Below are 144,179 nucleotides of genomic sequence, written 5' to 3'. Positions count from 1 at the left end.
CCGAACCATCTAATTAGAGAGTGTCCTAGAAATTAGCCCAGGTTTACGGAAGCGACAGAACAAATACACATTACGTTGTTCATTCAAGAAAATATTTATTTGAACAGTACAAATGAAAAAATCTCAAATCTTGTAAAGGAAACATTTGGAATGGCAGTCTTGGATTCTGCTTGTACTCGCACACTGGCTGGCGAAGTGTGGCTTGATGTTTATTTAGATACTTTAAATGAAAGTGACCTGCAACTAGTGAAGTATACGAACTCAGACCGGAGTTTTTGTTTTGGTGATGGAGTGGCTGTCACAGCAATTAAAGTTGCTAAATTTCCGGTTACACTCGGAGGTATAAGAGTTTATATCGAAGCAGATATTGTGAAAAACGACTTGCCTCTTCTATTAAGTCACAAATCAATGAAGACAGCAGGAATAGTGCTAGATTTCCGGAAAGATATGTGCTGGATTTTTGATAAATGTATTGAACTAAAGACCACAACTTCAGGGCACTATTGTCTCCCCTTAACAAATAAGTTGTTGGATCATAGTGGTACTAAGAACATTGTATTACATGTTCAGAATTTTGGTCAGTGTTCTTTCACAGAAAAAAAAAAAAGCAGAAAAACTTCATCGACAGTTTGCTCATGCCTCGAAGGAAAAACTTGTTTCCTTGGTTAAAAAAAGTGGCAAATTCAATGACAAGGAATTTATAAAGGCGATTGAGGAGGTTTGTGAAAACTGTCAAATTTGCCTTAGATTTAAAAAAGCTCCACTGCGACCGGTTGTGGGATTGCCTCTTGGCAATAGATTTAATCACACAGTTTGCATGGATTTGAAAGAGTTCATCCACAATGAGGTGTGGATACTACATCTCATTGATGCCGCTACCAGGTATTCAGCGGCAACATTGATCAAAACAAAGAAGAAGGAGGAGATCATCAAAAACATCTTTATGATGTGGATTACCTATTTCGGATCTCCTGTTCGTTTTCTGAGTGATAATGGGGGTGAATTCAACAACGAACACTATAGACAGATGAATGAAAAACTCAACATAGAGACCTGTACTACTGCCGCAGAAAGTCCATTCAGCAACGGTACTGTAGAACGTCATAATTTGATAGTTGCTGAGGCAATGAAAAAAACAATTGACGATGAGAAGTGTGAACCTGAAATTGCCTTGGCATGGGCTATTTGTGCAAAAAATGCCCTCCTCAATTACTCTGGACACAGTCCAAATGAACTTGTATTCGGTTTCAATGTAAATACACCCTCAATTCTGACAGACCAGTTACCTGCTATGGAGTCCTCTACTACAAGTGACATGGTGAGAAAAAATTTAAATGCTCTCCATAGTGCAAGGAGAAACTTTTTGGAAGCTGAGTCCAGTGAGAGAATTAGGAGAGCTCTCAGGTCTAATGTCAGAACTTATGCTGATGAAGATTATGCTACCGGAGACCAAATCTATTATCGGAGGCAGGGTTTTAAAGGATGGCGTGGTCCAGCAAAAGTGTTAGGCAGAGAAGGCCAGTTTGTCTTAATCAGACATGGCGGAGCATTTTATAGGATGCATCCGTGCCAATTGATGAAAGTGAATAAAAACAACGAAAAAAGAACAAAAAAAGCTGAAATGCTGGGAAACACTACAGAAGGGAAGAATGAATACCTTTCAGTTGAGGAGGAGGAGTTGCAGAATCAAGTGGTAGAAAGTGAAGATATAGACAGAGAAGAAGTTGTTGATAATTCTACCAGTTTAAGAGATAAGACTGAAAAACCTGGCCGAAATAAGACCATAACTTATAAAATAAATGAAAGTGAGGAGTGGAAGAAAGGAAAGGTTATGTCAGTACAGCCTAAATCAACTGGCAAATATAGTCATTGGATCAATATAGAACCTGAGGATGAAAACGAGGATCAAGTTTGTATCAACTGGAATCATATTGATCATTGGAGAGAAGTGCCCCAATATACTGAACAGGAAAATGTAGTCCTGCTCACCGCTGAACAAGAGCAGTCGAAAGCTGTAATGGATGCCAAGCATAAAGAAATAAAAAACATGAACACCTATGAAGTATTTGAATGTGTGCCATACACAGGTCAAAAAACAATATCCACAAGATGGGTGATTACTGAAAAATTCAAGGATAATCAGAAAACAATGAAAGCTCGCCTTGTAGCACGAGGCTATGAAGAAAATAGTAATCTGAAAACGGACTCCCCAACATGTAGCCGTGAAGCTATGCGAATGGTCATGCTAACCGCATCAATAAAGAATTGAATACTGCAGACCATAGATTTTACCTCAGCCTTTTTGCAAGGTGGTATTTTAGAGAGAGATGTGTACCTGAGGCCACCATCTGATGTTTGTCCTAAATCTCAAGTGTGGAAATTAAAAAGATGCATCTATGGATTGAATGATGCTCCACGGGCATGGTACAAGAGAGTTACTCAGGCTTTGATTGAATTAAAAGGAGTAGCAAGTGCTTATGATAATGCATTGTTTTTGTGGCATGATATTAAAGGAAATTTGACTGGAATTCTTGCTATGCACGTGGATGATTTTGTTTTCTGTGGAAACACAGAGTTTGAAAGGGATGTGATTGCAACATTGAAAGAAAAATTTAAGGTGGGATCTCATGAAAGTGGAACATTCAAATATGTTGGACTGAATGTTAATCAACAGGAAAATGGGATCACTGTAGAACAAGATCTATATGTATCTTCCATATCTCCAATAGAAATAAGCAAAGGGAGGATACTGAGGAAAAATGATGAACTGAATGAAGAAGAAAAGCATGAGTTGAAGAGACTTGCAGGTCAGATGATGTGGGTTTCAACTCAAACACGCCCTGATATAGCTTTTGATGTGTGTAAAATGAGCAACACTGGAAAGCATCCCAAAGTAAAAGCCTTATTTGAGGCGAATAAAGCCTTATCAAAATTGAAATCCAAGAAGGGTTCTATAACATTTCCAAAATTGGGAAAGCCCTCAGATTTACACATTTTGTGTTATACTGATGCCTCTTATGCCAGTCTGGAAGATGGATCTTCACAGGGTGGTTTTGTTGTCTTTATTGGAGGAAGTACTGACAAAATGGCCCCCATGTGTTGGGCGTCAAAGAAATTGGACAGAGTGACAAAAAGCCCATTGGCCTCAGAGACTCTTGCTCTGAATGAGGGAGCTGATGCTGGTGTTTTGACTGCGGTTATGATACAAGAGGTATTTCAGTTATCTAAATTGCCAGACGTTCTTTGCAAGACAGATAATGCATCACTTGTGGAGACATTGAATTCCAACAATCTGGTAAGCGATCGACGATTGAGAATAGATGTAGCAAGGCTGAAGGAAATGAAGAGTAGAGGGGAGATACAGATAGAATGGATCAAGGGTTGTGATCAGGTCTCTGATTGTTTGACCAAGGCAGGAGCTTCGTCTGAGCTTCTAAGGGACTTGTTAAATCAGAAATAAATTATTCACTTGAGGACAGCAGCAATGTTAATGTAGACATTGGTTACCTCCCTTGCTTCAGTTACATGGTTACCTCTCTTGCTTGTGGTGATATAAATAGGAGTCGGCCATCTTGGTTTAGTCAGTTCGTTCGTACAGTTTAGACAGACTACAAGTGTCTCAACAAAGCATGTGTACCTGATCTCATCCCGACTGTGCTATTAAAAAAGTGCTCCGCCGAAGTAGTTCCCGATGGCTGTGTAACTAATGCCCACAGCCCACTTGGGAACTCCGATCATGCAGTTGTAATAGTTGAAATAGCCCTAAACTTTAGAGCCAAAACTGAAGAGTCACTGCTCAAAACAACGAGATATTATAAAAAGGATGACTAGAAAGACATCAGGGATCTCATCAGGGATGCCCCATTGCAAAATATCTTTTCACTTCCTGCTGAACAGTGCGCAAATGAGACCACTGAATGGTTCAAAACAGCAATTGAAGCACATGTTCCCACACGGAAATTTTATAGCAAGCCCCACTATCCCCAATGGTTTACTTCTACTTGTGCAGCCGCCATCGCACAAAGGCAGCATGCGTACCGCAGATTTAACCGACATAAGTCCAGTTCAAACAGGCAGAAGTATATAGAAGCCAGAAGTAACTGTAAGAAAGAAATAGCAACAGCAAAGAGAGAATTTACTGAAACCACTAAAAAATGCATCGAAGCACAGAAATTAGGAAACCGCGACTTCTGGAAAATCTACAACAGTGTAGTAAATAATGGGCAATCAACAATCTCCCCCACTATCCAACACTCATGAGGTTGTTTGCTCTGCAACTGGGAAGACTAACATGCTTGCCAGTCGGTTTGCCTCCAACTCCATGCTGGACCCTGCCAACCACCCCCTGCCTGACTTTCCTTTGAGGACAGACGCCACACTAGACGATTTGAAAATCACCCCTTCTCAGGTGCATGCTATCATAAGAAATCTTGACACTGCAAAAGCATGTGGACCTGATCTCATCCCGACTGTGCTATTAAAATGTACTCCGCCGAAGTAGCTCCAATTCTCTCCAAACTTTACAAAAAATGCCTTAATGAATCTTGCTTTCATGCCTGTTTGAAAACTGCTTCTGCAGTACCAGTTTTCAAGAATTCTGGCGAAAGAACTGACCCAGTAAATTATCGCCCCATTAGCCTCCTCTCACTTTTCGCCAAAATATTTGACACAATAATTAACCAAGCTCTAGTCCATCACCTTACAGATGCTAAACTCTGACTGACCAACAATATGGATTTAGACAAGCCCGTTCAACAGCAGACATCCTAACTGTAATCTCAGAACATATATACCAGTCAGTGGACAAAGCGGTGGAGGGTAGAGCGGTAGCTGTGGATATATCTAAGGCTTTTGACAGGGTATGGCATGAAGGTCTTCTCAGGAAACTCAGATCATATGGTATCACTGGAAGAATACATGACATAATTAAATCCTTCTTAGATAAGAGAAAAATCCAGATTGTCCTCGATGGTCGTACATCTAAACAATATGATATAAATGAGGGAGTGCTTCAGAGGTCTATCCTGGGACCTCTGTTATTCCTAATATTCATAAATGACCTCCCTGACAAAATTGCCTGTGAGATGGGTATATATGCTGACGACACCACACTCTATAACAGACACGACAGGAAAACAAATAAACACATATCTAAAGAAATGGCAGAAACACTAGAGGATGACCTCCAATCTGTAGTGGAATGGGGACATAAATGGATGGTCACATTCAATGCTGCCAAGACTAAACTCGTTTCCTTCAATAATTACAAGAAACCTTCTCTACCACTAATAGCAATGGCCAATGACTCTTTATCTGAAAGTACATCCTTTAAACTCCTCAGCCTAACGCCCTCAGGAAACATGAGTTTGAACAATTACATCGAGAGTATCGCCAGGACCGCTGCGAAGAAGGTAGGCTCTCTCTACCGTGCTAGAAAGATACTAACGCCTGAAAGTATCCTATACCTCTATAAGGCCACCATTCGCCCATGTATGAAGTATTGTTGTCATATTTGGGCTGGTGCATCTACCACTAGTCTCTTGCTCCTAGACAAGGTTCAAAAGAGAGTCGCCAATCTGATAGGTCCTGAACTGTAATCTAAACTTCAGCCCCTGTCCCATCGACGAAATGTTGCATCCCTCTGCCTTTTCTACAAGTACTTTAACGGTGAATGCTCTGACGAACTGCAAGCACTTGTGCTCCCTCGACGTGAATACCCCCCGACAAACCCGACAAGCAGCTAAAGCCCACCCCTTCACAGTAGAGAACCCTAGATGCAAGAGAGCCTTCTACTCCAGTAGTTTCTTCCCAAGGATAGCTAAACTTTGGAATTCCCTGCCGGGTCCCTGCTTCCCCAACTGTACTGACATGCAGAAGTTCAAGTGCAATGTGAACCGACATCTTGCTGCCCAACTCTCTTCACAGTACCCCTGATGCCCATGTCCCTGATAGTAGCTGACTAAATGAGAACATACTACACCCATGGATTAAATAAATGATACCGCTCGAAATTCCGTACAGATTCCTGAATTTGACAAAAAGATTCCTGAGTTCTATAGAAAGATTCCCAAGTCTGACAGAAACATTCCCGAATTTGACAAGATACACCTGAAGATTAGATCTGCTGTCTACTCGCCGGAATGTAACAGTTGCTTCTGTTGCCTGCAGATTATTTCATGTATTATTATTCATCGGACTACTGTTCTCATCTTGACTGTGATTTTCACGTTTCAGTCGATATAATCTCCGACCTTCTTCTGGTGTATCTTGTCGAACTCGGGAATGTTTCTGTCGAACCTTTGTCCCGTCATGGAAATGCTGCATCCCTGTGTGTGTTTTACATGTATTTTAATGGAATGTGCTCCAACGAATTCCAAACATGTAAACACCATCGACAAGCAGCAAAATCCCACCCTCACACTTTTGAAATCCTTAGAAAGACTTTTACTCAAATATTTTCCACCTTCAAATTGCTACATTTTGGAACTCTCTCCTGGGTCCCTGTTTCCTTGACTGTACTCACATGCAGAAGTTCAAGTGTAATGCGAACAGACATCTTGCTACTCAACTCCCTGGCCTCAAATTTATTTATTTATTTTTTTTAGTAGTCCTTTATGTCAAAGTGGTTCTGTGTCTTGTTTGGGGGTGAAAAAAAACAAACAATTAAAAAACAAAATAACAAGAATAAAAAACTATTGAATTAGTAAAAAATAATTTTACTTAACAATTAGCCTAAAATACCTTTTCTACGTGTTTAATAGTAAAAGACGAATTTGTATTATTTTTGTATTATTTATTATTATTGTATTATTTGTATTATTCGGACTACTATTCACACAACTTTTCGATTAATGCAACTTCTGAACTTCTTTATGTGTGTCTTGTCAAACTCAGGAATCTGCACAGAATTTCGAACAAAACTCTTTAATTTAATCCACGGAGGTAACATGTTCTTGTTCCATCACACATGACTCCGTAGAAATCCTAAATAATTTGCAATTGTATTTTGAGTGTTGCCCACATTGAAGATTGAACCTTCAACTTCCAGAAGACTATAACTTACAACTGAATTTTACCATATACTTTATCCATTATGCCACGGGTCCTTGCAGAGATTAAATGAATGGTTCGGTTTGAAATTCTGTGTAGATTCCTGTGTTTCACAGAAATATTCCTAAATTCAACAAGATACATCTGAAGAAAGTCGAAAATTCCATTGAAACGTTGTGAGAATAACACTCAAGATGGGAGGGAGCGGTAGTCTGAATAATTCAAATGATATGAATTATTAATCTTCATCTCAAAATTTCAGTAACATAAAAGACGCATTTACTCTATATTATTATCAATTAATTTTTTTCTTTTCAAATAATTTAATTATGGTATAAAATCCACCAAAATGCATTTCAATTTCTTTGTAAACAGCTTGTAGAAGAGATCTCCCTGCGAGATCCAGCGAGAGTTAAGCTAATTTACATATAAATCGACTCACACAAAGAGCAAAGAGCATAAAACCGGTTGACGTCTAAAGGGCAAACGACACATGCTATCCGAGTATCCACCGCGGCGAACGGGCCTCGCTTAAAGCTAATCGATTTTTAATAACAAAAAGGGATAATTAACTTTGTGACACTTCAAAATTTGAAAAGAATTTGGAAGCGTTTCCTTTGGCATATAAAAAGTAATTTCTGGCTTTAAAATTTTTAATCCGTATTAAAAATTGAGTGGTTGAAAGCTATATAATAACAATATAACTTTTATCAATAAAGATTAAATAACATTACCACAATTAGAGTAATCATGTAGTTTCCCGACCCATCTAATTTTATCCGAGACATGATATGTAATAGTTTAAAAATGGTATTTTTTTTTAATTATGACACACTGAACGTATTAGCCTTAAAATCAATTTAGTATTACGTACTAAATAGAAGAAGAAGAAAAAAAACACTTTGTAAATTAGCCAATACACTGTACTACCTGACAAAATGCAAGATGACTATTACCTAAGCAAATTAATTTTAAAAGTTGGATTGCAGAATGGTTAAAACGAAGTGAAAAGAAGTTTTGCTTTTAGTGAGTTATATAAAAATAACTAGACTACCCGTGACTCGTTGGGTCAGTATGTTATATTAGCTATGGAATTCATGTATGAGGGTGACACTTGTGATATAACGAAAATAGTTTTTTTTTTTTACATAACAGAAACATTTCTATGAAAGTAAATTAAAATGAAAAAAGAGTATAGATAGATTTCTATGAGTCGTTCTGTTTATTATAATCGATTATTTTTGAAAAAAATTACAGTTACTGAATTATAAGTGGTTGGCCATATTTACAGGTAAATGTGCACTGAACAGATACCATAATACTTATTATAGTTAAATTCAAATTGTGATATATCTGCTTTTTTATTTTTATTTTTTACATCGTTCATTTCTGTATTACGTTTAAGTTATTTTAAACCCCACTCTTCCCATGTTAAATAATAATTTCGAAATAATAACGTTAATATTTCGGTGCGCAGGTTATGCGCAACCGGATGTCATAAACCGGAAAGTGGGTTACATGCATCGTTACAAGATCATTTGAGTTTTATAATTATATAGATGAACATTGAATATTAAAATGTGAGTTGGTGATGTTGAAACTGGATAACAGAATATTAGAACCAACTTCTATTTGTATTATTTGTATTCTTCAGACTACTGTTCTCATCTTGAGTGTGGTTTTCAAAGCGTTTCGGTTGATGTAACCTACGACCTTCTTCAGGTGTATCTTGTCGAACTTGAGAATGTTTCTGTCAAATTCGGGAATCTACACAAAATATCAAACAGAACGCTTTATTTACTTCACGAGAGTAGCATGCTCTCATTCTGTTAGCTACGACTGGATAGAAGTCCTATCTATGCGAGATGAACCCGGTATGAAAGATGGCACCTTAAGCTTTTATGCATTTTTATTCTCATAGCATTTATATGCTAGTTAACATGTCGCAGAACGGATCTTGTAATATGAAACTTACTTATTAATAGTTTATCTTTTTATATTTTTATATTTTATTTATCTATATTTTTTTCATATATTAGTAAAACTAGTAACCGTATTATTTTACATTTTTTTTTATTGGGGAAGTGGTATTATCCACTGGGGAGCCATATATTTAACAGCTGTCCTGTTTTTAAATTTCCGAAACAGCTATATGGTAAGCAGCTGATGATCCCCGTTACCTATTTACAAAATTTTAGTTAAGGTTTTCTCTATTCATCCTTATTCTGTTTTAAAATTGAAGACTTTTGCAAAATCGGCTTATGCAAGTGCTAAGTCTATTTCTATTTAACAATTTTAGTTAAGGTTTTTTTTTCTACATCCATATATAAATGAATTCTCTTTGGTTATTATAAACGTTTTAGAAATCGGATTATGTAGGTGCTTAGTCTGCGATAGATTAAAATTAATATTTTTTCCTTCTGGGAATCTAAACTGTATCCTTTATTTTTGGATTTTTTATTCAAAGTTTCTTTAGACTATATATATATATATATATATATATATATATATATATATATATATATATATATGTTTCCATTCATGTGAAATCTTTTTATCATTTTTCTTTTACCTCCTACTCCCCTTACCTCACCCTTTTTTAACCAAGTAAGATCTGTGACTTACTTGTAGTTTCACTAAATACTTTTACATGCAAAATCCGATCCCGCATTTTGCTAATTCCTGCCCTCTGATGAGAAGGAGAGTATTTCTTCAAAACTCCGCGGATTAAGGACTATCCACTTATCTTGTGCTTCCTTTTTAAAATTAAATATGTTTTTAACTCTTTTTCAAGATGTCTTTTAACATGTTTTATTAATCATTTGTTCATATATATATATATATATATATACACGCACACATAAATATTTATAACTTCACACAAGAAAAATAAATGAAGAAATGTGTGTGCACCACGTTTAATTTTAAAAAATCACATACGGATGGTTATCTACAGTAAAGAAATATACAAGTAAGTATTTCTTTAAAAAAAAAAAAGAAAAAGACAAAAATATTGGAGAATTTATTATTATCGTCTTAATTATATATTTCAACAATGACAACAGATGAGTACAGCAGGATGGCCACTCTCCAGTGCAACAAATGATGAACCAACTGGCTCTTATGGTTCTAATATTACACAACACGGATCAATAAAAAAAAAAGAAGGGAAATGGAAGATGCTTAAGTTCTTTGTTGTGACAGCAAAAGGACCTACTATTATAGGATAATCTTCTATCAGAGACCTTAAACTACTAACCCTACATTGTGCAATCAAAGAAACCCCAGTTCCAATAAAATCAGCACAGAATCTACTAAAGATGTACCAAAACCGTTTTGACAATTTTGAGGGTGAATATCATATTGTGAAACCGGAAAATCACCTTATTATACATGCACCTAAAAAATGTCCCATACATACGAGAGACGAAATCCAGACTGAATATTGTGAAACAAGGCATCATACGCAGAGTAACCGAGCCTCCAAAGCAACTTGGTTTATGTACATAAATGGAAAGGAAAACACTGCCTTTATTTAGATCTAAAAGATTTAATCAGGGCTGTCATGAGATGCCATTACAAAACACCTGTAATTGAATAATCTGCACATCAGCTCTCTGGTGCCAAACATTTGTCCAAATTGGATGCTAAAAATGCAGACTCACAGCTGTTGACTATATTCAACTCTCCTTTTGGAATATTTTGCTTCTAGCGGATGTCTTTTGGTCTGGTGATGTCTCAGGATGTGTTTATCCAGAAAATGGGCATGATTCTGGAAAAGTACTCTGGCACTCTAGGGCTGATTGATGATGTCATCGTTTTTGGAAAATCCAAGAAGAGCATAACAAGCACCTGCATAATTTAATGAAGATTGCACAGAAAGAAGAACTTTGGTTCCAACACTGAAAATGTGCAGTCAATGAAAAGCAGATTCATTTTTTTGGTGCAATCTGTGATCAAAATTGTATGCATCCTGATCTCAGCTAGGTGAAAGGAGTAAAAATGTTACTCAGTCCATTGAACACTACCGACCTGCAAAGGGTGCTGAAAATCATCACATATATGACACCCTTCATCCCACACCTGTCAGGTCTCACAGCACCATTGTGAGATCTTCTAAAAAAAAAAAGACGAGGAGTACCAGTGGGCAGAAAATCTCCAGAGATCCCTCCAGCAAATCAAGGATTTGATTTGAAAGGAAATATTACTGTCATTCTTTGACCCTGCAAAACAAACCATTATCCAAGTCGATTGAGTCAATTGAATAGAGGACTTGGCATCGTTGTCCTCCAAAAAAGAAAACTTATAGTATTTACATTAAACAGCATTATGCCAACATAAATCTAGAGCTCCTGTTTTCGGTATGGATGCTTCCAAACTTACATATATGGAAGTGCATTCCAGGTGGAGAGTGAACGTAAGCCTCTGGAAATGATCAACTTAAAAAATGTAGTTACAGCTCCATCTCGTCTCTAAAACATGCTATTATGTTTGCAAAGATATGACATGACGATTGTATATCACCCTGAAAAAATATGACATAACGATTGTATATCACCCTGAAAAAATATGACATTAGTGGATAGATTCTCAAGGTTAGCCAATAAGAAAGCTAAAGAAGCCAGTGAGAGTGAATTTTGTTCAATTTTCAAGTCCAAAACTAAGTCAGTTACACCAAGCAACAAATGAGGATCCCAAATTATGCAAACTAGAGGACATTATTCTAAGAGGTTGGCAGAGAAGTGAACAAAAATATGTAACCATGTTAGCATTATCAGAGCGAACTATCCATTGAAAATGAAATTTTATTGAAATCAAACAGAATAATAATTCCAAAATCAATGTAAAACGAAGTATCACAAAAAATATCCTGTAGAAATCAAGGGATGGAGAAATGAAATTTGTGTCTTTTGGCACAACGTTAATGAAGATAAAGATAACGTAGTACAACAATGCGCCCTATGTCAGCCGTATCAATATATGCAGAGTGCAGAACACCTGATTCCGCATGAGATTCCAGTGAAGCCATGGCAGATAGTGGTGACTGACCTGTTTTACATTGAAAGTTGCAACTTTCTGCTCATTGTGGATTATTATTCCAAGTTTCCATTTGTAAGATTGTTAAAGGAGTTCTTAGGTATGTGCAAAAATAAACGAATAAGGATAGGGGGACCTAGTTTTGAAAGCCGATTTATTATAGTTATTTTGTAGGTTTCCGAATACTTTTTGATTGTATTTGAAAGATTAAAGACTAAACTTAATTTCACGAAGAAATAAATATTTGTACACGTGAAAACAAAAAGTTATGAAAAATGTTTTCACAGCGAGCTAACCAATTCAGCTAAATTTCGAAGTTAAATAAATTCATTATAAAAATCCTTTTAGAGATAAATATTAGTTTTCTGGATCTATTTGAAAGATAATTAGTAAAGTAAAGTCCCAAGATATTGAATTAAATAAAAAAAAAAAACACCTTGTTTGTACAAAATAGCTGAATTAGATCCAAAACCGAGTGTTTTTGCCGATCACAACAAACCATACTTTTGGAAATATGGAATATACGGAGGCCCAAAATCTGAGACAGTCGAAAAGCTGTCTGAGAATGATGTCATGCAATTAAAAGGAAGGAGGGGTGCTGGGTATCTTTTCTTTTCCCAAACGGGCATCCGTACATTTCTATTGTAAATGTTTGTATACATTTTACCTTTTTTTAATTCAATTATTTTTCTATGTTCCTATTTTTAAATTATTATTTTTTTTAATTATTGGCCAATATTATATAAAAATTATGTTACGCAGAAAGTTTCACATTCTTGCGAGCAAGGAAATTATTAAAATCTTCCATATAAAAATCATGCGAAATCTGAAATTAAAAAAAAATGTAGAAATATTTTTGCTAATATAATTTTTTTTTGTGAAAATATTAAATAAACAATGCTTAATTCAATGGTAATATCGGTAGTTCAAGAAATTCATTTTTCTTTGAGTTATATCGAATTCATTAATACAGACTTTAGGAGCTTTTTTTGTAATGTTTCTGTAAAAAAAATTTTTTATTGTTACAAATTACCATGCTTTATTTATATTAAAAAAAAAATAAATAAATCTTTGCGTTTTTTATTTACTACTGAAAACCCTAACTTTAGTAAAGGTATTTTTTGTTTAAACAAATAATACATTTCCACTAAGATTTAAATAAAAATGATTAGTTCATTATATTCCGCGATCATTATTTAATAAATACTAAAAATCTCATTAAAATTGGTTAATTTCATGATTTTTGGTGAATTTTTAAGTAAAGGGAGGGGTCAAAATGTTTATGCATTTTAAGTGTCGGCATTCATTTTGCCCATGCCTAGGAGTTCTCCAGTCAGGAAGTGATCAAACTGACATAGCAAATATTTAGAGAACAAAGAATTCTAGAGAAAGTGATAAGTGACAATGGTCCACACTTCAGCTCAGTCCATTTTAAACAATTTACAAAAGAAAGTAGCTTCAAACATCACACATCATCACCCAAGTTTCCACAGTTGAATAGCTTAGTGGAACGCTATGTCCAAAAAGTGAAATCAGCTTTCAAAAATGTTGCCTCAAGTGGTCGTGACTTGGACATGGTATTGTTATGTCTGCAGACGACTCCCCTAGATTATACCATTCCATCACCAGATGAACTTTTACATTCAAAGGAAGCTAGCTCGGAGCATTTAGGTCAAATGCACCAATCAAAACACTAATAAGCAGAAAATAATGACATGATTGTATCAGAGGCAAGCAAATCAAAAGATGTACAATGATCAACATGCAAAAGCTCTGCCTAAACTGCACATAGGACAACTTGTGCAGGGTTTAAATAGAGGCAGGCGAGTGTCTTCTTCGCTTGTCGTACAATTGAACAGAGAAACAAGGTCGTACATAGTACAGACCCCTTCCAGAAAAAAACAAACTGTAAAGAATCTTTCCAGAAAAAAATTTCTTCATCAAAATCAGCAGCACCTTAGAGTAAACCCATCTGGAACCACAGCAAGTTCTGAGGTACACCAACTGAAATTCCTCAGGAGCCCACCAAAAACTGAAATTCTTCAGGAGCCCACCAAAAACTGAAATTCCTCAGGAGCCCACCAAAAACTGAAATTCTTCAGGAGCCCACCAAAAACTGAAATTCTTCAGGAGCCCACCAAAAACTGAAATTCTTCAGGAGCCCACCAAAAACTGAAATTCCTCAGGAGCTCACCAAAAACTAAAATTCTTCAGGAGCCCACCAAAAACTGAAATTCCTCAGGAGCCCACCAAAAACTGAAATTCCTCAGGAGCCCACCAAAAACTGAAATTCTTCAGAAGCCCACCAAAAACTAAAATTCTTCAGAAGCCCACCAAAAACTAAAATTCTTCAGGAGCCCACCAAAAACTAAAATTCCTCAGGAGCCCACCAAAAACTAAAATTCCTCAGGAGCCCACCAAAAACTAAAATTCCTCAGGAGCCCACCAAAAACTGAAATTCCTCAGGAGCCCACCAAAAACTGTACACCCAATGTAGAAACAAGCAACACACAATTTTCACAGTCATCTCTTAAACAAGCACCTTTCAGAATACTAGACGCAAACATTTACAACAATGCAACAGATGAAACAACCAGATGTGGACATATCATCAGACAACGCAAAAGGTTTAGAGATAGAACAATCACAAATTGACTTTATTGTTTTGTTTTTATCGTTTTCTAAAATTCTCCTTTTCTTCTTTTTTTCATTTAGTCATTTGAAAGAAGAGGGATTGGATACTATGTAATCATTATCTACCTATAAGATAGCTCTCCAAAAAAGGGAGTTCCAAAAAAGACCCCTGGATTGGGGCTCGTGATATTAAAACAATAAAAAAGAAAGGTCGCCATTATAACTGATACCACTATATCATGCGTTCGACATTCTTCCTTCCTATACAACAAAGTATTTCAATATTTGAGAAAAAAAATAGCTATTACTTTATATGCTGCACGTATTAACGTTAAAACCAATTTAGTATTACACATGTAATAAATAAATAACTAAATAAAACAAAAACACTTTTTTGTAATTAATATATGTAAAAGCCAAGTACGTCCAAGGGTGGAGTACTGCTGCTGTTATAGGTTTTTAATTGTTGATGACTTTTTTGTACCTCTGTGGGTTATAATACAAACCCAGGGTCGGATTTATAGAAGGGTATCCTCAGTCAAGAATTGTGCAATGGGATGTTTGTCCACATTATATTTAAATTTATTCGTATTGATACAATTGAGAAACAGGGAACAGGGAAGATATTTCAAAGGCAAGCAGTCCTAAGGTATTTATTTCTCTGAGAAATGTCACACAAGGTCCGAAAAGTGGGATTGAAAAGCCAGCGCCTCCAAAAAGGGATGCTGATTACATTCCCCAATAGAAGTATCAGGCGATTAGCAATGAACTAATCCCTTCTAAAAAATAGAGGAGGCAAAGCGTGGGCGGGTGGACCTTCTAGAACAACACAGAAGTTGTAATATAGCGTAATCGACAGGGAAAAGATCATTTCAAAATGGCATAAACTCTGTTGATTTTCGTGCTAAGGGAGAAAATCACTCTGAAGAAAGAAGCTATTAGAGTAGAAAGTTTTCTAGCATCTGAGGACTTCTAGTTTGAAGGGGCGGGAATTTTCTGCTAGAGAGTTTGTCGGGGGTATTTACATTGAAGAGTGCAAGTAAATTCATCGAAGCACAATCTTGGAAGTACTTACCTTTATTCTTTTAATTTTCGTCCAGTAATCATTTCTCCTGTTCTGCTGTAAAGTCCAAATTCTTTGTAACGTACTTTTTTGTTATATCGTATTTTTTTTTTTTTTTGTATCGTATGTTTAACAAAAAAAGAGAGACAAAACGATTAACTTTTTTTTTTCCAGGTTTTCTCACCAACAGTAAATTGCAACCACCTGTTTAGTCGCTTGTTTAGTCTCTCACAAACAAGAATGGAAACTAAAAAAAACTTGAAACAAGATAAACAAAATGCGAATTCACGTAAAAAAAACGTTTCATATCATTTCAAATCAAAAACAATGACACGCTAATCTTGATGACAACTCAACAAAAAACTTCTCGAGATTAGAAAAGAAAGAAAAATGGCAATAAGTGGGTTACTGTACCTTTCCTGTTCTTTTTTTTTTTTTTTTTTTTTTGCCCTGATAAAGTAAGCATTAAACACAAATGAAATCTATCTACCATTTGATAAAAGTTAAGAAAGATAATCAAATCTTTGACGGTCCATTACATCTTTCTCGCTCGCTTTCCTTTCTCCCTTCCTGTGTAATTATAGGATCGACATACCTCACAGTCCTATAATACTATTGGAACCTAAGGAAATTCCACAGCGGCATCTTTCATATGTAACTATCCTTGGGGCCCGGCGTTGCCTGGGTGTTTGGAAGTGTGTGTTGAGCAAAAAAAAAAAAAAAAAAAAAGAAAAAAGTGGTTGTAGGCTGGCAGGCTCGAACCCGTACTGCGAAGGAGGAAAAGAACGGGAAAAACAAACGTGACGTGTTAACTGTTGCGTCCATCGCCAAACCGGAAGTGATGTAGGCTTAAATTAAGGCTACACAATTGAAAAGAGAGAATAACTTTCGAAAATATCGGGGAAAAAAGCGAAACCCCCTGTAGAAAAGTGCCCAGTTGAGGGTGAATTAATTAATGTTTTGGGCCAATTTTTTTATATTTGTCGTCCGAACAGGTCGCACTTCAAAATGAGACAGATCTCGTGAAAATCCGTCGCCTATGTCGAAGGTTTTGCGAGACATACATACATACATACATACATACATTTAAACAGATTTTTGCCCTTTATATTATAGATATATTGCTGCTGGACATTCTCTGGATGTTCTGCGTAAATGGAGACCCTGCGATATTATTGTAGCCCTTTTGTTAAAACTGTAAAAGTATTTATCTAAGTAATCTAGTTAATGTAGTGTCAGAATATATCTGGTTATTACGGTTTATCCTTATAGGAGTCTGTGACATATTTCCATTATATAGACGCCTGGCACAAACAGAAACCGCACAATATCATACCATCGTTAGACAGAACAGATACTACCCTTAGATCCTAGCCATAAGACCAAGAAGGTATATTTTAGTTTCACGTACAGCCCAAAAGCAGCATCATTTTTTTTAATTCAAATTATTATTTTTTTTTTACAATGCGTCTATGGTGATTGGGAGATCCTATTTATTAAAAAAGAGGATAGAAGGTGATACCACTACGAACTGTAAACTAGCGTATCTATACGCTAATTGTATGTTCATAGTATGTTATCACCTTCTATCCTTCTTTTTTAATAAACAGGATTTCCTGATCGAATGATTTATAATCTGGAAACCGTTACATACATACGCACATTAAAGGTACTACAGTATTAATGTATAGATTAATTCACCAAAAGAAATTATATTTTTCATAGAAAATCGCTTCCCACAGAAATATTTACAAAGAAATAAAAAATACTGGTCACATGACTTAACTTTCACCTACGTCGGTTGCACATTAAGTCAAGAAAGATAACTCAATCAAATCTGTTGCGTTTCAAATCACTTATTGTCTCAAATTAAAAATCATTCTTCTCGTGCTGATGACTCAGTATTTAAGGATCCAAACTTTCAGCAGTCGAACAGTTGCTCAGGAACTCTTCACTGGAATATATCAGTTGAGGATCCATTCTAGACAAGCAATCAGGTAGAAACTGGGTCATTTCGATGGCCTTTTATTTGTCTGACTGCGGTATTGGATCTAGGTAGTCCTAGGAGATCCACTCTTCTAGGCCTTGCCTCCCCAATTTGGAGAGGAGTTAGTTTATTGCTAACTGCCTGATGTGCTTTGACTGAAAATGCTGACGAGGTTGCCCAGGCAGATTTTAATAGGTAAGAGTGTTCCCTTTTTAGAGGCACTGGCTTAATGCTCCTTACCTTCCGGCCTTATGCTACCTTTTCTCGTAGTAGAAATGAAGTAAATACGCAGTTAAGTCAAAACCGAGACAATACTAAAACTATATTATGCATTACTTCTCTTGCTCCAATGATGCGAAAGAGAGCTAATCACAATTCTTAACATGCAAACACTGTCACATGCTTAAGAGCCAACAGAATAATCTCCATCATGAAACTGGACAAACATTTTGCACGCGACTGTTTTATAAATGAGGCAGAAACACAAACAAGTCTGCTACGAAAATAGTCCAAGAGTTGCCAAAAGTACACCAAGACTTTTTGTAGCAAAAAAAAAAAAAAAAAAAACTGGAAAAATGAGCCAATCAACAGTAGGCAAAGTATTTTCTGGATGAATTCACCCAGAATTATATAGATGAGGAAGGTTCTATAGACTGGTTAAAAAAAGGATCGCTTCACCGTGATCATGAGAGGATTATAATGGCTGCCCAAGATCAACGCTTTTAATAAGATGAGTGACCTCAGTAAGTGCACGTTCTGTTACACCGAAGTAGAGAGTATGAGTCACCTGACATCTAGCTGAAAGATTCTGCTGGGGGGGGGGGCTACTATACAATACGACACAATGGAGTGTGTAAATGTATCCGCAGTAAAAAGTTGAATATCGAATGCAGCAGCAAGTCATGGGAACATGTTTACCAGAAAAAACAGTTGGAAAAAAGTCATACAGCATCCACTATGACTATGCAATTGCTACAGCTATGTACCTAGAAAACGATGCCAGTAAACCTGATATAGTGATATGGGACATGAAGGAGAAAAAAGCAACCTTATTGGAAGTTAGTGTCCTCAATGATGCTGGGTTAAACAGAGCTGAGAGGGAAAAGATAACGAAATATCAAGGCCTTATGTACGGCATGAAAAGAAACTGAAATCATAAGAAGATCTACATCATTCCAGTAATAAAAGGAGCAACTGGATCCATGAAAAAGAATTTCAAAATGACCTTACAAATATACTTAATGGACCGTGCAAGATTTTGCCAGCTATGGCTAAGCATGGGTGTCTGAAGTGCACTTTGTCATACAAGGATTATTCCAAAAGTAAAGCCTTCTATTTTTTTAACTCAAAAAGCTTAAGCATACAAGTAAATAAATAAACAATGAATGTATGTGCATTTGTGTGTGTGTATATATATATATATATATATATATATATATATATATATATATATATATATATTTATTACTGTAATTATTTTTTAAATCCTACAGACACTAGTGTTTCATCCTTTTGGGAATCATCAGTGCAAGGAGTTACGATTACAGCTGGTCGGGAGATTCAAGCCCGGCCATAAAGCAATCTTTGACTATTAGCAAGGAACAAACCACACGGCCAACGTTAACCGTAAGAAATACAGTTGAAATTAACATTTGTATCAATGTCTAGATGGGTAGAATGATCTTATGGTTATAACATCACGATTTGTGCGAACTTAAGTGATCGACTTTGATTTCAACTTAGAGTGCTCAACAATAATAACTGAGTTCTTAAAGGGATAACATAATTATTATTCTAATCATTTTTTAATACCTACCGACACTAGTGTTTCATCATTTCAGGAATGATCAGTGCAAGGAGTTCGAATTACAACCGGTATATATATATATATATATATATATATATATATATTAATGTTGGGACAATTAATCGGAATCGGGAAAATTGGAAAAATCAGAATATTTAAGGGTATCGGAATCGGTATCGAAATCGGAAAAATGTGTACTGATTTTCCGATATCAAAACAATTGTTTTAATTGTCTTTTTTATTTGATTTTGTTTAAAGCTAAATCTTCTATTGCTGGTAATGATGATAAAATAATAAATATTTATTGGTTTTAAACCACCAGTGAAGCTAAAATCGATAGATCTCCCCACCCCCACCCTGCAAGTGTTTTTTATGTTTAGGAAAATATTTGCACATTTAACATGTGTGTTTTTACGGTAATCAGAGAAATAATACAACTATATAGTTAAATATTTAGAGATTTATCAAGAATCGGAATCGGTAATTGTATCGGAATCAAGAATTTAGTACAGAATCGGTAATTGTATAGGAATCGGGAAAAATATTGGAATTGTCCCATTATTAATATGTGTGTGTGTGTGTGTGTGTGTGTGTGTGTGTGTGTGTGTGTGTGTGTGTGTGTGTGTGTGTGTGTGGTGTGTTTGTGTGTGTGTGTGTGTGCATGTTCAAAATTATGGGGCGACTATTTAATTCTAAGAAAGACAACACTTCCTAACTCATAGGGGTAGATAACTCATACCGAATATACTTATCGCTAAAAATAACAACAATATATATATATATATATATAAATATATATATATATATATATTCCAAAGTTACAGAAAAATTTATTTATTTCACATTCATATTATGTTGCATCTTACCCATGTTTCATTGAATGGCATGAATATACCAAACAAATCTTCAGAGACATATATCAATTCTTTGGAAAAAAAAAAATAAAGAATATTTTATTATACATTAAAATGGTCAATTTTAGGTAAGGTAAATAAATTTTTATCTAATAAGAAGAAAGGTGTAATTTATGTACCTTGGAATCCTTCCACATAGTCACATCAAATGATAATTTGCTAAATAGAAAACAGGACATCATACAAAGCTGTATGCATAGAATAAGATATATGCTAGCCTATTTCAAATGTATAAATATCGTAGGGGAATAATTTTAACTATAATTTCCTATATAAATACAGAGTTAGAAATATATCAGAGTAATGACTTAATATTATTGATAGAATATAACTGCAATTAATATAAATCAGGTCTAATAAAGATTTTATGCTTATATTAAACTGTGGCTAACAATAATAAAGGGAATTGATAAGAAGTAATAAAAGGAAAATCTATATATATAAAAACGAAAAATGTATGTATGTATGTATGTGTGTATGTTTGTGTGTCTGCTAAAAACTTTCGACAGACACAGCGAAAATTCACAAACTCAGTATCATATCGAAGCCCCATCCTTCGCTCGAAAAATTGGCCAAAAACGTTCATTTTTTTAACCCGAAATCTACAATTTTCGACATGGGGGGAGTCAACAAAAACGGTCTTCTCGTGACGATGAGTGGTTCTACGCATGCGCCAGATGACGTCATGACCTCATTTACTTTAAATAGTTGAAAAACTGAACAAATTTCATGTACGTCACGTTAGCTCAGTTGATTAGCATGTTGGTTTGTTATCTAAACGTTTTGGGTTCGAATCGTGGTGTGAGATGTCATCTTTTTTTTTTTCGATTTTTTAAATTTAAATATTGAACCAGTGTTATTTAAGCCAGTTTTCATGTAACGTTCGATTTTCTGTTTTATTTTTTTACTTCGCTTATCCATCCCCGACCACACACCCAAAAACACCCGGGTACTCACCGATTTTTTAAATTTTAATATCGAAACAGGCTTATTTAAGCCATTTTTCACATCTTCGTTTTCTGTTTTCATCGTTCGTTTGCCTTATGTTAGTTTTTTTTGTGTTTTTTTTTCTGCTTAAGTTTTAACGTTGTTTTCTTTTTTTACTTCGCTTATAACAAACAAACCTGGTCATTGTCATCGTCATCGTCGTCGTCGTAATGCTCGATGACTTCCGAGCGTGCACCTGTCAATTTGGTTCTTACTTAAATAAATTCAAACATCTTTCACTAACTCATTCTGGCTGGCTGATTTTATTTTCAAACTTCGCCTCAGGGCTTCTTTATTTAACACCACACACACCTACAAACACCCGGACAATGCCGGGTACCCCCGCTAGTCGTTATATAAAAGAAAAAAGTGGGAAAGAGTAGTGTAATATAAAGAAAATGAATAAGCAATACCTATACAAACCATTTGAAATAATTAAATGTGGTGTGTGATGTATTTTTAAAAACCTAATTCTGTGTATATTATTCATTCTGGATCAGTGTCTATGGTGCCAATCCATCATACACGGTACCAAAGGATACGAAGCAGAAAGAAAAAGACTGGTGTAGATCAAAGGGCAGGCAAGAAAAAATCGTGCTGAACAACAACGCCCCCTGCCAAGCATTGCTTGCCTTCTCTGCCCACACAAATTCCATGTGCAGATTGGTCTGAGAAGCTATCTGTGATCCAAACACTGAGAGAAGAGGAAACTGAAATTCTCAGATACGAGAAATTGACCACCGGCGATTCATTCTATATACTTAATACATATATATATATATATATATATATATATATATATATATACTGGCAGGAAGACCCGACGTTGCCTGGGATTGAATGATGATCAATGACTATTTCACACTCCTATATTTTTATTGTTATCGAAATCCGTGAAATCGCCTCGGAAGAAGCTTCACATGCCTCCATGCAGTAACTTAGTCCAAAATATATGTTATTCTACATTGCACTCTAGAGAACCTACTGTTTCTTTTATAAAATTATTTTATACAAACTTCTTTCCAGTTACCAAAAAAAAAAAAAAAAACATTAAGAAATTTACGTGCGGGGTTTGAACCTACAGACCATGTCATGCAAACAAAAACAAACCAAAAAAAATCAAAAAAACAAAAAACACGTAAATTTTCAAGTCTGTAGGTTCAAACTCCAGTCGTAAATTTCTTAATTTTTTTTCATTAACTGCAAAGAATTTTATATTCTTTGCAGTTAATGAAAAAAAATTAAGAAATTTACGACTGGAGTTTGAACCTACAGACCAGGTCATGCAAAAAAAAAAAAAAAAAAAAAAAAAGCACGCTATCAACTTACTCACAGTAGAATTTTCATGGCCCGTTGTTCTATCATTGTTGCTAAGCAACATGGAAAAATGGCTTTACCGATGATAGAGAAATTAAAATAACAGTTTCGATTATCGATTATCGGTAATTATCGGGGGGGGGGGTATTCTGAGACAAAACCAAACTAAGATTACTCCCAGACTTATGCACCAAAGTTCAGTAAATTTTAAAGAAAATCTGTTCAGCCATTTCCGAGTCTATAAGGAACTCTCTCTCTCTCTCTCTCTCTCTCACACATACACACACGCACACACACACACACACACACACACACACACACACACAGTTGCATTTATATAATTGTAGATATATATATATTAATACCTTATGTACAAACCAAGGTGTATTTGTATTAACTTAACATTTTAAGAGAAGCAATTTCTGGGATAAAATGAAGTGTGAATTCTAAGATGTAATTTTGAATTTTTGAATTAGATTCTTGGTATCCAGGATAATTAATAGAAATTAAGAATTTTGTTCACTAATCATATTTATAACTATATTTACTTATTGAGGACTACTGCAGGTTTATAAGTTTCTTATAAATTTAAAAAAAAATTATAGGTATTTATTAACTTTTATAAAGTCATATAGGATTTTATTAGTTTTGTATGTTATAATTTCCCTAAATTAGATATAGGCTTTAGGTACTTTCAACATGATAATCTGCTTTGAGAATAGATTAGGGATGAGGGCATCATATTGTAGGGAAATAAATAGGAACAAAATAGATCATATAAAATAAATACACACATATAGGTAGATCAAAGTGATTTTTGTGACTTTTGTGACTACGATTCATATAAATGTTGATGTGATTCTTGGTTATAAACAAAGACGCCCCAAGATTGCCTCTACAAAGGCCAGGGACCACTCCACCTACTTACTTTAAAATGAGCAAAGTATAATTTCCAACAATAAATCTGTTGTGGTGGCACACATTCATTTGCATATGTGGATAGTAATTACACATAAATAGGAAGACTCAGTTAGTCTGAGTGTGTGTTCACCAGAAGCCACTGAAGGCCGCCGAGAGCAGATATGTTTCTCCAGTAAAGACTCTCTTATTTGACACCATTATGTAAATATCCTGTAAATATACCTTTTCCTAATACACTTCTTATTTGATCTACCTTTGTTTGTTGAGTCGTCATTTGTATTGCTTTCTACGTTACTTGTTTCAACCTGCAAACTTAACAGTGACGACGAGGATGAACGTCAAATATAACAGGTTGACGGAATAATGGGAAGAACTCACTAAAAAAAAAAAAAGTACAACGCAACGGTTGATTTTCTAAGGAATACAAGTTTTGACGAACGAAATAGTCGTAAAAACGGATTTTACACTAAAGAGAAGTTCGACTCAAGCGGAAAAAATGAATAATTCAGCGAACACTGGAAAACTGTAAAATATTTTCCTCACGAAGTACAACACTAAAAGAAAGAAACGGTTGTTTCCCAAATTCCGAGAACAAAAACTACATTCAGGTTAAAAAAAAAGAATAAAAAAAGCAACCTCGATTAATAGTATTTTATTTACTAAAATACTAGTCGGAAAAAAAAGAGACAAACCAAAACCTTTAATTGCAATCTCAAAGAAAAAAAAAAACTCAAACGTGGCAAAAAAAAAATAAAAGTGACGATTTACGCCGTTTCCCGTGGAATCCATCTTAAAAAAAAAATAACAAACTGTAAAAGTGAATTTTTGTAAAACGACAAACAGATTCGTATTACTAAATTACGAAGAACAGATTCGTATTACTAAATTACAAGGAAGTAACATACGAAGAAAAAAAAAGTTCACCAGTGGATTTCCTAAATTGCTGTAAATACCAACTAAAGACTTTTTGGTAAACCAAATTTTTCTCTTCGGTATTTAAAAAAAAAAAAAAAAATACCACAGTTAAACTAAAATCAAGGAAAGATTTTTTTTTTTAAACTAAAGTTGTCACTGGATAACGGATATAAGACAGTAAAACGTCACGCAAAAAAAAAAAAAAAAAAAAATTTAAATGTAGTCCATACATTTTATTTTTTTCAATTGTGACTCGAGTTGAAAAACTTTTTTTTTTTCTATGGAAAGAGTTGTACTTAAGTTCGGCTGTTATTTATTAGGAAATGCCTAAAACGGAAAAGTAAATCGTATTTTGTGGTTTCAGCAAAAGCCTCAGTTCTTATGTTGAGGTTGGATGAGCTTGACTTGCTAACGAAGTGAGAAAATATTATTCGAGCAGCGATATTACTATTGAAAACAGGAACTATGAACAATTTTTTTTTTGTAACACAAGCTATTTTATATGGTACGGATATTGTGTTGCATGTGAAATTGTACAATTTTTCTTCGTAACTGCATTACTGCTACTGAAGGAAAAAAAAAAGAAAAAAAAAAAGGAAGATTTATCTAGAATGTTAATGCAATTTTTGCAGACACAACAAAAGGCGCAATCCGAGCTAGATGCACGTAGAGAGGAAAAATTATTGAAATGGCAAATGGAACAAGAAGAAAGGCAGAAGAAATTACAATTTGAACAAGAAGAAAGGCAGAAGAAATTACAACTTGAACAAGAGGAAAGGCAGAAGAAATTACAACTTGAACAAGAGGAAAGGCAGAAGAAATTACAATTTGAATATGAAGAAAGGCAAAATGAACGTTTTGCTAAAACACTGGAACTATTAAAGACTAATCGAGAAAATGTCGACAGTACTAATTTCTTGCATACAACTATATTTAATAGCATGGACACATTTAATTATGTGCCAGAGGAAGAAAAGACTTTTGAAGCATACTATACAAGATACGAGGATGTCTTTCAACTGGACTGCAAAAGTTGGCCAAATAGCCAGTAAGAGATGCGCAGAAAGACAATGGGAATCAGATTGCCCTTATAAGAAGAAAAAATGCTACATTTGCAAGAAAGTCGGACACAAAAGCGATTGTTGCAGATATAAAGATTTCACCAGAAAGAGAGTACAGCAAACAAAATCAAATGAAAAATTAGACAAAAATCGGCGAAAATACATAAAAGCGGAAATATTTAAAATGCCAATAAAATTACAACTGGATTCAGGATCCGATATTTCTATAATAAACTTGAATATATGGAAAAAGTTGGGTAAACCAACCATGATGAAAACAAGTAAATCAGCTCGGACGGTAACTGGTGGTGAGATAAAATTTGAAGGAGAAGTTATCCTTCCAATAAAATTAAAAGGGATTATGAAGAAATTAAAAATGTTCATATTGAAAAATAGCGAAAACCTGTTTGGAATAGATTTAATTGAGAAATTTGGACTCTGGGATAAGCCAATTAATACATTCTGTAAAAAAATAGAATGTACTACTCCAACAACAGAAAATATAAAAGAGGACTTAAAAAGATTATTCCCTGATGTATTTATGACTAAATTAGGTCGTTGCAATAAATTTAAGGCCTCGTTTGAACTTAAAGAAAACACCAGCCCAATTTTTAGAAAAAAGTGAAACGTTCCGTTCGCTGAGTTGGAAAAGATTAATAAAGAATTAGACAGATTGGAACAGACAGGAATACTATCAAAAATAGAACATAGCGACTGGGCAGCCCCCGCCGTATATGTAAAGAAAAAGAATGATGAAATCAGAGTTTGTGCAGACTTTTCGACAGGTCTAAACTCCATATTACAAGATTACCATTACCCTCTACCAAGCCCAAAGGAAATATTCACAAAGTTGAATGGTGGTAATATCTTCTCCAAGATAAATTTGAGCGACGCATATTTACAAATACTGGTCGAGGAGAATTGCTCAAAAATACTATGCATCAACACGCATAAGGGATTGTACAAATACAACCGGTTGCCCTTTGGCATCAAAGTAGCGCCTGCCATTTTTCAACAAGCGATGGACACCATGCTAAGTGGTATTGAGTGCGCATGTGAATACCTGGACGACATTGTTATCAGGAGCAAATCCCTAGAAGAACATAAGGAGCATTTAAAACAAGTATTCACTCGAATACAAAAATTCGGGTTTAAAGTAAAAGAAAATAAATGCGACTTTTGTATGAGCGAAATTTAGTATCTTGGATATATAATAAATAAACATGGGCGACGTCCAGACCCAGAAAGATCTGCGGCAATAAAAAACATGCCAGCACCTAATAACGTAACAACCTTGCAAAGTTTCTTAGGACTCGCAAATTATTACCAATCTTTTATTGAAAGGATGCATAATTTGCGAGCTTCCTTAAATGAGCTGCTAAAAAAGGACACACCTTGGAACTGGACGCAAGGATGTCAAACCGCTTTTGACAAAATAAAGAGCGCACTAACATCTGAATTATTTCTAACTCACTACAACACAAAATTAAATATAGTCGTCGCTAGTGACGCTAGTTCCTATGGCATAGGAGCATGCATTCAACATATCATGCCTAATGGATCTAGAAAGCCAATAGCTGACGCTTCAAGAACGCTGCTTCCAGCAGAGAAGGTGTATTCACAGATTGAAAAAGAAGCGTTGAGTATAATCTTTGCAGTGACTAAATTCCACCGATATTTATATGGTAGACAATTCATACTTGAAACCGACCATAAACCATTAGTCACAATCTACGGATCAAAAAAAGGATTACCTGTATACACCGCAAATAGATTGCTGTGCTGGGGTACGATCCTACTGAATTACGATTTCCAACTACAACATCTAGCATCGAAAAAGATTTGCCATGCGGATGGACTTTCAAGACTGATACCACAGAAACATAATTTGGAAGAATCAGTGATTGCAGCAATTCGAACAAACGTCGAAGTGAAAAATATGGTAGCAAACATCATTAAAGAACTACCGGTAACATTGTCGGACATTAAAAGAGAAGCCGATAAAGATGAATATATAAATGATATAAAAGAAAAAATTATAAATGACAAAAAGGTTCAGGAAATTTTTTCCATATGTAACGATGTGTTATTATATAGTGAGAGAGTAGTAATACCTAAAACGTTGCAGAAGAGGATTTTGAGAGACTTCCACACAGGACATCCGGGGATAAATCAAATGAAGTCTCTAATGAGAAGCTACGTATACTGGCGTAACATGGACGTCGACATAGCTACAACAATAAATAGATGTGAAGGATGCAAGTTAGCAGCAAAATCCCCACCTATAGTACACAAACCTTGGCCAAAAACCGACCACCCATGGTCGAGAATCCACATGGACTTCGCTGGTCCAGTAGGAGAAAATTACTACTTAATTGTAGTAGATAGTTATACAAAATGGCCTGAGGTAATGCGTTGCAGGAATCCAACAGCGAACAACTCAATAGGATTCCTACACGAGTTATTTGCACGATTTGGTGTACCAGACACACTGGTCACTGACAATGGAACTCAATTCACATCCACAGACTTTAAGGAATTTTGTGACACGTTCCAAGTAAAGCATATCACTATTCCGCCGTATCATCCAAGATCGAACAGCCTCGCGGAGAGGTTCGTGGACACGTTAAAACGAGCGTTGAAAAAATCCATTGGGATACCAAAGAAAAAAGCTTTGCAACAATTTTTGCAAATATATAGGATAACACCGCACCCTAATACCCCGTCAAACATATCACCAGCTGATTTAATGTTTGCCAGAAAGGTGAAATCAGCGTTTGATAAACTATTGCCACGACAGGCAATTGTCCCAAACACTACACACGTGATAAGAAAGAAATATAACTCGGGAGAGCGAGTATATTTCAAGTGCTACAGGAATAACACTTCTTACTGGGAATGTCGAGTAGTGGATAAACGCATTGGTGATTGTACATAAATGATTAAAGGTCCACAAAATATACATAAAAGGCACCTGAACCAAATAAAAAAACGCCACATTCAAGATGATGATTATACAACAGCAGTCGAAGAGAAGGAAACCCTTGTTGCGGACCAGGATATAATACCCTAGCTCGCCACAAGAAAAATAATGAAACGAATCGAATTGAAGGAAACAAAGACTCAATTGATGGATAAGATAAACGTTGTTTATTTGCTGTTGAAAGAATGAACGTTTTAGTTATAACATGTGTTCATGTCCGCGCGTGTGTAACCAATGTTCGTTGCAGGACTGGTGTTGTAGCAAGACTAGGAAATGTGTGTTCATCTCAAGTTCGGGTCACTATCGTTTGTTCGCGCGTGGGAAGAGAAATAAGTGTTGTAGTGGAAATTGGAATGTTAGTTCAGCATGTAAACAAAGGAGAGGATATGAGAGTTGACATCAGTTAGTAGTCAGCTATGCGAAGGTGTTCTCAGGGACCAGTAGTAGATAGAGAGAGAAAGAGTGTGAATGTGTACATACGGTCTGTTAGCTCGTGCCCCATACATAGTCACAGGGGTGTTGATGCGCGCGAGCGTGCGCCTCCCTTTTGGGAGGCGGCTGGTTAGCCCAACCTCTCTGGTTGAGAGCTGGTCCTAAAAGAAGGAGCCGCTTGTTGCTCTCTCTTTTATACTCGTTTCCGGAGTGTCTTTTGCGAATAGAAAGCGGAAGTGACATCGTCCATGTGTGTGTTCATGTGCGCATGTGTGAGTACATGTGTATACGTTAGCGTGTGTGTATATATACGTGAATGTTAGTGTATGTACGCGAACGTGAATATATGTACGTGTGTGGACGTGGGTGCGTATGTTTGTGTGTGCGTATGTATATGACATAGCTTGAAATGTGAATGTGTGTTTTTGTGCGAGACTAGAAAAGGCTCGCACACCATGGACATCATATACAAATCCTTTAATTTGGAACCGCCTCAATATACACCTGAACCCCGAAGATCAGGTAGAAAAAGAAAGTTTAATGAACCATTAATGTTAAATCCGAATAGAAAAAGATATTGAAATCTGTGCAACTTCAAATCTTGGGAGGAGGGTAATGTTGTGGTGGCACACATTCATTTGCATATGTGGATAGTAATTACACATAAATAGGAAGATTCAGTTATTCTGAGTGTGTGTTCACCAGAAGCCACCGAAGGCCGCCAAGAGCAGATATGTTTCTCCAGCAAAGACTCTCTTATTTGACACCATTATGTAAATATCCTGTAAATATACCTTTTCCTAATACACTTCTTATTTGATCTACCTTTGTTTGTTGAGTCGTCATTTGTATTGCTTTCTACGTTACTTGTTTCAACCTGCAAACTTAACAAAATCCAACATCAAAAATTAAAAGAAACCGCTGCTTTTTCTTAGAATGATAAAAACACTACAATGTGCAACATATGGCCACAAGTGCAGCCTACCAAAAGAGGGAGCATTACCGACGGCTATGGCTGGAGATGTGCGAATGTGAAGTGTCGACAATGAACAGCAATCCGGACCTTCTTTGTTAAATCTCGGAAAAAAACCCCACTTTGTTTTAATATTTTTACCAGAAAATACTTGAAAAAAATATGTGAAAAAAAAAAAAAAGACTTAAACTCTAACCATATCCCTAAAAAACAAGTAGTACAATGGGATGCAAGTTTTCGAATTCACAGCGAAGTCACCAATTTATAGGATTGATTTTCGGGTCCATTAAAGGTAAATTTAATGGGGTCGTCAACCCATAGAAAGGATTACCAACCTACATAATAAAAAATAAAAATAAATTTAGGAAAAGATGACACTCGACAGAGAACACAAAATCAGAAAATTAATACAAAATAAACAACATTTACTAATGTGTTAGGAATATTAGTTTACATTGTTTCAACATAAGTGTTTTTTTGTGTGGAATGTTTATAATGGAGAATTAACGCTGTTTTATGTTTAAATAAACAGAGTTTCCTCGAGCACGTGCTGTTGTTAAGAATTTGGAGGGAAAACTGATTCGATTTTGGTGGCAAATCTTTATATACAGGCTTTTTCGAACATTCCAACCTGTTTACTGTATTCATAAGCAAGGGAGCATAACATAGTTCTTTTTGTTTTATGTGTGCGGTGGTCGCATGACGATCATATGTCTATACATTTTATATACACATGGGCGTATCAAAGCTGTGATCACTGTGAAATGTTCCTGCTAGTCATTTGTTCTGGCTGGGCATAGTAGTTGCTACAACACTCTCCTCTTAGATGAGAAGTTGGTCTAAGAAGAAAGAATAAAAATACTGCAAGTATTTCACTGGGTGTAGATAGTAAATCGGAGTGGCTGGTTTATGTGTCTGATGGATTTGGTGGAAGTTGTAGCACTAGGTAGCATAGTAACCTTAGGCATGGCTTAGTTGATCCTGTTTGAAGGGTATATTTTGGTTGATGGCAGTCCGAAAGAAAAGTGACGTCACTAACTTCTGTGTTGTGCGGTTATCTGCTGAGATAAATAGTGCAATTTCAAAGGAAATGAGCCGCCTGTGTTTGAGAGATACATTATGGACGTTCGTGTCCATTTGGAGTATATTGAGGAGCTGAGTGATAGAGAAGCAGAATGTCGTAAGTTATATAATTCCTTGTCATTCCTCTGGTTTAAGTGCAAGTGGGTCTACACGATTGTTTGTGTTCTTAGTCCGCAAGTGTGTCTGCAGAGTCTAAGACCTGTGTATAAGTGGGTCTGCATGGTTAAAAATTAATTTTAACCATGCAGACCCACTTATTCAAAATGAGGTTCGAGTCCTCGTTATATGTGGTAACTTTCCATGCTGAGTATAGAAGAGAAAAGTGGTTGTTCTGTGGCATCCTTGGCGATGATGTTTCCTTGAGCATGTACTGTTATTGAGAATTTGGAGGGAAAACTGATTTGATTTTGGCAGGCAAATCTTTATATACAGGCTTTCTTGAATGTTCCAGTCTGTTTACTGTATTCATACGCAAGGGATTATAATATAGTTCCTTTTGTTTTATGTGTGCAACATTTTTTGCACTAACTAACCTAGTAGATCGCTCGTGTAAGAGGGTGTAGTGAAACTGAACAACACTCCGTTGGTTCTATTGAGGTTACAAAATATGATATGCACAAGAACCACCGTCATTTGAACCCGGAATCCATCCAGTACAAAGAAAAGAAAGATATAAAAAGTTTGGTACTGTCGCAATTAAAAGTCTGCATATAAAGACGAGTCTTTTTGCGAGAGCAACAAGACTTAATTGTGATTTTGTGAAAAAGAAGAAGAAGAAGAAGAAGAAGAAGAAGAAGAAAAAGAGAGGAGAAGATTGTTTTGCTCACTCAGAGTTATTTTTTGTACACGTCAGTGGGGAAGAAAAAAAAAAACGACGGATTTTTTTTTTTTTTTGTGCACAAAACTGTATTCACCAATTTAAAACATCAATTTCAACTCTTTAGAGGGAATATTTAATAAAAATCAGTTTTCTTTAGTAATATCTTCTTAAAAAGATATTTGCCAAAAATAATCTCTCAAAACTTCTGAGTAAAATCGTTTTATTACTTATTAAAAGATTTTTATGATATTTTATGCCTGTGTCAAAGTTGCTTTAATCATCATCATCATCAGCAATTAGTTTGTAGCCCGACTGGAAGAAATGCTTGGCAGGAACACTTCACAGTGATCACCGCTTTGAAACACCCATGGTGTTTCAAAGCGGTGATCACGCATAGGAACATGATGTTGTGATATGACCACCATACACATAAAAGAAAGGAACTATGTTATGCTCCCTCGCGTATGAATAGAGTAAATAGGCTGGAACATTCGAGAAAGCCTGTGTATAAAGATTTAGCCACTAAAATCAAATCAGTTTTCTCTCCAATTTCTCTATTTCAACATATGTAGGAAGAGACTCCATCTACGGGAGACGTTAAAACCCCTGTCATGATTTTACGTGCGACAGGTGAACCTTAATACTCAGCGTGGAAATTTACCACATCGAGCGAGGATTTAAATCCCCTTTTAAACAATTTTATTTCGAACTACTGTTCTTATGACATGAACGCACACACACACACACACACACGCACACACACGTATTCGCTGATATGATTTATGGACTGTTTCTCTAAAAAATAGCCACATGAACTTTAAGCCCTTGTGCGGCACTCTTGTCATAAAAAATAAGTAATTTCAAGCCTCGTGCCATCTCACAAAATCCTCACTTCATAAATCCTTCATTATGAACATTCAACACAAGAAAACACTTATGTTGGAACTCTATCTATATAAAAGCCAAGTACGTCCAAGGATGGAATACTGCTGCCATATCTGGGCAGGAGCTGCTAAAAACAGCCTATCCTGCCTTGACAGAGTACAAAATAGACTTTGTGGCTTAGTGGGGGATGCTCTTTTCTCTACCCTGCAACCTCTCTCCCACAGAAGAGACGTTGCGAGCCTATCCTTGTTTTATCGTTATTTCCATGGCAGGTGCTCGTCTGAACTCCAATCTCTGGTCCCCCCTCGCCAATCTTTCACGAAAAACACCCGTCTAGCTGAATCCACTGTGAAAAATTTCCCCCATTCTTTATCTGTGCCTAAATCAAAACGTGGATTCCATGAACAAAGCTTCTTTCTTAGAACTGCACGCCTGTGGAACTCTGTTCTGTCTGCCTGCTTCCCTCCTGACTACAACTTGGATGTGTTCAAGTCCAACGTTAACAAATTCCTAATGAACCACCCCCTTAAGTAAACACTCATCAAATCTCCCCACTAACGTAATGTACTTGCAATAACCCTTATCCCTGAGTGGCTTCCGGGCCTTGATAAGTGCTGATCACTGTGTAAAAAGAAAAAAAAGAAAATTTAATATTCCTAACAATAACATGTAAATAAATGTTGTTTCTTTTATATTAATTCAGCGTTTTCATGTTCTTTGACGAGTGCCGTTATTTTCCGGATTTCATTTTTGTTTCTTTATGTAAGGATGTAGATTGGTGAAACCTTTATATTAGTTGGCAATCCCGTTAAATTTATCTTTAATAGTCCCGTGAATACACTCCCACAAGTTGTGCAGTGACTACAGTAATTTTTAGTTGTACAGTTTTAGTAAAACGGTGTTAGATGTATTTTTAACAACAAAAAAATCATCCACAATTATGCTCTGTTTAAAAATGTCGCATCTTTGATTTAAGTCAAGGGAGGTAAGTTAGTTTATCATACTGAATTGGTCGCACAATTCTTCCATATTAAAACAGACAATAAAATTTGTTAATTCGATAAATTCTAATTTTATTTGAAATTATTTTTCTACTGAATCATTTTTCGTGATTTAATTTCGATATGAAATGTAAGTGCATAATGTTTTCACCTGAAATGCGTTGGTTTAAAAGATCATGAACATGCACAAGAAACAAAGCAGTCAAAGCACCAAGATTATATTGTTTTTTAACTAATGAATTCCTACTTATCAAAGCAATAAATAAAACAAGTAAATAAACAAAAACAGTTGAGGATAGAGTGGTTAATAATATCATTGATAGTTTTAAATTCTTCCCTCTTTGTCAAAAACATCGCTAAAATATTTTACTTATTAAAAAAAATTCTCCATGGTAGAATTTCATCAAATCTCTTAAGCTTTTTTGTTCTATTAAATTATGATAAAAAAATTAAATTATTGTCTGTAGAGTTTGTTCGTTTGAGGACCGCAAATATTTTTCTACACTGAATGACGCTCGTGGTTTATATAACTTTATTCCAATATGGAGTTTATTTACAATATAGTATCCAGTACACCTTAAGAAAACACATATTTCCCCTAATTTTAAAACATTTTAAAGACTTGTATTCGTGATATTTTAAAGGTAAGTGTATATTTTTATTTATCTTTATTGTAATTATGTTGTGTTTATTTATTTACATGTGCAGTGCAACTAATATAAATCCGAACATCGTGACACGTGTTTTTAGCAACGTCAATTCAACACTATAGCTTTAACTACTCCTCTTCACCCAATAAAACTTGTATTTTAAATGTTAAACGTGGGCTGAATTGGCGATTGACTTGTACCATAGGGACCATCGAAATATCTCGCCTATTTTATGGTTGGGTTTTATCCACATTTTAGATAAAATTCATTTTGGGCCCGTATTTTATTATGGACAAGGTTCCCAAACTTCAAGACACCATGGAGCCCGTGAGCAGAGTAAAGGTTTTTCATGGAGCTCTAACAAGATGATTTCTAAAATAAATATAAAATTAAAAAACAAACAAAACACAAAAGCATCGACAAATTTGTTTCTTTGGGATGTTGGAGATATGAATCATAAAAATGTATACCAGGTAAAGAATGCTCATGATGGATGTATATGAGAATAAACTATGAATGATAATGAAAATGAATAGTTCGAAGAAAAACACAAGTAAAGAAGGTTATTATTTTTTTTTTTTTTCTTAAATCGATAGCCAAAAATTATGCCAGTTAATAACAGAGAGAGCTGTTCAGTACAAAATATCCAAAACTCAGAAGTTAAAAAAACAAAAAAGCAATGGAATTCGATATGGGGAAATAATCAATTCAGAATAAAACAAAAACTTATGACTAGTACAGCTACCAGGGTTGGATCAAATACTGACTTTTAACAATTGAAATACAAATACTTTCGTTAAGGTTACCAGAAATACAAATACAAATACTTTTATTCCTAACTCTAAAAATACAAATACAAATACTAACGCTACAAATACAAATACAAATACTTTTATTCCTCAATCCCAAAATACAAATAAAAATACAATAACTGATTTAAACAATCTGAAAATATGCGAAGAAAAGAAGAAAAAAGAAGAAATATTTCCTTCCAAATTTGACATCTACATTACACTCTATATCATGTCCTCATTGCATTTTATCATCATTAGAGCTCTGAAAGTTTCCGGGCCAAGTTTGGCTCGCTCTGGGGTATAAAAATTACCAGCCTTGCTGAAAACTCTTTCAGATGGTGCCGATGTTGCACAGCACCCTAGAATATTTCTGGCGAAAGGCTTCAAAATCTTGAAGCTCTTGTTTTCCCGCCAGTACCTCAGTGGGTTGACGTCAAAAGCCAGAACACATTCTTCTAAGTAGGAATCGAGTTCTGCCTTTACCGCTGTAGTGTCGCTTATTGATGGACTTACATTTAGCTTCCCAGCTGGTGGCATGTAGGCAAAAAGACGAGGGCATTTTGCATTCATGTCAGCCTCGTCTTGATTTGTGTTCACGGTCATGAAAAACTTCCTCTCTTGAACTGTGTTCTTCAAAGACAACTGAGTTGACTGCGAAATAATTAGGTCCACAATCTTCGAAATATTTTTATTTTTCATTTTTTCACATGACAGCCATGACAGCTTAAACCTGGGGTCCATGACAGCTGCAGCAATGACATCAGTACTATCAAGAAACGGATGCAGTCTCTTTTTGATAGAAGACTGTAGTGCATTAGCCAAGTTTAAGCAGTAGGTTGGTTTACTTTCCATGAATAGTTTGAGGCTGTGTTCAAGGCCAAATACAACTGGTGCAACGCAAGAAAGTGTCACCATGTTTTCTCCTTCCACTTGCAACATTGCCTCTTGGAATGGGTCCAAAATTTGCACCACTTCTTTTAGCATTGCTATTTCCACTACGTTCAATTCTCGTATGTTCTTGCACGATCCTAGGAGACAAATAGCTGAGTTGACACCATTGACATCTTTGAGAACTGACTTAAGCATAGTCAGTTGAGAGTTCCATCTAGTAGCATTAGCAGCCTGCAGTGAAATCCCAATATTTTCCAAGAACGGTGCTGCCACAGTAGATCGCCGTATTGCAGCTACAATACTACAGCACTTGTGTATCACAGTTGCAATTGCGCTGCATCTGACACTGGGATCATTGAAGGCATCTCGTATGCAGATTTGTTGTGTGTGTGCAAAGCAACTGGACCGATCCGGTGGAAGAAGGGCAAGGACTTCATTCAGATCAAGTTCTTCTTCCAAAATATCAAGTTCTTCTTCCAAAATATCAATGTTATCTATGTCTCCATTTTCCTTGATACTTTCATTTTTCACTTCATTTCCATATAATCCTGGTAGACATATATCAAATGCTCTCACCATAGACGAAGCATTGTCTGCAACCACTTTCCTCACTTTGCCACGAATTCCAAATTTAGTCACTACATCCTCATATGCTGTAGCAATATTTACAGCTGTGTGTCGCCTCTCAAACTTATCACAAGCAATGACCCGCGACTTCAGCTCCCATGATGAGTTGATGTGTACGGTGACACCAAGAAAAGATACCATTTTCCGATTTGTCCAGAGGTCTAGTGTCAGGTAAATAAGACTGAGGTTTTCAAATTCGTTTATCAATTGCGACTTAATGTCATTTGCTCTCTGCAGGAGTAAACTGCTTCTAAGTGTGGTTCTGCTTGGGAACACGAAGCGTGGTTCTGCTTCATGTAGAAGAGCTCTAAAAGTGTTACTTTCCACAATACTCAAAGGCAAACTAGACTTTGTTTCCAAGAACAATCTATGCGTCATTATTAAGGCAAATGTGTCTATTAATCCAAGATAGTTAGAAAATCTATAATTATTGACTTTTAATTAAACTTTTGGGACTACTCAGGAAAAAGTATATGAATACTTAAAAATATTCATTTTAAATACAACTTTAAATAGCTATAGTTATAAGTTTTCAAATTTCTATAAATTGAAAATAAATTAATTCAATTAATTTCAAAACACTACTTTTAAAGAATTTCAAACGAAAAATACAAGAATTAATTATTTCAGAGGAAATATACTCAGTGACCTAATTGGCAGGGACAAGGCGCCAGCACTAAAAAATGTCCCTAAAATGGTTTCATACTCAACTGTGAACTCTTTGAAAGGGTCCATATAGACATTTAGTAAGTAACTGTGAAACCGGATTAAACATTTAGGTGTGAGATTCGCTTAGTGCGAGAGGGTGTAAATCCATGAATGGGAGTGGGAGGTCAAAAGTTGTTTTTTTTAAATCTACAAGTTTAGACATCCAAACAACTGTTTAAATTACTTTATTATAACTTTTTCTTTAATAATCCATATTTAATAAATATTTATATAAAATTATCCGAAAAAGGCCAAATTTGAAGCATAAATTTGAAAAAAAAAACAAACAAAAATTTTGAAAGCCAAACTGCTTAAAAAAAAGCCAAATTCGCGAAATTTAGCCTTAAAAAAGCCAAGCTGGCAACCCTGAATTGAAGCTACTTGACTCACAGACTTATCGTCACTCAACTAGCAGCAGCGTGTGTGACTGGAAGTGGACAGGGCTGGTAGACTGGTACACGTATGCAACATGTATGTGAACAGGGTTGGATCAAATACTGACTTTTAACAATTGAAATGCAAATACTTTCGTTTAGGTTACCAGAAATACAAATACAAATACAAATACTTTTACTCCTAAGTCTAAAAATACAAATACAAATACTTTTACTCCTAAGTCTAAAAATACAAATACATTAAAATTGTATTTAAATACAATTGAAATACAAATACAATTGTATTTGATCCAACCCTAACAGCTACAGCTGTTGTTTAGCATTGCAAAGATTTTCGGTACTAGTGCACTTAATGATCCGTGCTGAAATAATAACGGTATTATTTAAAAAGCCATTCTTAACATGGTGTTTTGTACCTATTCTATACTTTAACCTTACAATTGAATAATAAAAAAAAAAAAACGGTGCTATTTTTGAAATCGTATTTCTAAGTTTAATTAAAGTTTTATTATATGTTGTTTTTTTTTTATTCGGTGTTAGTGCAGAGAGTGATCCGCGCTATTTTTTAAATCGTATTTCCAAGTTTAATTAAAGTTTTATGATATGTTTTTTTATTCAATTGTAAGGTTGAATTATACAATAGGCATAACCCCCGCCCCATGTTAAGAATGGCTTTTTAAATAATAACGTTATTATTTACGCCAGGAAAACTCTGCACTAGTACCTTTTATTCAATTGTAAGGTTGAAGTATAGAATAGGTACAAAACACCCTCCCCATTTTAAGAATGTTTTTTTTTTAAATGATAACGTTATTATTTACGTCCGGATCACTCTCTGCACTAGTACCAAAAAAACATATAAAACTTTAATTAAACTTGGAAATACGATTTAAAAAGAGCGCGGATCAGTAAGTGCACTAGCCCAGATTTTCGAAGTCAGGCACGATCGATGTAACTTAGTTTCATATCATTTTCTGTATTCAGCCTATTTCTATATTTAGTTTTAGTTGCTGCATTCAAGGGGATTTTTTTTTCTTCACAAAGATAAGTTGTTGGGAAGCGCACTAAAACCGTAAGCTGCAATTTTTGGACAATTTCATTTGTATCCAAAATGTTGAAAGTTATTTTCTTTAAATTTTGCTTTCAACTCGGTTTTGTTTTTCATTTTTTTTATTCACCTTCATCCCCAAACAAGGCATGTTGCCACTTGAACGTAAGGGACTACTAATTGGGACCATGCCTAAGAGGGTTAAGATGTTGGTTTACGTTACATCTGAACGTCTGCATATCAGTTTAGTTAGGGGCCCGGGAGCAGGTAGCAGGAAGGGAATTGCAAAGTCTAGCTGATCTAGAGAATAAGCTATTAGAGTAGAAATTTAGGGCATTTAAGGACTTCAACAGGGAAGGAGTGTAATTTTGCTGCTAAGTGAGTTTGTCGGAGATATGTAGGTCGAGGGGACACAAGTGCAATGAGTTCATCAGAGCACATTCTATTAAAATACTTGTAAAACAGACACAGCGATGAAACTTTGCAGCGATGGGACAGGGGTTGGAGCCTAGTTGACAAAGTGGGACGTGTTGGAATGGAGACCCTTTTTTGGACCCTATCTAAAAGGAAGAGACAAGTGGTAGATGCACCTGCCCAGTTGTGACAACAATACTCCATGCATGGGCGAATGGTGGCCTTGTAGAGGTCCGGGATACTCTCAGGTGTGAGTAGTTTTCTAGCACAATAGAGGAAACCCACCTTCTCTACAGCAGCTTTCGCAGTGTCCTCAATGTATTTATTCCAGTTCATATTTCCTGTGAATGTTAAGCTGAGGAGTTTGAAGGAAGAATTCTCAGGTAAGGAGTTATTTGTCAGGATATAGGGGGTTGGAGAGGCGTCTTGTAATTTTTAAAGAAGAGCAGCTTACTAGCATTAAATGTTACCATCCATTTATGTCCCCATTCCACTATGGTTTGGAGGTCATTTTCTAAGGATTCAGCCATTGTCTTGGATTTGTGTACATCTGTTCATCAGCAAATATGGTCCTATTGTCTAAGGATCTAATTATATTTAGTATCCATCAAGTTATACCGTATGATTTAATTTTTATTAGCAGCCCTTCATGCCAGACTTTGTCAGAGGCCCTAAATATATTGAGGGTTACAGCCCCGGCTTCACCAGTGCATTCAGAGATGACTGTTAAAATATCTACAGTAGAACAACATTGCCTAAATCCATACTGTTTGTCAGAAAGAAGATTAGCTTTTGCAAAGTGGTGGACTAGTGCTTGATTAATTAGTGTCTCAAAGATTTTAGTGAAGAGGGGGAGGAGACTGATAGGGCAATAATTGAGAGGGTCGGTCCTTTCACCAGAATTCTTGTACACTGGTACCATAGAGACACATCTTCCAGCTATTAGAGAAGCAAGATTCAGCAAGGTATTTGTTGGAAAGTTTGGAACTTTTGGGGGCTAGTTCAGCTGAGCATTTAATTAGTATAGCAGAGATGAGATCAGGACCACACGCCTTGGAGGTTGTGGACATGAGGTGGGGTGATTTTCAGATCATCTATGGTGGCTTCCGTCTGCATAGGGAAATTTGTGAGGCAGTTGTTTGTTGGTTCTAAAGTGGAATTAGAGGTGAATCACAGAGCAAGCAGTTCCGCCTTTTCGGTTGTTGTGCATGCAATCATATAGTTGTTGGATAGTGGGGGAATTACATTCTTTTGTCCAGTTGACTTGACGGTTGTCGCAGTTGTACTGCCATGTGTGATAATTTCTTTTTTCATATTTTCATATCTCTTCAGCCGTGAAGCTAAAGAAAATATGCATTTTAAGTAATAATGCAGTAATATTTAACTAATTGCGACATGACAATTAAATAGATAACATTGCTTTTTAGTTGAAATTGACATAAAAAATAAGTAGATAACATTGCTTTTTAATGAAAATTCATTTTTTCGATATTTGATTTTTGTCCTAATAATGAAGAAGTACCAAAGATTTTAACAAAATGGAGCTGGAAGTAGTATCATATATCTCTGTATCGCTCAATGCGAAAAAGCATTAAAACTTTTTTTCTCCCTAAAACGTTCTTACATGTAATAGCTTTTACACTAATTTTATTTGCATTTGCGAAGAAACTCCGGTGCTGTTTTACAATTTGTCACTGTGCAGAGGGACACCACTCTCGTTTACTAAAAGATTTGTTCATTTTTTCATCTCATGATTTAGAACGCAATATTTTTTTAAAAATCAAAACATTAAAAAAAGAAAACTGCAACAATTTTTTTTTTAAATGTAACAAAATTGATAACACTATTAATACAAAATGTAGTCTCTACGTGACTATTAATAGAAAACCAACAAACCCACAATATTTTTATTAGATGAAAACATTTAAAAAAGAAGTTTCGCAACTTTTTTTTATTATTAAAAATTAAATGTTATGGTAAAGTTTTTAAGAAATTAGTCTTTAACCTTAAAAAAAAATGCCAAGAATGGAACTTTTAAAGCTGTGGCAACTTTTTTTAGTGTAACAAAGCTTATAATATTAATAACACCAACATCTGTAAACGTTAGGCCGAGGAGTTTAAAAGAAGTACTTTCAGGCAATGTGTTCTTGGCCATTGCTATTGGTGGTAGAGAAGGTTTCTTGTAGTTATTGAAGGAAACAAGCTTAGTCTTAGCAGCATTGAATGTGACCAACCATTTTTGTCCCCATTCCACTACAGATTGGAGGTCATCCTCTAGTGTTTCTGCCATTTCCTTGGATATGCGTTCATTTGTTTTCCCCTCATATCTGTTATAGAGAGTGGTGTCATCGGCAAATATACCCATCTCCGAAACAATTTTATCAGGGAGGTCATTTATGAATATCAGGAATAATAGAGGTCCAAGGATAGACCCCTGAGGTACTCCCGCATTTATGTCATATTGTTTAGATGTACGACCGTCGAGGACAACTTTGATTTTTCTATTACTTAAGAAGGATTTAATTACATTATAAATTCTTCCAGTGATTCCATATGATCTAATTTTCCTTAGAAGACCATCGTGCCATACCCTGTCAAAAGCCTTAGATATATCAAGGGCCACCGCTCTACCCTCCCCTGTTTTGTCCAATGAACGGTATATACGTTCAGAAACTACAGTTAAGATATCTGCTGTTGAACGGGCTTGCCTGAATCCATATTGTTTATCAGTCAGGAGTTTAGCAGCTGTTAGGTGCTGGACTAGGGCTTGATTAACTAAGGACTCAAATATTTTGTCGAAAAGCGGGAGGAGGCTAATGGGGCGATAATTTAGTGGGTCAGTTCTTTCACCAGAATTCTTGAAGACTGGTACCACAGAGGCGGTTTTCCAGCAGTCGGGAAAGCAAGATTCGTTAAGGCATTTATTGTAAAGTTTGGAGAGAACTGGAGCAACCTTGGCAGAGCACTTTTTTAATAGCACAGCCGGGATGAGATCTGGTCCACATGCTTTTGAGGTGTCTAGGTTTTTTATAAGAGCATGTACCTGGGAAGGGGTGATTTTCAAATCGTCTAGTGTGACGTCTGTTCGCAGAGGAAAATCAGGGAGTGAGTGGTGTACCGAGTTCAGTGTGGAGTTTGAGGCAAACTGACTGGCAAGCAGATTAGCCTTGTCAGTTGCCGTGCAAGCAACCTCATGATTGTTTGATAGTGGGGGAATAGTTGACTGTCCATTATTTACTACGCTGTTGTAGATTTTCCAAAAATCCCGGGTTCCTAATTTCTGTGCTTCGATGTGTTTTCTGGTGGTTTCAGAGTAATCTGTCTTAGCTGTCTCTATCACTCTCTTACAATTATTTCTAGCTTCTATAAACTTCTGTTTATTTGAGCTGTACTTATGTCGGTTGAATCTGCGGAACGCATGCTGCCGTTGACAAATGGCAGCTGCACAAGCAGAAATAAACCATTGGGGAGAGTGGGGCTTGCTATAGAATTTCCGTGCGGGAACATGTGCTTCAATTGCAGTTTTGAACCATTCAGTGGTCTCATTTGCACACTGTTCCGCTGGAAGAGTAAAGATATTTTGCCATGGGGCATCTTTGATGAGCTCCCTGATGGTTTCCCAATCAGCCTTTTTGTAATACCTCGTTGTTTTGAGTAGTGGGTCTTCGGTTTTAGGGCGAGAATTTAGGCTGATTTCTACCATTATCACAGTGTGATCAGCATTCCCGAGTGGGCTGTGGGCATTTGTTGCACAGTCATTGGGAACCGTTGTCAGAAAGAGATCTAGAAGTGAGGCATGTTGATCTTGCTGGTCTGGGAAACGTGTCGGAAATGTAACCAACTGAGATAGGGAATGGAATATAGAGAAGCTATGTGTTGCGCTACCAGCTACGCCTGTGTGATTAGAGAATCCTAGCCAGTTACTGTGGTGGACATTGAAGTCACCAAATACATGTATTTGTGCACTAGTATCGAGGGAGAGTGCTATATCTATGCTGTCTGAGACTTTGTTTATTAGGGTACAGTCTTGGTTTGAGGGAGAGCGGTAGAGAAAATACAAGTAGCTAATATTGTGTTGCATATTTAGTCTGAAGCACATAAAGGCCTGGTCCTCTGATTCTAGTTTTATTTCTCTAGTCAGGGGGAGGGTGTTACGAATATAGACTCCAAGCCCATGCATATGTCTGTCCGAGTCCTTACGGTAGCGTGGGAGATAACCAGGCATGTTAAAGTGGTTAGAGGGAATAGAGGAGTGAAGGTTAGTTTCACTTAATGCTAAGGTATCCGGGGTGTTTACAACGAGAAATGACTCAAAGGCAGGTTGGTTTTCTTAGAGTTTGGTCCTGGTTTAAATGTAACTTTTTAGACAAAAAAAAAAAAAAAAAAAAAGCCTGACGCTGACTGATTAACAGAATTTGACAGTTTAAATACTTCAAAATCTCCTGACGCACTAAAATAATGAAAAACAAATTTCTTATTTTTAAATGAAGGTTTTTTGGTTTTATGGAAAAAAAACAAAAACAAAAAAAAACACACACACATTTGAAAATTCATCTTATAGGGTTTCTTTGGCGGAAAAGGGAGAAGTATGTGATATGATATTTTTTATTTTTAAAAATTAACAAGTTTATTTAGTTTTTGTTGATTAATTCATGTATGGAGTATTGCTGCCACATCTGGGCTTGTGCATCTGCTACTAGTCTCTCGCTTCTTGACAAAGTTCAAAAGAGAGTCGCAAACCTGATAGGCCCTGAACTGGCATCTAAGCTTCAGCCTCTGTCCCATCGACGAAATGTTGCATCCCTCTGCCTTTTCTACAAGTATTTTAGTGGTGAATGCTCTGACGAACTGCAATCACTTGTGCCCCCACGACGTGAGCACCCTCGACAAACCCGACAGGCTGCTAAATCCCACCCCCACACTGTAGAGATCCCTAGATGTAAAAGATCTTTTTACTCCAATAGTTTCTTCCCCAGAACCGCTAGACTCTGGAATTCCATTCCAGGTCCCTGCTTCCCCAACAGTACTGACGTGCAGAAGTTCAAGTGTAACGTGAATCGACATCTTGCTGCCCAAATCCCTACATAGCACCCCAGTAGTTGTTGCCCCTGATAGTAGCCCCCTACACCAAAGTGGCAATTTGCCTTGTTTGGGGTGAAAATGTAAAAAAAAAAAAAAAAAAAAAAATTAATATTGTTTGTAACAGGTTGTTTACTTTTGTTTTGTGTACGTTAATTAATAAGCGTCCCAAATTATACCTTAGAAAATATGTTTATTTTTGCTATGTCTATGCTGATTATCTCCCCTAGATTTGAGTTTCTGTTGATACAAGTGCCATTCATCGCTATTTTTAAGTTAATTTAGGAAAATGAAAACGTGCGAAATTTATTAGGCGATATTTGAGTTAAAAAAAAAAAAATTAAAATGCGACGATAGTTACAGAGGAATTGAAAATTCTTAAAAAAAAAAAAAATGGATTTAGTCAAACTGAGTTATTTCCCTTACATTCGTCATGCATTTTAAAAATAGAGTCTTATTGGAGCGGAATTCGATGATTGAAATATTGAATTTCTAGTAAAACCAGTAGTGTCTACTGAATTGTCATGTTATGATAATGAAAATTTCCAAAAATTATGAAAAGCAATAGGAAGAAAATTAATTATTAGTCAAAACAGTTTTCGAAGACAATTAGAGAAAATTAAGTTTTTACTTTTAATTGGCCAAAGATTTTCAGTTTTCAGAAAAGATTTACCTCCTTTTTGTTACAATTAGAACTCTCCGGTTTCATTTTTGGCAAAACTCAATTTTCGCTAAATGTCTACGAAAATTATTTTCATTTATTATTAATATTCTACTTTATCGTTTTTCTTAAATTTTGGATATGTTCATTACTGTGACGTGACAATTCAGTAGATACCATTAATTTCACTTGAAATTTAATATTTCAATTTTTGAATTTTGCTACAATAATGAAGAACCTTTCTTGGCCTTTTGGTCAAGATCAAAGTGTAGTATCTGTTCTTCAGATGCTGCAGTTTATTTTCTTGTTCTCTTTCGGTGGAGGAGAAATCCTTTACGACTGAGACAATTTTTATTTTTGTACCTTTTCTCCACGTTAAAAAACGACCCTGGTGTCTAACTCTGTCCCGTGGGGAGGCATAGTAAATAGGTACAATAATGAAGAACCAAAAAGCGCACCCAAAAAACAATCATGGCACATTGTATTATGAAACGAAGTAGAAAATTATAATAATAAAGAAAATTAATACATATATGTTTCACAATTTCTTTTTTTTATATAAATAATTTGTATACATTTCTTTTATTATTTGTTAGCCATCTGGGAATTATTAAAATTGCTTTCTGATATTATGAAAATGCTTCGTTTCAGGAGACGTAAACTTAATATATATATATATATATATATATATATATATATATATATATATATATATATATATAAAGTAATGTGATTTATAATTTAAAATTTAAAAAATTTTTAAATTTAAAAATCAAATTTTAATTAAATTAAAAATCAGTTTCATAAGAAGGAACAACAACAAAATCAATTATCTGTACGATCGTTTCGGAAATCAATGCTTTTTATTGTGGTATACATCAAGTTATGTAGAACAATTATATATAGTTTTTTGGTAAGCAAGGTCTCCTCATCAGCAAATTTAGGAGGGTTTTTATTGAATTTAAAAGACACCATAAATAAACCTAGCATTAAAAGTAAGGCAGATGAATCTTTTAATTTTTCTTTTTTGAAATCAGGAACTGTGTTTAAAGTAGTCATTTAGATGTTTGCTATAGCTTTTTATTTTATTGAATTCAATAAATTTATTCAATAAAATAAAAAGCTATAGCAAACATCTAAACATACTTTAAACACAGTTCCTGATTTCAAAAAAGAAAAATTAAAAGATTCATCTGCCTTACTTTTAATGCTAGGTTTATTTATGGTGTCTTTTAAATTCAATAAAAACCCTCCTAAATTTGCTGATGAGGAGACCTTGCTTACCAAAAAACTATATATAATTGTTCTACATAACTTGATGTATACCACAATAAAAAGCACTGATTTCCGAAACGATCGTACAGATAATTGATTTTGTTGTTCCTTCTTATGAAACTGATTTTTAATTTAATTAAAATTTGATTTTTAAATTTAAAAATTTTAAATTATAAATCACATTACTTAATATTGAATTAGCTCTAGGACATTTAACTATCGAGCTTATTATATATCTAAATTACAACGAGCACTTTCTATTTCCTGTATTTTAATTAAACTAGTAATTTCACTGTTACATTAAAATACACTCAGCTCTTTAGACTATTGTTCTAATCTCCTTTAAATTATATATATATATATATATATATATATATATATATATATACACACACACACATAACTAGGCTGGTTGCCCGGATGTTTGGAGGTGTGTGTTGAGAGAAAAAAAAGAAACAAGTGGTAGTAGGCAGGCAAGCTCAAACCTGTACTACGAAGGAGGAAAAGACCATGAAAAAGAAGTGACGTCTTTGTCGTTGCGTCCATCGCCAAACTGGAAGTGGTTAAGGCTAGTCAATCGAAAAGCGGAGATGATTTTTCGAAAATATCGGCGAAAAAAGCGACCTCTCCTTGTAGAAAAGTGCCCAGTTGAAGGTAAATGTTTTTAGCCAATTTTTCAGTATTTGTCGTCCGAAGGGTCGAGCTTCAAAACGATACTGATCTCGTGAAAATCCGTCGCCTCTGTCAAAAGTTTTAGGCAGACATACAAACATACATATATACATTTAAACAGACAGGTGAGATTTATTATATCCATAATAATCTACTTCCGGACTTAATAGGACGCCATCTTGTAAAAACAGTGATTGTTAGCATTACACGTTTTTAATGATTTTCTTCATATTACATGCGTAATACTGCATAGATGTTAACTTGAAGTAGTTCATGCAATAATCTAATGGAAAAATAAACAAGTAGTTGTTTTTTTTTTAAACGAACTAAAATTTATTAAAATCCATTATTCTTGAGCAACTTTTTTTCCAGAAAGATAAAAGCTTGAATTTTATCATATGAAAAGCATAATAATATAAAACTTTTTTCTACTACTTTTAGTAGAAATTAAAATTTTCCAAAAGCACACCATTTTTTGTCGATAAAACATTTAAATATTTTTTAACAGATTTTTGAACCAATTTTTTTTTTTTTTTTTGTCTAAATAAGATTTAGTATGATTTGCTATAAGAATATGTAAAGAATATTATAATTACCTGAAATTCAAATAATTCCAACTTTTTATCTCACTCTATAGATTTGCGCAGCGAAATTAAAACAACCAAAATTTAATGATAGTTTAAAATAATCTACGCAGGCCTGGATACGACTAAATAAACATGTATTTTTAACGTTTGATTTGACGATTAAGTGAAGAGTTTAATTCTTTTTTCATAAGCGATATATATATATATATATTTGTTGCCTACATAACCCCTGAAGTTAAGCAATGATGAGGCTGGCCAGCACAAGATGGGTGACCATTTTGGGTATGCTAGGCATTGTATGTGTTGAAGACAACTCCTGCATCTAGTATCACGGTTGGTCCACCATAGGTGAATAAAGATGGAAAGAAATGATCATACTTTTAGCAAAATGCACAGGTTTTTTTTTTTTGGGGGGGGGGGGGTTGTATCCAATTCTTCCAAGCATTTCCTATTTAATGGTATATTAGTAATATTGGACTCGCTAAAAGAAAATTATTAATTTCTTTTTCAAAGATTTAAAAGTAGTGTTTAATTTTTTTTTTTTTTTTTTTTTTTTTTTTTTTAAGAAAGATAATTATTAATAACATGTTCAACGAATTTCACACTTCAAAACATAAGATGAAAAATAAAACACATTCAAAATTCGGATTTTCAACCTTAAAATTTGATACGTGCACAGTTGTTTTTTATTATTTGTTTGTTTTATCTACAATCCTCAGCCTCCCCACAATACAATATATTTTGTTCAGTTTCAGCTAATTATTATAGGCATATTTGTACCCAGAAATAAAGAAGGGGGGGGGGTTGGCAAAATAAATATATATATATATATATATATATCGATTATGAAAAAAAGTACACCATTATAAAGTTAATTCATCACTTAATAATCAGTGAAAATTTCGTATTGATTCTATTGTCCAAAGATACTTACTCTTTCCTTCCGTTTTGGCCGTGCCTATAATAATCTAAAAACAAAACAAAAACATAAAACCATTTTTATCATATAAAATCCCTGAATCGTGAAGAAAGAAAGCACTGTATGGTTAAAATTGCTGTAATTATTTGCTCAACAAATTTATCTATAATTGTTGACTGTAATATACCAATTTTAGCTGTTCACGTTTTTGTTTTTTTAAATTAATTTTTAGTTGAAAGTTATGATTCTCAGGTGTTATACTCCTTTTACTTTATCGCCTGTACACTTTTCTTTTTTTTCTTTTTTTTTTTTTAATCAAATTTTGTTTGGAACGGTGATCTCGTCATTTACCATAGCAAATTTCCAGAACCAATCAGCCACAAAATAAATTTCTGGCAGACGACAATGAAAGACAATGTCAAACTTAAAATAAATGTAACCACGTTTACAACACAAATAATAATCAAATGCTGCCAAGGAAAAAAAACTTTATAGAAAAAAACAATGCGTCCTTAACAATTAATCTGATAATGTTGATGTCAAGTGACCTGCTCAGTCTGAGGCGCATTTAACATGAAGCTAAGCATGTTTGCTAATGAGCTGGATTCAATCTTTGGGCAAATCATACCAAAGACTTTATTAAAAAAATGGTACTTGATGCCACTTGGCTAAAACACTCATTAAAAAGGAAGGATCAAGGGCAAGTGGAGTAATCCTAGGAATGGAGTGATGCCCTCTTCTACACCTCAATATAACAACTAATGAAAAAGGAACCTTAAGGTTGTCCTCAACTATAGTTGATCATTTAGCATCTTGGGCTTTATCTTCTCTTTGAGAAGAGGTTAATTTATCAAAATTTCAAGCGTCAAAACTGATTGTAAGGTTTATCTTTGCATTTCTGATGCCTCCGTTCAGTTTAAAAAGAAACAGGATACTCCTTGTAGGGGCAGCTGCGCGTGTAATTGTGAGGCAAGGGTTGCACAATATACAACCACATCTCTCCTGAATCAGCACTGTTTGAGTCCAGTGGCAAGGAAAAGTTCAGGGCGACTGGAAACAATACCGAGATAAACAGAGAGCATATACAGCATCTGGAAGTCTCAAATGGTCACCCATTTAGAATTGACCAGGTTCAACGTTGCTTAATCTTTGCATTTATCGTCACTTTTATTTAGCCAACAGCAAGTACTTTTCACCATGACCGCAGATTAATTTTTCGAGTTTTTTTTTGTTTTTTTTAACCAAAAGTAAGGAAATCCAATTTCTATGTACTTTTTTTTCAAACAAATGTACAAACCTGGTTTGTAAGCTATGTAAATGAACACAAACTCTCTTGCCCCCTCTCCTTTCTGTCTATAGTCATTAATCATCCAATAAATTATTATATATATATATATATAAAGATTAGCATGTAAATATATACCCACCCTACTTATGTTTTAAAACACAAAAAACTAAGAAACTACCAGGTTTTAATGAAATTGTCAATATTTATTCAAAAATAAATTGTTACGACTTCCATGTTTACCCTCTCTCTATTGCATATTTCACATTTAATTATATTTTTTGTTTTTATTAAAAGAATGCATTATAAAAATTTTGTGATTGCAAGTTGGCACTTGTTTTTCGATAAAATGATTTATATTATATGCTATAAAGGGGATTTTTTTTTTGCTAAAATTATTTCGATCGTATCGAATAGATTTTAAAATAAATGTACATTTTGACTAAAAACTGGAGAACTTACATTCATGCGAGGCTCTCCTAATTTAAGCAGAAATTCACATTTTCTGGATAAAAAAAAGTGAAAAATTCTCATCTGTTATATGGAAATCAAACGACTTGCAGAGGATCCTAGATAAGTCCATCAAATAGCATGGGATTTCATATTTAAGTTAAAAGTTTACATGCATAAATAAATGTTGACCATCTTTTTTTTTTTTTTTGTTTACTGATGTAAATGTTTTTCAAAACTTCATCCTACATTAGATAAAAAATATTGTACAAAAAAGATTTAAGAAACTCCAATTTAACACTTTTTGTGAAAAAGATGTTCAAATATTTACCCATTTTATAAGCAAAGCATTAAGTAATGAGTTAACAATTGCAAACACTAATATGTAAGAATTTTTAAAAAAGAAAAAAGATCAACAATTTTTTAAGCTGATAAAAATTTTATTCACTTCACCACTTCAAATCAATTCCATGAATCATTCTTGGAAGTTCTTTTTATTTAAACTCAGAAAAGGAAGGAAAAAAAGTGTTTTATAGACATGACCGTTGATAAGTCATTATCAGGTTTTTGTTTTAAACATTTTGAAACAAAATTGTAAAAATTATTTAAGTGTGTGTGTATATGATGGGAGAGTGGGCCAATTGAAAAAAAATTTCTTTTAACTTTTCCTGGCTACAATGAAACTATATCTCTGAATATCCGACTTAATCAGGGCAGGTGAAAAGAACACATCGCACCTTCTAAAACAAGTTTTTACTTTCATTCGTTTTTCATCCTATGTCAGTATGCAAATTTGTAACCAACTTACGTATTAAGTTGATTGAATGTAGAAGAAAAAAAAGTACTTTCCCTAAAAGTGTCTCTTTCTTTAGGATAAATAAGTCTGAATGATGTAAGAAATTTTTTCCACAAATATTCTGACATTTTTTCTTGGCTGATTTTCATTCGGCAGAGACATGTTTAAAAACTATTTTACAGTTATTGATTTTAATTTCAATATCTCTCTCTCTCTATATATATATATATAGATAGATATATCTTTCTTAATAGAAAAAATGTTCTTGTTTTTACAATATACTTTTTATGATTGTGAGAAAAAGTTTTGATAAAATATGTTGTTGAAACTTCTTTTTTAAGGAATTTTTTTTTTTATGTCGTTAATCGTAAAAATGTAATACGTTGACCAAATCAATTGCAAAAATGTATTTGAATGAATGTGTGACACTAGATGTGGTATCATATAAAACCTATTCTTTTGATCATGAGAAATGGGTGGAAGCTGTATTATTTCGATTCTCATCTTGAGTATTATTTCCACAATGTTTTGGCCAATGTAAGAATACAATTGCAAATTAACTTAAGACTTCTTCCCAGATCATAGCTGATGGAACAAGAGCAACTATCCCCAAAGGATCCCATTCAAATTCCCAAGTTTGACAAGACTCACCTGAAGGAGGTTGGAAATTATATTGATCAAAATGTTGTGTGAATAACACAATGAGAAGAGTCGTCCGATTAATCATCAGTCATCTTAAAAACTCTGAAACATTTTAAAGAAGTTTACAGTTTCTGATATACAAGTCAAGCTTACCTTTATGACAAATGTATTGAACAGCAAAAGAAAACTGTTCTCCAAACACATTCTCTCTGAAATATTTCAGTTTTGTCTAAACCATCAAAAAAAAAAAAAATCCTGAATAAAATGCTTTACATATAATATGAAGGAAAGTTGATGACATCTGAGATTTTGTAAACTTTTGTACACTAAAATCATTTGATCAAATATTTTGGACGTTAGTCATAAAAATCTTTCTGAACCCAGATTATACTGATGTGTACGGTTAATATGTATATATAATTTGTAAAGGTTCTTAAATTTTGCACCACAAAAATGTATTTGAAATTTATTTCAGATTAACAGTAAAAAAATGCAATATCATCTTTCTCAATGTCGATAAAAAAATAGATTTGAAATCATTTGTGCCAGAATTTTGACAATTTAGTTTACTGATCTTTGCAAAGCTCATCAGAAGAAGACCTTGCTGTATTACGTTCCTGGATTTGTATTATGTCGTTTAATTATATTGGAACATGTGCATCTTGTTTTCATCTCTCACTCCTGGACAGGGTTCAGAAGAGAGTCGCCAACCTGATAGGTCCTGAACTGTCACCTAGGCTTCAGCCTCTGCCTGTTTGACAAATACTTTAATGGTGAATGCTCTGACGAACTACAAGCACTTGCACCCCCTCGACAAGCAACTAAGTCCCACCCCTTAACAGTAGCGATCCCTAGGTGTAAGAAAGCCTTTTACTCCAATAGTTTCTTCCCCAGAACTGCAACTTTGGAACTCCCTTCCGGGATTCTGCTTTCCCAATTGTACTGATATGCAGAAGTTCAAGTGTAATGTGAACAAACATCTTGCTACTCATCTCCCTTCATAATGCCCCTGCAACTTATGTCCCCAATAGTAGCCCCTACTTCAACATGGCACTGTGCCTTGTTTTGGGTGAAAATTGAATTTAAAAAAATCTTTTATTTAATCTATATACCTAATAAAGTTTTTTTATTTTGTTCGCTCTGATATTGATGTTAAAAGCCTGCTTTTTTTATTTAAAAATTAAAACAAACTTAATATACTCAGTCGTTTATAAGTGAGAGACTAAAGATTAACTAATTTGCATATTCTTTCAAAATGAGCTTTAATTAATTATTTACTAGTGGAGGGGTGCCTGGCTTTGCCGGGTCATAAAGTATGCTTAAATATATTTTAATTTGTTCAGATTTTGTATATACTATTATAGCCGTGATTTCAAAAGTAAAAAAAAAAAAAAAAGTATTTGAGTGCCATCAACTAGAATCAAAACCCCAAACTGTAGCATTTAAAGCTGTACCAACATGACACGCATATGAACTGATTAAAAATAAACTAAGATGAATGTACAAAATGTATAAACGATTTTTTAAATTTTGACCTTAAAAACTATTTTAACTGGCTAAAGAACGGTCCATAAAAATCTAATGATTTGAGGCCCCTAGCGTCACTCTGTGACTTTTAGTTTCAGAGGAGATAGTTTGAAAATATGGAGACAAACATAATACCTTTTATATATTAGGTTTTTATGGTTTCTTATTGGATTATTGGTTTCATTTAACTATTACATCCATTTTTATTTATACATATTTTCTACATCGTGCATAAATTGTGTAGCATTTTGGATGAAAAGGTTCTAGCAAACACACATAAAAAAAAAGTGGCCTTGTGCGTGTATAAATTCTCTACTAAACCTCTCTGATTTTGTGGTCTCCAGACTTGAAACTTGATATATAAGGTATTTGAATATGTGAAACACTTTCGATTTGGGTTTTAGCTGGTAAAAGTAACTACTAAATGGGTCAAAATAAAAACAAAACAAAGCAAAAAAACATTGACTGTGGCCTGGCATAAGTCGACTATCCCCATTTCTTTTTATGCATGTGCCAAGTTATAAGTTAAATGTCTTATTGCTGCTTTTGTATAAATATATATTTAGGTCATACGTTAACGGACAAGGCTGGAAAGCTGTATGTTTTGGTTTTGATTGATGGCAGCCAAGTCATTTTTTTTTTTTTACTTTAGAAATCACTATGTATTGGGTACAATATAATTAGATAATTTGCTCTATAATAATAAATACAAAATCTACAGGAATTAAAGTATATTTACAACTAGGCAACACCAGGTGATCTGCTAGTTTATTATGTGAAAGTCATTTTCTTTTTTTTTTTTTAAATATGTGTAATAAACATTCATTTTAATTTAATTTTAAAAAGAAAAACATATTCAACTTCTATTTCTGTAAAAGTTTTTTTTTTTTTTTGTAACTAAATATTCATTTAAAAAATATTTCCATATTATGTTTTGACCTACTTTTTGGTTGGGGGTCTTCAGATTAAGTAATACTGTTTTACTTTCAAGGAGTTTCAAGAGCAAAGGATGCTGGAATCGGTAAATACATTAGATTGCCAAAATTATTTTTCACCGGAAATATTTCTTTGAACTTGTACTTGGCTAAATTTCTTCATGGTTCTTAGTGGAAGGCTTTATCACAAAAAAAAAAAAAAAAAAAAAAAAAAATAGGTAGTGACCTTGTATAATATGTAGATGATCCTTGTAAAAAAAAAAAAAATCTCATACTTCTTTGAGGGAACAACTGGTTGGTATAGAAAACAATGTAAAACTGTGAAATAGTTTTACTTCTGACTGTTGAAAGCTCTTCAGGTCATATATTTGAAAGACGAATAAAAATAAAATTTTATTAATAATATAGATTTATATAATCTACAATGACAACTTAAAGATTTTCTCAAATATTTTTTAATCAAATGTTTTGAATGTCTTTAGAAAACTTTTTGATTTTACTATAGTTTAATATTTGTTTCTTTTCAGTTTTGAACCGTTCATCTCCATATTTAAAACAAGTTGAAGAATGGCAACACCTGAATTTCCCAAAAAGGCTGCAACTCCTCAGAAGCAGTTGAAAGAACTTCTTGACAAGGAAGAGTACACCTTAAAGAAGCGACTACCACAAACCTTACCCAAAAGACCCAACGATGTTTATGTCAGTAAGAAAACTAACTTTAAGGCACAGCTTGTTCGATGCCAAAAGATTCTGGACAATGGCAATGAAGTATTTGTCCATGCTCTTGGAGCTGCCATCAATCGTGCCATTAATTTAGCGCTTCAGCTGAAAGCCAATGGGTTTGGCTCTGTAGAAATTGCAGTAAACACCTCAACTGTGACGCTTACAGATGATCTTGAACCAGAAAACGATGAACTAGATTACGAGACCTTAACCAGAATTAATTCTGCTGTTCATATTAGAATTTATCGGCCAGAAGAAGTGAAGAGCTGACAGCGTTTCACATTTTTGGAATGGCTTGTAAATAAATTTTTTTTGTCTAACAAATTCATAAAAACAAATTTTGTTGGTTTTATAATTATGTAAATCTTTTGATGACTCGTGGAGGGGCGGGCGTAATGGATGGCTTAAATCAACCCTATATATAACAAGATGATAATCATCCGTTATATGTACCAACAAAGCTAATACCCATTTTATACCCTTGGGTGAGGTAGTCTGCTTACAGCACCTAATATTCCAAAATTGCTCAACCATTTAACTTTTTGGTGACATGATGAGAACAGGTTCATTAACTTTTTTACTGAGGCTTGTGCAGATTCGTTTTTAAACTAATGCATTTCAAGTATACTTGTCATGGTGAAATTATAAAAATGATCCAGTGCAAAAATTATTACAAATAATATTGTTTTAATGTGGAAGAGTTGTGCAACCAATTCAGCATGATAAACTGACTTATCTCCCTCAACATAAATTAAGGATCCACCATTTTTTAAACACAATATGTCAGAACATAATCGTGGAGGATATTTTTTTCTTACTAAATTCCCGATGCCAATTCTTTATAGATCTCTTAATATTTAACTATAGAGTTATTACCCCCCCCTCCCCTGATTACCATAAAAACAAATGTTAAATGTGCAGATATTTTCTCCAACATAAAAATACACCGGTTGGGAATGATCAATAGATTTTTATTTTATTGGTGATTTAAAATCAATAAATATTTAACATTACTACCAACAGTGGAAGATTTTGCTTTAAACAAAATCAAATAAAAAAGACAAAAGAATCGTTTTTCAGTATTTAGTGTTGGGGCGATTAATGTTTTCACCTGAAATGCATTGCATTAAAAAGATCAATCTACACAAGCACCCTTTTACTTAAATTGATCTAAAATAAAATTAATTTAACACAAACTAAATTTGGAAATAAAGATGTTTAGAATTTAAACATTTTCTTTTTTCCTGCAAAACTATGAAAGAAAATAAAATAATAATACTCCCCTCTATTAATAACCTGGTTTTTTTTCTTTGAGGAGCTTAATATTTACATTCATGCAGATTATATTTTAATTAGAACTTAATTATTAAACTAACGTTCTGTGAAATAAAAAAAAACATTTGATGCTTCTTTGCAAAGACTTCTTACATGTCGAACACATTACTGCTTTCCTCCAGATTATTACCTTCAAATCTAATATCAAATAACTCACAATTCCCTTATTTTGTCCTCACATTCCATGAATGATGTTTATGAAAAAGGGAAAAGAATTGCTGTTTTCTGAGTCGTAATCTATCCAGCTAACACTTGTTGGATAGTTTTTAACCTTGAAGCATTTTTTTTCTTTTAGTTTTTAGCTCCTTACTTAAAGTAGCTTGATGCCTTGACTTAAGTGATTTTCATTAATAATTAAAAAAAACAAAAAAAAAAACAAACAAACAAACAGCTGCTTCCCTGCTGATTACAAATTGGTCGTCTTTAAACCTAATGCCAAACACTTCATAATTAATCCAATGCAGTTTAGTACTTCCAGTGTGATAAAATTGCTTAGCAGAAAGAATTAAAATAAAAAATCCAATCATAACTGTTTCAATAGCAACATTTATTTTGAATTCACAATTTTACTTAATTGGAGGTGTTACGATTTTTGCTTGTCTTTTTGTTAAGTTATTAAAGTAAATTAACATTTACTGTTTAAAAGTCAAAATGCAATGTTAGAAGTATTTTTTTTAAATACTCCAACAGCAATACAAAGTTATAAAAAAAGAAATGAACATAAAGTTACCGAGTGTCAGCATGGTTTGTAATGTGAATCTTTGTTTTTAATTGAACTGATAAGATTGAGAACCAAAAATTGTTTTATGCTATAAAACAAATTGTGTGTAATGGCAAAAAAATTTATCTGATACCAAGCTAACCTCAAGTATTAACATTGAAAAAAAAAAAAAAAAAAATTGTTTTATAAACAAACAATCAATTATGCAGTGAAAGACAGCATGGCCATGCTAGTATAGTATATAAAGTAAGTATAATTGAAATTTATTTCCTAGCTTAGTCAATTGATCTAATGTTAGGTAAATTTGTGGAGTTGATAGCAAAAAATAAATTAACAAAAAAAAAAAAAAAAATCAATGACAAAATTGATAATCTGTATTATGAAAATAACATGAGAACTGCAGTTTGAATATTTTGGCTAATGTAATCTCGGACTAATAATCCAAATCATCGCTCTTATCTTAAAAATTGTAAAGAAAAGAAAAATGTTTTTCTTTTTAGCAAAAGTCTGATACTTTTCACATACTTCAACGTTATTTTACCAGTTTTAAGATTGTGAGTTTAATTTACTGCTTGGAAATGTTTTCAGTGTCACATTCAATTAATAATAAAAAAACAAAAAAACTGTTGGACTATAAAAGCCACCTTGAGCAAAACTTGGGTCACCGGTTAGAAGTATATGCTGAAATTGTCTATATTTAAATGTTGGTTTTGACAAGAAACAATTAGGGGAGGGAATATACCAAGAATGTTAACAAAAAAACCCCTGAAATTGAAGATGAGTTTTCCAATCTGGAGGACCATACCATACTATTATCTTAAGTAGAGATACATTAGTAAAAAAACAAAAAAAACAAATAAAAAATAAATAAAATAACGTGCAACTACTCAATAGATATTTGTTTTTCATTAAAATTTCTTAATGATCCATATTAGGTTGTCAAGAAAGTCTTAATATTTCCTTTTTCTTTCTTGGTACTCATGCACTTATTGATTCGTGCTGAAATAATAACGTTATTTAAAAAGCCATTCTTAATATGGGGAGGGGAGGGGTTTTTTTGTACCTATTCTGTACCTATACCTTACAATTGAATAAAAAAAACAAAAAAACTTTAAACTTGGAAATAGGATTTAAAAAATAGCGCGGATCAGTAAGTGCATTAGCACCAAATTCTTTATAGAGTAAATATTGAGAGTATTGAAGATTTATACAAAGTTTATTAAATTCGTCTGCACAACACCACATTAGTCTAAACAAGAATGGTGTCTTAAGGATCTTGTGTAGATAAGTGATGCTTTAAATCAACGCATTATGTACTTACATGTCATGTCAGAATTAGTATAAATTTTTAAAAATTAAAATATCCAGTAGAAAAATATAAACCTGAAATTTATTGAGTTTTAATGTTGAGTTCGCAAAATCCAACAATGTAATAATTTTGACATTTTTAACACAAAATTAAATTGTGGTAATTTTTAAAAAGTATTCTAATTTTGACATGACACATAAGTATGCAATATTGTTTACACCTAAAATATATTGCTTTAAAGCATCATTAATCTGCATATTTAGTCTAGCATCAGATGGAGATTGTAAGTTGTTACCAGTAATTTAATTACGGATTGTTACAGGGTCTATTTTTTTTTTAATAGAGAATTGATATTTTAGTATAATTTTTTATGAAGTACAAAATGCTATAGGCTTTGTAATTAGAAATATTGTTAGTATGTTGTTGAAGTTTAGAATTATTATTCCAATGTTATTTGAGGGTAGTTAACAAATTGACCCCATGATGACAGTTCATACTCAAGACGAATGGTTCCCATATAGTTAGTTTAAATTTAAACGGTTTTCATCCTCTTTAAAATGATTTCAGTAATGAGTACAGTGCTGGTCATGGAAAAAAGTGGGAGCAATGAGCATCTTCTTACTATTAAAATGTAATTTAACATTAGCAAAGCAAATCTCTAAGTATTAACAAAAGTAATAAAAGCTATCAACTTGAATATATATATATATATATATATATACTTTTTATGTTTTACATTATTAATGAGCATGTTTGTCATGAATGTGTAGTGACATTAATGCTCATGTAAAACAAATAAAAAGTATATCTTGCCCTACTTTGGTATTGAGCACTCTATTATTAACCTTGTTAAAACTTCTTTGATTGCTTTACCTCTTGAAAATATTAACCTGGAATTTATATATATATATATATATATATATATATATATATATATACACACAAATTTGCAGTATTCCGAATTATACTGGGTTAATATAATTCAGTAATTGTTCATATACCAATAAATTTAAGTCAAAAAGGAGAGAGGACTTAAAAAGTAAGCTACAAAATTATCATATTTCATAATTGAGCATACATATACTGTTTTAATAAAAACCAAGACTTCAAGAAATGGGTTGATAGCAACAAAAAGTGTATTTCATTGTTAGTTACAATTGTTTCAAGACCATTTCGGCAAATTCAAACAATATGTCGTTTGAAAATTTTCACAAGAACAGCCTTTCTTCAGTCTTATTAAATAAACAACATTTTAACAATGAAACATTAAGGAAAAGAAACAAACGGTAACACTTTACCTCTGTAAATTATTTTTTTCAAAATAATACTTTACAAAGGATGCAACAGAGGTAAAGTGTTACCGTTTGTTTCTTTTCCTTAATGTTTCATTGTTAAAATGTTGTTTATTTAATAAGACTGAAGAAAGGCTGTTCTTGTGAAAATTTTCAAACGACATATTGTTTGAATTTGCCGAAATGGTCTTGAAACAATTGTAACTAACAATGAAATACACTTTTTGTTGCTATCAACCCATTTCTTGAAGTCTTGGTTTTTGTTAAAACAGTATATGTATATACATATATAAAAAATGACTATTATTAAGATGAAGATTTATAAGTTTGGTCATTTGGAGTACTTTTCTTGCAACAATCTCCTTTAAGTGAGTCTTAGCGAACCATGGACCTATGATGCAACAGATGCAGTGATAACCTCTGAGTCTTCTAAAGGTTGAATAAAAAAAAAATACAACTTTTACTCGATCATGGTTGATGGAAAGAGAACAGTGGATTAAATAACCAATTCCTAAGATTGAGAAGACTCATCTGAAAAAGGTTAGAGGTTATATCGGCTGAAACGTTTTGAGGATAAGTCATCATGAGAAAAATAATAGAATAAAAAAAACAAAACCTAATAAAATAAAAACAAAATCTACGAAAATAGAACAAAAATTTTCAGAACCTTTTAATAACTGTTTTGTTTTAACGAAGATTCATTTTTTTTTTTTTTTTTTTTTTTTAAACATTTTTGTAGAATTTCTTTTTATCAACAAAAAATTCTTTTGTTTGTTTTTAGCAAGAACAAGTACATTCAACCATCATTATTTCTCTGCTGAGGTTTCTTCATTGATACTATCAATTTTCACGTACATCATAGCACTACCTTTATAAATGTGACTGTTCCGTGTGTGCTGAGATGCAATGGCATATGACTTAAAGGTCTGTAAGCAGATATAACAGGAATATGTCTGCTTGTGATGTGCATGCGCCTTATAGATGTGTGCAATGAGGCTTCGGTTTCCGGTAAATATCTCTGAGCACCGCAGACAACTAGACTTTGTAAAGTCAGCGCACTGCATCACGAGTTGGGAGTTTGAAGCGTCTTCTCCATCATACTTGAACTTACAAGAATCTAGTCCGATTTCTTCCGTTTGAGGAGCTACCACCTCTGAAGGAACAAGAGTAGATGTTCCAGCAGATTCATCAACCTCGGAGGATGTAGCTATCTTTCGTTGGAACAGAATATTTGGTTTGTGAATAGTTTTCATATGTTTCAAAATGCTAACAAACTTATCAAAACTTTCATTACATTTAAGGCATTTGTGCTTTTTATTTTGAAGCATTGCATGTGCCTTGCTGATATGTTGTGCTAGTCCCTGAAAGCCCGAAAGTCTTTTCTTGCATTGTAAACACCTTGGTGTTTGGAAGTCTGTCACATCATGAATTGTTAAAGCTTCTGGGAAGCTACCTTCGTTTTGCGTCTCGTCATTGTCTCCCTCTTCGGGCGGAACATCATTTTCTTCTGGCTCTTTTTTTATTTTCGAATCTGTGTTCTCATTTTTCTGCTGTTCCCATATTTGAAGCTTTCTATTCAGTTCCGCTATCTCTCTGACACTACAACTATGCTGAACTTTAGTATGACGCAGAATCGCCAGCGATGAGATGAACCGCAGATGACAAAAGGGACAGGGGAAGGCATTTTTATAAGTACAGTGAAGCCTTATAATGTGTCGGATCAACTCGCGGGCATCCACAAATTTCTGATTGCATTCCAAACAGAGTGAAGGGAAGCTTGCAAGTTTACACACAGTTTTATAATACTTTATGGGGATCCGATATTTTTTATTGTTGTAAATGATGATGTTTTTATCTACCAAATATTCTGAAGTTCCTTCATGAGCATCAGGTTGCTCAGTTGCGACATTAACATCAGATTTAGATTCTACTTGTGTTGTGTTTTCCTGGACATTCTCGTGAATATTATGTTTTAGCTCAAGATGTTTATTCAGACTGAAATTTGTGAAAAATGATAGGAGACAAATATGACAGGTGTAATAGAGCTTAATTTCATTTTTTACGTCAGGATGCTTTCGGGTCATGTGAAGGTGGAGACCACGAACAGCTCCAAATTCTTGATAACACTCTTGACATTTAAACTTGGAATTTTCTATGGAATCCTTAGAGTCTGCAGAGTTTTCATTATTGTTATACTCTTTCTTCACCTCCACTGGATCGGAAACGGATTCAAGTGAAGGTTCAACAACCACTTGGTTAAATTGGGAGTCACATTTTTCAACTTTGACCTCTGGCTCAAGCATATTGTTCAACTGTTGGTTCTCAACGTGTCCACTCTTCTTCAGCTGTCTAACGACGCTTTTCATGTCCTTTCCCTTACAATTGTGCACGATTTGTGTGTGGCGTAATGCAGAGGCAAACGAGGGGAATTTCACATTGCAAAGAGGACAAGGGTAAATCTTTCTGCTTCCGCTGTGCATTCTAAACATGTGAAAGATGAGTCCACGTTTACCGGAATAGGAGTGATTGCAAATGCGACACCAGCCACTTTTGAGGTCAGCGTTTTTGACCAACGTCGACTTTTTGGCAAGGTAGGAGAACTTTTTTAAGGACGGATGCCCACTCTTCGTGGAGAACCTTTCGAGGTCAATCTTTTTGCCTCCAAATTTTTTACTTTGTTTGGATCTCCGGTTGCTGCTGTAATCGTTGTTCTCTGCTTTCGTCTTATCGACGCACATTTCGTCCTCTTTACAACTGTGACACCTCTTTATATGAAACTTTTTAATGTGATGGGTTAGTCTCTTTTTGTTCTTGTAGGTATAATTGCACTTGAGGCAAAGGAGCTTACTGAAATCGGCCAATTTGATCAACGAAAGATCAACAGTCCTGTGCTCACCTGTACACAGTTTCTTCACCTTTTCACGAGCCCTAATCTTTTCGTTACTTGCAAATACGGATGGATTTTTATTTCTATTCGCATCATTTGTGCTCACCGGCACCAACTGCATAGCAACTTTAGTTTCCTTCATTGGTTTCAGATAATGAGGCTTTGGTTTTCTTGTTTTCGACTTTTCTAGAATACCACCAATACTCTGTCTAAGACTTGGGACATAAAGTTTAGACTTTGGTGAGGTGCCTGGTGTTGTGTTTATTGATTCAAAATTTTTGTTTTTGTTTAATTGAGACATAAAATCAGACATTTCAACAAACTCCTTTGCATCATCTGGCGGTTCTGGATAAATAATGGGAACTTCGTCAGCAAAGGGGCTGGCCAATAAAGAAAGGCTCTCATTAGGGAAGAGTTCGCGACAATAAAAACGCTTGTGATCCAAGTAGTTTGGCAAAGATCTGAACAAATTACGGCATACTCTACACTCGAGAATGACATCCGACTGTTGCAGGATCAAGTGCTGTACTTCTGAAGTTCCATGTTTCAAACCGTCAATAACCTGATGGATCAGTTTCCCCCCAGCCTCCAAGGAATGACGTATCAAGCTTAAATCTTTCTTCCTCAGGCCCAAAACGTTATCCCCTTCAGACGTTGCTTCCATTGTTGAGCCTGCAAACAAACAAAAAATAAACGTTAGAGGGTCCTTTTTTATTTTTAATCTACAAAGTTGGGAGTATTTTCTCGCTCTGACATTGATATTAAAATGTCTATTTCTATTTAAAAATTAAAACAAACTTAATATATTAAGTCATGGAGATGCAAGCAATGACATTACGGTTAACTAATTTGCATATTCCTTTGTAAAACTAGCATTAATTACATTTCTGATGGTTTCATTTCACTATTATGCTGAATTCTATTTATGCATAGTTTCTACATTCTGCATAATTGCATAGATTTTAAATGAAAACATTTTAGCACATTTAGTGAAATATTTATATATATTTGTCAGTGTGTGCGAAAAGTCTCTAGCAAACTCTTCTGAATCTACAAAGTAAAAATTTGAGATTATATACGAGGGGCGTGCAATAAGTAATGCCCCTGACTCACTTCCAGTTGTCTGATCTAGCTGAAATTTTGCATGTGCAATGATTTATATCTCTACGGGTTATGTGGCAAATTACAGCTCTGAACTAATTGTGGTTTCTGTTTTACAGGTGTTTGAACTGAGTCAGGTGTGAAATGGAGCCTGTTGAATGTCGAGCAGTGATCTGCTTTTTGTATTTGAAAGGACGCACACCACAGGAGACTTTTGATGAAATGAAAGAAACTTATGGTGATAATGCCCCATCATATGACCTTGTAAAATGCTGGCATCGTGAATTCAAACATGGCCGGAAGTCTGTGGAAACAGCTCCCAGACCTGCCCCCCCCTTCTGCTATTGATGAGGCATCTGTCCGTCAAGTTGAGGCTGCCATTTTGGAAGATCGGTGCATTACTATTCGCCAAATAGCCCAAGATGTCAAGATTAGTACAGGGTCTGTGGAAACTATCATTCATGACTATTTGCATATGCATAAGGTATCTGCCATATGGATTCCCATATTGCTCACACCATTCCAGAAGTGAGAATGCGCCGAGTGCTCGAGGATGAATTTAGAGATGTGCCAAGAAGATGAGTCAAAGTTTTTCAAAAGACTGATTACACAGGATGAAACCTGGGTCCATCACTATGATCCAGAGACCAAAGCCAAGTCAATGCAGTGGAAGCACTTGGACTAACCACCTCCAAAGAAGGCAAGGGTGCAGCCCTCTGCTGGCAAGGTCATGCTCAGTCTTCTGGGACCAGGACGGAGTAGTGATGACAGATTTCCTCGTAAAGGGTACCACAATTACAGGAGCCTATTATGCTTCACTTTTGAGGAAATTAAGGGAAGCTATCAAAATCAAGAGGCAGGGCAAGATCAGCAAAGGTACCCTCCTCCTGCAGGACAACGCTCCGGTCCATAACTCGCATGTCGCCAGATCAGAAGCTCCCTACTCTCCTGACCTTGTACCCTCTGACTTTCACCTCTTCCCAGCCATTAAGTTGTTTTTGAAAGGAAAGCGTTTCCCAGATGATGCAGCCTTGATTTCTGAAGTCACGTCGTGGTTGAAGGACCAACCTGGGCTGTTCTACAAAAACGGTCTCCAGAGCTGCATCAAACGATGGCAGAAATGCATAACTCTGGGTGATTCCTATGTAGGGAAAGGCTAATAAATGTGCTAAGTTTCGTTGCTCTAGTGCTATGGGAAGTGGGTCAGGGGCATTACTTATTGCACGCCCCATATATATATATTTGAATATTTTGAAAACTTTAGGTGTCAGGAAAATGATAAAATCATTTTTATGTCCTTTTGTTGGTGTTGTAAGGACAATATTTTGCTAAAAATAGCTTCATCAGGGTAGTTAGTTCGTAGTTTTTTTTCTTTCTTCATTTTGTTGTTATAGAGGAAGTAAGTCCTGGAGAAGAAATAAAAAAATATGAGCTGTACATTTTTGACGTGTGTTCGCTCTAGTTTCGAGCAGGAATATGAAATAAGAAAATAGTTGCACACTATTTGAAGACATTTGTTTTGAATAGAAATTTGAATAATTTTGAAAACTTTAGGTGTCAGGAATCCTGCTCGAAACTGGAGCGAACGCACATGTCAAAAATGTACAGCTCATACTTTTAAATTTCTTCTCCAGGACTTTCTTCCTCTATAACATATATAGAGTTAAATGCTTACTTCCTCTATAACATATATATATATAGAGAGAGAGTTAAATACTTTCTTCCTCTAACATATATATATATAGAGTTAAATACTTACTTCCTCTATAACATATATAGAGTTAAATACTTTCTTCCTCTATAACATATATATATATAGTTAAATACTTTCTTCCTCTATAACATATATATATAGAGTTAAATACTTTCTTCCTCTTATAACATATATATATAGAGTTAAATACTTTCTTCCTCTATAACATATATATATAGAGTTAAATACTTACTTCCTCTATAACATATATATATAGTTAAAAAAAACAAAACTTTCTTCCTCTATAACAACAAAATGAAAAAAAAAAAAAAAAAAAAAAAAAACTACGATCTGACTAACTACCCTGATGAAGCTATTTTTAGCGAAATACTGGACTTTCAACACCAACAAAAGGAGATAAAAATGATTTTATCATTTTCCTGACACCTAAAGTTTTCAAAATATTCAAATTCCTATTCAAAACAAGTGTCTTCAAATAGTGTGCACATTTTATTATATATATAATTATTCAGAATAATGAAATACAATAAATCTATTGGTGTGCAAATCCAGTGATTATCGGTCTTACAAAATATTATTAGATGTAATATTTTATATAAGACTATCCCAGCTAAATAAAATTGCTCAATATACTAGATAGAGCAAATAAATAATAATTTAGGAATTTAAAATTTGTGATTTGAAAAAGCTAAATTTTAAATATAGAAATTTTATTGTATGCAAGACAAAGAATACAGTATAGTAAAATATATTTCCTTAACCTACGAGTTTTCGATGTTTATACATCTCCTCTGAGGAAAAATATTAGCAAATATTATAAAAGATTTGCACCTGATTTGCTAAAGGTAATAAACATAGAAAATTAAATTACATATTTTTAAAGTTTTTAAATCATTTTAGTTACATAGAATAAGGGAAATGAGATATTGATGCTGTATAAAAAAAAAAAAAAAAAAAAAAGATATTCAACTTAAAATCGAAAGTGTATGCTAAATCCTGTAATGGAAGCTCTTGGTATTCGGCAGATAATTGGCTTTATGATTAGAAATAAGACATCCGCATGAATCAAAATATAATAATTATTATAATTTTACAACCGGACAACACTGAGCGGCCTGCTTGTAAAGAATATTTTTATTCACTGTACAATGAATTGACACAAACAAGACGGTGAGCAACAATCAGGTAATGCAGAAGCAGACCCAAATTGACCAGGGTGATGGCTATTACAAGTAAAATTATATTATTTTCATTGTTCTTTTCTCTAGATTATTTTTATTGTTGCTATTTTTCAGCTAAATTTCGTCTGATATGACCAACGACTTTCTCTTTTGCTTGGTCATCCATACCCTAGACTATTCAAATATTATTTAATACGTAAAATCTCAAAAAAAAAAAAAGTTTTCTCAAAGGACAGATAAAAACAAGAGGAATAACTTCTTTTAAACTGAATATGAGTTGTCTATCTTCACATCTTCACAAATAAAAAATAACTTTACTGCATGTTGACAGGTACAGCTAGTCACTAATGTAATAATTATGCATTGTGTCTATTTTAATGTCTATGTATAAATAGCCATCTCTTTGCAGGTAACATAAAGAGAAGTAATTTCGTATATGTTCACCTGAAGTTGAGTAAAATAATATTGTTTGAGTAAAATTGAAAATTGAATTTTTTTAAATTGTTGTGAAAATGAAGAGAAAAAAGAAAAAAATGAAAGGCAACAATCAGAAAAAAAAAAAAAACAAGAAAATGACAGGAAAAACAAGTAAAAAAAAAGAAGAAAAATAAGATAAAGTAACTAAAAAGGGAGAAAAAAGAATGAAAAAAAAAGAGGAAAAAAAAAGGGAAATGAGAAAAAAGGGGAGAATGATTTTTTTTTGTTTATGAAACATTCCAGTTTCGTACGATTTCTTTCATCTTTTTTTTTTTTTTTAATTCCATAAATTGAGACTATTTTATATGAAGCTTTTTTTTTTTTTTTTTTTTTTACAGAGGGTGTACATTTGTATATAAAAAAAAACAAACAATTTTAAACAAAAAATAAAGCGACAAAAAGATGAAAATTTAGTGTATAATTTCAACAAAAAATGATTCTTATTTCATAGTGGGAAGAGGGAAAAAGACAAAAGAAACACAAATGCGTGGAGAATAAAACAAAGAAAAATAAAAGAAAACAAAAAAGAGAACACGGTAAACAAGAGCAAAAAAGAAAAATGAGAAAAAGAAAGGGAAACTTAGAAGCAAAGAGAAAAAAATCCTGGAAATTGAAAACCAAGGTGAAAAATCGAGAAACAACACAAAATGAGAAAAATGGAGAAGACAGAAAAAAAAAAGCAAGAAATAATAAAGAGGTGAATGAAGTAAAAGATGAAAATGCGAAAAGCAAAAAAAAATTTAAATCTGGAAAAAAAATTAGAAGGCAAAGAAATAGAAAAGCGAAAAAAGATTGAAAAAAAAAAAAAAAAAAAAAAAAAAATGGGGGGAAAAAATAGAAAAGGGTGAAAAAAAAAAAAATGACTAAATCCAAGAGCAAGGAAAAGAAATTCAAAAATTAAAAGAAAAAATGAGAAAAAGAAAAAAGTGTAGAAAATGTTAAGGAAAAAAGACGATATGAAACAAAAGTGAAAAATGCCGATAAAAAAGTTGAAAAAATAGTGGTGCCAGAAAACGAAAAACAGGAGAGAAAAAGAAAGTGAAAAACCAATAGCAATAAAAGGTAAAAAAAAGATCCCTTAAAAAGAAAAGATGCTGAATAAGAAATGAAAGGGAAAAAGTAAAAAAAAAAAAAAAAATTCAGAAAAAAATTGAGAACTGAAAAAACACTGAGACTGGCCAGGCAAAAAAAAAAAAAAAAAAAAAAAAAAAAATGGGAAAGAAAAATAAAAAAGATGAAAAAAAGGGGAAAAACAGAAAAGTGCGAGGAAAAAGAAACAGAAGAGGACGAGGGAGGGGTAGAAACAAAAATGAGTTAACACAAAAAAAAAAAAATGAGAAAACAAACAAGAGCAAACAACAACAAAAAACGAGCAAACAACAAAAAAAGAGCAAACAACAACAAAAAACGAGCAAACAACAACAAAAAACGAGCAAACAACAACAAAAACCGAGCAAACACAAAAAAAACGAGCTAACAAAAAAAATGAGCTAACAAAAAAAATGAGCTAACAAAAAAAATGAGCTAACAAATAAAACAAGCAAACAATAAAAAAACGAGCAAACAACAGAAAAACATGCAAACAACAACAAAAAATGAGCTAACACCAAAACAAAAAAAATGAGCAAATAAAAACAAAACGAGCAAACAAAAAAATGAGCTAACAAAAAAATGAGCTAACAAAAAAATGAGCTAAAAAAAAATGAGCTAACATAAAAAAAAACACGAGCAAACAACAAACAAAAAAAAACGAGCAAACAAACAAAAAAAAACGAGCAAACAAACAAAAAAAACGAGCAAACAAACAAAAAAAACGAGCAAACAACAAAAAAAATGAGCAAACAAACAAAAAAAAAACAACAAACAAAAAAAAAAAAAAACGAGCAAACAACAAAAAAAAATGAGCAAACAACAAACAAAAAAAAAACGAGCAAACAGAAAAACATGCAAACAACAAAAAATGAGCTAACACCAAAAAAAGAGAGCAAACGACAAACAAAAAAAACCAAGCAAACAACAAACAAAAAAAACGAGCAAACAACAAAAAAAAAAACGAGCAAACAACAAAAAAAAAAATGAGCAAACAAACAAAAAAAAACAACAAACAAAAAAAAACGAGCAAACAGAAAAACATGCAAACAACAAAAAATGAGCTAACACCAAAAAAAGAGAGCAAACGACAAACAAAACAAAAAACCAAGCAAACAACAAACAAAAAAAACGAGCAAACAACAAAAAAAATGAGCAAACAAACAAAAAAAAAAGCAAACAACAAACAAAAAAAAAACGAGCAAACAACAAAAAAAAATGAGCAAACAACAAACAAAAAAAAAACGAGCAAACAGAAAAACATGCAAACAACAAACAAAAAAAAAACGAGCAAACAGAAAAACATGCAAACAACAAAAAATGAGCTAACACCAAAAAAAGAGAGCAAACGACAAACAAAACAAAAAACCAAGCAAACAACAAACAAAAAAAAAACGAGCAAACAACAAACAAAAAAAACGAGCAAACAACAAAAAAAAAATGAGCAAACAAACAAAAAAAAACAACAAACAAAAAAAAACGAGCAAACAACAAAAAAAAAATGAGCAAACAAACAAAAAAAACGAGCAAAGAACAAACAAAAAAAAAACGAGCAAACAGAAAAACATGCAAACAACAACAAAAAATGAGCTAACACCAAAAAAAACAAAAAACAAAAAAATGAGCAAACAAAAACAAAACGAGCAAACAAAAACAAAACGAGCAAATAAAAAAATGAGCTAATAAAAAAAAATGAGCTAACACCAAATAAAAAAAAACCGAGCAAACAACAAACAAAAAAAAACCGAGCAAACAACAAACAAAAAAAACGAGCAAACAACAAACAAAAAAAAACGAGCAAACAACAAAAAAAACGAGCAAACAACAAAAAAAACGAGCAAACAACAAAAAAAAACGAGCAAACAACAAACAAAAAAAAACGAGCAAACAACAAAAAAAACGAGCAAACAACAAAAAAAACGAGCAAACAACAAACAAAAAAACTAGCAAACAACAAACAAAAAAACGAGCAAACAACAAACAAAAAAAAACGAGCAAACAACAAACAAAAAAAAACGAGCAAACAACAAACAAAAAAAAACGAGCAAACAACAAACAAAAAAAAACGAGCAAACAACAAACAAAAAAAAACGAGCAAACAACAAACAAAAAAAACGAGCAAACAACAAAAAACAAAAAAAACGAGCAAACAAAAAAAAACGAGCAAACAGCAAACAAAAAAAAACGAGCAAACAACAAAAAAAAAACGAGCAAACAACAAACAAAAAAACGAGCAAACAACAAACAAAAAAAAAACGAGCAAACAACAAACAAAAAACCCAGCAAACAACAAAAATGAAAAAAAACAACAAAAAAAATGAGCTAACACAAAAAAAAGCGAGCTAACACAAAAAAAACGAGCAAAAAAAAAAAAAAAAAAATGAGCAAACAACAAAAAAAAAAAATGAGCAAACAACAACAAAAAAATGAGCAAACAACAAAAAAAAATGAGCAAACAACAACAACAAAAATGAGCAAACAACAACAAAAAAATGAGCAAACAACAACAAAAAAATGAGCAAACAACAACAAAAAAATGAGCAAACAACAACAAAAAAAATGAGCAAACAACAACAAAAAAATGAGCAAACAACAACAAAAAAAATGAGCAAACAACAAAAAAAAAAAAAAATGAGCAAACAACAAAAAAAAAAAAAAATGAGCAAACAACAACAGAAAAACGCCCAAACAAAAAAAAAAAAACGAAAAAAGTTAAAAACAAAAAGGAAAAGACGACAAAAAAAAGCAAATATGCGTGAGAAAGAAAAGAGAAAAAGAAAATGAGATAAAGGCTAAATGGAAAATGAAAATAAAGTAAGAGAAAGAAAATAACGAAAAAAATCTGAGAAAAATTCTTGGGGGACAAAAAAATCTAACGTGAGTAAAAATGATGAGAAAAATGAAGAAATCATAAACAGGTGAAAAATGAAGAAATCATAAACAGGTGAAAAATGAAGAAATCATAAACAGGTGAAAAATGAAGAAATCATAAACAGGTGAAAAATGAAGAAATCATAAACAGGTGAAAAATGAAAAAATCATAAACAGGTGAAAAATGAAGAAATCATAAACAGGTGAAAAATGAAGAAATCATAAACAGGTGAAAAATGAAGAAATCATAAACAGGTGAAAAATGAAGAAATCATAAACAGGTGAAAAATGAAGAAATCATAAACAGGTGAAAAATGAAGAAATCATAAACAGGTGAAAAATGAAAAAATCATAAACAGGTGAAAAATGAAGAAATCATAAACAGGTGAAAAATGAAGAAATCATAAACAGGTGAAAAATGAAGAAATCATAAACAGGTGAAAAATGAAGAAATCATAAACAGGTGAAAAATGAAGAAATCATAAACAGGTGAAAAATGAAGAAATCATAAACAGGTGAAAAATGAAGAAATCATAACAGGTGAAAAATGAAGAAATCATAACAGGTGAAAAATGAAAAAAATCATAACAGGTGAAAAATGAAAAAATCATAACAGGTGAAAAATGAAAAAATCATAACAGGTGAAAAATGAAAAAATCATAACAGGTGAAAAATGAAAAAATCATAACAGGTGAAAAATGAAAAAATCATAACAGGTGAAAAATGAAAAAATCATAACAGGTGAAAAATGAAAAAATCATAACAGGTGAAAAATGAAAAAATCATAACAGGTGAAAAATGAAAAAATCATAACAGGTGAAAAATGAAAAAATCATAACAGGTGAAAAATGAAAAAATCATAACAGGTGAAAAATGAACAGGAAAAACATTAAGAGAAAATGAAAAGGAGAAAAAAAAAAGAAAAGTGCCAAACATTTTTTAAAAGAGATCAAAATAGATTTAAATTAATGACTGCTTAATTTAATTTAAACAAAGGTTAAAATTATAAATAATATTGAATTTTTGTTGCCATTAATGTAATACGTTTGTTCTCATAAGAGATCTTACCATTTTTGTTTAATCATTTGATATACAATAAATACAAATTTAATCTGACTGACCAACAATATGGATTTAGGCTAGCCCGTTCCACAGCAGACATCCTAACTAATCTCTGAACGTATATACCAGCCACTGGACAACGCGGGGGAGGGTAGAGCGGTATATCTAAGGCTTTTGACAGGATATGGCATGAGGGTCTCCTCAGGAAAGTTAGATCATATGGTATCACTGGAAGAATACTTAACATAATTAAATCCTTCTTAGATAAGAGAAAAATCCAGTCGTATATCTAAACAATATGATATAAATGTGGGAGTGCCTCAAGGATCTATCCTTGGACCTCTATTATTCCTAATATTCATAAATGTCCTCCCCCGACAAAATTGCCTCCGAGATGGGTATATATGCTGATGACACTACACTCTATAACAGACACGACAGGAAAACAAATGAACACTATCTAAAGAAATGGCAAAAACACTAGAGTATGACCTTCAATCTGTAGTGGAATGGGGACAAAAATGGATGGTCACATTCAATGCTGCCAAGACTAAACTTGTTTCCTTCAATAATTACAAGAAACCTTCTCTACCACCAATAGCAATGGCCAATGACTAAAAGTACATCTTTTAAACTCCTTGGCCTAACGGTCACAGGAAACAGGAGTTGGAAAAATTACATTGAAAGCATTGCCAGGACCGCTGCGAAGAAGGTAGGCTCTCTCTACCGTGCTAGAAAACTACTAACACCCGAAAGTATCCTGTACCTCTATAAGGCCACCATTCGCCCATGTATGGAGTATTGTTGTCATATTTGGGCTGGTGCATTTGCTACTAGTCTCTCGCTCCTAGACAAGGTTCAAAAGAGAGTCGCCAATCTGATAGGTCCTGAACTGTCATCTAAGCTTCAGCCTCTGTCCCATTGACGAAATGTTGCATCCCTCTGCCTGTTCTACAAGTATTTTAATGGTGAAAGCTCTGACGAACTGCAAGCACTTGTGCCCCCACACTGTAAACATCCTTGACAAACCAGATAGACAGCTAAATCCCACCCCCACACAGTAGAGATCCCTAGATGTAAGAGAGCTTTCTACTCCAGTAGTTTCTTCCCCAGAACCGCTAGACTTTGGAATTCCATTCCAGGTCCCTGCTTCCCCAACTGTACTGACATGCAGAAGTTCAAGTATAATGTGAACTGATATCTTGCTGCTCAACTCCCTACATAGTACCCCAGTAGCTGTTGCCCCTGTTAGTAGCCCCTATACTAAAGTTTGTTTGGGGTGAAAATGTAATAATAATAAAAAAATAAAAAAAATGAAATTATCCGAATTAGGAAACGAATCATAGATATATTTGTTAGTATCATTATTTTAACAGATATACAGAAAAGTGAAATAAATAATTTGTCAGACATGCATAGCAATGAAATAAATAATTAAAAAACTTTTTACCACATATTTTTATACTAACATTTCAACCTAGCTTTGCTTAGGGCCTATATATTGTTCATAACTTTATTTTTATTTAAATCTTAGTGGAAATGTATTTTTTTGTTTAAACAAAACATACCTTTACTAAAGTTATGGTTTTCAGTAGTAAATAAAAAACGCAAGAATTTATTTTTGCTTTTTTTATATAAATATAAATCGTAATTTGTAACAATAAAAATAAAATAATTTTTACAGGAACATTACAAAAAAAGCCCCTAAAGTCCGTCTTAATGAATTCGATATAACTCAAAGAGAAATGAATTTTTCGAACTACCGATATTACCATTGAATTAAGTGTTGTTTATTTAATATTTTCACACACAAAAAAAATTTATAATAGCAAGAATATTCTACTTTGTTTTTAATTTACAGATTTCGCATAATTTTTATATGCAAGATTTTAATTTCCTTGCTCGCAAGAATGTGAAACTTTCAGCGTAACATAATTTTGATATAATATTGGCCAATAATTTTTAAAAAATAATAAATTTAGAAACAGGAACATAGAAAAATAATTAAATTAAAAAATGAAAAAAATGTATACAAACATTTAGAATAGAAATGTACGGATGCCCGTCAGAGGAAAAAAAAAAAAAAAGAAACCCAGCATCCCTCCTTCCTTTTAATTACATGACATCATTCTCAGACAGCTTTTTGGCTGTCTCAGATTGTGGGCCTCCGTATATTCCGTATTTCCAAAAGTATAGTTTGTTGTGGTTTTGTGAACGACAAAAACACTCGGTTTTGGGTCTAATTCAGCTATTTTTTGTGCAAACAAGGTGTTTTTTTTTTTTTAAATTTAATTCAATATCTTAGGATTTTACTGTACTAATTATCTTTGAAATAGACACAGAAAACTAATATTTATCTCTAAAAGGATTTTTACAATGAATTTATTTAACTTCAAAATTTAGCCGAATTGGTTAGCTCGCCGTGAAAACATTTTTCATAACTTTTTTTTTTTCAAGTGTACAAATATTTTTTTTCTTTGTGAAATTAAGGTTAGTCCTTAATCTTTCAAATACAATCAAAAAGTATTCGGAAACCTACAAAAAATTGTGATAAATAGGCTTTCAAAACTAGGTCCCCCTATCCTTATTCGTTTATTTTTGCCCACACCTAGTATATACATATTAAAAAATTTGACTCATGTTCAGGTAACCTACATGTAAAATTTCACGTGTTTAGACTTAAAATTGGAGGAGGAGTTTAGTAGAGTCTGCAACTTTCAATTTTGACCTCTTGGCAGCCAAATTTTCACCCAAAAATTGATTAAAAAGCTTGCTGCATGGCTGAATTTTTATGTAAAATTTCAAATGGTTAGACCCAAAATTGGCTGAATAGTTTGCTAGAGACTGCAAACGTCAAATCTTTTGAACTTTGACCCTTTGGCAACCAAATGCGCGGCCAAAAACTGATTAAAAAGCTTGCCCTATGTCTGAATACACTTTATGTAGAAGTTCAAATGTTTAAACCAAAAATTGGCCGAGTAATTTCGTAGAGACCACAGAGATCATTTTTTTTTAAAACTTTAACCCCAATGTTGACCCCTTAACATTTGTTTTGGGCTCAAATCAAATTAAAAAGTTTGATCCATATCCAAGTAACCTACATCTAAAATTTTAGACCCAAAATTGGTGGAGGAGTTTGATAGTTTTCAAAGGTCAAATTGTTGAACTTTGACCCCTTGACAGCCAAATTTCTGTCAGAAAACTGATTAAAAAGATTTTCTCAAATCTTAATACACTTTATGTCAAATCACGAGTCTATAGACTGAAAATTGACAGAGTAGTTTGGTAGGGAAATGTACACACAGACACAATAGATACATAGATTGCATACAAAATTATGTTTAAATTTATATTTCAAACTTAATCTATGCAAATAATTAATTTGATTTCCGTATTTTATTTGTTTGTTCATAAAAGTGTTATAGCTAACTGGAATTAAATTGTAATAATTTATTGATAAACAAAGTGTAGTGTAGTATCTGTTTTGTTCTCATGAGGCTTCTCTACCAGACGTTACCTCCTCTGAAAGTTGAAAAAAATTGGGAAAGGGAAAAAGAGGAAAAGAAAAAAAGGCAAAAAAAAAAAAGGCAAAAAAGGTGAAAAGGTGGTGAAACAAAGAATAGAAAAAAGGCAGAAAAGAAAATAAGGCAAAATGAGGAAAGGAAGGCAAAATGATAAAAAAAAGTTATTCTATATTGTGGCCACGTGTTACATGACCAAACGTCAGTACAATTTGCAGTAAGGTCGATTACAATCTTATTTGAAAATCTATGCCATAATTAGTAGCAATATCAGTGAAAAAATGATTATATTTAGATCTTTCATTTGTAGACACAATTAATCTTGTATTCAATAAGAAAGTTTCCTTTAGACATTTAATATTCTCACATTTAATCCTTAAAATAATCTTAAAAATCTTTAAATGTTTTAAAGAGTTTTAAGACCAACATTTACTGCATTAAAACTAACAAGTCTGTTAATTTTGATTAAAAAAATTAAAAGGTAAAAATAAAAATTTGTGTGAAATGACAAAAAAAAAAAAAAAAAAAAAATTCTTGATTCGGTTCACTAAAAATTAAATGATAATCTCAGAAGTTAAGAAATGCTATTTTCATAACGAAGCCATTCTGTAGAAGGAAACACATTGTGTTAAAAAAACAAAAAACAAAAAAGAAATCACGTCTTATTCTATTAAGTTGATTTGCAAAGAAAATAGCAAATCATTTCCAAGTAAATCCAAACATTGTTAATCCTGTGACAGATCTTTTTTGTTTCTTTCTTAAAATGGCTTCTGATAAGAATGAATCCTGCTAACAGAAAATCAGTCCATTTTGAAGAACAGAATTAACCATTCTGGTTCCATTTAGAAACTAATTTTTTTATTCAATAATAGAAATCATTTAATGCAGGCGGGGGGGGGGTGATTCTAGAGTTAAAACTGCAATCTGTTTTCTTTTTTAAAGTAACAGTATTATTATTATTATTATTTTTATTTTTTTTTTTTTTAAATAGCGTTCATCCCTAACAAGGCATATCACCATTTGTACGTAAAAGGGCTACTAGTTAGAAGGATGCCGAGGAAGGATCAACAATATGTTGGTTTACATTACATTTAAACTTCTGCATATCAGTACAGTCAGGGAAGCAGGTAACAGGAAGGGAATTCCAAATTAGCTGTTCAAGGGAAAAAACTATTAGAGTAGAAAGCTTACTGGCATTTAGGAACCTCAACAATGAAGAGGTGTGATTTTGTTGCTAAGCAGGTTTGTCAGGGATATATACGTCGAGGAGACACAAAGGCAACAAGTTCATCAGAACACACCTCATTAAATATTTGTAAAACAGATACAGAGATGCAATATTGCAGCGATGGGACAGAGGTCAGAGCCTAGTTGACAAATTGGGACCTATTAGATTGAAAATTCTTTTTTGGACCCTATCCAAGAGGGAGAGGCTTGTGGTAGATACACCAGCGCAAATGTGGCAACAATACTCCATGCATGAGCAAATGGTGTTTATCCTGTATTGCCCATGCGAAAGGCTTAGAGAAAAATAATTCACAATATATAGTCATGCTCACAATTATTCTTTTTGTTTTTTAAATACGATTTTACATAAAAAGAGGGTTGTTTCAAAAGTAAAACCACATTTTTTTTTTCAATTAAAAAAGTTAAAGAACTACGAAAACGAGTGATACCATTAAAATGAACAACCTTTCTTTGCTCCAGAATTTATTTTTCTATATAATCATCACCATTCTCAATGCACTTTTGCCAGGAATTCAATGACGTAACTCTGCTTTTGACGCACGTCCATGACAGGGCTTACTTTCTTAGAGACTCATACCATCAATACCCAAGATGAAACTTTCAGGTTATGAATGCATGTTCGGCAGCGCTCTACATTCGCATTTGCGAGTGATTTTTCAAAGTGGCGACTAGAAATAATGAAACGCTTATCTTTTGGCGATTGTATTTCTTTCACCAACAATCTTCCAACGCTCACTACTGAATAAAAAATATCTTTTCAACTTTTTTTTTTATAAAACGAACAAAGTTAAATTATTTAAACAATAACACTTTAATAGAACAATATACTCCTTTTTTTTTAACGAAGTCTGTTTAAAAAAAATATCTGAAGAAATTAGAACGTTTATACCTTCAAGTATCCACATAAAATTTGCTGTATATTTAGAATTACACTTATTAAAAAACACACACACAGAATAATCTTTATGATGAACGAACTCATCACAGAATGAACATGTCATATTCTAAAAAAATCATATGAGTTTGGCTTGTGACTTTTCTATTTGTCTAGTAAACGAAAATATTTAGTTGTCAAAGGTCAACTAAAGATAAGTTTGTCCGTAGAGCCCTGTTCGGCCATCATAACAATGCAATTTGCAATCCCCTTCGATACATTTCTTTCTTAGAACTGCACGCCAGTGGAACTGTTCCATCTGCCTGCTTCCCACGGGACTACAACTTCAAGTCCAACGTTAACAAATTCCTAATGAACCGCCCCCTTAAGTAAACACTTCATCAAATCTCCACACTAACGTAATGTACTTGCAATAATCCTTATCCCCGAGTGGCTTCCGAGCCTTGATAAGTGGTGATAACTGTGTAAAAAAAAACAAAAAAACATTAAGGTGGAATAAAAAAAAATAGGAGACCTTACTTTTGGAATGCCTCTCATAATATGTAATAAATTTGGATGAAAATTTTCTACTCAACTCACCTAGTCCTAACTTGTGAAAACAATTTATAAAATATTTTACGGTTAAAAAATGGTTTATTCCATTATTGTTAAAAAAATAAATAAAAATCTGGATTTAAAAAAAAAATATTTTTACAGTAACTAAAATTGTTAAATGGATATTTAATTTTAACTTATTTAAAACTATTTACTAGGTACATGGTTTTGAAAGCATGCTTATAATTTTTTATACGTTTCCGGTTACTTTTTTTTATTTTTTTTATTGTATTTGATAGATTAATAGATTAATCTCTAAAAGAAAAAAAAGAAAAAATTATAATGAAAAATGTTTTCACGCTGGCAGCAAAAACTGGAAGTTGAATAAATTCATTGCAAAATTCCCTCGAAAGATAAATATTAGTTTTCTAAAACTATTTCAAAGATAATTAGTGAAGTAAAGTCTTAAGATATTAAATTTAAAAAAAAAACCTTGTTTGTAGAAAAAAATAGTTAAATTACCCCCCCCCCCAAAAAAAAAAGCAAGAGTTTAAGACATTGTGTATAAGTTCTATGGAAGTCCAAAATGTCTTAAAGTCAATTTTATTTTTAAATTTACAGAATTGGGACATAGTTATAACTTTATTTCTGTATTTTTGAAGATATAATATAAAAAATATTCATTAATTTAGGTGATACTATTTGTTGTAAAAAAAAGTGGTTATTTAGAATATTTTTTTACATTTTTACATGATGACTCGATGTATTCTCAAATGTGTTTATGATAAATTAACCGTTTTTAAAATTAAAAGTACATTTTAAGTGTGAAAAAAAGTCAATTAAAATCACTGATTACACTGACAATTTATCAAAATAGTTATAACTTCATTTCTGTATTGTTGAAGATTATAAAAATATTAATTTAGGTAATCCTATTTTGTTGTAAGAAAAAAAAGGAAGTGCATATTTAATTAGAATATTTAGTTACATTTTTACATGATTTGATTTATTCTTAATTATGTTGTAACGATAAATTGAATTAATCCTTTTTTAATAAAAGTAAAAGTGCGTTTTAAGTGTGAAAAAAAAAGTCACTTAAAATGATTGATTACACTGATAATTTATGCATTGAAAAAATAAGCTAAAAAAAATTAATTAAAGAGAATATGGCGGATATGATGCAAATTTGGTCTGCTTCATTTGTATTTATTATTTTAAAATTTTGCCCATCTGTATTTCAAATAATCGTTATTAAAAATAATACCATTGTTTAAATTCATTTCTTCTTTTAGTGATCCTGGATCTCAATTTCTTCAACTTTTTTCTTTTCCAGGATTATAAAAAAAAATTAAAAAAATTAAAAATTCTTACACTGATGTTTACACCATCATGTGTAACATATATTACATTTAAAAATTTTTAAAGAATTGTTATCATTAACATCACGTGAAATACTTTTTGCAATTATTATTATTTCAGGGGTAAAAATATTGAATAAACAATGCTTAATTCAATGATAATATTGTTAGTTAAGAGAAATTAATTTTTCTTCCAGTTATATTGATTTCATTAACATGGACTTTAGCTTTTTTGAAATATTAAAACAATTTTTTTATTATTAACATCTACAATGCTTTATTTTTATAAAAAATAAAAACAGAAATTAATGCGTCTTTTTCATAGTAAAGTAAAATGAACAGCCGATCCTTAAACTGCATGAACGTTTTGACCCACTTTCATTTAAAAATTCAGCAAATCCACTAATTTGAATGAAATTTTCAGTATTTATTAATTAACAATCACAGAATATAACGAACCTATTATTTTGTTTTTAATTTTAGTGAAAATTTATTATTTTTTGTAAACAAAAAAACACTTTTGCTCAAGTTAAAATTTTAAGTACTAATAAAAAGACAAATTCTATTTGCCTTTTTTCTTTATATATATATATTTAATCTCTAAAAGAAATTTTTTTTAAAGCATTGCAGATGTTAATTAAAAAAAAAAAAGGCATATTTCGAGAACGTTAACAAAAAAAAAAATCTAAAGTGTGTTAATGAAATCAATATAACGATGAAAAATTAATTTCTCAGACTATTGATATTATCATTGGATTTGGCATTGTTTGTTCAATATTTTCACCAAAAATAATTGAAAAAATATTTCATGTGATTTTAATGATAATTCTCAGAAAAATTTCAAATGTAATATATTTTTCTTGTACGCATGATGATCTTTAAACATTAGCAGAAGAAATTTATTTTATAATCCTGAAAATGAAAATAAAAAGAAAAAAATTGAGATCCAGGATCACTAAGAAAAAAAAAAAAGAAAGTGGTATTATTTTTAATAACGATTAATTTAGACAAATACGGATCGGCAAAATTGTAAAAAAAAAAATCATTGCATCCTAACCACCGTATTCTCTTTAATTATAAATAAATTATTTTTGCTTATTTTTTCAATAATTACCAGTGATTTTAATTGACTTTTTTTTCACACTTAAAATGCACTTTTACTTTAATTTGAAAAGGATTAATTTATCATTACAACACGTTTGAAAATAAATCGAGTCATGTAAAAAAAATAAATATTTTAAATAACCATTTTTTTTATTCCAACAGAGGTACCTAAATTAATATTTTTTATAGTCTTCAAAAATACAGAAATTAATGTATAATAATGTTTAAATTATTCTATAAATTTTAAAATAAAATTGACTTTCTGACATTTCGGGCTTCCATAGAACTAATGCACGACGCCTTTTCATTTGTTTTGACTGAAAAAGTCGGACCTGTTACTTAAAACTTTTGCTTTTTTTGGGGGGGGGGGTGCTAATAAGCTATTTTTTATACAAACGAGGTGTTTTTTTTTTCAAATCCAATATCATAAAACTTTACTAATTATTTTTGAAATACTACCAGAAAACTAATATTTATAGATCAGGGAATTTTTACAATTTATTTAACTTCAAAATTTAGCTCAACTTATCAGTTTCCGATAAAATCAGTTTTCATTATAACTCTTTTTTCACGTGTAAAAATGTTTTTTTCTTTTAGAGATTAACTTTAAGCTCTAATTTTTCAAATACCATTTTAAAAAGTAATCGGAAACCTATAAAAAAATTATAAGCCGCCTTTCAAAACCTTGTTTCACCTGATCATTTTTCACCATTAAATTGCACGTATCTAATTAATAATAAATAAAATATCCAACGTCAAAATTTACGAAAATTTTAGCCCAATCGTATAAAAAAGACAGTTGAATATTTATTTTGCTCGATTTAAAACAGTTATTTTTGCCTTTAAATAAAATTCTAACTTTTTAAAGAATTGAGATTCTTTTAATTTAATATTTTAGTTGCTGATGAGCAAGTTTTTAAAATATTTTTTATTAAAAAATATACAACTACTATTCATATTTTGTTCGATTCCCAAGTACTTTTTACTTTGATTATTTTACTCATTATTACAGTTTGATCATCTCAGTTCTGTAATTAACCCAGAAAACATACGAAAACACAAATCAATCAAGTTGCTGATCTCATATGCCTAAAGAGGAGCAGTAAAAGAGTGCAGAAAAAGAAATAACAGGTTCTGGTGCATTTGAGCAGTACCAAATTTCAGGCACCGGAAAAATTTAGATCATGTGATCTATCATAAACAAAAAAATATCAAGTCTGATTTTATCAATAGAAAAAATAAATTCAAATTATAAAAGACAAACAAGAGGATTTTATAAATAAATTTATCACAAAACAAAATCTTATTTTTCAACGAACAATTTTAAAAATATCTTTAATTTATTTATATATTAAAAGAAAATTTCAACGAATTAACTTAAAAATAACTGTGCTTCTCCACAATATGAACTAAAAAAACAGTTTGGTTTGTTGTGTAGACATATATAACTCTACCAAATTCACTTGATAAAATTGTGTAACTGTAAAATGCAACTTTTCAGATCAATAAAATGAAATAGAAATGTCTAAAATATAAAGAAAAACACTTAAAACAAGAAATTAAATATTGATTTTTTTTATTTGTCAAATAACTACTTTACTGTCTGGAACAATTGATAAAAAATTATATGCACAAAACTAAAACCAGTGTTAATTTTAAGTAAATTTATTGAATATATACCAGAACAGACTTTCTTTTAAAAAACAGATTATCCATTTGTTAAGCATTAAAAACAATCTATATTGTTGAATTAAATATATATATATAACTCTAAAATCTTAAGAAAAACAAAGTAATTTTATACATAAATGAATAAAAAAGTCATTGAATACAAATATGCCTAAAATAAAAGAAATCAATTTTCCCATTTAAAAACAATTTGGTTAGTTTTCTTTTTTTTTTTCTTTCTGAAAAATGCACGTTTTAAATTCTATACAAAAAATTCTCGATGTCCATTAAAAAAGATTCAATTGTAGTTTCGAAACTATTAAATCTCACCCATGTTGTTGGGTTTCCACTAAAATTTTGGATAAAATTGATTAGTATTTGTATTTCTTTCTCCAAAATAAATTGCTTTTTAACGTCTATAAATTTGAATTGTTATTCATTTTTTTTTCGATGAAAGCCATTTATTTCTTGTTATTCACTTTTTCTTACACTTATTTTAAATTATCAACTTTTTTTTTAATTTCTCATTTTTGCTTTTTAACTTCCATGTGTAAAAAAGAAAATGTTCGAAGTTTTGTTTGTTTTTTCTTGTCAAAAATATAGTTATTCACATCGCGTTTAAAAATATTTAATCGAATTTCAACAAAACGAATAAAAATGTAAGCTGGCTATTTAATTACAAAAAAAAAAAAAAATGTAATCTAATTTTAAAATATCAAATTTCAGTAATAATTCTATTTATTGAAGTAAATAATCGAATTTGAAGTAAAGTTACAATACATCAATTTTGCTCAGTTTCGTCGAAATTAAGTGAAAGAAAAAAAAAACATTAAAATATAATATATATTCCTTTTTACGCTTTTTCAGTTAAGAAAAGATATAAAATAAATAAATTCATTTGCAAATTTTGTTTACATCCGCCCCCCCCCTCGGAAATAGAAAAATTTTAAATCGAAAATTAAAAATGAAACAAAATACAAAATGTACAATTTAAATACTTCTGCATCTATGTTACCGCGCTAAAAAATAACACTACTATTTAGAAAACTATTAACAGAAGGAGTGTTATTTAAAAAAATTTTTTTTTTTTTTTAAACTATTCTGTACTTTCACATAACAATTTAACAAACAAATATATCGTAACAATTAAATTTAACTTGAAAATACTATTAAAAAATACCACGGTAACAGATTCATAAGCACCAGTGCCACAATTTGTATTATTTCGAACATGATTACTATTCTCAGTTTTGGTTATTTACACCGTTTCGGCTGATGTAACCACAGACCTTCTTCAGTTGCATCTTTTCTAAATTGAAGTTAAAATTGGATTAAAAATTTTGTTTGTTTGCTTTAAATAAAAGCTAGAGGAAATATTGCGACTATGAAAAATTATTCAAAAATATTTTTCTATTATTAACGTTTTCCATGTTATTTACATTTCATAAATAGTTGGGCTTTTTAAAATATTAGTTAAGTTTTTGGTGCTAATGCAGAGAGTGCACTCTGCACTGATCCGCGCTATTTTTTAAATCGTATTTCCAGGTTTAATTAAAGTTTTTTTTTTTTATTATTCAATTGTAAGGTTAAAGTACAGAATAGGTACAAAACACCCTTCCCTCCCCATGTTAAAAATGGCTTTTAAAATAATAACCTTATTATTTTAGCACGGATCACTCTCTGCATAGTGCATGATGAGTACCAAGTTTTTACTAAATTATTGCTAAAAAAATTAAAAGTTCGGAAAATAAATATCAAAACGTGGACAATGGGTTACAAATAAAAATCACACTAAACTTAAACTTGAAATTATAATCATTATGTAACTTTTCGAAAAAAAAAAAAAAAAAAAAAAAAAAAAATGAAGAAAAGGCCCCCTCCATGAACTTTTTGGCAAATGCATGAAATAAGCTAAAATTTTTAAATTAAAAAATATAAGACTTCTTGTAAACCTTCAAAATAATCATTTAAATTTTAAAGCATAATTAAAAATACTAATTTTTATAGGTAATTTCGACAATTTTCATTAATAAGAAAAATTTAAGTGATGTGAAGAAAGGAAAAAAAAATCTTTTTAATTGGAATCCTCAAGTTATTTTAAAAGATAGCACTTTTCCATTTAAAATTATGGTGCTCATGCACTTATGTTACCGTGCTATTTAAAAAAAAATATTTAAAAAAAAAATATTTTCAAATTAAAGTTTTTAAATTGTTAGGTGAAAGTACAGAATAGTTACAAAACACCCTCTCCTCGTTAAGAATAGTTTTCTGAATAATAACGTTATTATTTCAGCACGGTAACATAAGTGCACAAGTATCGAAATTATTTCATAATCAGTTAATTACTGCCATGTATCATAAACTGAGGTGACCCAAAAGAGGGGTGGACCCTCGTTTTGTTCACAAGTAGAAATGTACAACTCCGCCTACGATTTCCTAAGATTTTATTTATTTCTATTAAAAATATAAAATAAAGTAATTTTTTGCATAATTTAAAACAAATAAAAATGCCTTTCATTTTGTTTAGAAAGCAAAATGCAATAATTTAATTGCAAAAAACAAAAACGGTTTTTTTTTTCTATTCTATTAAATAATTGCATTAAAAAAAAAAAAGAAAAAAAAACATTGTCATCATTCACATCTAATTTTAAAAAATATATTTTAACTTTTTTTTTTAAATAAAAGACTTTATTTCATATATATTTAAATAAAAAAAAAAACCCCAAAAAAACCCCAAAAAAACATTGCACTCGAAATTTACTGTTAGTATTATTTTTTTAAAATAATTTGTAAATATTTCTGTTCTTCGTATTTAGTACTAAAAAAATGTTTACCAATTTAATGAAATAATAAAGAAAACCTTTAATTAAATACCATTTTCTTTCCTAAAACATTCCCGGATGAAAATGTGACTTTTTCCCCTTTTTCCACGAAACACGAGGTAAATAGGTTGTGCACTTGTGCATTAAATATAAACATTAATATAAAGATTAAAATGTCAGTAATTTCTTAAGAGTTTTAAATCATTTCGATTTAAATAAAATTTAAAATATCAAATAAACATTAGTGAAAACAAGAAAATACCATTTTTGCAGTTTTCTTAATCGACCATTTTCAAAATGGTTGATTGAGAAAACCGCCATTTGTAGGATGATAGAAATTGTGTGCTTCTACAGAATTTGAACCGAACCAAAAAGATATTTTCTGAACAAAACCTAAGTTTTAGATAAGAATTAGTTTATAGTTAAGTTAAGGTTAAAAAATAAATAAATAAAAATTAATAAAACAAACAAAAATAACCGGTTCTGTTAAAATTTTATAAAAGTAACAAAATTGTATTTCTAGTAAAAAAAAACGTTTACTTTAAACTAAATATCAATCTTTTATTGAAAAAAAGGTTTAAATGGTTATACAAAATAAAAATATAAAACTAAAAATGAAAAAAAAATTAAAAAAAACGACAAAATAAGAAAAGTGAACTTTTTTTTCTTATATTAACAAAAAAGGGTATAAGATAATATTTCGTATTTATAAATTAACTCATTTTTTCATTTAAAACTTTTATTAAATAAATAAACGCGTAAATATTTAAATTTTAAGCGTAATCTTTATTAAAACAAGATGAAAAATGTATTTTATTCTTTTACTATCTTAATGCGATTTATAGCTAAAAAAAAAGGCCATATTTACGTAAAACAAACACAAAGAAATTCAATTTTCTGAAACATATTTAAATATATTTTTATGACATGGATAACAAAAAGATTAAAATTTCAGAAAATTTAATTTAAACATTTAAAATATAATTTTTTAAGGTATTTTTCATGTCTTTTTAAAAATGGACAAAAAAAGTCGTTTTTCGAATATCAGTTTCACGACAAGTTATTTAAATAAATAATAAAGTCATAAAAAGGGCAAATAATAAAATAAAAGGATTACATAATGTTTTAAATTGTCGAATATTTAAAAATTAAATGATTGCTGAATACAATTTAAACCGAAAGAAAACATTAAAATTGTTGTAAATAATGTCGAATAGTTACAATTTTTCCCCTCAAGTAGTAGTTTAGTCGCCATTATTGTAGTAAGTTTGTTCAGAAGAGACATATTTTTATCGTTTGTAGACGATTTCCGAGTACAAAAAGTGTGGAATTATGATTTGATATGCAATAAAAATAAACCTATCTAATGATAAAAAAAAAAAAGGAGAGAAGAAATTACCTGAATTAGGGAGCGAATCGCAGAAATATTCAAGTTAGAATCGCTGTTTTATCGGACACGCGTTAGTAAAGATTGAAATAAATAATCAAAGAATTGCATTCTGGGAAAAAAAAACATAAGGAAAACAAACTTTTTGTCCCAACTTTTTTTTTTTTTTTTTTTAATTAACTCTAATTATATTAAATGTATTAATTATAATTTATTTATGGACAAACAAACCAACAATATTATATTATTTTATTATCTAGGATCAATGTGTAGTATTTGCTCTGTTTTCAGGCGGCTATTCTCCCAGGCGCTACCTCCCCCGAAAAGGGTGTGTGGTCATTTGTCACGTGAATCGTCAACGCCGGGTAATTTTTTGTAGGTACTTCGTTATTGGCCATGCACTTCCGTGTCGTGTTCTGATGACCACACCCCATATTAAATTCGATCTTGTATCACATCATGGTCTCGTGGAGAGAGCGGTAAATTACAGTTATAGCTTTAATGCTTACGTTAAAATTACTTATCTCTTTAATAATGCCGTTTTTTAATCCGAACAAAATTAAAATCAAACCTTCTGAAATGGGCATTTCTGTATTGGAACGAAAATGAAAATTGCCTCAGTCTAGAATGATTTCTATTTCTCTGACCGAGGACAGAAAATATGTAGTGTAATATTAGAATACTATAATAATATAACGATTACTACACTATCAGCTTACACGCATTAACCCTTATCCTCGAGTGGCCTTCGGGCCTTGATAAGTGGTGATCCCTCCCCCCAAGTAAAAAAGAAAAAAACGATTATACCTTGCAGCTAAAAAAATGATGTCATATATCAATTTTCTTGACAGTTTTTTTTTCTGAGCATGAAATGTGTATATATATATATATATATATATATATATATATATATATATATATATATATATATATATATATATATATATATATATATATATATATATAAAATAAAAGTTACTATAAGTTTACTAAGGTAATCAAAATGGTAAACTTAAAATATATTATAAATATTAAAGAGTTAATATTTACAAGTAAAATAAACTCAGCCAGATATAAAAAGCTCAATAAAACCGAAAAGGAAATAGAGCTTATAATATGAACAAATGATTAATAAAATATGTTAAAAGACATCTTGAAAAAGAGTTAAAAACATATTTAATTTTAAAAAAGGAAGCACAAGATAAGTGGATAGTCGCGGATTAAGGACTATCCACTTATCTTGTGCTTCCTTTTTTAAAATTAAATATGTTTTTAACTCTTTTTCAAGATGTCTTTTAACATATTTTATTAATCATTTGTTCATATATATATATATATATATATATATATATATATATATATATATATATATATATATATATATATATATCGGCTGATGATGAATATATATATATATATATATATATATATATATATATATATATATATATATATATATATATATATATATATATATATATTTCCTCAAAACCTCTGGTCTTGATGATGGTTTCAAATGATCTGAAATAGCAGCAAGGGGAGACTTGATTTAAAATATTTCTCATATGTTATATCTCCCCTCTTTTAGAAATAGGGTGCGATTATGAATATCTCCAGTATCAAATAATCCTTATACACTGTGAAATTTACTTTATGTATGAAAACCAAAGAAGGGAGATATAACATGAAAAATATTTGGAATCAAGTCTCCCCTTGTTGTTATTTAAGATCATTTGAAACTATAGCAGCAAGTTTTAATCTCCCTTCCACCAAAGCCAGAGGTTTTGGGGAAATATCAGATATTTTGTAATTCATATGCAAAACTAGGAAAAGAAATGACTATGGTTGAAACATTTTATGGCTGTAAAAAAGTGCCAAAAATAGGCTCTGGATGATCTTCTTAATGTGCGATCTTTAGGGCAAATATTACATAGCCCACTACACAATTAACATCATTATCTTTCTAACGAGCATTCATTTGTCAAATTCTGATTAATAGTCACTGTGATTTGGAATTGGAATGGGGACAATCATAATAATAATAATAATAATAATGCCAAAAAATGGTGGTATATATATATATATATATATATATATATATATAACTACTTCATTTACTCACATAAAATTAATATACGAAAGTATAAATTTATGCGTAAACTTTAAGTATTTACTTCAAAAGTGCTCAATATATAGGTAGAGCTAGTTAGTAAGTTATAAAATATATATGGCGATTAAGCTACACTGAATATTCTGCGTTTCATCCACTCTAGGACTCTTCAGGCTTATGCGCCTATATATATATATATATATATATATATATATATATATATATATATATATATATGCTCCACTGCCTTGTGGGGCCAAGGTTATTTAATCAAAGGCTAAGGGTGAGGTAACTCTGACAGAAACCTCCAGAGGAGCTTAGGCCCTGCAAGATGCGGCATATATGACCCACCGGCGTGTGAAATATGCTCTGGTGCCCAGCAACTTAAGTTCCAGTCATGGATCAAATGGCATGGTGGGTGGAGAGGACTCTGTAAGCCGTAGTGAAAGCAACCTCCCTAGGAGAAGGAAAACTCTGATATAAAACCTGCGATGACTGCTGCATCCAATGATGTAAACTTGCTCTTCTTTTTGGATCAATGTGGCAGTTGTTCAGAGAGTGGGATTGTCTCGGTGCAAAGTCTTTCCCCACTATAACAATCCTCATGCACAGGCATTGCTCGATATAAATTAGATACACTTTTATATCGAGTAATGGCAATGTTCGAAAGCGAATTTGCTGTCATCATATATATATATATATATATATATATATATATATATATATATATATATATATATATATATATATACTAGCAAAAGTACCCGTCGTTGACTGGGTTCAAAAACAGCCTACAGAAAATGGACTCTGATTTATGAAAGTATGATAGGTTATGAAAAGGAATGGTTGTAAATTTGGGTTGAATTTGGGGGTATCAAAACCAAAGCAAAATAAGATGAAAGTAAAAATAAAATAGATAAACCCCATTATTTATTATACCATACTTGTTCACACTGAAACACTTATCACAATATTCTGTGGATTTATCTTAAAAAACCTTGTTAAACTTTGTGACATATTTCCATTCTATGGACGTCAGGTGCGAACGAACACCCCATAATTTTATTATGCCATATTTCTTCAAACTGAAACATAATTATCAAAGTATACTTACACAGATAGATATGAAAAGTCTTTATTAAAGTTTGTGCCTTTTTCCATTCTATGGAGGCCAGGCACGAACGCAGTCCCCACAATTTTATTATACCATCCCTATTTAAGTTAAAACATACTTATCAAAGTATCCTTATGTACATATATATCAAAAACACATGTAAACGTTTTTTTTAATTTTTTATTTCCATACTTTGTGGACCAGGCGCGAACGCAGACCCCACAATTTTAATGAATCACCGTTCTGCCAGATCAAACATACCCATTCCTGTGTCTCTATACATCTTCTATCATTATATGTAATTAATTTTTTTAAAATAGTCAACCATATAGGAGCCTATTCGTGACCATACGCACACACACAAACACACACACACACACAATTCAGCTTTATATATATATATATATATATATATATATATATATATATATATATAGTGTTAGTCAAATTGAATATTTAAATGCTCATATCTTCGTTCTATGGGACGAAAGTATGACAATTGGTAAAAAGAACGTATATTTTAAAACCAATAAAATATGCTAACTTTGCCTACATTTGTATATATAGTGTCCTGGCAGGCCAGCTTCAGTCTTGCTGCTTTGAATGAATTTTGCTTAGGGTTTTTTTTGCTTGTTTGTCTCCCATGTGACCTTGCCAGGCCATTAATATATATATATATATATATATATATATATATATATATATATATATAAGACTGTAAATTAAAATTTACAAGTAACTTTATTGTTCAACAGAATACTCCAAAGCGAATTTTCAAAAATCCTTATTTCACGGAGTTTCAAAGAATGCTATTTTTCTCTTCAGAGGAAAGAAAGAAATTAGCAAATTATTATTATAGTCAAAATTTGCTGGTTATGGCATTAAATGAAACAGCTTTTTATGATGGTTAATCATAAATTGCAAAAAAAAATGTGTTCTTGTCAGTTAAAAACATGTGAAGATAGGGAGAAAATGAGGAAAAAAACGAACTGGCAGTAGAAATTCCAGAGAACATGAAGACTCACTCAGTGGTAAATCCAAAAAGCGAAGGAAATTTAAAAATAAAAAAAACAAATAGTCAGAAGTTCAAAGTCAGTGGAACATGCAAGTGAGTTGTAGAGTAAAAAATAATTCAATTGGAAAAGCAATTTCAGAGTGAGAAATAATCCGCTTGGAAAAGAAGTTCAATGTAGCTTAAAAAAATATAAAATTTCTCTTGCAGTTGCAGAAAATACTCCAAAATCGCAATGATGTGATGCATGTTAAAAACGCTACAAGGTCATACAATCCTAACATTAATAAGGAAAGAAGGCTAAATTTAATTTAAAAGTAATAAAAACATAGCTATATTAATAATAAGAGTATTAAGAATGGCGACGACGGGATACATGCATACTGGTTCAAAAAATTCACAACCTTACACAAAAGGCTAGCCCAAAACCTGAGAAGATGTATACAGGAAGCAAGCGTACCAGACTGGATGACAAAAGGTAGAACCACACTGCTACAGAAGGACATGGAGAAAGGAACCGTCCCTAGCAACTATAGGCCAATCACGTGCTTACCAACAATGTGGAAGATACTGATAGCACAACTGAGAGAACAAATCTACCACTCCCTGAATAACCGTGGACTCATCCCCGAGGAGCAGAAAGGATGCCAAAAAGGAAAAAGAGGAACACATGACCTGTTATATATAGATTAAAAGATCTTAAAGGAGGTAAACAGGAGGAGAAAGAATTTAGCCATGGCATGGATCGACTAGAAAAAAGCGTACAACAGGATCCCCCAAGCATGGATAATAGAATGCCTAAAAATGTATAAAATACCAAGCAGGATCACCAACGTAATAGAAAATGCAATGAAAACATGGAGACTGGAATTGACAGCTGATGGACAACACATAACAGAAATTAACATACAAAGAGGCACCTTCCAAGGAGATTCGCTATCACCACTACTGTTCATCATAGCCATGATGCCCTTGAACAGTATTCTGAGAAAGTGCCAAGCCGGATACAAGTTCTCCAATACAGAGGAAAAAATGAACCACCTGATGTACATGGACGATCTGAAACTTTTTGCAAGGACCGAAAAGGAGCAAGAGACACTAATTAACACTACCAGAATCTTCAGCCAAGATATCCAAATGGAATTTGGAATAGAAAAGTGCGCACAACAAGTTATAAGAAAGGGAAAACTGGAAACGATAGAAGGCATGGAACTACCCAACCAAACAGAAATGAGGGCACTAGGGAAACAAGACAACTATAAATACTTGGGAATTCTGGAAACGGACACCATCAGAGCAACAGAAATGAAAGAGAAAGTTGGAAAGGAATACCTCAGGAGAACAAGAAAACTCCTGGAAACTAAATTATATAGTAGAAACCTAATAAAAGGTATTAATACATGGGCAGTATCACTAGTAAGATACTCTGGACCATTTATAGGGTGGAAAAAAGAAGAACTGAGACAACTCGACCAGAAAACCAGGAAACTCATGACCATGCATAATGCACTACACCCAAAGGACGATATTGACAGACTCTACATGAAAAGGGAAGATGGTGGGAGGGGACTGATCTCTATAGAAGACTGTGTGAAGGACACAACAAAAGAACTAGAAAAATACATAATGCAAAACACTGAAAGAATAATTATGGCAGCGAGAGAGACACTGAAAAAAACAAAACAGAAAACAGAGAGACAAACGACAAAACGAGAAAAGAGAAGTGGGAAGAGAAACAACTCCACGGAAGATTCATAAGAATGACAAAAGATGAGAATAATGAACACACCTGGACATGGATGCGAAAAGGACATATGAACCGAGAAACTGAATCTCTAATAACTGCAGCACAAGATAACTCGATAAGAACCAACCATATCAAAGCAAGGATCGATAAAACACAAGAAAACAGAAAATGCAGACTCTGTGGACAAAGAGATGAAACGATAAACCATATAGTAAGTGAATGCAGCAAACTTGCCCAAAAGGAATACAAAAACAGGCATGACCAAGTGGGGAGGGTGGTACACTGGGAATTGTGTAAACGACTGCATTTTGAGCATACAGACAAATAGTACAAGCATAAATCTGCAACAGCACTCGAAAACGAGAACCACAAAATCCTATGGGACATGGACATACAGACGGACAAACCCATCCAAGCAAGAAGACCAGGTGTCGTAATAATTAACAAGAAAGAAAAATCCTGCCAAATCGTGGACTTTGCAGTCCCAGCTGATCACAGGGTGAGTATGAAAGAAAAGGAGAAACGAAGCAAATACACAGAGCTAGCCAGAGAGTTAAAAGGGATTTGGATGATGAAGAAAGTTCAAATAGTACCAATAATAGTAGGATTACTAGGAACAATCCTGAAAAACTTCGAAAAAAGAATGTCAGAAATTGGAATCAGAGGAATAACTGCAAAAGTACAACGACTAACGATAATGAAAACGACTGAAATAATAAGGAAAACCCTTGAATGCGGAGAATAATACAAGACAATATAACGAATAAGCGTTACAGGGAATGAAGAACACCGAAACTGCATATTTACAAGTTCTACACCCCCCATCATGCATTACCCCCATTGTTTCATGACCGACCCCCCCCCCAAAAAAAATAATACCAAAGGGCCGAGAAGGGTCAATAAGGACTGAAAGACCGAAGAGCGAGCGCCAACCAGACCTTGGCTGGACAAGCGCAAAGCGAACTGGGACCTTGGGGAGGCTGAGTGCCACTCAAATTCCAGTATAAACCAATGGCCACTACCAGCGAGAAATCAATGGTAAGCGGCTGTTGCGATGATGCAAATTCATTTGCAAATGCTATCGAAGGAAGTGGAGAGGGCTGGACGTCTGGGGAGACTTGTTGTCACTCAGCTTCCAGAGAATACCACAGGTTTCCAATCAGATCGTTTGTTGACTTGTGTGAAAGCTCCATGTGAGCCAATAATAATGTAATATTGTAGAAAAAATTTCAATGAAATGATTAATGAAAATGAAATATGGAGATAATATTGGTATTTATGCTATAAATTAAAATTAAAATTTTTGAGTACCATTGTTATTGATAAAATTAAAGAAAAAAGAATAATAAGACAATAGTACGTCCAAGGATGGAATACTGTTGCCACATCTGGGCAGGAGCTGCTAGAAAGGACTTGGCCTGCCTTGATAGAGTTCAAAATAGACTTCGTAGCCTCGTAGGAGATGTCCTTTTCTCTTCCTTGCAACCTCTATCTCACAGAAGAGATGTTGCGAGTTTGTCTCTGATGTATCGTTATTTTCATGGAAAGTGTTCGACTGAGCTTCAATCTATGGTCCTCCCTCGCCAAACTTTCACAAGAAACACTCGTCTAGCTGTAAACACTATCAATAATTCCCCCCACTCTTTATCTGTGCCTAAACCTAAACGTAGATTCCATGAGCAAAGCTTCTTTCTTAGAACTGCACGCCTGTGGAATTGTCTTCTGTTTTCCTGCTTTCCGGCTGACTATAATATGGTTGTCTTCAAGTCTAAAGTAAATAAGTTCTTGATGAGCCGTTCCATATAAGTTATCAAATTTACCGAATTTTCATTACTAATGATTACTATATTGTCCAATTTCTACTGTACACTCTTTAACCCTTATCCTTGAGTGGCCTCTGGGCCTTGATAATGTGGTGATGCCTTTGTAAAAAAAAAAAAAAAAAATAGTACTAATAAATAAGAAACAATACAATTACTGCCAATCGAAGCAATGGTCATAAAGTTGCTACCAGCAGTAATAAGACGTAGTAATGGTTGTAATTATATAGAACAGTAATTAAACTTAATAAAATGCAATAAATTTAGTAAGAGTGCTAATTATAATTATTATCAGAATACTAAAGATAAAATGGATAAAAATAATAATGAGATAAAATATTTTAAGTAATAAAAAGTTATATGATTATAATTTTAATAATGATTTTAATAATGAAAATAATTAAAATAGTGAAATTGAATGAAAAAATAAAAAATAAAATTAATAATAAAAAATACTAATGGTGAGATATACATATAATGGTAGCATCTCTATTGGTACCATTGCTAGCCCTAGTAAAAATAACAAGATGATAATAAAAAAGTAAAAATAACGTTAATAATAATAACAAGAATGTTAATGACGAGATCATATAATGTAAAATTAGAATAATATGAATGCTATGTGATTAGAAGTTATAGGAAGTAAGAAAATCAAACTCTTAGAGGCATTTGGGAGAGTCAAGAAAGATATATCTGGGTAATAATTATTTATAATCTTTTTAAAGATCTGCAAAAACAAAAGAAAAGTGGTTTATTAGATAGTTAATGTTTCAGAGGAGGCTAAGTGATTTCCAAATTTTGATGCTTGTATTTTGCTTTATGTTTGCACTGGAAACTCAGCTCACTTTTAGCATTGATTACATTTTTACATTGAGAAGTTATTATCCTAATTACCTCAGATAATTTGGAGCCAGGGGCATATAACTTGGATTTACTGATAATATCCCAATTAATTGAGAAAAGGATATTCTTAGATCTAAGTTTTTTTTTTTATAAGTTAAAGAAGTTCCTTGGTTACTATTTAGGTTTATATTATTAAACTAGCCTGGGTGCCCGGCATTGCCCGGCGTTGCCAGGGTATTTGGAGGTGTGTGTTGAGCAAAAAAAAAAAAAAGTTGTAGTAGGAAGGCAGGCTCAAACCCGTACCGCAAAGGAGGAAAAGAAAGTAAAAAAAAAACATGACGTCTTTGCTGTTGTGTCCATTGCCAAACCGAAAGCGACATAGGTTTTAAATTAAGGCTAGTAAATCGAAAAGAGGGGATAACTTTCGAGAATATCGGCGAAAGAAGTGAATCCTCCCAGTAGAAAAATGCCCAGTTGAGGGTGAAGGAATTAATGTCTTTGGCCAATTTTTCGATATTTGTCGTCCAAAGGGACGAGCTTCAAAATGATACTGATCCTGCGAAAATCCATCGCCTCTGTCGAAAATTTTAGGCATACATACATACATACATTTAAACAGACAGGTGAGATTTATATTATAGACTAGCCTGGGTGCCTGGCGTTGCCACATTGTTTGGAGATGCGTATTGAGCAAAAAAAGAAAGAAAAGAAAGTTGTAGTAGGCAAGCAGGCTCGAACCCATGACGTGAAGGCAGAAAAGAAAGTGGAGGTGTGTGTAAGAGTATTGGTTGGGTAAAAAAAAAAAAAAGAAGGAAAATTGCGAGCACAAAAAAAATGGTAGTAGGCAGGCAGGCTCTAACCCAGGAGGAAAAATAAGTGAAAAAAAAAGTGACGTGTTAGCTGTTGCTTCCATCGCCAAACTGGAAGTAACATAGGTTTCAATTAAGGCTAGACAATCAAAAAGATGCAATGACTTTTGAAAATATCGGCTAAAAAAGCAACCCCTCCCTTTAGAAAAGTGCCCAGTTGAAGGTAAAGCAATTAATGTTTTTGGCTAATTTTTCAATATTTGTCATCCGAAGGGTCGAGCTTCCAAATGATACCAATCTTGTAAAAGTTTTTGCTAGACATTCAAACATACATACATACATACATACATACATACATACATACATACATACATACATACATTTAAACAGATTTTTGCCCTTTATGTTATAGACTAGCCTGGGTGCCCGGCATTGTCCAAATCTTTGAAGGTGTGCGTTGAGCAAAAGAAAAAAAAATAAATGGTAATAGGCAGGCAGGCTCGAACCCGTACCGCGAAGGAGAAAAAGAACATGAGAAGAAAAGCAGAATGTCTTTGCTGTTGCATCCATCGCCAAACCAGAAGTAACAAAGTTTTCAATTAAGGCTAGACAATCGAAAAGAGGCGATGACATTTTAAAATATCGGCAAAAAAGCGACCCCACCCTTTAGAAAATTGCCCAGTTGAGGGTGAAGGAATTAATGTTTTTAGCCAATCTTTTGATATATGCCGTCTGAAGGAGTTAGCTTCAAAACGATACTGATCTCGTGAAAATATGTCGCCTCTGTCGAAAGTTTTAGGCAGACATACATACATGCATACATACATTTAAACAGACGAGTGAGATTTATATTATAGACTAGGCTGGGTGCCCGGCGTTCCCCGGATGTTTGTAGATATGTGTTGAACAAAAAGAAAGAAAAACATAGTAGTAAGCAGACAGGCTTGAACCCGTACCGCGAAGGAGGAAAAAAGAGTAAAAAAAATAAAAAACGTGACGCGTTAGCTGCTGTGCCCATCGCCAAACCGGAAATGACGTTGGTTCAAATTGAGGCTAAACAATCGAAAAGCGGCAATGACTTTCGAAAAAATCGGCAAAAAAGCGATCCCTTCCTGTAAAAAATTGCCCAGTTGAGGATGAAGGAATTAATGTTTTTGGCCAATTTTTTAATATTTGTCGTCCAAAGGGGTGAGCTTTAAAATAATGCTGATATCATGAAAATCCATCGCCTCTGTCAAAAGATTTTGCTAGACATACATACATACATACATACATTTAAACAGACAGATGAGATTTATATTATCAACTAGTGGGGGTACCCGGCATTGCTCGGGTGTTTGTAGGTGTGTGTTTGGGGGGGAGTAGATCCAAACCCTATGTTACATTTCTTTTAAAAAATCGGAAAAAAAAAACAGTGAACATAGTGTAAAAAGAAGAAAAAGTAAAATAAAAAACTTGTTTAAAAAATCGAAAAAAAAAAATTTTTTTTAAGTTTTGGTAGGTAGGTAGGATCGAACCCAGAACGTTGAGGTGAAAAACTTGATAACTTACCACTTGCCCACAAAAGGAAAGTAACTGAAAACAATTTCAATTTAACGTTTATAAACGCATAAGTGACAGGTGCGCAGCAAATTTAATTAGTTCAAAGGAAATTAAATTCCACACTTAATTTTAACTGTGAGGTAGTTCTTTTGGGTTTGTTTTTTTACCCAACTTTGTCTGGTTTTGTTTCTTCAACGTGTTGGGGAAAACCAGCTCCCCTTTATTAGGGGAGTGTCCAAATGAAAGCAATTGTCTGATATGACGGTTTTCACTGACATTGACCTAACGTCCATTGCTTTCTGGACGCTCCTGGCCCTTTCACATCAGTTTTGTTTTTATATGAAAAAACCCAACCATCATGTGAGAAGCCGAAATAGCAATAATTTTGTAAAAGTTGACATAAATAAATCTAGCCATGATGCACATTCACAATTCATACACATTATGATTTTTATATATAGATGATGATATGTGGTTAGAAATTCTCAGCTTTATTAAAGTGGAAGTGGATCCAATGTATGTGTATGTTTTGAGTGCAATTTGGTTACTCTTACTGGTATTGTGGATTCTATAGTTGTTATGGTCAGGGTAAGAATTGGATGAATTATCCCTATATATAATAAAAGAGGCTCAGTTTTTCCTCTCTGGACTTAAATACTTTAGGTTTAGAACAACAGATGCCACATACAAATTTCTTATTTTCTTGCCTATTAGCCACTATCTTATGTAACTTTATAAATACTTTTTTGACACATCCAGGTGTTGAAATAAAATCCTAGATTCCTTCCGAGGAGCTACACCAACACTATCGCATTAATCTACAGAGGAAGTAGTTCCAATTTTTCCCCTATTGCTGAAGTCTTGTTACTGATCCCCAAAAACACTGCAGGAATTTATGCACATGGTATGTATATTGTGGTTACACCCTTTGTAACTGATTCATAAACTAATAGCCCAAGCGTTAAATTCCTGTCCGTCGATTTGAAAAATAATAAATTCTCCCTTATAACATTTCTGCTATTCTGATTGGCTTAGATAGACCGATCCCTTATTCCAGATTACAATTTTGTTAACTTAACCGAACATGCAAGCCATTATCCAACATGGTGTCTACTGGTAAAGGAGGCTGGCGTTTTACATTAAATAAAGCGATTACTGAACAGCATAAAGGTATTTGCTTCTCCCTCCCTCCCCATCCCTTTCTCTATCCCTCCCTTCTCCTCTTTCTCTCTCTCTAAATGAGTTTAGAGGGAGAGAGAGAGAGATAGACAAAGACAGATCAGAGTGAGAGTTATATCTGTTTTGTTTACATTCGACCACTGTACCAGAATGAGAGAGAGAGAGAGAGAGAGAGAGAGAGAGAAAATTATCATAACAGTAGAGGGAGAAAGAAAGAGAAAATCATTGTCACAGATTGACTCCATTACATTACTGCGTCCAGTTATTTTGTTTAACTTAAAAAAACATTGATGTTATTTTGATGCGGTCATGGTGGAGTAGTCCATATCGGATCTGCGTTGCAATTAACGGGTTGCACATTTGCACCTATGCAATGTTTTTTATGTTTGAAGTTTTAACATTTAAACAGGGTTACGCCTTGCGATAAATATGTATAACTTTTGTGTTTTTCTCCATTTTTTTAGTTATTTCTTTTTAGAATTCAAAAAGTTTTATTACTTTTTATTTGTTTTTTGGGAGGTATTGTAATGAAACGATAAACCTTCATTTGTTTCTGGGGTGTTTTCTTTTAGTTGTCTTTTTGTGTTGTCTTCCTTTTACCAGCGGAGTCGCATAGATGTCTATCATTCGTGATCTTTTCTGCAACTGGTTTGCATTTCAAATTCTTAACAGTCAACTTTTTTGAAAGAGACGCTGGACACATTTTTCTGAATTTTAAATATATCAGCGTTTTTCCGTTTCTTTCTTTTTTTTGTTATTTTTCTCTTCGCTGTCGCCATCATTGTTGTCATAGTAACGGTTCACTTGATCGTTCTAACTCCTTTGCGTCTTGGAATTTTAACCGTTAAATTTCAATATCGTTAACACAAAGCAGCGAGAATTAACATTTACCCTTCTGTTTTCATTTTGCCTCAGTCAGAGTAAGATTTCTTTCTCTCTTTACTTTGCTTTACACATTTAATTCAAAACCTATCAGACAAATATATATATATATATATATATATATTATTACATTTTCACCCCAAACAAGGCACATTGCCACTTTGTTGTAGGGGGGTACTATCGGGGACATAAGCATCAGGGGTACTGTGTAGGAAGTTGGGCAGCAAGATATCGGTTCACGTTGCACTTGAACTTCTGCATGTCAGTGCAGTCGGGGAAGCAGAGATCTGGAAGGGAATTCCAAAGTCTAGCGGTTCTGGGGAAGAAACTACTGGAGTAGAAGGCTCTCTTGCATCTGGGGATCTCTACTGTGATGGGGTGGGATTTAGCTGCTTGTCGGGTTTGTCGGGGGTATTTACGTTGTGAAGGCACAAGTGCTTGCAGTTCGTCAGAGCATTCTCCGTTAAAGTAATTGTAGAAAAGACAGAGGGATGCAACATTTCGTTGATGGGACAGGGGCTGAAGTTTAGCTGACAGTTCAGGACCTATCAGATATGCGACTCTCTTTTGAACTTTATTTAGGAGCGAGAGACTAGTGGCAGATGTACCAGCCCAAATATGACAACAATACTCCATACATGGGCGAATGGTGGCCTTATAGAGGTATAGGATACTTTCAGGTGTTAGTAACTTTCTAGCACAGTAGAGAGAACCCACCTTCTTTGCAGCGGCCCTGGCAATGTTCTCAATGTAATTGTTCCAACTCCTGTTTCCTGTGAACGTTAGGCCAAGGAGTTTAAAAGATGTACTTTCAGATAAAGAGTCATTGGCCATTGCTATTGGCGGTAGGGAAGGTTTCTTGTAATTATTGAAGGAAACAAGTTTAGTCTTGGCAGCATTGAAGGTGATCATCCATTTTTATCCCCATTCCACTATGGATCGGAGGTCATCCTCTAGTGTTTCTGCCATTTCTTTAGATATGTGTTCATTTGTTTTCCCGTCGTCTGTTATAGAGCAGGGTGTCGTCAGCATACATACCCTTCTCACCGACAATTTATAGAGTCCTAGCGACCATACAAGAAGTTACAAACATTAACTTTATTGTCAAAATATTCCTTTCCTGAACATTTTAGCTTTATTACTTTCATGACTCTCATGCTAAATCAGCACATGCACACATAAAAATACATCAATACAGTAACATTATTCGCCTTTCTTATATTGTTAAATAAAAGTCATATTGAACTTTTAAAATTCGCCTTTGTCTTGGTGTCATTTCTGACAACCCTTTTATTTTCACATTCTTGTTGGGGATTGGGAAACATTTACCTATGCTCACATCACGACCGTGATACAAGGCATCAGTGAATGTCGACCAAGCTCCCCACAATATATATATATATATATATATATATATATATATATATATGTTTGTCTTATTTTGTCTGTTCCATTTTTGGAGGAAACTGTTGCGATTTCAACCAAAAGAAACCGCTCATCAAAAACAGGTCCCAATTCAAAACATAAACATTACAGCCAACAACCCTTCGGCAAGTACATCGACATGAATAATTATCCTGTGCAACACTGTAATAGTACAATTCCCACTAGAATAATATTCACAACTTTCTCAACTTCAATTTGATATGACACGTGAATATAAACCTCAAACGGATGACTCCCTATAGTAGGTTAAAAACACAAAAACAAACACAAATCAAAAACAAAAACGACAACCAGCACTGCAAGCCGCTTTGTCTACAACTACGTCTGCTGGACGAGCAGTCAGTTGAGGCTGGATCACCGAATGGTAAGATTGGGCCCGTCAGCGGCCTAACCCAATGTAGCAGCAGCAGCCATGCCCACACAGAACGGGTTAGACTACTTCCCCAACAGCAGGCAAACCCAGTAGCAGCAGCAGGCACTCGCCGTCGACTCACTCGATTTCCAACAGTCCATATTTCCTGTAGCCACTGGCGATGACCTTGTAGCTGTACCAGTTTAAACACCAGCTGGACTCCAACCCTCAGTCTAAGACCTCCTACCACCATTCAGTTTCTTTTTAGAAAATAAACCTAAATGGATTTATATTCATTCCCGATAATACCTACTGTGTTTGTCATCTCTTCGTTTTTTTGTCTTTTTCTTGCCTGTGTCATCTATTAGTTGTAGGGTCGATTGCCACCAACAACAAAACTATTTATCTGATCTGGCTGAAATTTTGTAAGAACCTTTTTTATGATAAAGTGCCACAAAGTAAGTATTATGGTATCCATTCAATGTATGGTTAGGGATTAATAGTGATTAATTGGGATTAGTATTTAATGACAAAAATGAGCACAAATTTAATCATATTCAATCATCAATTTGGCAAAAAATTTTATTATAACTTTTTATTTATATTTTTTGCCCGTTTTTAATTGTCTGAAAAGTCTCTTCCTCTCTCTCTCTCTCTCTCTCTCTCTCTCTCTCTTATATATATATATATATATATATATATATATATATATATATAATTTTAAATAAAAGATAAGGAATAAAAGTTATATATAACTTTATTGCATCATCAAACCAATAAAGAAAAAATACAATAGAAAAATATTATATTTTGGCTCTTCTCTTCTGATGAGAAGTATTTAGCTTTGAAATGCCATGGCCTATGTTATATAGTTTAACGAATGTCTATATAAATATTTATGTGTATAAACTTGTGTCATCTAGTGTGTTGTTTGTAATTGTGTCTGTATATACTTATCAATTTGTTCTTGAGTAGTATTCCCTTTCTTATACCTGTAAATGTTCCTCAAGTGGATAGTTGAGTGTGTGCTAGTGTATATACACATTTACTACATTTTCAAATACAGTTCATGAACGGGACAAAAAGGACATTTCTTTAACAAATGATGAATAACATGTTTCTGGTGGGCACATATCTTTTTCACTGACTCTTAAGGATCTGTAAACGCTAGAATTTTTTTTTTTTTTTTTTTTTTTACAAAGGCATCACCACATTATCAAGGCCCAGAGGCCACTCAAGGATAAGGGTTAAAGAGTGTACAGTAGAAATTGGTCAATATAGTAATCATTAGTAATGAAAATTTGGTAAATTTAATAACTTATATGGAACGGCTCATCAAGAACTTATTTACTTTAGACTTGAACACAACCATATTGTAGTCAGCCGGAAAGCAGGAAAACGGAAGACAATTCCACAGGCGTGCAGTTCTAAGAAAGAAGCTTTGCTCATGGAATCTACATTTAGGTTTAGGCACAGATAAAGAGTGGGGGAAATTATTGATAGTGTTTACAGCTAGACAAGTGTTTCTTGTGAAAGTTTTGCGAGGGGGGACCATAGATTGAAGCTCAGTTGAACACTTTCCATGAAAATAACGATACATCAGAGACAAACTCGCAACATCTCTTCTGTGAGATAGAAGTTGCAAGGAGGAGAAAAGGACATCTCCTACGAGGCTACGAAGTCTATTTTGAACTCTATCAAGGCAGGACAAGTCCTTTCTAGCAGCTCCTGCCCAGATGTGGCAACAGTATTCCATCCTTGGACGTACCTGGCTCTTATATAGATAGAGAATAGCATCAGCAGTGAGATATCTACCGGGTCGATAGAAAGATCCCACCATTTTTCCAGCGGCCTTGGCAACAGATTTGATATACGTGTTCCATTTAAGATCAGGAGTAATGGTCAAGCCCAGAAGCTTGTCAAAACTTGAGGCCTCCTGAAGACGAGAGCCATTCATTTCAATTGATGACAAATGTGGATTAGAATGTTGATGATGTAAAGAGAGAAGCTTGGTTTTAAATGCATTAAAAGTAACCAGCCACTCCTTTCCCCATTGTACTACGTGCTCAAGATCAGAGTGGAATGAAGTTAAAGTTATTTCTTACATCTCTACCTACTGCCTACTCGGATGCTTCCTGTGAATATCAAGAGATTGGCGCCCATCAGTCTTGACACAGACTCTCTCTCCAACTAATTGCCTGGTCTGTCTCCATTTGACTGAATCTCTCTGACTAAATGATTACGTGTATATATAAAAAAAACGATCTCTTCGTTTCATTCTCTAACGTCAGATCCAGGTCAGTCATTATTGTTTTGGTAAAACTATAAAATGTATTTGTTTATGTAAACAAAACATTCCAATCCTATATTATTTAAAATCTATGTAAACATTTTTATTGTTTTACATATTTATCTGGTTTAATTATTCTTAAACATTCTTCTGCTATAGAAATATTTTGCTATTCTTATAACATTCATACCAGTTCGATTGTCCGTCACTCACACCTCTACCTGGGAAATCAGACGTTGCCCAGGCCATAATCCAACGTTCCCTTATCAGCATTTTTCAATTTGTTTCCTACTCCAGCCCTATCCTACTATTCATAAGCGGACAATCCCTAGATTACATGTTACCGTGACATATGTTGGGTGTGTTTTTAACAGTAATTTGTATAATTTTTTAGTTTTAACACATTTTTCCAAACTTCATGTATTTAACAGTCAGCTCATCGCTATTTGTCTTGTTCACATATATCGTTAAACACTGTATGATTTTCGAACCCATTAAACGTTTTAAAGTAAGCAAAACCACTAAAAACTTCTCCAGAGTAACTTATCTCGCCTTTGATAACATTTATTTGTTATATTTAAAAAATTTTGACCACTTCTTTATACCTCTGTGGATTGTAATACAAACTCGATTTTTCTATCCTATTCTATTCGCATTGATCTGATGATATAATAAAGTTATTCTTCATCTTTTATTTAATATATTTTGTGGGGGTCGCCTGGCCTTTTTTTTGGAACTGACTTCCTCCACAAATAATAAAAATAAAAATAAGAAATCTTATGTGCAACACAAACGGAGGTTTATTTCTGGAATAGAAATAACAAACAATAACAAGTTAAAACATAGTTCTCAATATTTCAGAGTTCCTTTTTTTGAGTTCATATGAAAGATGGAGAGTCTCTTTTTTTGTGTTCTTTGAATGTTCAAATTTGTAACAGAGACAATATTAATGTTCGTCTTTAAAAGAGAGTATTAATGCACGGAGCAGTGGAAATGAAATAATTGATGTTTGCACGCGTGGTAAGTCCTAATGAGAAAGCGTTGAATGAGTCGGAAGAGTTTAAAGAGACGAAAGAATGCTCGAAAGGCTAAGAGACTAAAGAGATAGATTTTGTGTTTGTGCATGTTTATATTTGATTTGATCGGCTCCAAACGAGCTCTAGAAAATTAGTTTTAAAATGTGTCCTAGGAGGAATTCCATTGGACGGAAGACATCACATGGGGTGCTTTCAACTAGGTCCGCACCTTTGGTATATAAAGGTCACGCCGGAATTTGCGTGGGTGTCATTTTTCATTTTTTTAACGCGCCAAAACAATCAATTGCACTGCGCGCCTAAATTGTATTTAACGATTTTAAATTTGAATATTAAACTGTGCCAACTGGCACAATTTTAATTGTTCCTCTTAACAGTGTTGACGTTTCTCTATCATGATAAGTTTACTTTGTTAAAAATATTTTCTTTACTAGCTCTATTCCTCTAGGATTGAGTTTCTTTAACTTATCTCCGTACGTTTAATAAGGAATTTATTCTCCTTTCCTCTAAAAATATACTGACTCCTAATGAGGCCTAAAATAAATTTATCTAAACTTTAAAAAAGGCCATGATTAATGTAAGATGGAAAACATATCATTATGATTTAGAATTAAAATCTATCAATGATAAATCCTCTCGCATAAATTCCAATAACTCTCTCAATAACTATGACCTACTTAACTCTAGCCTTTCATGAAACTCCTATAGAGAAACGAAGACAGCCAAAAGACTACCTGGCCCCTTCTATGGTTTAAAATAAATTTCTTTCCCAAATAGAATAACCTTTTAGATGATTTTAAAGAGGCTTTAATTAATTTAGCTAAGAGAATCAAAATTTGGAAACAAAATTAAATACCCTTACCCTGCTAATACACAAAATCAATAATTTCATTAAAAAAAGAATGCGTTACCAAAGATTTTTGTACTTGCTGACAAAACTAAAAACTACTATAAATTAAATTACTTTACCTGTGTAATTTGCAAAGAACTTTACAAATTTTATAGAGTTGCTCTTCCTCATTCTATCCATCAGATAAAAAATGAAGCAAAGTCTTTATTTGAATCCTTAAGTAATTATACAGAGATTTTAGTTCCTGTTACTCCAAGGGTTTCTCTTAAAGACCAGAACAAAATTTTTTTCAACAACCCTTCGATTAGATTGATTTGTCCCTCTAAATCTGATCTAGGTAAAATTAGTAAAAATTTTTAGATAGAATTATTCCTAGCTTCCAAAAAGAAAATTTACTCACCTCTCTGGCAAAGTAATCAATTGGTTTTCTAATCTTAAACATAAATCCCATTTAAATTTTAATACCTTCGATAGAGATAACTATTATCAGTCAATTTCTACAGTACTACTTAAGAAAGCTGTAATTTTAACTAAAAATAATTCTGATTTTATTAACCAGGAAAGTAAACTTATACTATTTGCCAGAAAATCTCTCCTCACTTTTTAATAACAAACTTTGGATGAGGAAAGATACCCTTTACAATTTTGATATTATTACGGGTCTCTGCCTCAGTTAAATTACTGATTTAGTTGGCTTTTTCTTCACAAGTGAACTTAAAATCAAATTCAATGGTAGAAACTGAAAAGAAGGTCTATTTAGAGATGACGCCATTCCGTTTTCATCACTAGGGCAAGAAATAGATTATATAACAGAAATATAAATCAGATCCGTGATTTCTTCAAAGACTTTAGACTCACTCTTACTTTTGACAATAAGAAAAAAACCTCCAATTTTCTAGACATTACACTTAACATACATTTTGGCCTTTTTAAAATTTATCCCTGTTTTATATTCATAAATTCTTTAACCACGTCAAATTTATCATTAAATCCATTATTCCATCTATATCTAACAGAATTTCTAAATGCTCAGATAATAAATCTATTTTAGAAGAAAACTCCAATTTCATAACAATGCCCTCCATATCTCAGGATACTCACAAGGGATTTCATATTCTAATAATAACTCTTGTAACCCTAAATATCGTAAGTGTTCAACTGAGCTTCAATCTATGGTCCTCCCTCGCCAAACTTTCACAAGAAACACTCGTCTAGCTGTAAACACTATCAATAATTTCCCCCACTCTTTATCTGTGCCTAAACCTAAATGTAGATTCCATGAACAAAGCTTCTTTCTTAGAACTGCACGCCTGTGGAATTGTCTTCCGTTTTCCTGCTTTCCGGCTGACTACAATATGGTTGTGTTCAAGTCTAAAGTAAATAAGTTCTTGATGAGCCGTTCCATATAAGTTATTAAATTTACCAAATTTTCATTACTAATGATTATTATATTGACCAATTTCTACTGTACACTCTTTAACCCTTATCCTTGAGTGGCCTCTGGGCCTTGATAATATGGTGATGCCTTTGTAAAAAAAAAAAAATAAATAAATAAATAAAAAAATAAAATAAATATAAAAACCTAGCCACTGACAGTAATGATATAAACAATAAACATATATAACTCTGACTAATTTAAGACGCAATAAAGATACCAATAAATCTAGGAAACCAAGGGGAAAAATACTTTATGATTCAACATTACAATAATAACTTTAAAACCAACATCCCCAAAGAATTTTAAAGATTTTTGGAAAATTCTTTAAAATACCCAATAAATATCATTTTATACTAAATAAAAAATACTGTGAAAATTTCTTTCTCTACCATGCCGAATTTAGCACAAATTATAATAAATTACAACAATAGGAAAATTAATTATGCATAAAATATTAATACACAAAACACCATTTCCTTGAATTGCAACAGCCAAGTTTCCCACAAATGTCCATTAAATAATGATTGCATATACAGTGGCATTATTTATTCATACACTGTGACTGAGTTGCCTCATACTAACCTTAACAGCAATAATATAAACCGTATTTCATACCCCACTCTTTATTAAATCAAAATTTTATTGATAACAATCAGGAACATAACCCATCTAATGTTACTCCTCCCCCAGAATCTATTAATAATGATGTCCCCTCTGTAAATCTGATGACTCAATCTACCACTTTTAATTTAAAACCTACACTTACATATATGCATCATCTTTTCCAATTAAAAACATATCTCATCTCACATATATTCTTTTAAAAGTATAGACAATAATAATAATAATCACACTTCCCTAACAACTTTAGTTAGATCTAATCGAATACTTTTCTTCTTAAAATATGCGATTAAAAAACAAATAACCCTTATTCCCCCTGCTCTAGATTCTGCCAACTTTGCACCTCAGAGGCAGCTCTAATAATATTCTCTTATAAAAATAAAAATATTAATGTTATAAACTCCAAGAGTGAAGTAATTTTCCATTGCAAACATAGGACAAAATTGAAATAGGTCCATTTATTTGCCCCAACAGATACCCCCTCCATCTTCTCATTTACCTTAATAACCTGTGTATATATATATATATATATATATATATATATATATATATATGAAAAGAAATCAAAACTATAAATTAAAATTTACAAGGAAATTTATCGTTCGACAGAATACTCCAAAAGCAATATTTTAGATATTCTTATTTCACTGAGTTTCAAAGAATGGTTTTCTTTGGAGGAAAGAAAGAAATTAGCAAATTATTAGCATAGCCGAGCTAAGAATTTGCTGGTTATAGCATTAAATGAAACAGCACTTTATGATGGTTTGTCATGAAATGCAAAAAAATATGTTCATATCGGTTAAAATATGTGAAAAATGGAAAGACAGACTGAATACAAGCGGTCCAGAATGCATGCACTCAATTATAAATCCAAGAAGCAAAGAAAAGTTTGTTTGTTTTTTTTTTTCAAAATTTCAATGTCAGCCAAAATGTGCAAATAATTTCCGAGTGAAAAATAATCTAATTTAGCTGGAAAAGAAATCCAATATAACTTAAAGGAATATAAAAATCTATGTGCAATTGCCGAAAATGTCTAAAAAGCATAAAGTTAGATCAAATTTCAATCACTTAAAATCAATCAATTCATTTACTTCTATTGTTGGTCAGGCGTCTACTGGCAAAACAAACGTTATATTTAAAAATTACGTCAAATCAAGTTGAACGTGCAAATGTGTAGGCATTTATACAGACAGCATAAATGATCCAGATGGAAAGAAATGCATGATACAATAGGTGTTTTCTAGATCATTCTAATCCTAACATTAATAACGAAAAACTAAATTAAAAAATGATAAAATCATAGCCATTATAAAGTAATAACAATATCAACAATTTCAATAATAATAATAATAATAATAATAATAATAATAATAATAATAATAATAATAAAATTAAGATAAATATTGTAGTAAAAAGTTAAATGAAATGATTAATGAAAATGAAATATGGAGATAATAGAGGTATTGTTACCATAAATTAAAAATTTGGGGTACCATTGTCATTAATAAAGTAAAAGAATAGTAAGACAATAATACTATTAAATAAGCAACAATACTATTACTGCCGATCGAAGCAATGGTTATAAAGTTGCTACCAGCAATAATGAGAAATACTAAAGATTGCAATTATACTGAACATTAATTAAATTAATAAAATGTAATAAATTTAATAATACTAATTATAATAATTATCATACTAGTAAAGATAATACAGAATAATGATACTAATGACATTAAAAAATTTGAGTTTTGGTAGTTTCGCAAGATGAGTTAGAAGCATTTAAAAATATTTGTAAAGTAATTTAGTAAAAGGCCGAATTCCTTTCTGCCAATGACTTGAATTTCTAAGTGTTTCGATTTTAATACATCAGCATAAAAATTCCTACTTTTCAGTAAATTTCTTTATTTTTTATTAAGTTTTATTTCCTTGTTTTACATTTAACTGCCGATAGTTCACTTCTCTTAAATAATTGTGACTTTTTGGTAATTTTGCGAATAAGTATTTTTTGGACTAACATTTTTAAGAGCAGGGATACCTTCCCCACTTAACTTTAAGGTTTTCTTCAGTTTAGTATTTTTAAAGGTTTTATTGGGAGTCATTACTTTGCCCGGAGAATTTTTCATTTACCTTTGAAATTTCAACTTGATGAGATTTTACCATTTTTTTAAAAAATGGGTACCATTTGGTTTCTAATATTTTTCCCCTTTGCTTCGGATTCCTGAAGCTGATTTGGTCGAATGTTAAGAGAATTTGGGTCAGCAGACTTAGACTAAGCCATAATTTTTATTCTGTTTGGCCTTTTTGTTTTTGATGAAACTGATTCTACTTTTCTGTAAAATATAGATATTAGCAGTTTCAGATTATTTGGTTGCTTTATTGTATATGTGCAATGCCAGATTTAATATCCTTTGAGTCTTTTAATAATTTCTGTTTTCTGACACTTTTCTGTTAATTTTTGCATAGTTAAATTCAGTTCGTTTTCTCATTCTGTTTTATTCTGTCTGGCCTTTTTGCTTCTGATTTTGCTTTTTATAGAACGTGGAAATTGGCAGGTCCCATAAATTAAATTCATACATCCTGTCTGAACCGCATACATTCGTGGCATTCATTAGTACATAGACGTTTAGTTTTTTTTAGTTTTTTCCAATAGTGACGATCAAAAATTCTCCTTCAAACTTGATTTGTGAACCGTTAATGGTATTTGCTGTTTTGTGTGATCTTAAAATTGTGGATCTATTCAATTTTTTTCCATGTATTTAAATTTAATATCTGAACCTGAGTCTAATTGTATTTTGATTTCTTTATTCAGAATCGCTAGACATATTTGCATAAACCTTCTCTCCTTATTTTCAGTTTTCATTTTACTTTTACTTTTATTCCTGCAATGGAAACTTTCGTGTCCTATGTTTTTACATGTCAAACATTTTTTGACAGATGTATGCAGTCTTTCCACATCGATTACAAGGGGACGGAATTTTTCTTTCTGAAAATTCTATTTTAGAAGTGTGTGGATATGTGTGGCCATTTTTAGTAGCCTGCATTTTATTTGTTACATGCGTTTTAGGTTTGGCTACTTTTTTTATATGTGTGATACCAGATTCGATAGATTTTGAGTCTTTTTAAATAAATTCTATCTTCTGAGAGTCATCTGTGAATTGTGATAGTGTTAAACTTGGTTCGTTTTTTAATTTTGTTAGAACATGCCTTTTGATTTCAACATCTCAGTTTGATGTCATTCCTTGTGCAAATACTAGACATTCAAAATTGTCCGCATAGAGATCTGATGGTGTAAATTTGTTGAAATGTTTATTAACCATGGCCACATATGTTTGAAGTCATCTTCATCGTTTTTTACCAGATTCAAGTATTTCCATCGTTTATGGATGAAAGAGATTTTCGTGCTAAAAAAATAGATAGCTGCAAAGTTTTTTGTGGTGAAATAAAATCCACAAATTCATTATGCCCAGCAATCTCCAATTTCCAGAATGGAAAACAAACTTTTTTCTGGTCTGACCAATGCTGACAGTCTATATTAAAGAAGTCTTTGTATCTTCTATTGCAAGCTGAAAATGAATTATCTTCTCGTACATAGCAGAAGTTGTCAACCGCATTCCATTTGGAATCTTGTGAAAATTCTCAGTTGATGCATTATTTTTTACGACATGTAACTCCTCCATATGCTGTTAATGTTTATGTTGTTAGACCTGTAGTTTTATTAGTAGTTGTTGTTGTTGTTGTTGTACCAATTGTTCTTGTATTTGTTGTTCTTTTTCATTTGTGCATTTCTGGTGTTCGTATAATTGTTGTTGTGGTATTTGTAATTTCACTAATTATTTTAACACTCCCTGAAGCACGTCCATTTTTTTATGGTTGGTAAAAATAAAGAATTCACAGTTGCTCTTTCTTTTTAAAACCGTGTTTGATTTTACAAAGGTTTAGGTTTTTTAGAAAAACTGAAAGGGGAACAAAACAGTAACTCATTTTCAACCAGTTTTGCACTAAAAAATAAAAAAAAAAAACGCTGGGCATATCTTTTCCTCCAAAGCAAAATATATCTATTATATTAAGGGAAAAATGGGTAGCGCATTTGTTTATGTCCACGAAAGCCTTTTTGCGTTGGGGTTCTCGTGTCGGTTAGATTCCGGGAGAAGTTTTCTTATACTTCCTAGATTTTTTTGATTGTGTTTTAAAAAATTCCCTTGTTGTTTCAAGTGTTTGTCTTTTTCATATAAATAAAGTGAAACTAATCGAATGCAACAGCCAACTCCCGGCATTTGAGTCGGGTAGTATCTGTTCTGTAATTGGTTCTTGGTTTTCCTCCACATTAAAAACGACCTTTATGTCTAATTTGCTTTCGTGGGGAAGCAAAAAATACCACAAAAGAAAGTGGAAAGCTTAACTGGCTCCAGGCCAGGTTTTAAAGCAACTTTCATTTTTGCACTGACTTCTTTGATTCTTCAGTGATTTCCTCACTCATTGAATTCACTATCCACTATGACGTAATGGTTAGCAAGAAAGACTAATTACTCTACATTTTCGAGTTTGATTCCACCTCTCTCTATCTTTTTTTAAAATTTTTTATTTCGTCTTTCTGCTAATATCCTCCACCTGGGCAAAAGTTAATTACCAACTCATTTAATTCACTATCTTTTTTTTTTCACATTCTTTTCCTCCTTTGCAGTACTGCCTGCCTACTACCACACTTCCAAACACCTGGGCAACGCTGGCCACCCCTGCTAGTTTTTTTTTTTATTAAAGAAAAAAATATGTATGTGGCTTAGAATTTTACTGAAATATTTAACAGAGGAGAATAAAAAAACACGAAAATCTGTACCTGTTTTTTTTTTTTTTTTTTTTGTACCAACTGCTGATTGTTACTTTAATAGTAGTGGATGAACAGAGAAAGGGCAATAAATAAATAAATAAATGAATAAAAATATTCTTCCTCACCTTTTTTTTTCTTAATGAGCTTAATATTGTAAGTTAACCTAATAAATTTATCCACATTTGTTAATACTGCAGTATTTTAATTCATTTCTTCTTTATTTCTTTATTGGAACTTATAGAAAATCAAAACGGCGGAGGCAGCATGAGTGGAGTAGAGAATGAAAAAGGAATTAAAATACAGTTGTATTAAATGTGGATAAATTTGACTTACAATATTAAACTTATTAAATTTAGAAGATGTAAGAATATTTAACGGTAAAGAGATCCAGTTAGTCTAAATTTTGTTAAATCATGGTTTTAAAAGGTTATTTTATTTGGGTGTAAATGACAAATTATTTCTTTGCATTTAACAGAATTATTAAGATTTAAAAAAAAAAAAAAAAAACAATTTATATTGGCAGATTTACACCCCACAAGGGTGTACCTGCCATGTTTGATATATGTCAACAAATGGTAACCATTTGTAACAAGATGAAGACCGTAGTGTTCACCAGTACAAAAGTGTAGTTCTAGGTGGTTCTGATTTCAGAACACCCAAGAAAGTTCAATAGCATGGTCTTGGTCACTTATACAATGATGGGGTTCGTGCGTGAATTCTGTATTCCTTGCCTCATCAGTGGTCCATAGGAAAAAGAACAAAAATTTTAAAAAATAAAAGAAATTATAAAAAATATTGAAAAAAAAAGTGAACAACTCAAAGTCTCCAGGAAAATATGCGTGCTGTAGGCCACTATCCACCAGCGTTAGGTTAGCTGACCTTCTTTTCCTGCTTGTTGTCTCTTGGAAGAAATCAACTCCAATATTATTTCAACAATGGATGGCATTCGTTTGTTATTGAGCCACAAATTATGTAGGCAAAAATAAAATAACTCCAATTGAAAGTCCTTGTTTTTTTTATAAAGATTAATTATTAAATAAACTCTGGATGCAATACTATTATTTTACAGATATGTAAAAAAAGATCTTTGTGATTTCTCTTTATTTTCAACAACACAGCGTGTGTGAACAGTTGCTCAAAATAGCTTTTGCGAGGACTGATTGTCTCCATTTCCTCTCTCTTGCAGTCAGTGAGCGGGGTAGGTGTAGCGTGGGTGGAGAGGTGTCTAGACTCAACTCTCAACTGCTCAAAACTGGTGAAAAATGCTCTGCACATCTTATAGTAGGGTAATGGGTGAGGGCGGACGAGGTCTGAGGGTTTAATTCAGCTAATTTCTTCATCATGTCAAAATTGAATTTGCCCTGATTGGCTAAATTGGTAAAATAACCTGTGCATATTAATTAAGTAACTTTCCACCAGAAGTTCCTGACACAGTCAACTCTAAAACCTCGACCTCAGGAACATATCCAAGACAAAACAATTATGGCTACAATTCTACACCTTGTCATGGTTTCCTTCACAAAACAATATTATTATTAAATATTATTATCAATCTCCTAATTCCGCTGAAGTTATTTTTCCTTCTTTTGGATTGCATCACCAACAAACAAATTGAATCAGCAAGACAACCAGGGATTGTTCACAATAAAAAGCTCCAATTCAGCTTTAATTTAACTGTTACTGATGTAATTTTTGATCATCACAGGTGGTTGAGTCACAAAACCAAGAAGTAAAGTTTTTAATCTGTCCCATTGCCAAAATATTGCATCCTTGTGCCTGTTTTACAAGTATTTTAATAGAATGTGCTCCGATAAACTTGAAGCACTTTTACTCCCTCAACGTAAATAACCCTGACTAACTCAACAAGCAGCAAAATCCCACCTCTGCACTCTGAAAATCTCTAGATGCTGGAAAGCTTTCTTCTCTATGAATTTTTTCGAACTGCTAGACTTTGGAATTCTCTCCCGGGCCCCTGCTTCCTTGACTGTACTGACATGCAGAATTGTAATGTGAACAGACATCTCGTTGCTCATTTAAGTGGAACTGTGCCTTGTTAGAGGTGAAATAACTGTTAAAAAAAGATCTAATTTGGTACCAGTCAAATTTCTCAACTTGTTTTTTCTCTACAACTAGTCTATCAGTCTCCTGCTTCCTTGTCTTCCTTAATTGAAATGTGTTTACACCTGTTTATCCAGCAGCAATTTCTTTGAATATGTCCAGACCACTATAAACAGTTACAACACAGAGCTGACTCAATAATAGGAAGTCTCTGTCATCAAAATGCACACCATAAATCCACTGTATTTAAGCCATGTCACTTCGTCTGCATCCTCAGAAAGACTAAGTTAGTTGAAGTTCGCCATTTACTCTCATGTAACATGGTGAGTTTTGTTTTTGAGTTGCCGACAGAACAAGCCACTAAGTAACGTCAGTATCAGTAGTAGCACTGACAACAGCAGGTATTGGTTAACAATTTTGAATCTATGCTTAACTCAACACTGATTCGTGCAAGCATTTAGCTTCTTTTCTGGCTTGTCCAATCAAATGCCATATCTCAAGCGAGTTTACTTCCTCTTTCTAAACCAAAAGACGTGACTCCCATCTCATCACATTGTTTGGACCAGCCTCCAAATTTCTATCTTTGAATGCAACCAAAATTTTGTTGTGCCGCTTGGCCTTGGGTTCAACTTCAGCAAGAAGATCCAAGAATCCAACATGATCCTACTGAATTTTCGACTTTGAAAAGAAGATTGAAGAATCCAAGATCTTACTACTATGCACACAGACTTAATAATGTAACACACACACACACACACACCACCTATGTACACAAAACATTCTCATCTGTGAACTCTTCTTTTCCTTTCAAACATGACATTCATCCTATCATTTAATCTTCTCTCTTGCCTGCTAATAGCATATTTATTTAACACCACGTGGACCTTCTAAGTGTATGTCTTTGTGCATACTCGTAAATGTATTTGTTTTCTAACACCGTTCTCTATCATTTCCTTTTATTATCACTACAACGAAGACGACTTAATAAAGTTGTTTTAAATGTTAGAATGAGGCTTCGCCTTTTTACTTTATAGGATCACAGAGAGATATCTTTTTCTTTTCTGCTGGAAGAAATTCTATTCCTTACATGAGTACCTACTTGCTTCAAATGCATTCAGTCGGGACGTAACTTATTTTTTAGGAAATTGCTGAAAAAACAAACAAACAAACAAACAAAAAACTTACAGCATTCCATAATGAAAACAAAGGAACATAGGAAGAAACATCTGATCTCAATAAAGCTTTGTAAATTCCTTGTTGGAAAGACATTGTTCCATAGGAATGTTGTCCATTCAACTTTCTGTCACACAATCATTTTTTATAAGAACGAACACAAAATACAAATTTAGTCTTTTTTTTCATGAAAACGTTTGGAATTATTTCTCTTTGCAATATTTACATTTCTTTTTGCTTTTAAATATTCTTCTCTCTCGGCAGATGTGCTTACGAGCCTTCCTAGGTGTATGGTTCGTTTATGTATGGTAAATTATTTTTCTGAATGCAATATTATAGACACTAACATACGTCCCAAATATCATGAAATTTGATATATGAATATTTGTTATTTACACAAATATTTTGATTTGACATGATTGTCTTCCCTTCGTAAATCAAATAATAACGAGACAGAGAATAAAATGGCAACTCACAGAGCTAGCCTCAAAGTTTTCTTCTGTTTGCAATTTCGTATACAACATATAAATACGAAACCAAGGATTAAAATAAAAAGGAAAAATACAAAAGTAAAATGATAAGGAAAATATACTGAAAATAAAAAAAAATAAATATCCAGTACTGAACATAAAAAATGGCAAGTAACTAGCAAGGTCCTTGACTGGTATTCTTGTAAAATCTCTTTAACAGACTGCAAGACACTGAACCAATCCATTAAATAAGATCAGGATCTGTTAATACATCACGTGATATGCAGCTGTAAAATTCATATTCACTTCCATCTGATGTCTTTAATGCTTGCTTAAACATATCTACAAAATATTGGTTGGTATGAAGCAGTTGCAGAAATATCTAAATTCTTTAATCTTTAACCGTAAAATGACTTCTATTATCAAAATCAAATATATTAAAATGGGATCAGGATCTGTTAATACATCACGTGATCCATTATCAAAAACAATTGTATCAAGAACAGCAAATCTTGTGGAGATGTAATACAAAACGTTAATAGCGCATTTGCACATAGGCATCTATCATTTGTTGAAATATTTCTAGTTCCATCTTGAAATAGAAAGTATTATTCGCGTAAGCAATCGTGCCTCTGTTTGGCCTGTCAGGTGACGGGATTTGGAGGGAAAAGGAGAAAAAAAGAAATTTTATAGATTGATATTTTCAAATAGTTACACACGTGCCAGTAATTTGCATATGAGGTGACATGTTGTCGATGAAAGGAACAAATTAACGGGAAAAAGAACATGCAAGTTCACGATCAATTGGGATTGAAATAGATAGATAGATAGATAGATAGATAGAGGGGGGGGAGAGAATAAGGGAACGTTTCATAATGGAAAAAAACATGAACAAAATTTTGACTTTGTTTTTTCTAAACTCGAAAGAATTTATGTGGCTGAATTAGGAATTAATTTCCGAAAAAAAAAAAAAAAAACATCGTTCGGTTATGAAAAACTATAGACAATCTTTCACACCTTTATACAGTTAATTGAATTTATACTTAATAATTTTGTAAGTTTTCTTCCTTTAATATTTTCAGATGTGCATCTAATAAATCGAGTTTTGAGAATATTTTTTCCTCCATTTAATTTTGCAAATATATCATCAGGACTATATAATGGGTAATTATAGGATCTTAAACAATCGTTTAGTTCAGTTGAGTAATCAGCACAAACTAGAATTATTTGTTACATAAACTGGTCTTTTTGGTCTAAAAATTGGTTGTGCATTATTTTTTTATTTGAATGTCACTTTTGTCTTTGAGCACCTTTTTAAGGCTTCAGAAAAATATCATGAAAATTTGATTTAAGTTCTCTTTTTAAAATTTTTCTATAATATTCGAATCTGTCTTTGCACAATTACAAAACATATTCATTGGTAGGTTCCTTAAATTAAATGAATCCATTCTGAATAGGCTTCGAGATCGATCCATAATAAATGTTTTCATTTTCATTGTTTTGTTCATAATTATACATTAGCATTCATGTAAACATATAAGTTTTTATCTGTTATTCCACTGGCATTAAAAAAAGTAATTAGCTTTGATTCGTCATTTTTTTTTAATGTTAAATTATCCATTAGAATCAATTCAGATCCTGTGGCAAACTGAAATTAAACATTAATATTTACAGTTACAAATGTTCCTTTTATCGTGAATTTTCTGTTTTTGTTTGTTTCTTTTGAAAGTGTGTATAAAATAGCTCTTTCTTCAATTTTTGTAGTGTCCTGGTATAGATTTATTATTCATTTATATTCTTGCACTGTATTTTGTAATATTTATTCTGAATTTTGATAATGGACGTGATCTTATAACAACATCTCTTGGGATGAAAGATCTTACACAAATATTAGACTTTTGAACATGTCTAGAGTAAGTTTTCCATTTAAATATTTTACATTCCTTATTTACTACTTCTGTAAATGAACTATAATCTGATTCCTTTTTGATTAAATTAAGATATGGCCCATATATATTAAAAAGCGAACTTTTTTTTATCATAAAATTTTGTAAATAGAAAAATGATATCCTTAAACAAAATATCTCTTGGATTTTTTTTGTAGTATATTATTTAACATACTTTTCAACCACAATAGCTTCGAATTTTCCAATCAACAGTCAAATTTTTTCTCGTCTGACTATGTATCTTTGAAAATATGCTGTAAATGTGCCCTTTTTTTCAAGACTGCAATTAAATTCTCCAATTGGGTTGATTACAGAATACCAAGAAAAGAATCAGTTATTTTGATCATTTTTACTTGAGAACGTCTCTAAGAATCTTGAAACAGATATTTTTTGTCGTTCAAAGTTTTCTTGATACTCTTTTTGAGTTTTTGAGTTTTGACATATTGTTTCTCAAGTGTTTTTTGAGTCGTGCCATGTTCTAGCTATGCCGTTTTAGTGTCTTTCTGTAAAGTTCTTCCATATCTTGCCTACAATGTTTTTTCTTATTTTTCTATGTCTTGACTATATTAGTTTTCTTATTGGTTTAAAACTTCCCACATAACACACTCAAAATCTTCCAATTTTTTTTCCTTAGTGAACTTTGTGTCTTGTTTGTAATTTTGTTAATACCATTTAAAATGATCGATTTCAAAATGAATAAGTTAGAGTAAAAAAAAAAAAAAAAAAGAAGAAGGACCCAAAGAAAAAAAAGAAGGAAAACGCTCCCTTTCGTTTTTACCTGATTCCTTTGTCTAATATGCTGCTTTTTTTTTTTTTTTTTTTTTTTTTTAAATAATAACTGTTTATTTTTTTATAGTTGTCATGAGAATAATTTCATTTGTTGCTGGTTATAAGAATTAGCAAGAACACTTCGTATGAGCATGGAACTGTTTCTTAACAATCGAAAAACGATAACGTATTTTATGTCAGTCCGTCATCTTACTTTCGTTTTGTTTCTTCAGTTTAGGGGAGAATTTTAGTTAAGAATTATTTCCCTTTATTTCCGCTTATAATAGGTATCTGAAGAAAGCATATATTTGACCGAAATATCATATAAAGCTTATTTCACATAAAGGTATCTATTATATAAAAAAGTTGTCTTTCTGTCCAGATAAAATTCAGAAACTACCAAAAATATATACTTACAAACTTTACATATTCTTATTTAGTATGACCATGGACAGGTAATGATAAAACAATACTGTAATATTAAGGAGTCAGAAAAAGTATGTTTAAGAAATAAAGGGAAATAATTGTAAAACTAGTTTTTAAAGTTATTTTTCCTAAACCAATTTAAGTGGAAAATTATGGAAATTAAAAAATAAGAATAAAAATGATAATTTAGGGAATTAGGAATACAAAGGAGTCCTTATTAATTCCAATGTAAACAGTTTTCATTTTTATTTGTTTGCCCATTTTTAAATTTATGATGGATAACTTGCGTAGTTTTATCATTTACTGTCAGACTGCCCGGCGTTACCCATTTGTAAGATACACTTAAATATGATATTTTAATTCATGCAGATTACATATTCATTATTATAGAGACAATTTTCTATCGATTATTATATTAATATAAAGTAGTGAAATCAAAACTAAAAAATATAAATATATGACTTGGGTGCCATCAGCTAGAATCGAAACCAAAACTTACAACCCTCTACCCTCATTCTTTAGCCTCTGAGCCACACACACACACACACACACACACACACACACACACACACACACACACACACACATATTAGAAGGCTATAGCAATGTGGGTTACCGGTGTGAGAATTGGTGTGGAAAATGAACAAAAACAAACAAGTGGAAATCTTGTAGAATAGTGAGATGCTATATGTTTATTTTTCAAAGACACATATAACATCACATATAAAATCAGAAAATGGGGACTTACTGTTTTTGGGGGGACTGGGATGGCTAATATCTTTGATATTTCGGGATAACATCCCTTTGTCAAAAAAAAAGAAAAAAAAGAAAAAGGTGTAAAAAACCGATGAGTGTTTCAAAAGAGAGAAGCCGCCATGGTGATGGGAACAGGAAGATAAATTTGGAACTACCACGCAGAAAACAAAGTCAAATTAATAGTGATGGGTTTTAAGTTCTAATTAAATCTGGTGTGTGATGATATATAACATTTTACTTTGTTAATTTATCAATACTTTATTTTATTTTTACTTTTAAAAAATTTTTTTTTTCCTTTTTATTTATAGATTCATTTCATTTAATTTATTTTTTATTTATATTTATTTTTATGCACATGTATGTATGTACTTAATTTACTTTAATAAAGTAAATAAACAGTCAATTTTTCTTTATTGGATGCGTTTTTTGTTACAATGTGTAATGATAAAAAAATCAAAGAAAATACTTTTTTAATGCAAACTTTTAAAATACATTTTTATTATATAAAACAGTTCTGAAAATAAAAGGAAACGTTTTAAGTAAAAAGTATTTTTATGTAAACTTCTAAAAGGATATATTTTTTATATTAAAATAGAAAAATGCGAGCATAAAAAGCAATATGGTTAAGCTTAAACATGGAAAAGAAAACGACAAGATATTCTAGTAAAAAATATCATAAATTTATAACTTAAAATATTGATTGATAAACTTTAATAATTGTTTGAAATGTGGTCGAAAAATGAGTGAGTGGTGAAGCTTTAAAGCAGTTCTAAATGACTAAAACTGACGCTTAATCATTTATTCAAACACGGATAAAACCATTCTGCAAAAAAAAAAAAAAAGAAAATATTTAACGGAAAATACTTTTTTATGTAAACTTTTAAAATATACTTTTTATTAAATAAACCATTCTAAAAAAATATTTCAAAGTAAATACTAAAAAAGTATATTTTTATATTAAAAATATATTTCAAAGTTTTTTATGTAAACTTTTAAAATATATTTTTATTATATAAAACTATTCTGAAAAAAAAAAAAAAAACAAAAAAAAAAAAACAAAACAAAAACATTTCAAAGTAAAAACTAAAAAATATTCTTTCATTATAACATATTTTTCCGAAACAGAATTAGTTTAAAGTAAACGACTACGTTTTATGTTAAATTTACAATTAAACTGAAATTACATAAAAATTGATCAGAAGGGACTTTTTCTTGATGTACACCGGCATTGACATTCATTAAACAGAAATTAAAAGTAAAAATGACATAAGTTTATTGAATTTAACCTCTCGTACTGTTGAATATTTTTTTGTGTGCATCCCTATAAGATTATAAACTAGCTGTATCCATCTGGCATTGCCCTGTGACTCAACCCCTGTGAGAACGGATTTAACAGTAATAATTGTTATAACAAAACTTAGTCAAAGCTTTTATTATGTGAAAGAATACAGAGCAATTTCCAATTGCCTCGCTGGCTTGCCCCCTGTTAGTTGGTGATGCAACTCAAACCACAAGGGAAAAATAACTGCAGCTGAACGGACGTGACTTAATAGTAATAATTGAATACTAATACTATTTTGCAATCAATTATACACCAGGGAATGGTATCGAAATATTGTTTTGGATTGGGCTTTGGGTGACGATGGTCCTTAGTCACCCTTCACAAAACCTACTGGCGTGAGAAATTCCTTGATGGAAAATGAGCTATTTGGGTGGTCAGATAGCTGTTAAACTCAGTCCAGGTGTTCCATAATTTCGGATACACCTGGATTCGAACTCTTATATCAGTGAACACCCACTAGGATCTTTGTTGGCTTATAGCCGGCATGCAGAACAGTCATTTAAATTTTTTATTTTTGTTTGTTTGCTCATTTTAGAATTTAAAGTAGACAACTTCTATTGTATTTATATTATTTAAAAATGTTTCATATTAGCAGTCGTCTGGGCCAGACTACATTAATTTTAAAAATTAATTATAGCTCAGTACATTATTATATTGCCAATAACATGGTACAATAATAACAAATGAAAATTGACTAGTCAGAAGCAAATTTTGATTTATTAGCTTAAATGCAATTTGTCTTTTACACTTCAAAAGCTTTTTTTCTAGTGGAGAATTTGTTTTTACATTGTGTTTTAATTTTCTAAAAAAAATCTCAAATGTTGAATGTCATAATTTTCCAAAGAAACCATTTTCCTTTGTTACATAGATGGGAGAGGCTCCTAAATTTCGATGAAAGATTCCAATACTTTGCTGAATTGCCAAATGCTGCAATTTTTACTGGTTTTTATCAACACCATTCACTTATATTTTATTATTAAAATTTATATTATACACTTCTTTACAGCCTCCTCATCAAGCTTAAGTGGTATTGTTCATGTCAAGTATTTTAAAAATTATTTAGTAAATCCTCTGTTGGATTTCGAGTGTAGAGTTATTGGGAGAGGTAAGTAAAATTTATCTCTTTGTTTATACGTCTTGCATTCAAAAATTAACGATGTTGATAAAAAAAAAAAATAATGGCTGATTTAAAAAAATATTATTTGCAATTTCTTAATTTCTACTTAGAATTGTCTCCCTTGGATCCTTTCCTTTTAATGCTGTAAAAATAAATAAAAAAATTATTGATAACTCGTGGCTTTAGATAATAAAAAATAGATACTATGAAAAGTATGTAAGAGCATCCAGAAATTGTTGTTTCATTGTTAGAAAAAAATTACTCGAATTAGGGAAGGATTTTGTAGTTTGTTTGAAACATTATGTGAAGTGTGAGAAGGCTGTGTTTGAGGGCTATGGCAATGCAGTGTATGGATACGGTTGATGTAATACATATTCATTATTGTCATTGTTATTTATTTTACTACATAGACCTTTTTTTTTTTACTTGGGAGTCACCACTTATCAAAGCCCAAAGGCCACTCAAGGATAAGGTGGTAGTGATAATCGTGTAAATTGGGTAAAATTTGATTATTTATGAGGACGGCTCAACAAGAACTTGTTTACATTGGATTTGAAGGCTACTATGTTGTATTCAACCAGAAAGCAAGCCAGTGGAACAGTGTTCCACAGGTGGGCAGTTCTGGGAAAATAACTTTGTTCATGGAATCTACATGTAGACTTAAGCACAGACAGAGTGGAGGAAATCGTATATAATGGTTGTAAAAAGTCGAGTGTTTTTTGTGAAAGTTTGGCAAGGGGGGACCATAGATTGGAGTTCAGTCGAGCACTTGCCATGAAAATAACAATAAAGCAGAGGCAGGCTTGCAACATCTCTTCTGTGGGGAAGAGGTTCTAGAGAAGAGAAAAGGGCATCACCTATCAGGTTTTGAAGTTGGTTTTGAATTCTATCAAGGCTGGATACGGCGCACTGAGCAGCTCCTGCTTAGACAGTGCTCCATTTTAGAGTGTGCCTGGCTCTTATACAGATAGAGTATTGTATCGGCAGTGAGATACCTATGGGAGTGGTGGAGTGATCCGACCATTTTTCCAATAATATTGGCATATTTATATAATAATATTTATAGATAGAGAGTGGAGGACATCGTATATAGTGGCTGTTTCCATACACTGCATTGCCATAGCCCTGAAACACAGCTCTCTCATACTTGAATTAGTCTTTATCGAAACTTCAACATTTAAGTTAGGATGCAAAAATAGCATTAGGCATTAAGAGTGTCAATTCAATTTCAGAATTTTTGGCTTTCTGACTATCAGTAATCTGTGTTCAAAGTTGAAAGTAGTAATGATGTTCAGTTTTTACTCATTTTTTACATTTAATCATCTTTTCACACATACCTCCCATCCATGGGAAATACAGTGGAATTTTAATATGTTAAATGGTGTTGTTGATAAAGGTTCTGCTCAATTCATTACTGTCAAAATTATATTGTATTATAGTCATCAAACAGATGCCAGGGTATGCTGCCTCATTCAAAGAATAATTATCCCCCGTTTTAGGGGGCAGTTGAATTGGGGTCATGACCTGTTTATTAGTCTTTAAAATTGGTAGGTAGGGAATCGAAATATATTAAGAAAAAGCTTTAAGACTCACTTCTATCCTGATCTCCCTCCACTCTCTCTCTCACACAAACACTCTCTCTTGATCTATCTCTACCCACCTCACTGGTCAGTGATTTGGAACGAAGCCCAAGTAGAATAAACCTCTTCTTATTAGAAGAATATTTTATTGTATACCTTTTGCAGTGAATTATACCTCTAGTGAATTCAGTGCCATACAGAAATTAAAAGGTACACTGATTTCCCTCCTCATACCACATTTTTTTTTTTTTTTTTTAATTCAATTTTCACCCCAAACAAGGCACAGTGCCACTTTGAAGCAGGGGGGTACTATTAGGGAATTAATTAGCGGGGTCATTATGACGGGAGAAGAGTAGAAAGATGTTTGTTAACATTACACTTGAACTTCTGCATATCATTGCAGTTGGGAAAGCAGAATCCCGGAAGGGAGTTCCAAAGACCCGCAGTTCTGGGGAAGAAACTATTGGAGTAAAAGGCTTTCTTGCACCTAGGGATCTCTACTGTAAAGGGATGAGACTTAGTAGCTTGTCCGGTTTGTCGGGGGTAGTTACGTTGGGGAGGTACAAGTGTTTGCAGTTCGTCAGAGCATTCACCATTAAAGTATTTGTAGAACAGGCAGAGGGATGCAACATCTCGTCGATGGGACAGAGGTTGAAGCCTAGATGACAGTTCAGGACCTATCAGGTTGGCGACTCTTTTTTGAACCCTGTCCAGGAGCGAGAGACAAGCAGCAGATGCACCAGCCCAGATGTGACAACAGTACTCCATACATGGGCGAATGATTGCCTTATAGAGGTATAGGATACTGGCAGGCATAAGTAGTTTTCTAGCACGGTAGAGGGAGCCAACCTTCCTTGCAGCAGCCTTGGCAATGCTCTCAATGTATCTATTCCAGTTCATATTCCCTGTAAACGTTAGGCCGAGGAGTTTAAAAGAAGTACTTTCAGGCAATGTGTTCTTGGCCATTGCTATTGGTGGTAGAGAAGGTATCTTGTAGTTATTGAAGGAAACAAGCTTAGTCTTAGCAGCATTGAATGTGACCAACCATTTTTGTCCCCATTCCACTACGGATTGGAGGTCATCCTCTAGTGTTTCTGCCATTTTCTTGGATATGTGTTCATTTGTTTTCCCCTCATATCTGTTATAGAGAGTGGTGTCATCGGCAAATATACCCATCTCCGAAACAATATTATCAGGGAGGTCGTTTATGAATATCAGGAATAATAGAGGTCCAAGGATAGACCCCTGAGGTACTCCCGCATTTATGTCATATTGTTTGGATGTACGTCCGTCGAGGACAACTTTGATTTTTCTATTACTTAAGAAGGATTTAATTACATTATGAATTCTTCCAGTGATTCCATATGATCTAATTTTCCTTAGAAGACCATCGTGCCATACCCTGTCAAAAGCCTTAGATATATCAAGGGCCACCGCTCTACCCTCCCCTGTTTTATCCAATGAACGGTATATACGTTCAGAAACTACAGTTAAGATATCTGCTGTTGAACGGGCTTGCCTGAATCCATATTGTTTGTCAGTCAAGAGTTTAGCAGCTGTTAGGTGCTGGACTAGGGCTTGATTAACTAAGGACTCAAATATTTTGGCGAAAAGCGGGAGGAGGCTAATGGGGCGATAATTTAGTGGGTCAGTTCTTTCACCAGAATTCTTGAAGACTGGTACCACAGAGGCGGTTTTCCAGCAGTCGGGAAAACAAGATTCGTTAAGGCATTTATTGTAAAGTTTGGACAGAACTGGAGCAACCTCGGCAGAGCATTTTTTTAATAGCACAGCCGGGATGAGATCTGGTCCACATGCTTTTGAGGTGTCTAGGTTTTTTATAATAGCATGTACCTGAGAAGGGGTGATTTTCAAATCGTCAAGTGTGGCGTCTGTTCGCAGAGGAAAATCAGGGAGTGAGTGGTGTACCGAATTCAGTGTGGAGTTTGAGGCAAACCGACTGGCAAGCAGATTAGCCTTGTCAGTTGCCGTGCAAGCAACCTCATGATTGTTTGTTAGTGGGGTAATAATTAACTGTCCATTATTAACTACGCTGTTGTAGATTTTCCAAAAATCCCGGGTTCCTAATTTCTGTGCTTCGATGCGCTTTCTGGTGGTTTCAGAGTAATCTGTCTTAGCTGTCTCTATCACTCTCTTACAATTATTTCTAGCTTCTATAAACTTCTGTTTATTTGAGCTGGACTTATGTCGGTTGAATCTGGGAAATGCATGCTGCCTTTGACAAATGGCAGCTGCACAAGCAGAAGTAAACCATTGGGGAGAGTGGGGCTTGCTATAGTATTTCCGTGCGGGAACATGTGCTTCAATAGCAGTTTTGAACCATTCAGTTGTCTCATTTGCACACTGTTCCGCTGGAAGAGTAAAGATATTTTGCCATGGGGCATCTCTGATGAGCTCCCTGATGGCTTCCCAATCAGCCTTTTTGTAATACCTCGTTGTTTTGAGTAGTGGGTCTTCAGTTTTAGGGCGAGAATTTAGGCTGATTTCTACCATTATCACAGCGTGATCAGCATTCCCGAGTGGGCTGTGGGCATTTGTTGTACAGTCATTGGGAACCGTTGTCAGAAAGAGATCTAGAAGTGAGGCATGTTGATCGTGCTGGTCTGGGAAACGTGTCGGAAATGTAACCAACTGAGATAGGGAATGAGATATAGAGAAGCTATGTGTTGCGCTACCAGCTACGTCTGTGTGATTTGAGAATCCTAGCCAGTTACTGTGGTGGACATTGAAGTCACCAAATACATGTATTTGTGCGCTAGTATCGAGGGAGAGTGCTATATCTATGCTGTCTGAGACTTTGTTTATTAGGGTACAGTCTTGGTTTGAGGGAGAGCGGTAGAGAAAATACAAGTAGCTAATATTGTGTTGCATATTTAGTCTGAAGCACATAAAGGCCTGCCCCACATGGTTACAATTATTCTTAAACGCTATCGTCTTTAACTATACTGATTTCATCATATTTACTAGCATCTTCATGATAGAAATTTGATAAAGTTAAGTCTACAGAAAACATACTTTTTGTCGGTCTGAGATATCTACATAATAGTGAATGTATGCATGCCTGACTCGTTTCAATAATCACTAATACAAATTTATTTTTACAAGTAACCCCGTTGCAGCCAGATGGCTGCATATTGTGAAAGAAAAGCAAGTAAGTACAGTGTATTTACACAATCAATATTTACGAAACTAAAGTTAGCAATTACTTATTTTTTCTTCGGTTCTCCTCTAGAAGATGTCTCCTTGAACTACTTTAACAAAAAAATATTGTATTTTCAACCAATATTAACGAAAAAAAAAAAAATTAGATACATGGGCAAAAGTATTATATTATTTAATGACTGGTGGTCTAAATTGACCACCCTGGTCAAATCAGAGAATGTTCAATTTTTTTTTGTAATCAGACAGAGAAAATAGAAGTATTTATTTTTTAAAAGTAAACAAAAAGAAATCTTGTATTTTTTTCAGCCAATATTAATGAAAAAAAAATATGAGATACATGGGTAAAAGTATTATTTTATTTAATGACCGGTGGTCTTAACTGACCACCCTGGTCAAACCAGAGAAAGTCCCATTTTTTTGTTTTTTTAATCAGACGGAGAAAATGGAAGTAATCTTTTTTAAAAAGTAAAGAAAAAAAAATCTTGTATTTTTCAACCAATATTAATAGAAACCTTTTTACTTACTTTCTTTTTTTTGGTTGCAAATCAGAGAAAATCCTTTTTTTGTTTTGTTTTGTTAATCAGACGGAGAAAATGGAAGTAATTTTTTTTAAATAAAAAAAAAAATCTTGTATTTTTCAACCAACATTAATCATTGCTGCTGCTACTCCCACCGATTTAATGTCTCTCACCATCACTTTGCCTAACGGCTGCTGATGCTACTCCTACCAATTTAACTCCTATTACCACTACTATTCTTGTCTCTGATGCTACTCCCACCGATTTAACTCCTATCACCACTACTACTTTGCATTTCTTTGCATTTATTTTGCATTTCCATACACCAAACATGGATATAAATAACACTAAAACATCCGCTGGGTCATAAGCTTCATTTTGGTACCTAAATTACCTGGGTGGGTTGCCTGTAGGCTGACTTAAACTGCGTCACACACACACCCACAGACAGTACAGAAATTTATAATAGGATAAGCAAAAAAGAGGAGGCTTAATCTGAATCTTGGTAATAACTGATAATAATAAATATAAGTAAGAATAATAACTTATGCAAATTTAATTTTTATGGGTAAAGAAGTGGAGGCTTAATCTTAATCTTGATAATAATAATAAAAAAGAAAAGAATGGTTACTTATGCAAATTCAATTTTATAAGCAAAGAAGAGGAGGCTTGATGACTAATAGTAATAAAAAATGAAGAATAATCACGTTTGCAAATTTATTTTTGGGGCAAAGTAGAGGAGGCTTAATCTTAATAACTGATAATAAAAATAAAGAATTTATTTCACTTTTATAAAAACACAAAAACAATATTTCCTTGTTCTTAATATTTTTGTAGCTAAAATAGGAATTAATCTACGGGCAAACAGGTAATTTATTTGCAGATTCAGAAGAGAGAGAGAGAGTAAACGGATTAGTTTATTTTTGCAAGTAAAACTTATCTCAATACCTATTTTTTTTGTCAAATTTTATTTGCATATTAGTGCTTAAGATTTATTTATTTTTTTTGGTTGATTGTTTTTTCAGTTTTTACAATGGTTTACCATGAATGTGACAACGGTAGTTTACTGTCTCTTCCTCCTCTTCAGTGAAGAGCTCCTCACTCGATCGAATGGGTTCTTTTGATACCTTATATAGCAGACATCATATCCAGTAGGAAATCAACTGTTATTGATAAAAATATATTTCTTACTTTTAACGTTGGATGACCCTGCTAGTATTTAATAATTGACTGAGTAGGTAACTTCATCATTTAAAATAAAATCAACACATTTTTCATGAACATTGGGTGTGATCATATTTTATAGTAATGTTTTGTTTGAATCTCATGTCATCAAGAATTTACTCTTGTTCAAACGAACTGTTCTCATGGAAAACAAATTGTAAATGAGGTTCAACATAAATTCTGTTTCTAACCCAATTTGCTGCAGAAAATATTTATTCAACTTGATCTTCAATCCAAATCGCTGACCAGTGCAGTGGGGGGGGGGGCAGAGAAATGATCGATAATCACTATCTAATCATATATTCTTAGAGCATTTTAAAATAACATGATGCTGACCTCGATGTCATCAGAGGTGGGGGATGTCGTTAATCATTATTTAATCAAATATTCTCGAAACATTTTCAAATAACATGTTTACACGTTTAGTGCTATCATCGAATTACTTTAATGGCTTTAATTTATATTGAAGGAAAAAAATTTTAGCAACGAGTGAGAAATCTTTTGAGGAATATATTTTAGTTCAAACGAACTGTTCTCATGTAAAACAAATAGTCGACATGGTTCAACATAAATTCTGTTTTAATAGAAAATATTTATTCAACTTGATCTTCAATCCAAATCGCTGACCAGTGCAGTGGGGGGGGGGCAAAGAGAGAGGGAGAGAGAGGGGAGAGATCACTAATCGCTATTTAATCATATATTCTCAGAGCATTTTTAAATAATATGTTTACACATTAACCGCTTTCAACAAATTACTAACTTATCTCCCACGCTCTCTCTTTGAGCCGCGTGATGTCACATTAAATTTCCATCGATCCCCACAGTTGCATAAAACTAACCTTCAGGTTCATCAACTTGACTATGATTGAACTTTAATTTTCTGTTATTTTCAACTAACTAAATTATCTATTAGCAAATTTTTTGACTGAATTATATATCAGCAAATTTTTTGACTGAATTATATATCAGCAAATTTTTCAACTAAATTATATATAAGTAAATTTTATAACTAAATATATGTTAGCAAATTTTTCAACTAAACTATATATTAGCAAATTTTTTAATTAAATTATATATTAGCAAATTTTTTAATTAAATTATATATTAGCAAATTTTTTAATTAAATTATATATTAACAAATTTTTTAATTAAATTATATATTAGCAAATTTTTTAATTAAATTATATATTAGCAAATTCTTTCATTAAATTATATATTAGCAAATTTTTTGATTACATTATATATTAAAATTTTTTTAATTAAATTATATATTAGCAATTTTTGAAATTATATAATAGCAAATTTTTAAATTAAATTATATATTAGCAAATTTTTCAACTAAATTATATAATAGCAAATATAATAGCAACTTTTTGAACTTAATTATATATTAGCCAATTTTTTAATTAAATTATATATTAGCAAATTTTTAAATTAAATTATATATTAGCAAATTTTTAAATTAAATTATATATTAGCAAATTTTTAAATTAAATTATATATTAGCAAATTTTTAAATTAAATTATATATTAGCAAATTTTTAAATTAAATTATATATTAGCAATTTTCTTATTAAATTATATATTAGCAAATGTTTAAACAAAATCATATATTAGGCAATCTTTTAATTAAATTATATATTAGCAAATTTTCCAACTAAATAAAATATAAGCAAATTTTTTAAGTAAATTATATATGAGAAAATATTTTAAATAAATTATATATTAGCAAATTTTTCAACAAATTTATGTATTAGCAATTATTTTTCTAAATTACATATAAGCAAATTTTTTAATTAAATTATATATTAGCAAATTTATTAACTAAATTATATAATAGCAAATTTTTAAACTAAATTATATATTAGCAAATTTTTAAATTAAATTATATATTAGCAAATGTTTTAATTAATTATATATTAGCAAATTTTTTAATTAAATTATATATTAGCAAATATTTTAACTAAATTATATATTAGTAATTTTGTTTATTGAATTATGTATTAGCAAATTTTTAAATTAAATTATATAATAGTAATTTTTAAATTAAATTATATAATAGGAAATTTTTTAATTAAATTATATATGAGCATTTTTTAACTAAATTATATAGCAAATATTTTAATAAATTATATATTAGCAAATTTTTTAACTTAATTATATATTCGCAAATTTTTTAACTTAATTATATATTCGCAAATTTTTTAACTTAATTATATATTAGCAAATTTTTAAATTGGATTATATATTAGCCAATCTTTTTATTAATTACATACTAGCAAATTTTTTAACTAAATGATATATTAGCTAATATTTTAATTTAATTATATATTAGAAAATTTTTCTACTAAATTATATATTAGCTAATTTTTTAATTAAATTATATACGAAATTAGCAAATTCTTTTATTAAATTTTATGTTAACAATTTTTTTGCTTAATTATATATTAGAAATTTTTAGAACTAAATTATATATTAGCAAATTCGTCAGCTACATTATACATTAGCAAATTTTTATCTAAATTTTATATTAGCAAACTTTTTAACAAAATTTTATGTTAGAAAATTTTTCAACATAAATTGTATATAAGAAATTTTTTAAACTAAATTATATATTAGCAAACGTTTCTAATTAAATAAAATCTTAGAAAACGTTTCAATTAAATAAAATACTAGCAAATTTCTTAATTAAATTATATATATTAGAAAAGTTTTCAGCTAAATTATATATTAGCAAATTTTATAATTAAATTATATATTAGCAAATTTTTTTAATTAAATTATATATTAGCAAATTGTTTTCATTAAATTATATATTAGCAAATTGTTTTCATTAAATTATATATTAGCAAATTTTTTTATTAAATTATATAATAGTAATTTTTAAATTAAATTATTTATTAGCAAATCTTTGAACTAAATTATATATTAGTAATTTTTTTTATTAAATTATGAATTAGCAAATTTTTAAATTAAATTATATAATAGGAAATTTCTTAATTAAATTATATATCAGCAATTTTTTAACTAAATTATATAATAGCAAATTTTCAATAAATTATATATTAGCAAATTTTTTAACTTAATTATATATTAGCAAATTTTTTTTAACTTAATTAGAAATTAGAAATTTTTAGAACTAAATTATACGTTAGCAAATTCGTCAACTACATTATACATTAGCAAATTTTTTATCTAAATTTTATATTAGCAAACTTTTTAACAAAATTTTATGTTAGAAAATTTTTCAACATAAATTTTATATTAGCCAATTTTTAACTAAATTATATATTAGCAAACGTTTCAATTAAATAATATACTAGCAAATTTTTTCATTAAATTATATATTAGCAATTTTTTAATTTAAATTATATATATATTAGAAAAATTTTCAGCTAAATTATATATTAGCAAATTTTATAATTAAATTATATATTAGGCAGATTTTCAACTTAATAATATATTTGAAAATCTTTTTACTAAATTATGTATTAGCAAATTTTTTTAACTAAATTTTATGTTAGCAAATATTTTAACTAAATTTTATGTTAGCAAATATTTTAACTAAATTTTATGTTAGCAAATATTTTAACTAAATTTTATGTTAGCAAATATTTTAACTAAATTTTATGTTAGCAAATATTTTAACTAAATTTTATGTTAGCAAATATTTTAACTAAATTTTATGTTAGCAAATATTTTAACTAAATTTTATGTTAGCAAATATTTTAATTAAATTTTATGTTAGCAAATATTTTAACTAAATTTTATGTTAGCAAATTTTTCAACTAAATTTTATAGAAGCCAATTTTTTAACTAAATTATATATTAGCAAATTGTTTAATTTAATTATATATCAGCAATTTTTTTTTTAAATAAATGGTATATGAGCAAATTTTTCAATTAAATTATATATTAGCAAATATTTCAATTAAATAAAATATGAGCAAATTTTTAACTGAATTTAATAAGAAAGTATTTTAAATAAATTATATATTAGCAAAGTTTTCAACTAAATAATATATTAGCAAATTTTTCAACTAAATTATATATTAGCAATTTTTTTTCTAAATTACATATTAGCAAATTTTTTAATTGAATTATATATTAGCAAATCTTTCAACTAAATCATATATTAGCAAATTTTAAAATTTAGTTATGTATTAGAATTTTTTTAAAATTAAATTATATATCAAATTTTTAAATTAAATTATATATTAGCAAATTTTTCAGCTAAATTATATATTAGCAACTCATTTAATTAAATTATATATTAGCCAATCTTTTAATTAAATTATATGTTCGCAAATTTTTTAATTAAATTATGTATTAGCAAATTGTTTAACTAAATTATCAAATTTGTCCACTAAATTATATATTAGCAAATATTTTAATAAAATTATATATTTGCAATTTTAATTAAATTATATATTAGCAAATTTTTTAACTAAATGATATATTAGCAACATTTTCAGCTAGATAATATATTAGCAAAATTTTAACTAAATTATGTATTAACAAATTTTTTTAACTAAATTGTATATTAGCAAATTTTTCAACTAAATTAAATTATATTAAGAAATTTCTTAATTAAATCATATATCAGCAAATTTTTTAATTAAATTATATATTAGCAAAAGTTTCAGCTAAATAATATATTAGCAAATTTTTTAACTAAATTATATAATAGCAAATTTTTTAACTAAATTATATAATAGCAAATTTTTTAACTAAATTATATAATAGCAAATTTTTTAACTAAATTATATAATAGCAAATTTTTTAACTAAATTATATATTAGCAAATTTTTCAAGTAAACTTTATATTAGCTAATTTTTCAACTAAATTATATATTAGTAAATTTTTTAACTAAATTATGTATTAACAAAATGGAACTGTTGTCAAAAATGGAGTTTCATTATCAGGCACAATTGTTTTAAGAATCTTAAACTTTGCAAAACTATCACGTGACTTGTTTTTGGTATTTATGTGCGTAGGTTTCCTTCATTTCACAATTTCAGTGCAATTCTTTAAACTATTTACCACGATAATGTTATAAATTCAATTCACTGAACTTCATTTTCTGTTATTTTCAATTAACCAAATTATATACTAGTGTGTCTACCTGTTCACTATTTAACAATTAGATAATTTTGGATTTGTTTGATCTTAAACAGAATTTGTTTGTCCTTATAAAGAAATTCGAAATAATTTCCAAATGCTACTATTTCGTCTGGAGTCTGCCATGCTTTACCAGTTATTATTTTCATATCTTTATATATATATATATATATATATATATATATATATATATATATATATATATATATATATAAATATATATATATATATATATATAAATGTATATGTATGTATGTGTGTGTGGTGTGTGTGTGTGCATGTGTGTGTAAAGGAAATTTATAGAAGGCAATATAATTCAGAGATGTCTTGGATAGACATGTTGAGTATGATGCACGTTTAAACTAAAGTTGGACACATATCAGACGGAGGAAAATTTCCCCGAAATATTATACAACACAGCAAGTAAGTATACAATGCAATTATAAAATATAAGATAAAAAAATACATATATATCGTATATATAAAAAGTGAATCTGCATAGTTTGTTCCAACATTACCGCCAAATTGTACTTTTCAAGTTGTCTTTCAAAAAACACCTGTATAGGAAATATTTCTTACTATTATGGCTTGTCAGTTCAACTGGTCTTCAAATTACAAGTCTACGCATGGTTCAACATTTTGGTGATATTTTTCCTTTATCCTATTTCTTGAGTCAAGAAAAATATAAATTCATGATTAAAAATTTATTTATTGCATGAAAAACAATTGGTGGTAAAGGGTTAACCATTTTATCCATTGCACCTCTGCATTTTATTATCTTCTATAAATTTTGTGTATATACACACTTGATAACACTTCACGCAAACTATGTTAACTTCATATATCTTATAAGCTGGAAGATATCTACTCCGGTCAGTCCAGACATTTTTATTTTAACATCGTGTTAAGATGGGAAATTCAAAGGACATATTCAATTTAATATCTACCAAAATCGCAGAGCAATTTTCCTGCATTGTTCTCAATTCATTTTAATCTAAACTTCCGTTTGTTCCTTTTCAGAAATTCCAGGATACTTTTTAACCTGGCAATAAACAAACCTCATAACCTTTTACATAGATTTTCAAATCTTTTAATCATTTTTTTTTTCAGAGAAATATGACATCTATCTTTTTGTATCTAAAATACTATTAACAACCATTAACCCTAACATTAACCACAACCACCTTTCTACTTTTCTACTTTTCTTAGAAAATGCTACTGATACCGTAGGCAACACTTTAGTTTATTAGCATCTGTTAATTTGCTGTTTAGATCTATATTTGGAAGTATTAATTATATTTCAGAATAAACTTTGTAAATGTACAATTTAAAAAAGTAACAAATCGAAATAGAGAGAGAGAGAGAGAGAGAGAGAGAGGAAAGGAAATAATATAGAGTAAAAAAAAGAAAGCTGATTTCAATGTGAACAAAAACATAATACAGAAAGAAAAATGGTAAAAAACAGATAAAAGATAGAAAAAAAAAGAAATAGTATAAAAAGAAGCGAAAGAACGCGTAGTTACATCAAAAGAAAGAAACACTAGCTATATCACACGCATGCGCACACACAGGTGGACGTTGGAAAATTTGATTAGGTTTTATTGTTTTGTTTGTTGTTTTGTGCTTTGTTGAATGTGACTTAACGTTTCTGGGAAAACATGATTAAAAAGAAAGAAAGAAAGAAAGAAAGAACAATTAGTTATAAACGAAAGAAAAAAAAAATAACTCAAGCGGACAATTTTATTTTGTTTTATTACGCTATTTTTGTTATTGGTTTATTTTGTGTGTTTTGTTAAATGACATTTAATAAGATGTGACGTAAATCATTCCGTTTTTTATCTTTCTTTGTGGACCGGTGACGTAGGACTGGTTGGAGGAGAGAGAGAGAGAGAGAGAGAGAGAGAGAGAGAGAGAGAGAGAGAGAGAGAGAGAGAGAGAGAGGGTAATATCTTATAGTAAAGCTTAAAACATTTTAGCTCGTTAAGGTGGTTGTAAAACATCGATAAAAATATGGATTGATACATTGCAAGTTTATGAATTTTAACTTGAAATAAATGAATATATTGTTAGTAAGGTAGGTGTGGGATCTCAGGGGGGTTGTTTGAAGTTTGGATTGTTCCATAACGAATTATTGGATACTGTGGTAGATTAGAAATTGATGTGCGTGACGAAGGAGCATAGGGAAGTTAGGAGCTAATATACGCTACTCCTTTTCTTTCTTTATTCAATTGGCTTACTCTTTCCTCTTCTTTCTTTTTCACTTCTTTCATGGTAATCTGGCGTCGGATTTTTACATTGAGATGTGATTTGGACGAATGCTAAAAAGCAAATGGATTGAATTGTTATCCTTTTGCTTTCTCTGCATCATTGGAGTTTGCTTTCCTCTTCACCCCTAAAAGCAAGTAAGTTTTCACAGGAACGTGTTAACTCAAATTATTTTCAATCAATGAAAATCGTTTAAAACTCCAAAAGTAACAAGTCTATGTCAAAATAACAGGTCGAGACGAACTTAATAAACTCCTATAAAACAGTGACTCAAATCAGAGTTCTCTCGAGACACTTGTAACACGCCTTGACTTCCCACATCAACAACACACATCCTGAAAGACTGAAATGCTCCACACTGAAATTTCTTTAAACCTGTTACTATATCTCCAGTGAAACTAGACATCCAGAAGATAAACACACACATGCACACAACGAACTTTCAAGTGAACTTTCTGATGCTTTTCTCTACTTCTTATTCAAGAACTTTAAAACTTTTCAACGAACGTTGGTCTTTCAAAGTATATTTTACATTTTTATAAAATTGTTCATATAAATATATTGTGTTTGTTAATTCATGTTTTCTCGCTTTCAAGAATTCATGTTTACAACGTTAATCAACTTTGAAGAAAATAGTCACTTTACAAAGATTATCGACTGCAAACAATTCATTCATTCTTACATTGATCATCTACTTTAAAGATGCCCTCAGTCTGGTTACTTTCTGGAATATTCTGTAGTTAAAAATTGGACATTTCTTTCATTAGACTTGGTTAACCTATTCCTAGTTCAGATGCTGGGAGTGTCTTGAACCATGGGTTGAGTTAGTTTTGGGTCCCTAGCCCCTGTTGAATTTAATAGGACAATCAGCACTGTGTAAATAAGATCATTACAATTTCGCTTCCTCCGCCCCTTTGGGCTTGAGAAGTTAATATTCATTTCTCAACTCACACACACAGTAATATGTTAAAGTACTCTGGCAAAAAGCAACACACGCTAACACACTCACAAATAGCCTATACTGCTTCATGCACATTCACATTTATAACAAACAGGCATAAACAAATTCATTTTATTGTTCGTAATATTTTTAACTGGACTTTCTATGGAGGCTGAACATTTCAAATGAACAATTACATGAAATGTCTTTTAAATGTTGTACATATCTTTTGTTTGTTCAGCAATGTTTTCCTCCTTCATTCAACATTCATGTGTTTTTCTGTTTTCAATATTTTAATAGCAATTTAATTGTCAGCATGGATTTTAGCATTTTCTTTAACTAAAATTAACATCACAAGTTAGGGTCCATGCAGCTACATAAAGTAGTCAGTCTCATTAGTTATTGAATATATTACTTATTATGAATAAAGAAAAAAGTCATTGTCCTAACTAGAAAAATTTATGATTCCCAAGTTTGACAAGACACATCTACAAAAAATTTGGAATGTTACATCAACTGAAACATTATGGAAATAACATTTAAGATAAGAACAGTTGTCCAAATAATTCAAATAATGCGGTAGCAACCGCTACATATGACCAGAACAAATCTTTGGCAGAGACATTTTCATAGCAATCATCGTTTCAATGCCCACGGATATTAGAATGTGCAGAACTACAATGTCGTAACTTGCCCATCTGAACACATGAGACAAAGAAACTATTTTGCGCTTCACGCGCAGTGATACAACATACTAAAATATTCCAGAACACCCATATATAACGTTTTAACCGCCAAAATTTAAACAGTCCAGGATGCAGTTCTACAAGTAAACATCACTGCTGCCCATCCTCAGCACATATGCTGTACTCTATCCTTGTGAGACGTTAAATCATATAACATGACTTTGCGCACGACATGCGGCTAAATTCTCATTATGGAAAGTTACCATATCGAACGAGAATTCATTCTTCTTAAGCAAATTTTATTTCAAACTACTGTTTTCTTATGTGATGAACACACACACACACATGCGAGCACTCCGCTTACATGGTTTAATGACTGTTTTTCTTTTCCTAAGAAAATAATGTATGACACTCCGTCTATAAAAATCAGTAATCTTAAGCTTCAAGCCCTTTTCACGAGATACTCATTTAGCTAAGCCAGCCTAATGAACACTCGTTGCAAAAACCTTAACGTTGGAAAGATTTGAATTAATGTTTCTTAAAAACGTAAATAAATGTTATTTCATTTCAAACAAGTTCTTTGCCAGGTGTCGTTGTTTTTCCGAAGTTATTCACATGTTTTACAGTTTGTCACTGTGCAAAGGGAGACAACTCTCGCTTACTAAAAGATTCATTTTTTCATCTCATAATTTCGGACGCGACATTTTTTATTAAATCAAAACATTAAAAAAAAAAAAAAAAAGGCTGCAACGATTTTTTTTAATGTAACAAAATTGATAACATTAATAATACAAAATGCAGTTTTTGCACGACAAATAAGAGAATCGTTTTTGTCTTCATATCATAATTTACGATGCTAAAACCAACGAATACACAATATTTGCATTAGATGACAACATTTGAAAATAAAGCTGCTGCAACTTTTTTTTTATTAAAAAGTAAATGGTTTCATAAAAAATAAAGATGTGGCGACTTTTTTTTTTCTTTTACTGTAACAATGAACATAGTTGCAGAGGAATAGGTGTGTCCAAATTTTGGGGAATTTTTGACACAAAACTTTTGACACAAAATTTTTGACACCCTTAACACAAAACTGCAAATAAAATACGCAAAATTTTTGACACCCTTAACACAAAACTGCGAATAAAATATACAAAATTTTTGACACCCTTAACACAAAACTGCGAATAAAATATACAAAATTTTTGACACCCTTAACACAAAACTGCGAATAAAATACACAAAATTTTTGACACCCTTGGCCTTAACACAAAACTGCGAATAAAATATACAAAATTTTTGACACCCTTAACACAAAACTGCAAATAAAATACGCAAAATTTTTGACACCCTTAACACAAAATCTGCGCATAAAATATACAAAATTTTTGACATCCTTAACACAAAACTGCGAATAAAATATACAAAATTTTTGACACCCTTAACACAAAACTGCGCATAAAATATACAAAATTTTTGACACCCTTAACACAAAACTGCGAATAAAATACACAAAATTTTTGACATCCTTAACACAAAACTGCAAATAAAATACACAAAATTTTTGACATCCTTAACACAAAACTGCGAATAAAATATACAAAATTTTTGACACTCTTAACACAAAACTGCGAATAAAATACACAAAATTTTTGACACCCTTAACACAAAACTGCGAATAAAATACACAAAATTTTTGACACACTTAACACAAAACTGCGAATAAAATACACAAAATTTTTGACATCCTTAACACAAAACTGCGAATAAAATATACAAAATTTTTGACACCCTTAACACAAAACTGCGAATAAAATATACAAAATTTTTGACATCCTTAACACAAAACTGAATAAAATATACAAAATTACGAGTTAAATTTTTTTCAATTTTTTTCAATTAAAAAAATCTATCAAAACTTTTCTATTGGTTCCATTTTTAAGATATTTTCAGGTTTAATGTGAAATTTTATCCTCTTTACAATAAACCGGATATAATATTCTAGACAAAGTTTTTTTTTTTCAAATTCACCTCCCCTCATTTTGAAATGTCTATTAAAAAATTAATTTTCTCACCTTACAAATTTAAGATAAAAGATCAATAAATAAAATAATCTAATTCAAAACAAAAACAAAAGAATAGTTATGTGCAAATTTACCTGTAAAGTCAAAAGTTTAAAACCTCTTAAAAAAAACAAAAAAAAAACAAGCTGATTTTTTTTTAAGTAAAACCTCATATTTTTAAAATATTGTCCTGTAAAAATTGGACACCTACATCAATTTTTCTATTCCATTCAATGTTGTTTTTTTTTTCATTGCATGAAGAAGAAATAAAATATTTTAAATCAAAAAATCATGTAATTCTTTAAGAGAATAAGAAAAAACATGGAAAATTTGTCAGCGGGTTTGTGTATAAAAGTAAACTTAATTATTCAACTGATGAGTGAAATGTGATCATTTTTCAAATACAGTGACCCATATTGACTAATTTGGTTTTTGACAGCAAACATATGTCAGAAATTCAAAGGGGAGATAAGACACATATCAGCACTTCAAATGTTTGTTTCTTTATAGAGTTACTACCGGAATTATTTTTGAAATATAATTGGTCTAATGTGTTATTTTTACGTTTTTGAAATAATTAATTATGTCAGTTTTCGGCCTTTGTATTTCTCAACTGGAAGAAAGATAGACAACTCCGTTTGTGAACCTCTCATATGACAATTTAAAATCACGGTCTTTTTGAATCCTTGCTTAAAAAATTATTTTATTTAAAAAGTACATGAAATATAAAATATAAATATGGATAAATTCTTAACAATGAAGAATGGAAGCACCCATTGATTATTATTTTTTTATAGGTAAGTGATTTTTTTGAATTTATATATATTTTTATATTCGAAGTAAGTAAAAATTTGTTGAATTTCTTGAAATCTTTCTTTTAAAGAAAACCGATAAAAAATATTGCATATTTTTCTATTAAACCTTTTATTATTTTAACATTTGTTCTTTGCCCTTCTTTATGCAATGAAAAAAACAAAAAAAAAAACAACATTGAATGAAATAGAAAAATTGATGTAGGTGTCCAATTTTCACAGGACAATATTTTAAAAATATGAGGTTTTACTTAAAAAAAAAATCAGCTTGTTTTTTTTTTTGTTTTTTTTTAAAGAGGTTTTACACTTTTGACTTTACAGGTAAAAAAAAAGGGGTTAAATTACATTTTTCAAGTAGTTATAAGCTCCGAAAGATAGGGAGTCTAATTATTCAAATTTTTATCACTCATTTTAAATGGCGACATCTGACACTGCTAGTGTAGGAATTGTAAACAAAGTTGATAACATTATCTATACAAAATGTAGTCTTTAGGCAACTATAAAGAAAAAAAAAAACAAAACTAACGAACTAATATTTTCATTAAATGAAAACATTTAAAAAAAGAAGCTGCGGCAACTTTTTTTCTTTTAATTAAAAAGTAATTATTGTGGTAAGGTTTTTAAAAATTTAGTCTTTAACCTTTAAAAAATACAAAGAATGAAACTCTTTAATAATTTTTTTCTTACTGTAACAAAGCTCATAATATTAATAATACCAACATCTTGCAAAAAAAAAAAAATAAAATAAAATAAAATTAAAAAAAATACGACGCTAGTTGTAGAGGAATTGTAAACAAAGTTGATAACATTAATAATACAAACTGTAGTTTTTACAACTTTTTTCTACATTTTTTACCACTTACTAAGAAATGAAATGCAACAATATGATATTATATTTTTTGAAATGCAACAATAGGATATATTTTTTTCAAACAAAACTTTTTAATAAAACAGGGATGAAACTAATATATATATATATATATATATATATATATATATATATATATATATATATATATATATATATATATATATAAAGGGTGTCTTTTTTTTTTACTGAATGAAGCTTATAATATTAATAACATTACAAAAAGTTGTAAAAAAAATGTTTTCATCTAATGAAAATATCGTTGGTTCGTTGGTTTTCTCTTAATAGTTGCGTAAAGACTACATTTTGTTTTATTAATGTTATCGACTTTTTTCATTGTTACAATAAAAACGTCGCCGCATCGTTAAAAGTTTCATCCTTTGTATTTTTTAAGGTTAAAGACTTTTTTTTTAAAAACTTTTTTTTAAAACCCTTACCATGACATTTACTTTTTAATTAAAGAAAAAAAAAAAGTTGCCGCAGCTTCTTTTTAAAAATGTTTTCAACTAATGTATATATCATTTGTTCGTAAATTATGTGAAAAGCTATTAATAGTCGCGTAAAGGCTACATTTTGTATTATGAATGTGGGTTTGTATTACTGTAGACATAGATTCGAAAAAGTTATCAAAAAACAAATATATAACAAATAAATATTATCAAAGGCAAGATAAGTTACTTTTCTACCTAATAATAAACTAGACAAAATACTGTTAGAAATTCGCTCATTATATGTTACCGTAACACAAGTTGATATATATTCGGTGTTTTTTTAATAGTGTTTTGTCTAGTTTATTATTTATAACACCTTTTCCCAAACTTACCATGTTAAAGAGAGTGTCGGGCGCCATTTTGAATTTTCCAATACATCGGTAAACACTGCATGTTTTTCGAGCTGAATAAACATGTTACCTTGAATAAAAACAAAAAAAAAATGTATCCAGTTTGGTAGAAAAGTAACTTATCTTGCCTTTGATAATATTTATTTCTTATATATTTGTTTTTTTGACAACTTTTTCGAATCTATGTGCACAGTAATACAAACCCTTTTGATTTAATAAAAAAAAAATATCACGTCCTAAATTATGAGATGAAAAATGAACGAATCTTTTAGTAAACGGGAGTTGTCTCCCCCTGCACAGTGGCAAACTGTAAACCGGCGCCTTTATTTTTATAAGTGTGAGACTGTGGTTTGATTGAAACCTTCTGTAAATCGGATAGCTCGTTAGATTTACCTTTAACTGTTGTTCCACGGATACTCGATTTCTTTCGACTTCTAGAAATTCCTCTGCAACCTCGGTCTTAAAAATTGATAGATCCCGATAATGAATTGATGAACGCCGACACACACCCTTACATATTAGTGACTACTTTACATAGTCCAACATTGGTAACCCCCACTACAAAAGTAACACGCAGCTTCTGCACACCCACTTACGTAACACTAGAATGCGAATACAAAATTTAAAGTTTAAAATGTTTAAATAAACTTGAGAGTTATCTCCCATTCTAACATTATGAATTTAGAGTTATCTCCCTGTGTATTTGTGTCTCTCGCTCGAATATTGTTTTATTTCTTTCCTCTTTAGAAAGTTTTACACAAGTTGCTGGTTTGATGAAAGTGTTTCTGTCAAACGAACTGTGCTCCAACTTAACACACCCATTTTGTCTGTCTGTTTCATTAACCACTGAGCAACCGTAAACCACATTTCTTCTCAAATGTTATTGTTGGTCCCTGGTTGTCCTTTATTTTTCTAAAACATAACCAAGTTTTACTTACACTGTTCGGCGAACAGTCTGTTCGCGTGTACGATTTATCTTGTCATAGTTTTCTTTGTTGTTTAATAATAATGCTATAAAAATTGGCTTGTTTTAAAAGTAAGTAAGTATGTATATATATATATATATATATATATATATATATATATATATATATATATATATATATATATGAGCAAATAGTTAAAAAAAAAAAAAAACACTTTGAAAAAGAGTTAAAAACATATTTAATCTGAAAGGAAACACCTAATAAGTGGATAGTCCTTAATCCGTGGAGTTATATATATATATATATATATATATATATATATATATATATATATATATATAGTACCTATTTACAATGCCCCCCCACGGGACAGAGTTAGACACCAGGGTCGTTTTTTAACGTGGAGTAAAGGTACAAAAATAAAAATTGTCTCAGTCATGAAGGATTTCTCCTTTACTGAAAGAGAACAAGAAATGGAAGTGCCGCATCTGAAGAACAGATACTACATTTTCAGGTATTTATTTGCTCCCCCACTGAGCAAATTAGGCACAAGGCCGATTTTTAATGTGAGGAGTGAAGGGGAAATGGGGACCAACTCCCCGGGGAGTAGGGGAGTTGGATAGTGACAATTGGTATGAAGGGTTGCCCCTACATTGA

The 144,179-nt window shown here is 32.0% G+C and overlaps 2 protein-coding genes and 1 pseudogene across 3 annotated transcripts; 2 read left to right on the top strand and 1 right to left on the bottom strand.

Moving 5' to 3' along the window:
* The first annotated feature begins 34,382 nt into the window (after positions 1–34,382).
* On the top strand, positions 34,383–57,356 carry LOC145279658 (ribonuclease P protein subunit p20-like). The gene is made up of 2 exons (XM_080130897.1): positions 34,383–34,514; positions 54,753–57,356. Exon 2 carries the CDS (start codon positions 54,793–54,795, stop codon positions 55,216–55,218), a length of 426 nt encoding a protein of 141 aa, XP_079987023.1. The 5' UTR covers positions 34,383–34,514; positions 54,753–54,792; the 3' UTR covers positions 55,219–57,356.
* On the top strand, positions 45,373–45,505 carry LOC145280580 (U2 spliceosomal RNA; annotated as a pseudogene).
* A 2,895-nt stretch (positions 57,357–60,251) lies between the features above and the next one.
* Positions 60,252–143,120, bottom strand: LOC145279657 (uncharacterized). 2 transcript variants are annotated; one of them, XM_080130896.1, is made up of 2 exons: positions 142,990–143,120; positions 60,252–63,164 (listed from the first exon to the last, which is right to left on the bottom strand). In XM_080130896.1, the coding sequence occupies exon 2, from the start codon at positions 63,154–63,156 to the stop codon at positions 60,412–60,414; it is 2,745 nt and encodes a 914-aa protein (XP_079987022.1). In that variant the 5' UTR covers positions 63,157–63,164; positions 142,990–143,120; the 3' UTR covers positions 60,252–60,411. The 2 variants fall into 2 exon arrangements, with proteins under 2 accessions (XP_079987022.1, XP_079987021.1); XM_080130895.1 differs by lacking the exon at positions 142,990–143,120 and adding an exon at positions 86,537–86,672.
* Between the last annotated feature and the right edge of the window lie 1,059 nt (positions 143,121–144,179).

Source organism: Euprymna scolopes, chromosome 7 (genome assembly GCF_053919585.1).
Source record: "Euprymna scolopes isolate OS-2025 chromosome 7, ASM5391958v1, whole genome shotgun sequence".
In the NCBI taxonomy this organism is placed as follows: Eukaryota; Metazoa; Mollusca; class Cephalopoda; order Sepiida; family Sepiolidae; genus Euprymna; species Euprymna scolopes.
This window is presented reverse-complemented; position numbering and strand designations above follow the sequence as displayed.

Coding starts and splice junctions, on each gene's coding strand:
- LOC145279657 (XM_080130896.1), bottom strand. CDS start 63,156: ATGGAAGCAACGTCTGAAGGGGATAACGTTTTGGGCCTGAGGAAGAAA.
- LOC145279658 (XM_080130897.1), top strand. CDS start 54,793: ATGGCAACACCTGAATTTCCCAAAAAGGCTGCAACTCCTCAGAAGCAG.